Raw genomic sequence first — 113,853 nt, forward strand, 5'->3', positions numbered from 1 at the left:
GACATGATGGACTGTCTCCCAGGGCCATTGTCTGTCTTTTTCCCCTCCTTGTGTATTATTTAGATATAGGCGGTCCCCAGCTTGTAAGTTCACCAAGTTCATTCATCAAGGACTCAGAACATAATGTCCCATGAAATCAGTGTTGTGCTAGTGGTAACTAAGGTTGATGATGACTTTTTCTTCTGCCTCAACCCCTCCCTTCTTCTGGTGCAGACTGTGCCCACTTCTCTGCCTCCCACTCCGTGTTTCCCATAGCTTGCCTCCGTATCCCTGACCTCAGCTGTTTCACTAAGTTCAGTGACTGGGCAAAGGAATGGACTCAGGTCAAGATAGGACAATTGTGATAGTTGTCCCTCGGTGACAAGGATTTATTAAGTGCTGAGCAGGTGGATTAAGTTACAGGGACTTGGAGCTCTGGGGAGGGGGGATACTCCTACCTTCTTGGGTGTGAAGCTGTGCAGTTGTGAACCCTTGGCTGTCAGAGTCTTCTGTGTAAAGACATTGGCTTATCTGAAGGAAGAATAAAAGCAATAGGCCAAGAGAAACATAGATAAGAGAGGAAGGGCAGGGAGTGTGCTGCCCATGTAGACCCTGGTTCTCATGCCTGAGGGCCAGAGCTGTGCTAAATCCTGTTTTCCCATGTTCACTGTTTTAACTTGCAGCACAGAAGCCCCAGGCTCTCTAAAAAACAAACCAAACTTAGCTCCCTCTATTTCCTTCTAGAGCCTATTTTTATGGTATTTCTGCCTCTTTAAGATAAGTCCTCTTCCTAAGAAATACTTACTCAGTTTGCAGAGACTTCACAGGCTGATATTGAGAAGCCCACCCTGTGCACACTATGATTTGAGTTTAACATCAGATGCTCAGATGGCCCATCACTCTCTGTTACTGTAACCATAGTATTAACTATCTCCTGAGACTGGAATGTCCAGATCCCTGACTCTTTTCTCTTTTGGGGTTTTCAATACAAGTTGAGGGCCTGCTAAGTCCTTCATCATCCTGCTGGCCGGCTGCTCCCAGTAAAGCCTGAATAAAGGGCATGTGGCATTGTGCAAATGACTGAAGTGGCTGCAGCTGTCATCATCTGCTGAGGCCTCTCAGGGCACACTCTCTCACCCCTACTTTTCTGTTTCTTAACATCTGAGTCATCTCAATGCTGGAAATATTTTTTTTTAAATATTGCTCAAAAGTGCAATTACTTTGTGGTAAGGGTGGTAGTGAGTGCCTAATCCACACTTATTAGATTAGTGCATCTTGGATGAGAATATTGGTCATTTCTTTAAAATTATGCATTTTCTAAAGTCCTAAGACATTTGTCACATTCTAGAAAAACAATCTGATCATTTTAACTTCAGATGTTTATGTTCAATGTGGAACACACGTGTGTATGTCCCCTCCCTTTTTGAAGCGGTCTCTGTGTTTCTTAGTGGAACCACAGGGAAAATGACATCATTTTATCACTGTGTTCTGATTCTATATCCATGGGACAGCTTGGTTTCTTTGACATATATACTCACAAAAAAAAAAAAAAAAAAGAACTCTGAGGATCTAACTCTGGTTGTTAGGCAGCTAACATATATACCTACAAAGTCACAATAGCCCTGAAATGGGTAATTTGGCATATTATCTCTGCCAATGGAATAAAGCTTGTATAAAAAAAATTAAAAAAATAAAAAATAACTCTAAAGTGTTTTGTTTTTGTTTTTGTTTTTTTGATGCTAAGCTAGACTCTAGTAATTCAAGAGTTAGAGCAATCAGCAATAAGTTCTTAACCCACTTATGAGGGACTGCAACATAACTACAGACCTTCAGCAGTTGTATTTAATGGTGGGTACCCAGGAGGGCATCTCACTCTGGCCTTAGTCTTCAGAGTGTACACTCCAGAAAAAGTGATGGCTTAACTTCAGTTGACAGGTTGAGTATTAGTTATGACAAGACTATGAGAATGGAACACAGTAACAAGAGGTGGTAACTGGAAAAGGAGTGGGTGGGAGCATGCAATTTAGAGTTAGGACACAGGAGAGGGAAAGTTACATGATACACTCAGTGACTGCCAAACACTTCAATGCTGTCGATGAAATGGTGAGTGTGAAATAGATCAATGAATTTCCACATACAGGGTAGATCTGGGTAAGGTGCCAAAACATCGCTTGAGTACATTGGTTCATAGGTTGGGGTATATCTTCTGTGACTCTGTAGAGGGCCAATAGTTATTGTAAAAATAGCCAAAGTATATAAACCCAAAGTTTGCAGAAAAAGAAACAGAATTAACTTCCCACTTAAAACTCAATTTCATTTATAAAAAAGAGGTTAAAATTTCAAAGAAACATCAATTTAACCCGATACTAGAGATTCAGATATATCATTCTTTGAGAGTAAGAAAATAGTAAACTTGTTGCATTTGTGATATATTTTAAGTTGGGAAAGTAGGTGGCTATATATTACTTATGATTTATTAGAGCTTGCCTGAGGGTAGAGAATGCCAAGCTGGCCACAAGCCATAGAGCCAGGCAATGGTGACACACACCTTTAATCCCAACAGCCATACTAGCTAGTCATAAAGCCAGACAGTGTGGCACACACCTTTAATTCCAGGACTCATGAGACAAACATATGGATATCTCTTAGTTCAAGGCCACACTGAGTTACATGAAATTGATCCAGTCTGAAAGAGAAACAGCTCACACAAAGTGATCTCAGCACTTGGGGTCACATGCCTTTAATCCCAGCACTAGAGGTATTCACTCTGGGGCATTTTAGTCTCCAGTCATATGCAGGCAATTAGTCTCCAGCCATGTATAGAACAGGATTGCTTCAGCCTGGGTAGAGGTAAGAGCTGCTGGCTTGGCTGCTTTGCTTCTCTGATCTTTCAGGCACACTTTAATAAATCATAAATAGTATATCACCACAAAAGTATATGTAACAAAACATCTGAATCTAGGTATTTGAACTACATTTAGTTTTTGAACCACAATTTCATTTCTACGGTGTACTTCCATATATAAGGAGATTTTTTTTAAATACAAGATTCCAATTAAGAGTATATTTATAATACCAAAAGATCAAGAACATTTAAGGAAAAGATAGTGAATAGCAGACAACATGTCTATATAATGGAATAGAATATCTCGTTAGAACAAAAATTGAGAACTGTTTAATGGAGAGGGAAAGGGATTTATCTCCAAAGTGATATTTTTAAAATAATTTATTTAAATTTATTTCTATGTGCATTGATGTGAAGATGTCACGTCCCCTGGGTCTGAAGTGACAGACAGTTGTGAGATGTACTGTGGGTGAGCTGAGAATTGAACCCAGGTCCTCTGGGAGAGCAGCTATTGCTCTTAACCACTGAGCCATTTCTCCATATAATAGCATATAGTAGAATATGCTTCATATACCTCTAATCAATGGAATTATGTACATGAATATGTAAGTGCATAGAATATTTTTGGAAGAATATACAAGCTATGGAATATAGGTGAAATTAGTGAAGAACAAGTATGGCATATCTTTTGATTATGGAGGTGATATTTTTGATAGCAGTTAAAACATGAGGACTAAGACATGGGTAAGGGTGCAGCAATCTCAACCATATCAATCCCATGTTACAAAATTAGCATAACATTTAGTACTGCCAGTTACATTGTTGTGGAGTAAGTCAGGAAAAAAATCTCATTCATTAATAATAGATTCATCAAAAAATGCCTACACATAAACCTAACTAGGAAGTGAAAGGTCTGAACAATGGAAACTTCAAAACATTGAAGAAAAAAACTGAAGGAGACACTGGGAGACCCCTGTGTTCATGCATTGACAAAATTAACATGAAAATGGCTAGACTACCCAAAGCAATACAAATTCAGGGTAATCCCCACAAATGCTCACATGACATTCTTCACAGAAATAGAAAAAAAAAATCCTAAAATTTGCGTGGGAACACAGAAATACCTCCAGAAGAGCGAAACCAATTCTAACTAAAAAGAGCAATGTTAGAAACTATCATACAATTAGGCACATGCACCTACAGCCATCTGATTTTAGCAAAGTTGACAAAAAAGAAAAAAAAGAAAAGAAAGCCTCTTTAACATGTGATTCTGAGAAACTGGCTAAACACATATGATGCTAAATCCCTGTATAAAATTCAATTTGAAAATGTATCAAAAAGCTTAAGAGCCAATGCTCTAAACCTATGGGAAAGCACTTCATGTGTAGGCAAAGACATGCCAAAAGGCTGCATGTGACTGTGTACTGTTACTGTAGATAGATAATGCTTAAACATTTTAACTAAGTCTGATAACTTTTTATTTCACTAACGAGATTCACTATTCCTTAGAGTAACTTTTTAAGCAGTACAGTGATATGAAGGGCTAATCTATCTACAAATATGAGTATAAATTAAGAATAATATATTGATTAGTCAGAGTTTTCAATAGAACAAGAATCCATAGGAAATGGTAGAAGCTAAACAGAAATATCCATAGAAGAGGTTTACTAATGACTTTGGGTGGGATTGTGAAGGCTCCAAGGTCCATGACATGCTGTTTATTAGTTGGAGAAAAAGAAAAACCAATGGTGTAATTTCTTCAAGGCTGGAGGCCTGAGAATCTTGGCAGCCATGAGCTGGGGCAGAGGAGAACTGTTGTAATTTCTAAACTCACATGGATATACACAGAATACCACTTGACCAGTTATCTGAGTGTCCTTTATCCCAATCAAGTCACTACATAAAATTAATATCCACACAAAATTGTTTTTAGGTGTCCTTCCACCAGGCACTGCTTGACACTGAGAAACCATGCCAGGAACAAGAAAAGAGAATACTCCCAAGTTGTCAGCTGAGAATGTGCTGTGTAAGGAAAGAAGCCTTTATACCCATTCTTGGAGGAAAGGGGCTTGGAAGTTTGTGTAAATTTTCTGTTACCTTTGTTTTCCACGCTCAAACCCTCTGCACTAGCCAGTACCACATAAACTCATGTTTCGATTTAACTCTTTCTTTCCTCTCATTCTTTTCTTTTTTCTCCCTTTCTCTTTTTCTAATGTTTATTGATTCTTTGTGGATTTCACATCATGCATTCTGATCCCTCTTATCTCCCCCATCCCCTTGCATCTGTCATCTGCCCTTGCAACCTTCCTCCCAAAACAAAACCAAATTTAAAAGAAAAAACAAAAATCAAACCAACCAACCAAACAACAAACAAGAGAAGAATCCTGTGGAAGGTGTAGTGTGACCCTTAAATCACACAGTTTACCCTTAGGTCCATTCATCTTTACTTACAAGTGTTCATTGTTACAAGTCATTGGTCTGGCTCCAGGTCTCAGGCATCTGCTACACCTCTGATAATGAATTTTCACTGGGGTTCTGCTTGGATATCCTATTATTGTCTTGTGTCATGGAGATCCTACTGCTTTGGGGTTTGTAGGTGCATACCCTTCATCTGCTCCAACAGTTCATAGATGAGATCAGTGTTGGTATGGGACAACCCATAGCCCTGGTTCTGGGTCTGGGTGGTAGCTGGGTTGGTCAGCCTGACAGTTCTCCCCATCATCACCACCCTGGTGAACTCTCCAGCATTGCCCAGGTTAGCTCACCCAATATATCCAGCAGCAGGAGAAGGGCAGCTCTCTTGCTCTCGGGTCCTCAGATCCAGGTTCCCCCACACTCACACCACTAGGTCCAGCTTTACTGTTTTGCTCAGACAAGGTGCAGGGCCCTCTCTCCTGATTGCTGTTGGGGTATAAAAGGGGTAGAGGCAGGATCAGCTCTCCTGATCTTATTCCCTCAGGGCTGGGTAGCAAGATCAGTTCTGGTGTGCTGCCCAGACAGAGTGCAGAGCCCACTGTCTTGTGTGTTGCAGCCAGTGAGGGTCAGTGCTAGCTCTCCCGTTCTTGTGACCCCAGGGCTAGCTCTCACACCTGCTGCAGGTGGTTATTGGTGAGAGGGGAAGGGCATCTTTGTCTCTGTTAGGGTAGAAGCTTCACCCCAGCTCCTGGCATCCATATACCCAAAGAGTCTGGAATGTTCTGGTGGAAGTTTCACCCAAGCCTCCCTCTCCTTTCGCCCTCAAAACCCTGATGCATCTCAGAAAACCCACCAAATGATGACCACTCCCACAGAGATGCTCAAGACCACTCCCACAGGGTATTTAAACTGCCCATTCCCCAGAAAATACATGTGTGGTTTTCCGGTCTCTCTTTCCTTTCTCCCTAGTGGGGGGAGGGGGCTGGAAAGCCACCTGGGAGCATTGTATCCATTAAATATGTCCTTTTTCTAATTTGGATTGGTTTGGCATGATTTGAATTGCTGCATCGGTGGAGAGGCTTATGGAGTGTAGAAACTTCTAGTTCTCATTCATGTCACCACATGGCAGATGAATCAGCTCTCCTGCTCTCACACCCTCAGGGTGGGTTCTCCTGCATCCCCAACTACAGGCTCAGCTTTACTGTGTTACCCAGGTGAGGTGCATGCCTGTGGTGAGGATGGTGACATCTGTCCCTGAGGAGTGAGCTTAACTCTTCCTGCTGGAGGGCCTGCAATTTCAGGGCCAGTGAAGGGTGGGACTGCCTTAGCACCCCATAGTTCCAATGATTCCCTGTGCTAACACAGGCCACAGACATCATCACAGACCTCAGCTGCAATGGGACCATGGACCCAGACATGACCCTCACCAGCAAGCCCTTGAACACTCTTGTGGCCACAGGTGCAGCCCAGACCCCAGGCATCTATGTGGGCTTTGATGATAACATAGGCCATGGACATCAGTACAGACCCTGACTGTGATATGACCATGGGTCCAGACATAATCCTATCCAAAAAGGTTGCATAGAGGTTTCTTGATGACTAAATGTCATTAATTTTAAGATCAGACATTTAATTATGGTAATGTATTGACACTGAATATAGAATCCCTAGTGACAATAATTCTTAAATGTGCTCATGTGCTCATGTGTGCGTGCGTGTGAGTGTGTACAGGTTGATATCCAGGACCTTCTAAAGCATGAATCCAAATCTGGAGTTAGTTTCTTCTGACTGTGTTTCAGCTACACTGGGGATTAGAGTTATGGAAGAACAGGATACAGAAAATGGAGAAATGCTCACTAAGTGAGTGGAATTTTCTCAGAAATAAAAGAAGACATGAACATGTCAGATTCATGGAGCTTTCAGAGCCCAGTGAAGTGTAGATAAAGCTATATTTAGGTCCATACAGTATAGTGAACTTCAAGACATCAGAAGGAAAAAGGTTTTCTAAGCACCCAGAAAAAAATTACCATTAGCATATATTTGGTAATAAATGTATATATTTGCGAGGCATATACTTCTGGAAGAATCCTTTTTTAGGAAGATGGGAATATGTGCTATGGTGACCTCATGAGTGGGTAAACATAAGGAAAATATAAATGAGAATTAGCTGTACAGAGTTATAATTTTAACAGATAATATACTCTAGCCAATAATTTAGTATAAAGGATAAAGAACTGCAAGAAAAATGGTCTAAGGCTCTTAGATATTTGGGAAGAAGAGTATTGCTGATGAGTGACATTAGCCCCTGTTTAGGATATATTTGGTACAAATTTGGGGCAATTAGCCAGCAACAGATACAGAATGCATAAATGTTGAATTTAGTGACTTAGAAGAATAAATAAATAAAACTCCTTTAGAAATATTATCATAAGCAAAAAATTTTCATGTTAAATAAACACCTGGCAAATTTGATAGGAAGAAATGAGAAAATGCCTGTGGAAAAGGACACCCCAAACAAAATGAACATAAAGATTCTCCCTGGCAAATCACAAGGAAGCTAGAAAAGTTGTAGCACTTTTAGGGGAACTATTTTAAGATCATAAAACCATCACCTTATAATCATGCATTGCCCTACAGGGTTGATGTGGCCCTTATCCTCTGGAGACCTGTACATTTATTAGAAAGCAGAAAGGACCCCTTCTGGGGGATTTATGTACAACTAGTGGTTGCTAGGAGCGAGCTCTTTTCTTCAGTGGTATTGCTGCTCATGTGCAGTCCATGTTCCCGGAAGTAACCCTAGGTAAACTCATGAGTTCTCCAAGCTGAACTTCTGTGGAAGATTTGTTTCTGTCATTGGCATACCCTCCAGGGTGAGTAGCTATGTTTCCAGATCTCCAGAAAAAGCCTGTACATCATAGAAAGGTCAACTTAGCAAGATGCGAATTTGTTTGTAACTAAGAATAAAACTTCAACCTGTACAAAGAAAAGACGACAGAATTACAGAAAAAGTACAAAAGCATCACCATGGTGAGAGGATTAGAGTATGTTCCTGAGAAGATAAAAAGATCTGTCAATTGATATTCAATTACATGATTCCAATCATCTTGGAATAATTAAAACAGCATGTAAAAAAACAAAGCTACCAACTACAAAGTGTCCATTGTGTTGAGAAGATGGTTCAGTGGGCCAGAATACTTGCTTTGCAAGCAAAGGACCTGAGTGAAAATTCCCACCCAAAGAAGTTGGTCATGGCTGCATTTCAACAATAATATTTAAAATACATTCTTTGGGAATTGCATATATGCATGCAACATATTTTTATCTTATCTACCTCCAAATCTCCTCCCTCCAACTCTTCCCAGAATACCCAACCCAGCTCTGTCCTGACTTCACATCTTCATTTTGTTATTAGTAGTAATAATTCCCCAACTCCCATTAGTGCTCATCACATACACATGGGTGTGAAGCCATCTACACTGGCATGAGCAACCTGCCAGTGGACACACCCTCATTTTTGAATAGAGCCTTTAGTGGCTTCTGCTATTTCTGTGGATGGTTATTCCCATTTGCATAGCTGTTCTGAACAGCTAATGGTGACATCATAGTCACAAAAGCTTCACACATTCAAATACATCTCTTAGAGAAGTTAGCCTTCAACCCTCAAATTCTTTAGGTTTTGTATCTGCTTTCCATGGAGTCTTATACAAAATCCTAAAAACTATGATCAACTGGACTGCTTTAATATGAGCAGCCTTTGGAAATCTGTCATTCTAACTTAGTGCAGAGGGCTTTCTACCAGATGATCCAAGAAACATGGAGCAAAACTGAGGATGAGCAAACACAGGGCTTCTGAAGAGCTAAGGGGAGCAGAGACTAGGTAGACAATAATGTAATCTTTACATGAAATTCTGTCTCAATTTAATTGTAATTTAGATCTCTGAATCTTCAGCTGAAAATGAAGGTATAGGGGAAGTGGGGAGAGGAAGAAGGGAGGAAGTGGGAGGAGATAGAAAGATGAAAGAGAAGGAGATGGGATTGAGTAGAGGGAGGAAAGAATTATTCCTGCCATTTCCCTACACCCAGAGTCAGCCTCCTCACATTCACAAACTCTTTCACCTGTATATTACAGTTTTCAGACTCTACGCCATACTCAACTTCAAAGTAAAACAGTGTCATACGCCACTGACTCGGGCCCTGCTCTCTTTGCTAATATAAATTTTCTCTTTGTTACCTGAATGTTTCATTCTTTATTTCATTTGACCTCCAAAATCCCAGAATACAGTTGTGTGTTTTCAAAGACATTTTATTTTAAATTATGTATACATGTATACGAGGGGGGAGGTATATGCACTTGATTGTAGGTGCCAGCAGAGGTCTGAGAAGGCTCTCCATCTTGGAGAAGGAGGCACAGGTGGGTATTATATTAGCCTCCCAAGGTAAGTGCTGAGAATCTAATTCAGGCCTTTACTGCAAGAACAGTAAGCACTCAAGATGCTAAATCATCCTTTCAACACCCATACTAAAAAGAATTCTGATTAACATTTGTGACTAGTAGCCAACTGCTACTATTACTATTCTCCTCTGCTATGGAAGTACTAGCCAGGCTTGATCTGCTGAGCCTCAGGGGTTAACTGAGATTGGCCTATTCAGGGTGTTTTAAACACACATCAGCACTGTTATCATCTGTGCTGTTATCTCCAGATCCCAAGGTCAGCCCCTTTATATCTTGTCCTTGAATGTACTCAGATTCTTTTGTTCCTTGACACTCTACATACAATTTAATTCTGAATTCTGTGTTGCTAAAGATAGTCTCAAATGCCGGCTACCAGGCTTTTATACACATTTTCCTTTTGAAGGTTGTATTAGCAATTGTCCAGTTATCTTTCCACTCACATCTTAGGGATCACCATGTATTTCCTGATGGTGTTGCTCCAAGGCTTACCTGTACTCTTTGATCAATCTCTAAATTACTTGCCTTGAACAATTCCTCTTTAGTTATCACAGAGACCACTTTTATTCACACAACAAAATGTTCAGTCTCAGAATTAACACTGACTAAGCTGAGCCGGTTATGTGACACTCTTTCCTTTCCTTCAGCAATTATTGCTCATGCAAATGTTTATTAGGTGTGGGAATATATTAGTGCCATAGTTAGTGGGTGGAGCACAGTGAATAAGTAGGCCTGGGGGTGACAGCCCTTGATCAACAGAAAGATAAGGTTTCCCAGGTTCTTAGAGAAACAGTCTGATTATATGGCATTTAAAATATCTTAAGAACTTAGACTTCCTCTGCTTCTGTAAGTACCAATTATGGCATAGAGGATGATAGGCATTGAAGAAACTCATTATAGAAGTTGCCTTCAGAGTGACAAGGCTAACCATTTTGGCAAGAAACTGCTCTTGCCTGAATTGCTTAATACAAGACCCACAGGAGAGTGACTGCTAAACTTGCCAGGATAAGATAGGATAGTCCTTCAGGATTCCTGCTTCACAGAGGAAACTGTCAGACATTCTACAGAACACAGAAGCAAGCAACTGACAAATTTTGCCAGTACAAGGCAGAACAGATCTTCAAATTTCCTGTTTCATTAAATAGTCTGTGGGCTGAAGGTGGATGTCCCAGTGTTGCAGAGGAACTTTGGGTGAGTCCAGGCAGTGAGATGTCTCTGTCTATTTTGGAGTTGGAAGTTGCTTACAATACACTTCATGTTTACTTAGATAATATTATATACTTCTGGGATCTTTGATGGAGTTGAAGACAGATAGTTTTTCTTAGTTGTGAAAAATATAAACGAGATATATAACTTTAGGATTCGTGATAGAGTATTTTCTTTAAATTTTGCCAAATGTAAATGGACTAAATATTGCAACTGTAATTCTTGCTTGATAACTGTTTGTTACCTATAATTTTACTACGTTATAACCTTCCTTTTTAGTAACACAGAAAAGGGGAGATGATGTAGGATGTCCTCCTATAGGCTGTGTATATGTGTTGCTTTTAATGGTTGATGAATAAAACAGTTTCAGCCAATGACCAGGCAGAATATACCTAGGTAGGAATTCCAAACAAAGATAAAGAGAGAAGGAAAGAGGGATCAAGGGGGTGTGATGTAGCCACTAGGAAAGCAAGATACTAGGGCATCACTGGTAAGCTACAACCACATGATGATACACAGATAAATAGAGATGGGTTAAAATTTTTAAGAGAGACCTAGCCAATAAGAAGTCTAAGCCATTGGCCAAACAATTGCAACTGAAAAAAAATAGAGAAAAGAAGCTACAAAAGAAAATCAGAAAAAAGATTTCTAAAACCACTTTGGTGTACTATATGTAATTAGATTTATTTTCATATATTTCTGGATTCCAGCTTGACATAACATTAATGCTGTATTTTTATAGTTTGTTTAATGAATATAACTTTAGTAACATAAATTCTGGATTCTAGATATCAATATTAAAATAAAGCATATTTAAAAAACAGTGAGATTAGAAAGACTATTGTCTATTGTGGCAAGAAACTGAAGCCTTCCATTAAGATGTAGAAAGGGTCTGGTCGTCATTAAAAGGAGGTCATTTTGTACTACAGTTTAGAACTTGAGTATCTTCCAAAGGCCCATGTACTCAGTATTCTGAGTACCCAGCCTTCAGTCATCCTGGGAGATGGTCAGACCTTTAGGAGATGGAGTACAGAGGAAGAAAGATTATAAGATATGCTGTGTGCGATCTCTTTCTCTTCCCTTCCTGGCAGACAAGAGGTGAAGAAAGCTTTTTGTTTTGTTTTGTTTTGTTTTGTTTGTTTGTCTGTTTGTTTTCCTTTATAAAATTATTTTGCCTATGACTTATCTTCTGTTGTAAATTTCTCCTTTCTTGAGTTCATTGATAACCCACGAGAGCTATTTCCAGGATTACAGGGTTTCTAAGAATGTTTTCTGCTCTCAATAGATACTGTGTGTTTCCATTTGGTAATTTTGGACTCAGATTACATTTTCCTATTGGATTCTTCAGGGGAGGCTTTTTAAAATATCATCCAAGTCCAATTTAAGTTAGTACATCTCTACAGCAAGTGGGCAAAATTAAATGACCACAGTTTACCTTTGCCAGGTCATGCATCCTAAACCTTTGGTGGAAATAGAGGGGGCAGAATTCTCTATAGGCATTTTTTCTCCGGTGCTGAAATTCTTCTTTTTAAAATATAGCTATTATGGCTTCTCTAACTGACTATCCTCATTAGCAGCCTGCTGGGGTATCACTTTGACTTTACTGAGCAACTCCGGGAGTCAGTTGAAATTAGCAGTGTCTGAGTCCCCCAAGCTAGACTAAAGTTGGCTTCTAACAGTTTCTCTCACAGATTTCTTGGCTGCTGATGCTTTATTGCCCTAATAGAAGATGTTATTGTAGTAGCTAGGTATTGAGTGTTGTTTTATCACTTTTTCTCTTGTGAGGCAAAAAGCAACAAGACTAGACCTTCTATCCTTTCTAACTCAGCTGTGAGCTTATTTCCAGTCCCCTTGGGTGCCACTCAGTGTCAGCATGTGAATGGAGCTACTCCCTTGTTTTGAGTGTCAGCACACATTTCCACTTAATTTTATTCATTGGGCTATTTACCCACCAAAGGGGTTTGAAAGTGACAGGTAAGACATGATTCTTTCCATTTTACATTAAATATTTTCAAATATTATTCACTGATGGTCTTTTCCTTAATTTCTAATAAATGATTATAAAATTTAAAAGTTTGATCCCTGTTGTTTTTTTCCAATTCCAGTCTAGTGGTGAAGTTATTTACTTAGTTCCTGTGTTAGAATAAGCAAGTGTATTCTGCAGTCATCAACAAGGCAATCATTGGAGTGGGACAACTGCGGTATGTTTTTTATTCTCTGTGCCTGCCCTTATGTGGATGGCAGCAGAGACGGTCATATGGTGTCATTCTTAGTCCTTAGTCCTAAAGTATGCACTAAACCTTTAGTCAGCATGGCAGAGGGATTTTGACAAGGAGACATTTTCCCTGGCCCTAGAAGTTTTCAGTAGGAAATGACACACATGACTTTCAATTGCATCTCATTATGCTAACCAAGTCAGGGAGACAAGATCTTTAATGTACCACAGAGCAGAAGGAGTTAGCTTGAGTATTTATGGACTGTTCTAATAGCTACCACATTTCCTATCATTTTTAACCTTTGCAATCACGCCAACCCAAACCTCTAAAGATTTTTCTTTCTTTTCCACAACACAAAATGCCAATGGCTTCCCTGTCTAGCTCTATGATTGTTTATTGTATTTTCCCCAAACTCTTTCTTTTTGCCATGACTTAAGTGCAGTAGATTTTTAAGTTTCCATCCTGGTCCATTTTTCATTTCATCCTTTCTCTGCCCTTGAATGACCCTATGAATGTACTCAGCTAATCCACACGTCCTCCCAGTCATCTACCATGCATCACTTGTCTTATTTGCTCAGTGGAAAATATGAAGAACCACATTCCTACCTCCAGGGAAATCCCAGATTCACTGGTAAGACGACGGTCAGACAATTCTGGCAAAATGAGCTGTATGTTCTAACTTGATGTATGATAGACAACCTTGGAACTCTCAGGAAGCTGAAGTAGGAACATCACTGGGAGTTTGTGGCCAGCCTGAGCTATGGGATAAGACCCTGTCGTTCCCCAGAACCTAAAATTGCAGTGCATGCAATAAGCAAAGACTTTGAAATCTGCTCAATTCAAAATTATTCTTGTAAACCTCTACTGAAATTATGAGAAATAATAATGTGAGCTCTTGAAACTTGGATGAAATCATTTGTGTAGTCATTTTCTGGTGGGATTTGGTCTATAGATATTCACACATCAGAATCCTGCACCAGGGGGACAGGGGAGCCATCACAAAGAGGCAGGCCTAAGGAGCTGAACATTTTTTTTTTCCTGTTTAAATAGCATGTGGATTTTTCCCAGCTGAGAAGAATCTGAAATGACAGATGTCAAAGTTTAGTTGTTTTTTTTAATTGTCTCTCAATTTATTAAAAATATAACAATTTGTTCTGAGTTATTGTGTGTTATAAACCCTCTCAATTCATTTCTATGATAATAAATTTATTTGAGAAAGCAGATGTGTGGAACTGGACTAAGCATTACACAATGTTCACATGTGTCAAACCATTTCATGGTACTCCATAGATATAGCTAACATATATAATGTTATATATCAGTTAAAAATTAAGAAAATCCATATGGAAGCCATGCATAATGGTATATGCCTGTAATCCCAGAACATAGGAGAAAGTATAGAGGATTGCTGTGAGTCTGATGTCATTTTGGTCTACATAGCAAGTTCTAGGCCAACTATGCTAAATAATGAGACCCTATTTCAAAACAAATTATTTTAAAACTGAAGTCAATATAGAATATAAATAAGATGAAAAAGCATTTTTTAAAGAGACTTTCAGGCTGGAAAGATGGCTCAGTGGTTAGATTAGAGTTAATTGCAAAAAGACCACAGTTTGACTCCTCAGGGCAAGAGTGATTCCAATAACCAGGTTATTCATGGTCCAGTTGCTCTAATGTCCTATTCTGGCCTCCATGGGCAACCACCCTCACATATACATATGTCCACACAACACACACTCATACACATAATTCAACATTCTTTAAAAAGTGAGAGGCTTAGGTGAGAGCCTTGGATCTGTTATTGGCTGCATCTGAACAACTTTATCTTGCTGTGGCTTGGTTGCCCAGCTTTGACTTTTGTGGGATCCGTGATTTTAAGTCATGTTTGGGTGACAATGAGATACTGACATAGTGGCACTCTTTCTTCAGCTGTGATGGTCTAACATAGCAGTCCTATCCTTCCAAGTCAAAGCCTTCCTATACATTCTGTTTGCAAAAAAGGAGAGACAAAAGAAAGAGGGAAGAAGAGAGGAGGGAAGGAGGAAGAGAGGGAGGGAGAATTTCTGAAGTTCAGTGAACATGGAGGAGGATAAAAAGATAACTCATAAAGAATGACACATGGTTCCTGTTTTAGGACATGGAGTCTCTGAAATGTGTGATTCCATGAAGCAAGTTCAGTTCCCCTGGGACACAGATTGTCTACCACTTATGGACAAAACCTTTTCCGAACAGAATAGTATGAAGAGCCTGTGAACTATTTAGGAACCATAGTAAAGCACCTTGTGAAATTTAAAGAAAAGTGTGTATTAGTGTAACCAGAGGGTGAATCTATCGGGGTTAAGTCTATAAATGGGCGGTCATCCTCTGACATCCCAATTGTGAGGTGGAGGAGAAACAGATGGTGCAGTCTTTTTATTGGCAGGTTTGATGGCCAATATTGTCAACTTTATGGAATCTAGAATCTAGGGAGCCAAGACTCTGAGTATAACTCTGAGGGGGTGTCTAGATTAATTCCAGGTTAATGGATGTATGGAGACGTGTCCCAAATGTGGGCATCACTGGTCCATGAGCTGGTGATCTCGACTGAACAAAAAGAGAACGTGAGCTGAGCACCAGCATCCATCTCTCTGCTTCATAACTGTGGACAGCGTGGCCATCTATCTGCCTCTTCTTGATGTCCCATCTCACAAGCCCAAATCAACTCTTCCTTCCTCTGCTGCATTGGGCAGGCTATTCATAGTGTAGAAACGGGTGTCTAATACAGTAGATGATGCCCTAAATGACTTAGGAGAAAAGGAGACATAGTAATCATACATCATACACCTTTCCTCACAAATGTTCTTACTGGAAGCATTCACTAGGCAATGTGCCCATGATGACTAAGCACAGACCTATTTGTGTATTAATCAAATCTGGGTTACCTGTCACAATGTTTCTCTACCAAACTATGCCTGTACAATAAAGATTTATTTAGCTTTCAAAATACAAGTTTATTTATTTATCTGTGAATTATTTTTGGGGGGTCCGTTTTGGCAGAGTGTGGATGAACAATGAGTAATTTACATTAAAATTAGAAAAGATTTGCTTAAAATAAAAATTTTCTTAAGGATAGGGATTATTTGCACTCTTTATGATGCATGTTGGAAAGTGATATGTTCAGCTTGACAGCTGATAGCCAGACACACAATTTATATAGTTCTATTTTAGTTTTTCCTTGGCTCTGACGCAGGTGATCCCTCCCCCAGTGAGTAGGATTTAGGAATCTTTCGATTTAACCCGTTTCAGTTTGGGGCTCTTGACTTCTAACCTTATTGTCTCTAAGGAAATGGCCAGGAAGGACCACACATCAGCGTTTCCGCATAAGAATAATGAATGGGCATTTGGAATGAGTAAGAATTAGTCTTCCACTCTGTTCCACCTAGTCCACGTGTTTGCCTTGTGCCTCATTTCCCACAACTGGAAGCTCCCAGCTGAATAATCATATCCAAACACGCTGAGCTAATTGAAGAAAGGTGCTATGTAAACACTAGGTACTGTTATTATGGTCATTTTCCCAGACCTTGGACTTCCCACCCACTTCCTCTACAGTGACTGCAATCACAGCCTCTTACTTGCTGCTTAAGAGTGCAAGCAGTACCTCTGCTGCCACCTAGTGGACTCTTCTGTAGCTGATGCTACTTTTGAGGGGAAAAGAGTCACAAAAAATTGTCTAAATCATTTTTAGATCTCCAATTGCTACTTTCTCCTCCTTCCACGTCCAGGCAACTGTAGGCAATTAGGACTGTGCCATAACACCTGGTTTAAGTGATCGTAGAGACTAAAGCCAGAGGCACGTGATAGGCAATTAACAACTGAGTTAAATCCTTACTTAGTCCCAGATTAATACTTTTATTTTTAAGGGTTAGTTTTTAATTTTACGTGTGTATGTGTGTGTGTGTGTGTGTGTGTGTGTGTGTGTGTGTGTGTGTAAGTACGTGTTTGGGCTATGTGCACGTGAGTATAGGTGCCAGATGATGTCAGAAGGAGCCAGCCCCTGGAGCCTGCAGGTGTAGACAGTTGTGAGCCCCGTGACTTCAGTTCTCAAATCCTGGGTCCCCACAAAAGCCACACGCACTTTTAAATACTGAGCTATCTCTTCAAGCACCCTAGATTAATACTTTAAAATAAAATTTCTTTTCAGTGAAATGCCGAACAATGTACATGATCATTTAAATAAACCTCCAGCCTTCTGAGAGATGAAGGCACAGATGTTTTTCTTGGTGATCCAACCACTCAGACTGTTAAGGCAAACGTTTCTGTCCTTAAAAAAAAATGAGACTCTGTACTACAGATAGTTTTAGGGGACCCGAGGTACTTGTCAGAGAAATAATTCTTTCTGTATGTTTCCTGGATTTTTATCTTCTCTCTAATCCACCACAATCTAGCTGGGTAAGACCTACCTAACAAGGCAAACGACTGGTCCCCACTGAGCCCAGAGACCCTTTTATTCTTTTTTTTTAATTTATTATTTTACATGTCAATCCCAGTTTCCTCTCCCTCCCTTCCTCTCTCCCTCCCTCTCTCCCTTTTACCCTCTCTGCCCCCTCACTTGCACCCTGACCACTCTCCCCTCCCATTCCCCCACCCCAATTCCATATGTAGGGCAATGCCATCCAGGTGGGGTCATGTAGATCTGACAGGTCATTTGAAGTAGGGACTAGGACTTCTCTCCTGTCTCTAGGTTAAGGCAGTATTCCTCCATGGGGGGATGTGTTCGCAAGGTCCTTTTGTGCACCAGGGATACATCCTGGTTCCACTGTCTGAGGTCCCTTAGACTGTGCAGTCCTTCTAACTGAGACCCATATTCAGGGGTGCCTGAGTCAGTCCCATGCTGGATTCCCAGCTATCAGTCTGGGGGCCGTTAGCTCCTCCTTGTTCAGGTCAGCTGTCTCTATGTGTTTCTGCAACCTGGTCTTGTCCTCTCCGTCTGCATCTAGGTTCTAGTTCGACTCAGTGTTTAGGTATGGGTGTTTGCTTCTGTTTCCAACAGGTATTTGATGAGGGCTCCATGGATAAGTTAGTTGTTGATCTCACTATCCGGGAAGGGCATTTATGGTAGCCTTTCCACGGATGCTCACATTGTTAGTTGGACTCAATCTTGTAGGTTTCTAGATCTTTCTTTGGGTTCAGTTTTCTCTTCAAAGCAATATTGGCTCCTTCTTTTATGTTATCTCTCTCTCCTGTCTTCTATTCCTACCCTGACTCAATCTTCCTAGTCGCATGTGTTTTCCTCTCCTCCCCCTCTCTTCCTCCTACTTCTCTCTCCATTCACTGCCCCCCCCCACTTCCCCTGTGCACTGGGGGACTTGTCCCTTCCCACTTCTGTGAGGGATTTTATATTAATCTCTTAGAATACACCTTGTATCCTAGTTCCTCTGATGATGTGAATTATAGGCTTGTGCTCTAGGTCTAAAATCCATATATGAGTGAGTACATACTATGTTCCTCTTTTTGTGACTGGGATACCTCATTCAGGATGATTTCTTCAAGTTCCACCCACTTGCCTGCAAATTTCAAGATTCCATTTTTTTTTGTTGAGTAGTATTCCATTGTGTAGATGTGCTACATCTTCTTTATGTTTTTAATAGGAAAGTGTTGAATTGAATGGGGTTTTAAAGCTATTCACTGCTTTCATCAGAAAAGGCTCTTTTTCTTTCTTTTTTCTTTTCCCTCTTTCACCAATGGACAGTGTATCCATTGTGGCTTGGGGCTCAGGAGGCTGAGCCTTGTCCTTTTAGTCTGTATTTAGTCCAAAGGCCCTGGTACCTCTTTGGAAAACACTAGAGCTTCGTGGAAAACAACTTAAAGTCCACTGGCCTAGTAATCTTTGCTTTTTACTTAAGACACAATTAAAATGCTTCATATAACTTTTCCTTATGGGTACTTAGATCTCAATTTTTCTATTTTTCTTCAGGAAATTTATATGACTTCAATCATGAGTGATACAGACAATGAAACATAAAAAGGAACTTCGAGTCCCTTCTTTGCTCATTCTTCTGATACGTTATGACTATACAGACACTTTTGCTGATAGAGTAAACTTGATGCTGTAAGAGGGCAAGATGACACAGCTAGTTGAAACAAGACCAAGCAGTCCATCACAATACACACAGCGCACCAGACAACATTAAAGTGTACCTGAGCACTGAGATCCAGCCACTTGGAGTTCTATAGCTATTTAGAGGGTGAAGAATGATGGGTTTTACAGAGAAAGCACAATGTGATATGACCCAAGCCTTGAAAGCTTTGAATGGACAGCAAGTACTGGAATCTGATAAAGCCATTTAATAAACCCAGAGCAGGACTGGGCCTGACAGTGTGGAGCTGTGTGTACAAGATGAGGGACAGGCTTTGAGACTATGAACTGTCATGAAGAGTCAGAAAAAGAATGTTCAGACACTGATCATCTGATGCCCAATCCCATTCATTTTTTCCCCTAAACGATGATATCAAGAAAAAATAGATATATTCATATTACCTTTCTAACATGTGAAAGATGGAAGGTTATATTTGTTATTCAAGTTTCAACCTTTACTGTGAGCATATAATTTTTGGAAGATAATTCTGTTTTACTTTTAACTATACAGTGTGAAGAGTTGTTACAATATATTTAAATATGAGTGAGTTTATTCTATGAATACTTTCTCTCTGTGCCTTATAGGTTAGCACCCATCTGTACAAACAGTATCTATTACCAGATACCAAACACCTGAGAAGCAAAATCCAAACTTTATAAGATGTAAAAGCAACTCTTAAAAAAGTTCACTCTGTATTCTTATTCATGTGCCACCTTCAGGGATAAAGTTCACTAAGACATGTGAGAGGCAACGTGTAAGGGAAATAATCCCCAGGACTGGAGGAGGAAAAAAAAAATCCCATTCCCAGATAACAGTCAGTTTCAATAGCTTGCTCAGCTCAGCTTTAGTTGCCATGGTTACACTTTTCATTTCGTGCCCTGGCTCACATGCCTCGGCTCTGGATGGGAGTGGACCAAGGACAGGAAACAATGTTCTGCCTGCCCTGTTTCCTCCCAGCTCAGCACTAGGAAGTGCTGAGGACATGAAGGTGTCGATTCAAGGCAGCTCATGATATTTGCTTACATCAGATCAGTCCCCTGACTTGTCTTGGAAAATTACTGTGCTCCCAACTGAGGAAAAATAAAGAACAGTGGCAGAAGGTGTTTGGTTCACGTATAACACCATAGTTAGACCAAAGGAAACACAAATAGGGTAATCCCAAAGATGCTAGAAAGATATTTGAAAAACAAAACAAAACAAAAAAACAAAAATCCTCAGTGTCCACAGATGAAAAATATTTTAGTATACTCAGAATTAAACTATATTTCAAGTAAATATTTTCTAGGGGAAAATGATATGCAAATATTTACAAGGAGACTAGTTAGTTATTATTCCATACAGATTAAATATCTAGCAGAAAAATCAAGAAATTACTGGAGTCTAATGTGGTAGCTCATGCTTGCAACCGCAGTTTTCAATGACAGCCTAAGCTACATAGTGCATTTAGGGCTAGCCTGGATGACAGAGTGAGTCCTTGTCACAAACAAAAATCAATCAAACAAACAGAGAAGCACACAATACCAATAAAAGACATTTGACAACTGTTAAGAATCAGTTTAAACCAGGCAGTGGTGGTGTGTGCCTTTTGTCCCAGCACTTGGGAGGCGGAGGCAGGCAGATCTCTATGAGTTTGAGGCCAGCCTGGTCTACAGAGGGAGTGCCAGGAGAGGCTCCAAAGCTACACAGAGGAACCCTGTAAAAAAAAAAGAAGAACCAATTTAATTATAATACTTGTACATAAGAATTGGTAGATATTCTTTATGAATGCAGCAAGAGCTCATGATGTGGAATTCGCAGGCTAGTGGATGGAACTTGAAGAAACCATCCTGAATGAGGTAACCCAGTCACAAAAAGAGTAATATGGTATGTACTCATTCATATATGGATTTTAGACATGAGCAAAGGATCACCAGCCTATAATTCAAACCATCAGAGAAACTAGGATACAAGGAGGATTCTAAGAGATTCATATAATGTCCCTCACAGAAAGGGACAAAATCTCCTGAGCATATGGGGAAGGGGGGGCAGTGAGTGGAGAGGGAACTAGGAGAAAGAGAAGGGGAGGAGGAAAGCATGTGCGACTAGGAAGATTGAGTTAGGGGAGGAGTAGACAAGAGAAAAGAGAGAGAGAGAGAGAGAGAGAGAGAGAGAGAGAGAGAGAGAGAGAGAGAGAGAGAGAGAGAGAGAGAGGGAGGGAGGGGAGGAGGGAGAGGGAGAGAGAGAAAGACCATAAAAGAGGGAACCATTATAGGTTTGAAGAGAAAACTGAACCTAGAGAAAAGTCCAGAGACCTACAAGACTGACCCCAACTAACAATTTGAGCAACAGTGGAAAGGCTACCATAAATGTCCTTCTCTGATAATGAGATCAACAACTAACTTATCCACCATCATGGAGCCCTCATCCAGTACCTGTTGGAAACAGAAGCAAACACCTACAACTAAACACTGAGCTGAACTAGAATCCAGATGCAGAGAGGGAGGACAAGACCAGGTTGCAGAAACACATAGAGACAGCTGACCTGAACAAAAAAGGAGCTAATGGTCCCCCAGACTGATAGCTGGGAATCCAGCATGGGACTGACTCAGGCCCCCCTGAATATGGGTCTCAGCTAGAAGGCCTGAACAGTCTAAGGGACCTCAGACAGTGGAACCAGGTTGTATTCCTTGTGCACAAAAGGACTTTGGGGGCATCCTCCCTCCATGGAGGGATACTGCCTTAACCTAGAGACAGGAGAGAAGGCGTAGTCCCTACTCCTAAATGAATTGACAGATTTAGATGAGCCCTACTGGAGGGCATCACCCTACAAGTAGAGTACAGGGGGAATGGGAGGGGAGGGTGGTCGGGGGGCATGAGAGGGTGGAAAATAGGGAAAAAGGGAGGGAGGGAGGAAGGGAGAGGGAACTGGTATCGATATGTAAAATAGATAAAAAAAAAATAAGACTTATAGAGTTTATGTCCAAGAACAAGGATGGATGGAGGGTGTGGTCGTAGAAGGCGTCCTGGCACTCAGCATCTCCTTTCCAAAACAGTCTCTTTCAGCTCCAGCTTTGTCCAGGGATTCTCGTGTGGGAATGAATGTGTCCCTGCCCCACTTACCTATTTCTGTATTTTCCTTTGTATGTCATTTTATTGATGTTCTTTACATATTTGTAAATAGTTACTCCGTTATCTTTGACTTTAGGGCTGTTTTGTATTATGATGTATGTGTTCCTGTGTGTATATGTCTACATATGTTTGTGTATGTGCACAAGCCAGAGGTCAACTTGAAGGAGTCAGTTCTCTTCTTTAATCAAAAATCCCATGTATCAAACTATTTTACTCAGGCCATCAGGCTTGGCAGCAAGTGCCCTTATCTTCTGAGTCATCTTCCCAGGACCCCTTCTTATAAATTACTTCAGTTATTGAAAGCATTCTGGTTTTGCTTACCTGAGAATGTTTTGGTTTCTCATGCATTATAGATGCATTACTCAGATGCAGGATTCTTGATTGTTGGTGTTTGTTTTTTCAATACTTTTGATGTGCTAGCTTCGTCTTCCTATGTTTTGATGAAAAAAAAATGAATGGATAATTTCATCAACAAGTCCTTCTACATGATGAGTTAAAAATATCTTTTCATTCAGAGTCAGCTTTTGTCTTGTATTGGTAGCTTATGTTTTTCTCAAAAGTTTGTTCTTGAAAACTGACTTGAGTTTTTGGATGGTAACATTCATGATTTTTATTAAGTTTTGGGGGATTTGATGCTTACATTTTCCACAATTCCATTGATAAAATTATGATGGTAAGAATGAAGAATCATAGAACTGACATTCAGCAAAGTTACTGAGGTGAGTGGGTCATAATGAAGGGAGTTTTTAAAACAAGGATGCTAGAACAACTGTTCATAAAAGGATTGAAGGATTGGGCTAGAGGGCATTCACGTTCTACTCTAATGAATTTGGCCTGTTCTTTGTCTTTGTCTTGGAACATGAGTGAGGCTAAATTAAAAAGTAACAGGCTAAATTGTTTGGTGAAGAAAATTTAAAGACAGCATAGTGTTCAGGCTGTGGCATGCCTACTGCATTTACCATGAGATTCCTATGGAGTGCAGACATGAAAACTTGCAGTTTGGTAAGAAAGGAGTATGAACCTAGTTAAAGGGGAGGACAGGGTGGTTCTGAAACAAAGCATCTGTAATTATTAAAACATTTGCCAGTGTAGTTGTGCCAGACAGTTTTATGTCAATTTGACACAAACTAGAAAAGAGGGTGCTTCAGTGGAGAAAGTGCCTCCCTAAGATCCTGCTGTAGGACATTGTCTGCCTTAGTGATTGATGGGGGGAGGGGCCGGATGACTGTGAGTGGTGCCATCTCTGTGTTCATGGTCCCACGTTCATGAGAAAGTCATGGGGAGCAAGCCAGTAAACAGCATCCCTCCATGACCTCTGTACCAGCTCCTGCCTCCAGGATCCTGCCCTGAGCTCCTGGCCTGATTTCCTTTGATGATGACGAGTGATACAGGAGTGTAAGCCAAACAATCCCCTCCCCTCAAGTTGCTTTGGCCACTGTGTTTCATCACAGAAATAATAACCCTAACTAAGACGGTAGTATTGTTCAAAATATTACAAATTTGAGCTCAGCTGCTTGCTTGAGTCTGTGTGCTGTGTGTGCCAGGCCTTGTGTTGTTCTCGGAGAGTTCCAGAATAATAAACGTTGTCACACTTAAACACGTAAATAATGTCTTACTTTACAAGAAGACGTATTTTGACTTGTGCATATATGTGTGCATATATGTGTGAGTGAATGCCATATCTGCAAGTGCTCTTGGAGGATGGAAGAGGGCATCAGATTCCCTGAGCTGGGATGACAGGCAGTTGCGAGCCACCTGGCCTGGGTGCTGGGAACCACACTCATGGCTTCTGGAAGAGCAGCAAGTGCTCTTAACTAAGAAGTCATTTCTCTAGCCCAATAATGTCTTCCTCATAGTGATATTTGAGGATTATAAATGTAGTTTGTCTTAAGCACAAAGCTCACTGCCACTCACAATGGAAAATAAACAGATGGAAGTCAGTCCTACATGTATTGTTACAAACCCTTTAAAAGTAAGGTGAAAACACAATACTTTTTGTGCTATTAACACTGCACACCTAAAAAAATTTGAATCAATAAATTGCAAGCTTTATTTGGGGAGCACCTATGCATGTTCCAAAAAAACCCAGATGTGTGATTTAGGTAAACAGTTATTCAACACACTATCCCCCTCCCCCCACTTGGTGTGTTCACACAAGAATAAAAGGAAAGAGAATTTAGCAGTTCTTTGATTTCCCTTATCTTGGTGCTTCTCATAACTATTTGCACACTAGGTGGCAGCAACGTGCATAAGATCTGACTGACGGTGTTGGGGGACAGGGCTACTTCTAAGCAGTCAGGTTGTCAGTCTCCTAGTCCTGCTGAGAGCACTTCCTGGCAGTGAGCATGCTCTTCCAGGCAGATGCCCTCAGAGTCCTTCTAACACTTCAACAGCAGTGCCAGGGTGTCCTTGAGAATTTCAGATATCTTAACATATTATCACATAGGACACTTGGGACACTTCTATTTGGCAAGTCATGCTTGCCCATTGTTGATTTTATTTTTGTAGCTCTATCATGAGCTCTTAATGAGGATGTTTCTTAAAGGTTTGGATTTTTGTTTTTCAGACAGTATTTTCTGTGAACCCCAAAAATCTCAAACTCAACTCACAATCTTCTTGCCTCCCATGTGTTGGGATTATATTGTCTATTTCTGTTTTGAATAAAAACACCCCAGTTGTTTTACCAGAGACGGTCTTCATCTGACCTTCATGGCACATACCCTGTCATACTCTGTGTTACAAAAAAGTTGTACTGAAAATCCAGGCCATCCTGGGTTTCACATTAATGAAAGTGTGGTGGCTCCTACATAAAAATTCTGAAGATGCTCAGTCTGGATGTTCTCCACCGCTGCATGCTGTGTGGACATCTTCCTCTCCTCCAGGTGAAGTTATTTCTGTCAATTGTCTTTGCTTTAATAGAGTTCTGCTCTTTTATTTGGCCACAGGAACTCACAGTGTATCATTTGGGGGGTGGACGGAGTTCCTTTTTCCTTTTCAGGGAGGAAGTAAACAGATCTTGGGATTTTTTTTTTTTTTTTTTTTTTTTTTTTTTGCTCTGTGGTTTGAACTAAATGTTACAGCTGCTCCTCAGAGCATCCAGGAGCAGGATCTAGGATTCACTGATGCCATTCTTACAGATGCGAGGGACTGATCCCTTCTAAGTCACATGCTAGAATAAGGGCATTAAGGATTCTGTGAACACTTTAAGCAAAATAAGTCAGGTAACCGTGCCCTCTTTCCTGTGCCTCTTATTTCAGAGTTTCCCATTACTCCCCACCAGCTGTTAACTTCTTCATGTTTGCTCACTCATAGCTAAACTTCCCCCTTTGCATTTTCAGTGGGATTTAAAACATGATTTTTATCTTAGTATCAGGACCTTTCATGAGGAATTATATCAAATATGCTAGGTTTTACTAACCAGGACCTAAGCACATTCACCAAGCACACAAGCACACAATTGCTGAATAGATTAGTTTTTACCATTGTAAAAAGTGGATCTTAAACTACTAGAACTATGAAGAACTGGGTGAGCAGAGTAAAAGTACCTTGTAGACAATCAGTGCCCAGACTGTTCAGGGACTGGAGAGGATGCACTGGGAAGTGGTGCTCCAGTAGAGAATCTTACGGGTTTTAATGGGTTTAGGGACAAATTTTCTTCCCAGAAAGCACTGCATCCACTTAAGCCAGATGCCCTCGATGACTTTCTCAGCTTGAATCAGTGCTTCTAGAGTTCAACCTTCCTCCACACAGACATCCACTAACTGAGAATGGAGCCACCACCAGCATCCTTTCCAGGTCAATCAGAATAGCTAGGACTTCACTTGAGCCCTCCTAAGACATAATTCCAAGTACCCCTGGTACTAAGAGAGTATTCACTGAGGGAGAGCCTTACTGCTCAGTGCTGACTTTGTCTCTTGGTACTTTCAAGTCTGGGAGAGGGGATCTCTGAAACCTAAGATAAGAAGGCTAACAGTTAAAACCACAGTTCATAAGGTCCTAAGTCTATAGGATATTGTTCTTTTATTAAAAATGTGTAGAATGTATGTTGAAGTTCACAAATGAGAATGACGGTAGTGCTGACATCTAAAGGTTGAAGGCAAGAGGCTGAATATTCTACAAAAAACATAGATATCTCCAACAAGAAGTTTTAGTTGTAGATTATGAGATAGAAAACACAATTGCCCCTTCTTAGGACTGCCTTTGAGTTGTCCATGTGCCTGTATGTAAACCTTCACCCTCACCCCTGTAAGCAACTAGACAAACTGATTAGTTAGAAAAGACAGACTGTGGTGGACTTTGCCTATTTTCAATGAGTAGGTATTTGTTCACAGCTACCCAGGAAAAGTAACACCACAAGCTGAGACTGCAAGCAAGCACCACCACATCTGGTATGTGTATGCTGAGAATAGAACTCAGGTCCTCATTGGCCAGTGACACGGATATCCCAGATGGAGCCGTTTATTTGCTCTTTATATAGCTTTTCACCTTAATTTTGTTTCATAGCCTAATATTTAAGGTTATTAACCCAGTTACTCATTTTCCTCCTCGGTACATACAAAAAAGTAAAGGAAGAACCTTGTCTAGCCCTATTAGGATGCTGCATGAGAAAAATAATCCCTTTCCTCCCATAGTCCAAGATCTGAGAAGTAGAGTTGAGGATGGAGATTTCTAGAAAAATGTGTTTTATGGAAGTCCACCAGGTGTTACCAGGCAGGAGATGTAAATGTGTCAGTTCAAATAACAAATCTGCATGGAGTAAGGTAGGTTCTACCTGGCTGTGCACCTGGTCACTTGGAGAAGTTTATATAGGGTTATGGCTTTAGGACTGGCCATATTGAGACCAAGAAGATACCTTTCTCAAGTGTCTAGCAATTCTGTTGCTCATTCACATTTGAAAAACTGGAATCTGGGGAGTAATATTTGACTTATAGGCCAAGTTGTGCACATAGGTCCTGCCACACCCAGGGATAGGCATAGAGTCCAAGAGACTTGAGGCACATTGTTGACCCTTGAGTTCTGTATGGGTCCAGAGTAATTTATATCCATTTCTCCCTGCTCTTCAGCCTGAGGCCAGCTCTTTTTGGATCCCTCACTTGGCTCTAAGCAGAGTGCAGGCATAGCATATGAGTTTCCATTATATCTTACTACCTCTTCCTTGGATTATTCTAAAGGCAAAACAGAGGAAGAGACTAATCTTTTAAAGCTGACACAATAACATACATACATACATATTTTCCCTGTATAAACCTTTTCCACAAAAGCAATGGTTTCCAGCCCATAAAGCTTCAGCTTGTTGACATCTGTGTTGTTGGAACTGAGTAGACTCTGGTGGTTTCACTATTCGCTATTGGAGGCTTGGAGCCATAGAGCAGTACCATTCTCAGAAGATTGACTGAATCAAACACGATACTTCAGAATTCAAAAGGTTCTTGTTCACAGCCATGTGCAGCGTGACTCACAGTCTTTTCTCCTTAAAGAGATTTTAAAATTATTTTTATTTTATGTGTATGGGTGTTATGCTTGCATGTATGTCTGTGTATTCTATGTGTGCCTGGTGCCTGCAGAGTCCAGAAGAGATCATAAAATTACCTGGACTGGAGTTTACAGATGGTTGTGAACTACAATGCAATGTGGGTGCTGAGAATCGAGCCTAGTCCTTTGGAAGCTGGCACTCTTAAGTGCTGAGCAGTCTCTTCAGACCCATAGACTTTTCTCCATAGTTTCCTTAAAAATGTTAAACATTTTTTTTCAGTTTATCATACTTTTAAAAAAACTACAGTATATTTTCCTTTAATATTCTGCAGGACTCCATTATGTGTGTGTATTAAATATATACACAGTTTATATATACTATATATATATATAATATATATATAGGTATGCATATTATATATGTTTATATAAACATGCATTTGCAGAGGTCTACAATTTAAAAGACTAAAATTATAAACTAATTTCAAACTTGAGTAACACATGCTTGAAATGTGCATGGGTAATTTTGTTAACAACACACAAGGATTGTTAATTTTGAGTGAATGTGCAGAAATATGAACCTTCCCATAAGCACTTCTGTAATCTTTTTAAGGTTTGATAAGAAAAGAAATGTAAATCTTGGGCTAGGCATGGTGGTACATGGTGGTCTTTAATACTAGCACTCGGAAGACAGAGGCAAGGGGTACATAGTGAGTCACTGTCTCAGCTACAACAACAGAAAAGTAAATCTACATAATCAAATATGAATCTAAAAGTAGTAATGTTTTCCCATACTGTGACTACCTGGTTCCTATCAACTCTCTAAAGAAAATGAACTGCGGGAGACATCAGAAAATAGATGAATAAATATAAGTTAAAAGTTGTGTTGGACATAGTGGTGCACACCTTTAATCCTAGCTGGGAGGCAAGACAGAAGGATCTCTGAGTTTGAGGCCAGCCTGGTCTATAAAGTGAGTTCCAGGATAGCCAGAGATAGACTCTGTCTCAAAGGCAAACAAACCAAACCAACAAACTAACCAAACAACCAACCAACCAAACAAACAAATGAAAGACCCCAAACCTGCAAAACAAAACAAAACAAAAATATGTTGTGTTTTATATTTTCCCACAGAACATAACCAGGATCTTTCATACTCATTATTGAAATATAATTAAAAGAGTTGGAGATATAGCTCCTTGTGAGTGCTTGCTTAGTGTGCATAGGCCTCTAGATTCCATACTCAGCACTAAAAACACAGAAACTTGTGCATGTGTGCACACATGTAAGTGTTTAATTTCATCAAAAGTGATAGTGCATGTCTGTAATCTCAGCACTTGCGAAGCAGAGGCAGGAGGATATTGAGTTTGAAACCAAACTGGATTATATAGCAAGAACTTTTCACAAAACAAACAAAATAAAACAAAAGAAAAGAAAAAGAAGTAAATGACTGTAAGAGATGAATATAGCCAAGTGAAGGAGACAGAATATATCCATACAACTAGATTTTTGCTTATTTCTGGTAGCATTTTTTCCTTTCTATATGCAGTAAAGCATGTTGATATTTACCCCAGTCCTTTAATTTGCACAATAGTTATGGATAACATGGATTACCTTTTCAGTTAATTTAAAAATTTTCAATTTTCAAGTAAAATTCATTCAGGATTCTGACTTTTTATCCTTTTCTATATTTGCAACAGAGTGTCCTTTTCATTGGTGCATATTCCCAACACATAGTGTTGCTTTTGTAAAGACAGTTGTTGTGAGTGAATCACACACTTTGACTTTGTTCACCCACTCTGCCCCTCCCCTTTCATCTCCCTCCCAAGCTCTTTTCTCTTCCACGAGTTTACTTTCTTTCCCCCAGACTGTTTCCTTCCAAAAACACACACATAGCTTTTTTTAAATAGGTATATGAAACTAAAACTATAGCGATTCCAGCTCACCATAGTCAGAATGTCCATCACAAAGCAAAGAGACCAGAAGATGCTGTTATCAAGGTGGAGAAAAGGAAACCCTTATATATACACTTCTCTTAGGAACATAAATTAATCCAATGACTATGGAATTAGTGTGGAGGTTCACCAGAAATTTGAACTTTGAATTAGTGTGGAGGTTCACCAGAAATTTGAAGCTATATTTGAACTTCTATATAGCCCAGGAGCAGGGTACATACCTGAAGGACTCTTAAATTTACACACTACAGAGATATTTGCACATATGTGTTTACTAGAGAGTTTCTGTAATATCCAATGTATGGAATCAACCTAGGTGTCCATCAACAGATGGATAAAGAGAATATGGACCCCTCCTCAAGGAAACAGATCTTTGCAACAGAGACTGTTATAGGAAACCACAACCAAACAAAATGCAGAGTTGTGGCATTCCATCCCAATGGATTCAAAACAATTTCTGTACATTAGGCTCAGGAACATAGCAGAAGAGCGGGCAAAAAGATTGTAAGAGTCAGAGGACCAGAGAGTTTGTTGTGAGATTCTGTCTCCTATTTATATCAGAAAGTACACCAATGATGTCCCATGAACATGACTGCCCAAACATGAGAAGAACAAGGATGACAACAATAGACATGCCAATGTGGGCTAGAAAAACTCCAAAGGCCAGAGCCCTACTCAAAGAACTACAGGTAATTAAGAAATACAGAGAGTGGGAGAAATATTTCTTGTCCAAGGAAGAGCACAGCTGATAATTCAAAACATAATTCAACAATTAATGAAAGAAGAGGCCGGGTTTGGAATGGGGAATGGGAAGAGGGAAGTGATGTTATTATACTCTGATTTCAAAATAAGAGGAAAAGGTAGTAAAAACGAATAATGGGGTTTTTTATTCAGTTACTGTCTTCAAAGGTCTTGCATGGTAGTCCAGGCTAAAAATAGAGCTCAATGTATGTGCCACTTTATGAATCAACTTTGCAAGGAAAAATTTCAGTATGTTTCCTGGAGTTTCTTGATATGAGTATGAAAGTGAAGCACTTTCAGAACAGTGATGAAGCATTGCATTGTCATGCTTGTTTTCCTGGCAGCCAAGGGTCAAAGAAACATGTTTGTCAAGTAGCTGAACTAAGAGGTTGAGGTGGCTGTAGGAGAATGTGCTGAGGGTTCCAAGTGGGATCAGGGAAGGGAAGGAATGGAGTATGTCACTGTGGGGGGTTCCTTCCACATTTCTTTCTACTCATAACTGTGTTCTTGTCACCCATAATAACTAGACATTCATTCTGTAATGTTACCTTTCCAAGCGGAAAGAAATCTGCATACATTTCCAGAGTTGCCATAGCACATGTTGCCAGAGCCAATCACCCTGGACATTCTGCCTTGCGAGTCAACAACCACAAAGCGGTTACTGACTCCTGTCTATCCCTGACAATTACAGAGGTGGTGCTCTCCAACTCTTTGTAATTCCCCTAAGTATTATGAAGCTAGCTTTTCTGCTCCCAGTTGTCAGCAAGCAATGGAATTTATTTAAAGTGTTTCCCTCTCAGAACTCTATTCTTAAATATAGAAGGAAGACACATATTTTATGGCAAAACAACAAACACAAACTCATTAAAGGTCACCTGGAAGAGGAAAGAAAGAATAAACTCTGAAGTGAGGACTTGGACCTGAATCCTTTACTTTGCTCAAACGCACTTGCCTGACTGATGTGAACTCCTGAGTAGAGTCCCTTCTTCCTAAAGCTGTTAATTGAATCACTGGTAGAATATATTTTTGTTGGGTGCTGGGTCAACTGTTCCTCAGTCTTCAGCATGGTACATAAAAAGCCAGTGGCATGCACTTGTAATCCCAGCCCTGGGAGGCAGACAGGAGGATCCCTGGCCTTACTGGCCAGCCAGCTTAGCTGAATGTCGCCTTCATCTCCTCCCAATCCTCCCCAGAGGTCCTCACAGCCAAGGTTGTCTTCTGATTTTCACAAACATGTGCACACATATGCATACACCTTTAATAGAAGCTTCTTATAGAAGAAAATGAGTAACTGATTGAAATCTGGTAGAAGATTTTTGTTCAGTTTTAGTTAGATTTTGTTTTGATACCAAGACATCTAGTTCATTTTCAAAGGACTTCTAACTTTATATAAATGATTAAGAAATAGGCTAATAAATAGTTATTAGCACACATTTCTAGAGGGCTGTTTCTCCTTCCTTCCTTCCTTCCTTCCTTCCTTCCTTCTTTCTTTCTTTCTTTCTTTCTTTCTTTCTTTCTTTCTTTCTTTCTTTCTTCCTTTCTCCCCTTTTTGCTTCTTGGAGTAGAAAAGTCTAGGATGTGCTTATATTACTGTGTGCGTTCTCTCATAATTGTGGGAGACATTGGTAGTGGTAAAACAAAGCATTAAACAGGAAGTTTCTAGTAAACTAGAAATAAATATGAGAGAATGCTGTTTAAGAACCAAGTTAGTTTCACTTCTCTCGTTTTCAATAACATTGCCTTCAAATCTCCCATTGTTTCTGCTCCTTTCAGAAGGACCGGTGTTTCTCAAAGTGAGAAAGCACATTGCAAGTACCAGCAAGTCCTATCTAGCTGGCTTATTTGTGCTGTCCCTTTCTTGGCGCTGTAGCCTCAAGCCTGGTGACCTGGATAGTCACATCAGTGACAGATGGCAGGACCTGAGGCCTTCTATATCCTCAAAATGTTGGTAAAAAGTTTCTTGTGAAACAGCCTGGTCTTTTTGTACTTGAGGGCAGATGTCATTACACATCGGTTTTCAGTTTCCACTTGGGTGGCTTTCCCAGGGAATATTAAAGAGCAGGCTCTCATTGGATTTCACCCTCTGGGTCATGTAGATTCCACTGCGCACTCTGGGGAAGTGTGACAGTGGGAACCAGGGAAGCATCTACAATAGAGTTCACAAGCAGTAGATGCTTACAAAGTGAGGTGAAGAAGCAGACTAGCAAAACCATCACCCTAACATTTTCAAAAACTGTACACTTTGGCTAAGTAGGCTGATGGGCCAAAAGGCTGAAATTATACTCCCCAAATTGGGCTGTGTGTTTAACTCACTTGGAGCTTTAAATGCATAGGGAAATGCGGCTCTCACCTCTGGGGTTTCTGATTCTGTTAATGTGGGTGATGTCTGGACACTGGCATTTTTAAGAGTTCTCTACACAAACGTTTTGTGCACTCAGGAGTGAGAATTACTGGCCTTGGTAACTGTCTCAATTGTTCATGTGAAATAACCATGTGATGTACTCCCACTGCCCTTTATTTGAGTTTTTACTGGAAGCTGAGATTAATTGCTCCTTAACTTCTTTCATTTCCAGTAAATGATGTCTTTTAAATACCCAAACACAATAAAACTCCAGGATGATTCTGGACTCTAGATAAATGCCCAGCATTTGGTCCTTAGCAAGGTCTTTAAAGGCTGTTGCTCAAATTCTCCATGATGGAACAGTGATTTCAGTAATAACCATTAGACTTCTATAAGCATAAGACTGCAAGGGTGTTCTTCCAAAATCAGACAGTAGCACCAGTTCTTGACCAGGGGCTACAAGTAGGAATTGGCAATTATTTTAGCACAGGCTGTCACTTGAAGGTAAAGTGGTGACATGAAAAGTGAAAGTAAGCAAGTGTCAGGAGGTAAGCAAGTGGCCAGTGGCAGCTCCCATCAGCTCTCCCCACTGGAAAGTGCTGCAGCTCAAAGTCTCAAAGTACTGGGGGCCAGGTGTGGCTGCAGAGCCTTGGGAATCAGTCTGTATTGTGTGGAAAATAAGATTCTGGGACACAATATAGGCTGATGGATGTTTATTTGGTGGGGGGGAGAAATCAGGTACACCAGAATCAGATGACCACCACGGGTTCCCACTCCAAGGATGCCCCTGGATGCTCTCTGTCTCCAACCAGGAAGTAAAAGAGTGAGCTGCAGTCTGGGATACCAGACCTAGACCCCACATGTCACATCTGGACCTGTCCCCACGCCCCAATGTGTGTGGTCAGTGCAACAGGTGCGGGTTCAGTATGATGAGCAAGATGTTGGAGTCTAATGAATCAAATTTTCAAATATTTCTTTTAATAATCCTTTGTTCCTTACATTTATATCACGGTTTAGTCATTTCTTTAGGAAATTACTTGAGTGTAATTTTTTAGATAGGAATGGACCAACACTGTTTCTAGCAACATATTAGAAGCTACCTGAAACCCATAGTGTGTGTGTATACATACATATTTAACAGAATAATATTTTGAAAATAATATAAATATGGTGTAAATATTAATGTGAAATGAATTACAAGGAATAATTTCATTCACTTGCACTGTATCCATAGGAATAAAGGCATGAATTGACTACAGTCTGACATACAATTGGCAAGGAATTAAGTAGGTGAAATATTTAATAAAGTATACATTTCTTTTACAGTACTATCATACCCAGTCTTTATTGTATATTTTGATTTTTTTTAAATGTGAAGCCTTAATGAGGCCTATGGTGTGTTTATTTCTAGTTCATCTATGATCTCTAACACATTTCCCAGAGATAGCATAGAAAACACCACTAAAGTTACAGAGACATTTAGTGACTGACAAAGAATGAGAAAAGTAATTATCTCCAAACTAATGTCTGGAGGCAAAATTATTAATAGAATAAATAGTTCAGAAATGATTTTGTTTACTTGCTCTTTATTCCCAGGCTCAGACACAACATTGATGCCTTTAGCAAGAAGAAAATGAAGTTAATACAAGATGTAAGCCCTACTGTATGTTTCCACCATGCTTTTCTTGTACTTACCCGTTTTCCTTGTAATTGGCAAGTCCTACTTTTGATTTCATTATTCCTTCTTCCAAAGAATATTATGAGTCAAATTTCCTTCTGAAATGAGTAATTCTACTTCACAATTATCATTAGTTTTAAGAACAACTGGTTAATAAAGAGAGGCTTCAAAACAGGTGCAATAGCTTGATGGCATCATGTTTTGTTTGGAATGTGACAGGAGGTGGTACCGAAAGAGCCTGTGAATAATAGAGTTGAGATAAGGCCAAGTAAGTCTTAGGGAAGACTAATATCCGACCTTGTAAATTTCCTTACAAGGTCCCAGAGTTAACTATTGAGAATGTCTTAAGAGAAAATTCTGGTACATAGAGTTTTATTTTGGAACTGGGTTCCTGTGGAATCACATGGTTTTCATGGTTTCCACACTTTTTCATAAGTTTCTCTTGGTGCTATAGACATGATTAAAAGTGCCCAGAAAATGTAGTCTCTTGCTTTAATGTGAGTGATGCTGTAAGTACACGAACTGCCCCATCAATAAGCAGGCATCCACCTCTCACTGTGAGCCTAAGACCTACATGGGCTCTTATAACTCACTGAACACAAGTGTGGGGGTGTGCTTACAGATGATGACCTGAGTGTGATGCCCAAGACCCACATGGTGGAGAGAGAGAACCCTTCTACACACACAATAAATAAATAAATAAATAAATGTAAAAAATCGAATTTTCATTTTAATGTAAATTTTGTAGAAGTTTTGATTAATACTTTGCTTTTTTGTTTCTTAGACTTACACAGGACACATGAAATACTTTTTTTTTTTTTGGTTTTATGAGACAGGGTTTCTCTGTATTGCTTCGGAGCCTGTTCTGGACCTTGCTCTGTCGACCAGGCTGACCTCACTTAAACTCACAGAGATCCACCTGCCTTTGCCTCCCGAGTGCTGAGATTAAAGGTGTATGCTACCAATGCCTAACCACATGACATACTTTATCAGGCAAGAAATAAAATAAAAAAGAAATGGACAGCAAAGGAAATGAAGTGATCAGGGATGAGGACTTTTCTCTGATTTTCATGATCTTTTAGCTTACACAGGGAGAGCTAAATTCAGAATATTTAATATCAAGGATGCATTCTACAATCTTAAGTCAAATTAGAAGAACTGGCAATAAAGCTTTGTAAGAGGTATGGCTGTGCAAATCTTAGGGTTATTTTATTGTATGTAATTTACAGAAATATTAGGTGAAATGGATCAGCTCAGGGCATAAGTTAATTCTTAATACAGACAGCCAGGAGGCATGCTTTGTTCCATTTTCAGGAGATAACATATTTTACCCTGGTGCCATTGGCTCCAAGAGTTGACATATTTGAAGTGGGTATTTGTATATGCATGTATGTATATATACATATGAGAAACATATGTATGTACATAATATATGTATATATGCAGATATCTTATAAAGAAGGAGGGCTGTCATTAAGGTTTTTTTTTTAGACTCCTTGAGAGTGACAGGTAAATGTATCTATTGCTGTTTAGGTTTTGGAAAATATTTAACACCAACTTCTAATTCACTTTTAAAATACAACAAAAGCTGGTACAAGTGTATGCTTGGCTACCTCTCCTGTTGGTTAATCCTATGAGACCTCCAGACTTAGAACTAGCCTCTTCTGGAGTTATTCACAATTCAAAAAAGGAAAGTTAAAGTTATCTTAGGGCTGGACACAGTGCAGCATTTAAAATCACTTGTTCATGCAGAGGACCTGGGTTCGATCCTGATCACCTACATGGTAGCTCACAATTGTGTAACTCCAATTCCAGATGATCTGATACCCTCATCCAACCTTAGTGGACACCTGACATGCATGTGGTACACAGACATACATGCAGACAAAACAATCATACACATAAAATAAATATTTTTCAAAAGAAACCTTGATTTAAACTCACATCTTCTGACTACTTTGGTGTCCCAAGAGAATTTTAAGACAAACAGGTTAGGTAAAGTGTCTACAGTTATGTGGTCACTGTCCTGAAGCAGAAATCCCTATCTTCAAGCCAGAATGTGACACCACTTTATTCACTTCCTCTCTGTCTGTATGGAGCTACCTGGGCTACGAACATTACTGAATAACTGCAGCTGAGAAAGAGGGCATTCTATGAAATGGGAGAAATGTCCCTCTGGCCTAGTAGATCTTCCCGACAGGAAATAGAGTGGGAGTCTTGCTGGAAGCCAGCCCTCGCTGTCTGCCTGGCTGGTTTGCAGGGGTGAGATTATTAACTACAAGCTGATTGCAGCAGCCTCCTGTGTTACAGCTTGCCTTTGACACCCAGAGTCAGTGTGTTCCAGAACACTGATTTTTTTAAAGGTTTATTTTTATTATTTTAATTATGTGTATGTGTGGGGGTATGTGCACATAAATGCAAGCAACCACAGAGGTCAGAGGTATGAGATCGTCTGGAGATTGGGCACAAGCAGTTGTGAGTCACCTGACGTGGGTGCTGGAATTGAACTCAGGTCCTCAGGAAGAGCAGCATGTGCTCTTAACCACTAGTTTATCTCACCAGTCCACTGGATGCTGATTTTTGAGATAGGTTCACAGATGGCCTTCATGGACATAGCACTCCCCAGTCAGAAGTCTATGGAGCAGCCTGTTATTTTTTAGCTTTGTATTTATGTGGGATAAAGTCCACATCAGTCCTCTCATTTTCTAAGTGTTTTATGAACCAAAAAAAGACCTCACTGTTACTTACCCAGACATCAAGGGAAACTGAGCTGTGTTATAGAAAGGAAGTTCAAACTTTCATCATTTGATTTTGTGGTCTTTCCATACTATTTTATCCATCTCAAATGTTACCCTCTTCCTTAATGCTACTCAATTTCCAATTCTCAGCATTATCATAGTTAGTCACAACTTCTTTAGAACTCATCTGAAGAAGAAAGAAAAATCATTAAAATTCTGCATTCCCAGCTGAGATAGAGATGCCCATCAGCATCTCTATCTCCCTATGTACTCTTCCCAGCAGGGATAAGCAGGAGGTCAGAGGCAAACCACTGCTTCCCACTTTGTAATAAGAAAATGTCCTCCATGTGACTTGTCTCTTTGCCTCTTCTTCTTGAGAACAACTTTAAGCACCAGGTTTAGTCTCTTCTTAGTATTTATGCATTAACCTTATACACAATTGTGATAAAGAAGTCTGATGTGTGTTGTACACACATGAAGACAGACCTACCAATAAAGAGAACTCAGAGGAAACAGATATGTCTGACAGATGACACTTGGAAATTTGAAGAGTTTAACAAGCCAAGTATAGGCAAATGTACAGGCAGAGATTAAGGCAACTAAAGTCTATGCATGGGTTTGGTAAAAGTAGGGAAGCTTTTTCTGCAATAAGCTCAAAGAGGAAGGAGAAGAGTTCACTGCAGGAATCCATAGAGAATGGTGATAAAAAGTCTCCCAGAGAGGTAGGGTCTCCAGAAAAGGAAGCAGCCAACTCACAGACACCTTGCTTGGAAGGTGCAATGGAAAATCCCCTGACCACACTCTCACACCATCTTCCTATCCCCTACCACTGCCTCCCTTGGTCAACTCCCTGTAAGTCAGGAAGAAAGCCCATTGCTGTAGGCCATGTGGGTCAGCTTAGAAGGAAACATAGCAGAAGGGAGCAGGTTACTCAGTGGATCTGAACAAACAAGACCCATAGTCTAGGGGCATTGTGATTTTATAGAAATAACCTCAGGTGCTGGAAAGGAGCCATCAGAGACTTCAAGAGTAGGAAAAAAATGAAGGAGTTAGCAAATGTTGCATTAATAGCAATTAAGAAAATAGGGCCAGGATCTCAACCCCGAAGGGCAGGAGTAGAACACAGCTAATATCCAGTCTCACAGAAACGTCCCTGATGTGAGGTGGGCACTGTGATAAAGAGGGAACCCAACACTTACATAGTAGCAGCAATGGTGAGAGGTGCTCTCATTGGACAAGACTCCCTATCAGGAGTGTGGAGTGACATCAAGAGACTTCATCATTCTCCAGTTATCAGCTCCTCTAAGAAGCCAACATCCATTTTCACATTTTTAATATGGGAAGATAATTAATCCAAATAGTTGGGACAGTCTATTTTAGCAAAAGCTTTACCAATGACTTTATAATACATTAAACTATGCATAATACAAAATTGATTATAGGTACCTGATCTATCAAGGAAGTGAATTTGGCCTCAATATAATCTTGATGGGGATATGTGTGGTCAGGTATTTGTAAGGAAATTGTTGATGTTCAAATCTCTGAAGCAGCAGGTAAAATTCTAGCTGTGTGCACTGCTGAAAATCTGCCTGAAAAGTTGGAGAAATATTTTGGTAAAACTTAAATTACAATGTTAAGAACAATATAACAAAAAGAAAAGTATACCATAATAAATTTAACATGAATTAAATACTGTAATATCAAATCCAAGAGAATGATTATATGAAAAGAATTCAGTTAAATATATTTTTATTTTCTTAATTTTATGAATTGTCTCTGAAACAGTCTTTAAGAAGGTAGAGAATAATTATTCTCAGGGAGTAACTGAGCTACTAGGCAAGAATTAGAGGGAGACTTACTTTTAAAATATAGTATTTTGTTATGTATTAAAAACTTCAATAAAACAACTATTTTGACTTTCCTAAGAGGGCTAGAGAAAGATGCACCATTTATGACTCAATTTTACCCTGTTCAGTTCATCTCAAACTCAATAAGATGATCTGTAACCTCCTTCTGTTCTAGAAGCAATGTCTCTCCCTCCCTCCTTCCATTCCTCCCTCCCTCTTTCCCTCCCTCCCTTTCTTCATTCCATGTTCTCACTTTCTCTTCTCTCTTTCTTCCTTGGAATCTTTCAGGCTACAATCATTTTTAATTAGAGGGGAATATTAGCTTGATATTGCTCCTATCCTTCAGAGCACAGATTTACAATCACACACATTCATGACTAGTCTCTGCTCAATGTGCCTTTACCTCTCCATGGAAACTGTCTCTGAGAAAGAAATCTGTGCCCATCTCATGCTCAGTTTCTGGTTCTATAGTTAATTTGTTGGGAGATTTCTGGTGCTACTGAACACTTTGTTTATGTAGGGAATCTCTTCTGCAAACTCTCTCTCTGAATTTGTATCATGTTGACCTGCTTATTTTGTAGGTCTCTGTTCAAGGTCCAGTGTCCTCTCATTGTATTCTCTGAGTGAATGCAGTTGTTGGATGTTATTATGAGTATTGTTACAGTATGTTAATTTTCATACCCAAAAAACTTAATGTGACTGGTGGTGAGGGGATATTGGTGAAAATATTATGTATATCATTTCTGGTTTTCATCTTAAGTGCTAAAAAGAGGAGCCTATCAACTTAAAAGGGAGTGTTATATTCACGATGTACTCTATATCAATAAATACTTCAAAGAATGAAAATTAACTGATGGGGCAGTGCATAATTGATAATTACAGATACTTCAATGTAAAATCTTTCACAATTAGCAGAAGACCGGAAACTCAAGAAAGGTTAAAGTTTAGGTGTACTGGATGTCCTGACTCAGGGAAGTCAGTTTTGTTGTGTTGAGGCTTTCAGCTAATTAGACAAAGCTCAGTCACAATGGGGAGAGTAATCTGCTCTGTTCATAGTCCACTAAATTAAGTCTTTACCTCATGTTAAGATACTGTACCAGAAATATACAGAATAATATTTGACCAAATATCTGAATACCAAGACTCAATCAAGTTGATATATGAGACTAAACACCCAAGTTTCATGCATTAAATTCCAAACTTTAATTTTTTTAAACTCTTCTCTCAGTTCTTAATATTCAGTTGCATCTATTTTCTCAACTATCGAAACACTTCCAGAAATGGCTTTATTATTGCTCAATTCAAAACGAATAGAACTTACAAATAGGTGGATTTCTGGCATCCATACATAATTCCTGCATAAGTATCATACATTGATGACAGGAGTGTTTGTAAACAATTTTGGAGAAACTAGACACAAATTGGAAGGGGTGGGCCACTCTTCTGTTTGAATTCTCGTGGCTTTTCTGTCTGTACCTACCTAGACACATAAACACGTGAGAATAGGACACAGTACACATGGAGCAAATGTTTCTATGCTAGGCTTATTAATAAAAGAAGGATAATTGGAAAATAAAGTAGAATTAAATGACTTCAAGTGCTGATGGATCTCAGAAGAAATGCAGGGAAGGGGCTGTGAGTATTTTACTAGCAAAAACAATTAACAGCCTTACTGTTTCTTGTTCAAGCATAGATTCCACCTGTGGTAAGCTGAAACTATTTGATTTTCAGCTTAGTAAATATATTTTTTACAAAAGAAAGCCATGAGACTTTGTTATAGGCTTTCAACTACCTATGTTTGCACAAGCTGATATTTTCTTGCTTAGGCTCTAATCTTATGATCAGCTAACAAGTCCTCAAGCCATAGATTCCAAAGCTAAGTATTTAATTATACCATGTTATATTGGGTCCCCTGGAGTAAGACATGCCTTCTCTCTTTATACTATGCTGGTTGAAACTCTGTAGTTTATCAGCAGAGATACTCTGTGAGTGATTGAGCTGAAACATCACTTACATCTTGGTGGAACACTGCTACATAGAATGAGGGTGGATGTTGCCCATCCACAGAACCATGATACGTTTGTGCCCTCTCCCTTCATTCTTATGTGGTAGAAAGACAGAATTAAGCCCGATATTGTGAGTGTCTTGGTGCTTTTGAATCTGGAAGGGACCAAGATGGCCTAACCACAGGCTGTACGCCCACCCCACTCTGTTCTCACAGATGTGGCTTTCTAATCAAAGAATTCTCCTTCTCAGTTCCTGCTCACTCATGAATGCTGGGATTCAGTTCCGTGCCAGCTACAGAACCACTCAGGTAAGTCAGCCACAGGAACTGGGCTTCACCTCCCTTTCTGATGCCAAAAGTCTTCTTCCCACAGATGATTGTTCAGCATTTCTAGTAGCCCGGGTGGTTCTGCATGGCATATAGTGTCCTCTTCCCTAGAAGGCGAGACTACCCATTGACTCATGGACTATGTCAAACTCATCTGCTAGTCCATAGAATGTCATGTTTTCAGTTGTCTCCTTAATGTCGCGCTCACCAACAGGACATATGGGACACTAATATGTTAGCCACTACTGTACAATCCTTTACCTGTCATCTGCCTTGGGGGAAATAATGGGGTTCAGCTTTTGTGGTTCAGGTCATGAAACAGTTGGTCAGAGGTCAAGACATGATTTTTCATTCATTTAAACTAGTGGTTTTCAACCTTTCTGTTGCTGAGACCCTTAATATAGTTCCTCTTATAGTGGTGACCCCACAACCATAAAATTATTTTTGTTGCTACTAAATAACTGCAATTTTGCTACTGCTATGAATTGTGATGCTAATATGTGATATGTAAGATATCTGATATGCAAGCCCGGTGAAAGGGCCTTTGACTCCAACGGGGTTGCAACCCACAGGTTGAGAACAGCTAATCTAAACACTTAAATAATTTTGAAACCCACCTTTAAGCCCTTTAATAAGGTAAACATAAAGGGAACACAGCAATGTATTTACTGAACCAGAGATAGTCTATAAATCTTGAGAAGTCAACACAAACTGGACCAGTCTTTCCTTTGCAATTTTCTCCCACTTCCAAGCTTGTGGGACTACCACAAATATAATGCATTTAACTCTTGTTTGGTATGAATGTGAAGAGCCCCGTGCAGGTTCCTGTGTTTGACTGCAAGCTTGCGCCCTTGTTTTGGAAATTTGGGGGAACTTTAAGCACATGGGGCCCCAAAGTAAACATTAGAGTGGTGTAGGCTAGTCTCACTTCCCGCCTGAGCTCCCTCCACTGAGCTAGCAAGGTGTGAACAAACCTTTCATTCCCATGGCTCCTCCACTAGGATGAACTGGACACTCTCAACTATGAACCACAATAGATGTCCCTCCCTTTGGTTGTTTCTGTCAGGGATTTTGTCACCACAATAGGAAACGTAAATAATGCAGACTTTGCATACCCTTTCTCCTCTTCTCTAGGTCTTTCTCCAGCAATTTATTTCTTGAAATGGGCACCACAAATGGAAAAACAGGGTGGAGTGGGGCTAAAGGGGCATTGTATCCTACTGCAGATTCTCTGCTCCAAGCCTGCTTTTCAAAACACAACAAAATGCAGCTTCTTGGGTTAGGTATGTGGCAGAATGAATCCACAGCCTTAATTTCTCTCTCCCTTTTGGTTTTACCAGGATGTTTTCTTTAACATGAGCATCCCAGCCAGCGTCCCTGAAGAACTCACAGTGATATCCCAGTGAACTGTACCTCCTCAATGTGGGGGGGGGCAAGAGCTAGATAGACCAAGTGCTAAGGACCTCAAACTTTTACATTGCCACTGGGCCTCAATTTGTGTATATGTCACTGAGTTTTCTGATATCATAAAGCTTTCACCAGCATGTGGTATGGACCAGAGAGATAGTTCCACAGTTAAGAATGCTTATTGTTCTTGCAAGCGGACCTAACTTGAGCTCCAAACACCTACACTGGGACATGCACAACCTCCTTTAACTCCATCCCCAGGACATCAAATGTCCTCTTATGGCCTTAGTGGTCACTGCACATACCTGGCAGACATACAGACATATAAATAAAAAATATAAAATAAAAAGAATTAGTGAAATTACAAAACTTTACTCAAAATGGTATTAAGCACGTATTGAAGGAGGGACTTTCCCAGCATTCATTTCACAAACCACAGTAGACAAGGAGCTGCACTATTGCCTCAGAGGTTGAAACACTGATGATCTTTGCATCCAGGTCAAGTTTCATCCCACTGCTTTTAATGTGATTCTTGAAAACAGATTATCTTGCAGGGATCTTTGTTCAGATGCCCTTTAACTCAGAGAAGCTGGTGTTTATAGGGAATAATGCAGTTATTTTACAAATACTTGCCCAATGTATAAGGCCATTGTTCCCCATAAAGTCTTTTGTGACATTGTATGTTTTATGCAAGATTAGAACTTACTATTATCTATCAAGATTGAACACAAAGTAATTCAGGGAAATGTGAAAAATGATTCAGTGAGGAATTGAAGCCCATACTCCCTTTCAAGAGAGCATGTGCTCCTTTTCCTCCTGCCTCAGCAACCTTCTAACCTCTGGAGAGGCATGGAGAAGACTGCATTTGCAGTACCATGCTGGGCACTGGCACTTCTTAACTCTCTCAAAGACCCACTTTGACAAGTTTGGTCCTTATTCTTCCCCCTTCATTTTTTCTCTTTGCTGTATTTTCATTAATGATGATGAGCTCAGCTTGGTCTGGAACTCTACTCTGACAATGTCTTACACTGTGAAACACTCTGGAACACTTAATCATTGTTCTCAGTAGGGCTAGTTTGTCCTATGTCAGGGATATTCTGAGGAATTTTACTTCTCTGTGTGGCTTGACACCTTTCAAAACATGATTGTGATCTCATGTCAGAGGTCTGTGTACTGAGCCAAGAAACCAATAGTTCCCAATGCCCTAGACTTATGATTGACTCCATATTCTTGTTCATGTATATATGAGTTACAGTCTTTGAAGTAGTTGCATGAAAGAAAATCATAAACACATATGAAAAAAATTCATGAAAATATATTTTTGTTTCTCTTCCTCCTCTTCTTTTCCCTCTTCCTTCTCCTTATCATCATCATCATCATCATCACCATCATCATCATCATTCCTTATCTCAGGATGGCTAAGAACTCACCGTGGAACCCAAACTGGCTTCAGATTTGTGGCAGTCTTTCTGTCTTAAGTTCTTGAGTGCTGATGTTACAGGTAGATGGAATTTTTTTTTTAAGTTTACTAAATATGATATTGCCAAATAATGGGTATTGATCTCATTCAGGGATGTTGAAATCTAACTGAAGTGACACTTCTTCATGTATAAAATAACAGTTCAAGACCACCCATTCAATATAAGATGTGAAAGTAGAAGGGGCAGTGTCTAGTAGAACAAAGATAACTGACAGTGGTGTGGAAACCACTGGCCTCCATTTCCCTGTTGCTCCTGGAGGCAAAATGATCCTGGGAAGGTGTTTACCAAATACCCCACCCTGGAAAGGAACATTCTAAGTTGTCCCCAAGTATTGTGGTTAAAAAAAGGATCAGGATAAACAAATAGGCCGAATAGATGTTTATTCAGGGAGAAATAACTTACAACATTTACAACTTAGACAAATGAACACCAGCAAGTTCCACCGGATGCTCTCCTGTCCACATCCAGCCAGCAAGAGAGTGTTCCAGTCTCCTCCTCAGACCTCCTTCCATAGGTCACTTCCGCCCCTGGCTCCACCCCCAATGGGCGTGGTCAATGCCACAGAAGGAGACAAAGTGAATATCCCACTACACCCAAGTGATTCACCTTATCTTGTTTTCTTTGGAAGGAATATTTCCTTTGCCTTGTTCTCTTGCTCCAACCAGATTCTATGCTTTCACTCTTTCAGAGGTTTTGACTCTATATGAAAAATGTCAGTGCTAAGGTTGATTGCAGCAGTTAGTTCACAGTAGACACTAAGTAAGTAATTTCCAGTCTGCCACACCCAGTTGCTAACTTTTACAACCTTTGCTCCCTAAGAACTTATTAAATACATCCCCTTCCAGCCATTTCTTTTGCCCATATTCATGCTTCTTTCATTTTGACTTGGAGCTAATCACCCCACCCCCCATTTTTTCTGTTGTCTAGCTTCAGCCATTCTGTACTGGTGCAAACTGATTGTTCTTATGTTTAAAACTTGGATGCTAACTTATGCTTTTCCTTACTCTACTGTGGTGTTTTGTGTTTATCATATAATTATGTCTGCCCTATTCTTCCATCTACAATTTATTTAACCTTCCAGAGTTTAACAAACCAAGATGACAAAATATGTAATAACAACTATTTCTACTAACAAAAAAGAGAAGGGGAAAACTAAGCTTGCCATCAAAAGTTATCCACTCATCATTCGTTATGCGTACTTGGTACATCTAGCCAGTAACTAGTGAAGTGGATAATTAAACTCATTTGGATATTGGTAAAAATTCTTCGCTATTAAAGGACTTTATAAATATAACTAGGCTCTGAAGATTAACCTGGAACTGTGAAAATTACAGGAAACAAGTCTGGTGAAAAGCATGTATGATCTCAGGAAGTCTGAAGAGTCCTGAAGATCAATTGACAGTTTAAGTGGCTCCCACACCACCATAACTCACCAGGATTTTCTTTCAACATGACAAAACAGAAACACAAGCTAATCAATCCACAGTCTTTATTACCTACAGGGCAAAAGTCCAATGTGAGCCATTTTATTCTCATCAGGATCCCTTCTCTAGGTCCTCATTGCTCCAACAATGCCAAAAGATGACCAATGCTAAAATGATACATTATAATAGACACATTTCAGAGTTTCTTACAGTTAATTAATCACAGATTGCATTGTTCTAGCTTCCAGGAAGTTCTTCTTGCACAGCTGATGAAGAACTCTGACTTCTATCTAGAACTAAAGAAGAGGCATTATAATGATACAGGGTACAAAATCACACTCATTTTCAGTAATTCTGTGGAAGTGGTCCTGCTTGTCTCTTACCAGACTGGAAGCATCTCAATTGGGTCTTTTAATTGTACTTTCAATGGGCAACACGTACTAGGTACTAATTAATGTGAAGTAAAATGAAAGGATAAAAAAATAAACTGCTAATGATGTATTATCATTTCTATCGATCAATATTTCTCTCAAGCCTCATCACATAACTTTGTGTTTGCAGTACATGGTGATTAACAGAGACCACAACTGACTAATGCACAGAGGATAAGAAATTGAAGAATTCTCAGCTCTAACTGAGATATCTATGCCATGCCTCCTACCTCCAGGCTCAGGGATCAATTTGGAATAGGCAGAGGAAAGTGTAAGAGCCAGAAGTGGTGGGTTGCTGCAATGAAACCATGTCGTGCAGACACAGCAGGGCTCATATGAACTCATAGTGATTGTGATAGCATGCACAAGACCTGAGCAAGCTCAAGCCAGGCCAAATCCCAGCACAGACAAAGGCAGTGAGCAGGAAGTCTCACCCTTAGTTGATGAGTAATTGGCAGTTGATAGCTGCTGGGAGAGGAGGTTCATTTCCTTTGTGGGTGTGTAGCTCTACGGTAAGTCAACCACACTCTAGTGGAAGGTCACACATCCAAGATGACATGATCACATATTGGACCTGATGGGTTAAAAAAAAAAGAGAGAGAGAGAGGACACTAAGTCAGATGGAGCTGAGCTGGAGGGAGCAAATCTGGAAGGAGTTGGGGAAGGAGTGAATATGGTTGAAACTCATTGTATGAAAATTCCAAAGAACTAAATAAAAGAAGTGAATATAGCCTCCATGTTGCCCAGAAAAGGGAAAGCTGTAGAGTGTGGTTTGAAGAGATGAGCCCCCTACTAGTAGTAGACTCTCAGCTTTCACTTTGAAAGTGTACGATCAGATCTACAATCCTCTTGTGGAACTGAAAGGCAGTTCTTTTTACTAACATCCCTCTAGCTCAAAACTGTGCCTTGTATTGAGATGATGCATAACTTATGTGTCCTATCTATAATGTATGTGTTCATAATTTGTTCTCCATAGGAATCTTATCATTAGAAATAAGGCTGGGTGTGTGAGTCAGATAACTAAGAAACATGAAGGTGTGTGAGCAAGAGCCCAGAGACAGCATCAAGTTCAAATTCCACCCCTTCTATTCCTGCATGAGCAATGTGAGCAAGCAGCCTAATCTTCTTAATCTACATAATAGAGACAATGGAATCTTAATCTTGTAGACCCTTTTATGTTCTTAAACTCCATTTTCCACATACAAAGTGGAGGTAAAACGGTACTTGGCAGACATATGTGTCAGTAGGACTAATATAACAAGAATAATAGACTAGGAGGGTTCCTAAAATTAAACAAGCAACTAAATACATCTGTTTTTGAGTTTTAGAGTATGATTTCTGTACATACGCAATTTATTCTCACAAGAGAGGTGACAGGCCCAGAGACTGCTCCTCCTCCATCCTTAACTCATCTCCCTCATCTCACCCAGGTCATGGTGGTCTGGAGAGCTTTGTACTTGTATTGTCAAAATTCTTATTTCAAGGGAAGGGATGCAGCTCAGTTGACAAAACACTTGGCAGGCATGCATAAAACCCTATATTTGATCTGTAGCACTATGTAAAACCGAATGTGGAGCTACACCCTGCAATCTCAGCACTCCGGTTGGAGGCAGGAGAGTAAAGAGTTCAAGTTCATTCTGTGCTACTCAGTATGTTGGAGCCTAGCCTAGGATTTGTGAAATCCTGTCTTTAAAAACATCTTATTTCTGGATAGTCTGAGATTCTTGTGAACATCATTGTGTGAGAATAATGTGCAAGGTAATTGGAAATAAGAATTTCACATAGATATTAGAAGGAATTTGAAATTATTTATAAAACATGTATGCAGAAAAATAATAGTCTCCTTACCTTTTGAATTTAGCTGAAAATGATAAATCCATACATTTAAATATATTATATGTAACATGTACATACAATATAGCATGTGCATACCCCAAATGTAATATACAACCTAGTGTATATATCAAAATGTCAAGGCAATTACTTCCTTGTGACCTACTGAGCTATAATAACACATTGGAAACTTGCTATTTGCTCTTGAATGGGGAACATAAGAATAAAGTGAGGGAAATAATAGCTGCTAATACAGGAAATTTTAGAGCCAGCCAAGAGGCGGTCAGGACTTCCGCCTGCCATGCCATTGCGGCAGGACCACAGATCCTAAGTTGTGCAACACCTTCAGTAAACACTTGCTCAAGCGTACACAATGAAGCAGGGAGTTTCATTCTGTCTCCCTTAAGAGGAGGCTGGGACAGAAGGAGCCTTACAGGTGTGAGCGGAGGCAGGAGCTGCTCCTGGGACCACAGCATGTTGCAATGGAGTCTTCTGGTAGTCTCTTTTCTCCTTTCTCCAGTTCCAGGTAGGCATTAACCTGTCTCTTGGTTTTGTTCAATGTGTCACCAGACTGCATGCTACCCATCTGCTCCTAGTGTTATGGTATATGATACATTGGCTCGCAGTTTCTTCCCTTTTTACCAGTTTTACTAGCCAATTGGGCTGGCTTTAATCGGTGGTTTGGGGGCTGTGATTGATATGAAGGAGAACAAATAGAGGTTTCTGAAATTCATATGTCAGCTCTGGTACCTTAAAAAAAAAAAGACTGGGAAGCTCTTATACATTTGAACCGTGAATGTGATCTCTGAATCAAGAAACAGAAGCTGTCAAGACTAATTGTGTTAATACTTAGTTCAATAAAACAGCAGATTTAACTGGCTAAGACTACCAAGGACTGGCGACTTGGGATTTCATGTTTTTATTCTTTATGGTAATAGGTAGTTAATGGGCAGGGTGCCATGTTCAGATTTATAGTTCTAAAGGCTTGCAATATTATTAGTGAGGAGGAGTTTCAGTTCAGTGTGTGTGTATGGATAGCCTTTCCTTTCGCTGGTTATAGCAAACATCAAAGAATTTAGATATAGTGAATAGTACTTCTTAACATGTTATAGCAAATAGGTAGCTCCATTTTAATTCTCAGCTTAGGTTTGTATGACTGGGATCTGATTACACATTTCCCCAGCTTGTCTGTGTCTGTGTCTGGAACTTGAATTGTCACCCTCACTGGAAATTTTTGTTTGTTTGTTTGTTTTACCATAGAAAGTTTGCTGGGATCCAGGAATGAATGAATGATGAACAAAAGCGAAGGCGTTGTGCCCTCCTCCCTAACCCTCTCTGTACCTTCTTACTAAAAATGGCTTCTCCTTTGTTTTTCAGACTTGTGAAAATTGTACTTAACCACCTTAAATAGTTAGGACACTAATCTATCCTTTAAATACATGAACTCTTGACTTCAAACTCCAAGTCTGATCGACAAGAATTGAAAAGGTTATAAGAATTCTTTCCTCACATTTTCTAAAAACACTGTCCCCGGTACTGTTGGGGACACCACTCTACGTAGAAATAGAACTGCTTGGGATCCAGCTCTGTTCAAAGGAGAAAGATCAGGTAGATCCAGTGACAGAGTTTCATGGTAATAGTGGGACCTATGCATGCCACTGTCATTTCAGTGACTTTAGGGAGAAATCAGCAGAAACAAGACTGTTTCTGCTCCTCCAACTCTGCATCAGAACATGACAGCAGGAGATGTGTAAAGCCTTAGAGTCATGTTTAGAAGTATGATGTCATCTTAAAGATGTGCTAACAGGGGTTCTGATTTCTCTCTAGCGAGGAGATATTCATCATAAATAGGATGCCACATATCTGCTTTTCTTTACCATTCCTGTTACCCATTCAAAGGCACCTTCTCTCCTGTCCACTGAAGTATCCTTGTTAGACTCCCCATAGGGATTGGTTTTCCAGACAGACTACAAGCAACAAGAGATTTGTTTTCTTAACTCCTCTTCTTTATGTTTCCCTCTACATTATCAATACTCTATGCATGTGCCCTTTGGCCATAACCTTTACCTGGTTCACTGGAAATAAAATAAGAATATGTAAAATCAGGCCAGATGCTTGTAATGAGCTTTACCATCCCCTGAGGAAGGTGACATGGGATTTCATCATAGGGAAAGTAAAAACAAACATTTAAAGACATGGAGAGGAAAAGAGGAAGTCAATCAGTGCATTGACAAAGGACAAGTTGCCTGTTTCAGGAATGTACCCAGGGATGCAGTGGCTTAAAAAAAAATACATTTATTTTACACTAGCAGTTATTTCTGGTCTTTATGAGGTGACTGGAAAAAATAAGCCATTGTACACAATTTAACCTATAAAGCCAAATAATATGCTTCAGTAGGATATGAGTTCCAGTGTCCCCCTATATTCATTTTTACTGAATAACATTTAAAAGTGCAAGAGTCTGAGTGGTCAGAGAGCCAATGTCACTGCATGAACTAAAGCCTTGGTGCTTCGTTTGGAAAAGACAACCCCGGAACAATTTCTAACAGATTTGGAACAAACTGCAGATGCCAATATTTTATGCGCAAATGTCCCAAAATGGATCCAGATAGAACAGCATTATAGCCTGAGGTCAGCTATGTCAATCTCCTTAGTGAGCTTTATTTTTAAACTAATGAACAGTTACACAAAAATCCAACCCACGACCACACTCAGATACATCTCTAACTCAAACCAAAATAACTGTTTTCTCTCTCTTGATCCAGTTTTGCTAGTCAAAACTAATCCAACACTTGAGTACTATGGGAGAAAGAATGAAAGGTAAGCATGAAAATAAATTAATAGAAACATATTGTGTTTCACCTTGGATTTGTGTAATCCCTGGATGGCAGTTAGCTCTGTTTGTGCCACTGGCTTCTAAATAATTAACTTGATTTTATTCACCTGGGAGGAGGCTGCCCCATCTCCATCAAATGAAAAGATAAGTTAACAAAACAATATCTGTATCTGCTCCAACCCTTTCTCTGCTGTGGAAACCCCTACATCTGAGATATCCTATTTCTAGGGCCTTCTAGCTTTCAGGATAATTGGAGCCTTTTAAGAGTAATCCTATCTGCTTTCTTTAGAGAACTGTGTTGCAAGAGTTGGAATGAACTGCAAATATACTTATTTCATATAACTAAGGGAAGTTGTTGCTAAAGACTTTAAAAAGAAATATTTTTGCTCGTTTTGGTTTCTATTTGGTAGTGTCTCCCCACCAAAGAGTGAGTTGGAAATAAATTTTGTAAGTAGTTTACGTGTTTTGACTGCATAGCTAACAACTCTGTTGGTGACTTTTGGTTTCATGAAATACCAGGCTTCAGGCTAACTGGAAGTGTGGTTTCAACAGGTACAGCACAGAAAGCTGCTTGTTCTTGAATGGGGTGACCTAGTTCCCTGTTCACTTTTCCTGCAAAGAGAAGTGGTGCTGCTACCATGTTCTTTCTCTATAGGAAGGACATTGTCATCCCTTTATGACTCAAAGGAAACTTCAACTGGTTTCCTGTTAGAATCACACTTGTGAATAAACCCCACCCCGGTGATATGGCTTTTTGTCATTAAAAAAAAAAAAAAACTAAAAACATGTTTATGTGTATGGGTCTTTTATCTGCATGTACGTCTGCTTGCAGAGGCCAGAAGGTGTTGGATCTTAGAGACAGTTGTACATCACCAGGTGGGTGTTAGGAATAGAACCTGAATCCTTAGGAAGAGTAACTTAAACAAGAGCCCTTTCTCTATCCCTCCAAAATGGCATTTAAAAAATCATTTCTACTTTTTTATTGTGTTTCTGAATGTGTGTGTATACACAGAGTGCAGGAATCTGTGCAAACCAGAAGAGGGCGTCAGATGCTCCAAAGCTGGAGTTTCAGGCAGTTGTGAGCCACCTTAAATGTATGTTAGGAAATGAATTTTGGGTCCTCTGGAAGATCCAAAAGCTTTCTTAACCACTGAGCCATCTCCCCCCCCCCCAGCCCCACTCCTCTCCTGGTATAGCATTTAATGTTGAGGCTCCAACATTCATGAGCCGTGGCTTCATAACTTAGTGTCTATGGGGATAATTGAGATGATTAGGCACCATAATACACCAGGTAGCATGCTGGCACCGTATGGTGTGTTTGTTCTGTGCCAGTGAATTAAAGGAGGCTGTAGGGAATTTCCCCCATGCCATTAGCTCATTTCTGGCAAGAGCTCTTTCTTACCTCTTGGCATCTCATTGCTCTGAAGTAATCCCAAAATTTTAACAGAAGAGAATGACTGTCCCCCATTTTAGAACATTAAAATGTTATTTTGGGACTAATACTATTACTTTTCTTCACCAACATTAGAATGACTTGCATATGTGTTTAATGAAGTTATATTAAATTCCATAGAAATAAAGAGTACATTGATTACATCATGACTCCAAGAAATGAGAAATTCAATGAGTTTGTGGACTGGGCTTAGGGATGTAGAAAAACTCAGCTTTGGAATTTGGAAGTAGAATTATCTTGAATTTGAAGCTAGCCTAGTGGGTCCCTGGTTAAGTGAAAGACAAACAAATGAAAAGACAAAAGAAAGAAATAAAAAGAAAAGCTTTGTACTATTATTACAGAAGTAGGACAAAGACTTGTTTGCCACAGCTAAAGAGACCATAGCCCTTTGGAAGACACTGTCTTGGTTTGTGGTTTTTTTTTTTTTTGTATAATATTATAGACTACTATACACATTTTAGACACAGCTTAATCTTTTCAAGCAGTTAAATTTTTTCCAAATCTAAATGGAAGATATTGTAGGATCTGCACATGACTTTAATGTTTTTATTTATTTATATATTCTCAATTTTATGTATACGGATATTTTGCTTATATGTATTTCTGTAGTCCACTTTCATGCCTGGTGACCAAGGAGGCCGAAGAGGACATCAGATTCTCTAGACAGGAGTTACACACATTTATGAGTTTTTTTTATTTAATTTATTATTTTACATGTTGATCCCAGTTCCCCTTCCCTCCTTCCCTCCCTCCCTTTTACCCTCTCTGCCCCCTCACATGCACACTGTCTGCCCTCCCTTCCCATCCCCCACCCCAATTCCATATGTAGGGGAATGCCATCCAGTTGGGGGTCATGTAGATCTGACAGGTCATTTGAAGTAGGGCCTAGGGCTTCTCTCCTGTCTCTAGATTAAGGCAGTTATCCCTCCATGGGGGATGTGTTTGCAAGGTCCTTTTGTGCACCAGGGATACATCCTGGTTCCACTGCCTGAGGTCCCGTAGACTGCTCAGTCCTTCTGGCTGAGACCCATATTCAGGGGGTCTAAGTCAGTCCCATGCTGGATTCCCAGCTATCAGTCTGGGGGCCCGTTCAGGTCAGCTGTCTCTATGTGTTTCTGCCGCCTGGTCTTGTCCTCTCCATCTGCATCTGGGTTCTAGTTTGACTCACTGTTTATGTATGGGCGTTTGCTTCTGTTTCCAACAGGTATTAGATGAGGGCTCCATGGATAAGTTAGTTGTTGATTTCACTATCTGGGCTTTTCTCACTTGGGTCCTGACAATAGAACCTGGGTCTTCTGCAAGAGCAGCCACTTCCCTGAACTGACCATCTCTTCAGCCTTAGCTTTGTTTTTGAAATGTTTTCTAAGAGTAAGCCTTAAGTCATGGAGGGAAAGGTTCTTTCCTTCATTATCTTAATTGCCATTTTGACTGAGTGCACCCTTAGAGCTTAATGAGTTTTTCTAACCTCCTGGGTTAAATTGTTCTTGTGCAATCACACGATTTAAAACCATTCCAAACGACATCACTAGATTTTTTTTTTGCTTTGATTCTCAGAAAAATAAAATAAAAAGGAATAACTACTTTATTCTCTGGGAAATCATTGGGCTAAACTGTCATCTTCCCTTCCTTCTTTCTCCCACAGCAAACACAGCAAAAGAATTCCCTAAGGCCAAGAAATATGAAGTGGTTTATCCGATAAGACTTCACCCACTGCGTAAAAGAGAGGCCAAAGAGCCAGAGGAAAAGGTTAGTACATCTCTGGTTGTCTTCTTTCTTGTCCATGCAGCCTATGTGCATGCCTGTGCACATGTGTATACCTGTGAGAACATGTAGGAGGAGATCATGGTCATTCTTACATTGTTTGTCAAGACTGAATCTGTCAATAGATTGGAACACTCTCATCCAGAACTAGGCTGGCCAGTGAGTCCCAGGATCTACCTGACTCCATGTCTTCTTGCCTGGGATTAGAAGCATAGATCATGCCAGGTTTTTTAATTGGGTGTGTTCTGGGTACAGAACTCAAGTCCTCATGCTTACATATTATGCGCTTTACCAACTGAGCCATTTTCTAGGTAACTTTTTTGGTTTTTCAATGACTCTTGAATGTATGTATGTATGTATGTATATACATATGTACATATGTATATATATAAAATGCATGTATATATTGCTTTGGAGACTAACAATATTAATGATTAGATTAGTTTGTTTTTCAAGCTTTTATTATTCACTACAGCTCAAAGTTCTACTAGTTTCAATTTATACAGTAAAGCTCTAGGAAGTGAAATGCATGGTCCATAGTCATAGACTACAGACTTTGATATTTTATGATAAGTTATGCTGCATGTTTCCAAATAATTATATATAATATTCTTGTTTTATTATTTACCTCTCTATCATCTATCCACACACACATAAATATTGCCTTAAATTATTAATCAGAAAATAAAACTTTGCAAAAGAATGTGAATTATTATTATTATTACTTTTCTTATTTTACATATTGATTCCAGTTCCCTCTCCCTCCCATTCCCCCATGCCTCCCCAACTCCCTGTCCTATTCCCCAAGCACTCCCCAGGGAGGGTAAGGCCTTCCAGGAGGGATCATCAAAATCTGTGAAGTCATTTGGGGTAGGGCCTGGGCCCTCCCTCCTGTCTCTAGGCTAAGAAAGTATCCCTATATGGGGAATGGACTTTCAAAGTCCTTTTGTGCACCAGGGATACATCCTGGTTCCATTGTCAGAGGTCCCATATACTGCCCAGGCCTTCTAACTGAGACCCACGTTTAGAGAGTCTGGGTCAGTCCTATGCTGGTTTCCCAGCTATCAGTCTGGAGTCCATGAGCTCCCCCTTGTTCAGGTCAGCTGTCTCTATGGATTTCTGTAGCCTGGTATTGACCCCTTTGCTCATCACTTCTCCCTCTCTGCAACTGGATTCCAGGAGTTTTGCTCAGTGGTTAGCTGTGTGTGTCTGCTTCTGCTTCCATCAGCTACAAGATGAAGACTCTAGGATGGCATATGAGGTAGTTATCAATCTCATTATTAGGGAAGGACTTTTAAGGCAGCCTCTCCACTATTGCTCAGATTGCTAGTTGGGGTCATCCTCCTAGGTCTCTGGACATTTCACTAGTGCCAATTTTCTTTTCAAACATATAATGTCTCCCTCTACTATGGTATCTCTTTTCTTCCTCTGCTCCATTCCTCCCCTGACTCAATCTTCCTGGTCTCTCATGTTCTCCTCTCCCCTTCTCTTCTCCCCTTCTTTTCTCCTAACTCCTTTTCCACTTACTGGCCCCATCCCCCTGCTCCCAATATGCTTAGGAGATCTTGTTTCTTTCGCCTTCTGTGGGGGACCTTGTATATTTCTCTTATGGTTATCCTTGTATCCTAGTTTCTCTGGTGGTGTGGATTGTAGGCTGGTGATCCTTTGCTCCATGTTTAAAGTCCATATATGAGTGAGTACATAGCATGTTCATCTTTTTGTGACTGGGTTACCTCACTCAAACTGAAAAAGAAAAATCATATGATCATCTCACTAGATGCTGAAAAAGCTTTCGACAAAATCCATCTCCCCTTCATGATAAAGGTTTTGGAGAGATCATGGGTAATAGGAACATACCTAAACAAAATAAAAGCAATATACAGTAAACCAACAGCCAACATCAAACTAAATGGAGAAAAACTTAATGCGATTCCTCTAAAATCAGGAACAAGACGAGGCTGTCTACTTTCTCTATATCTGTTCAATATTATACTTGAAATTCTAGCTAGAGCAATAAGAAAACAAAAGGGGATCAAGGAGACACAAATTGGAAAGAAAGAATTCAAACTTTCACTATTAGCAGATAATATGACAGTTAATATAAGTGACCTGAAAAACTCTACCAGGGAACTCCTACAGCTGATAAACACCTTCAGCAAAGTGGCAGAATACAAGATTAACTCAAAAAAAAAATCAGTAGCCCTACTATATACAGTGAATTAGCATTTTTATCTGAAATCTGTATTTTTTCTATGTAGACAACATTCAAATTCGTAAAAGTCTTAAGTTTTAATTAAATAACATATTGTCAGACAACACTAGCTCAGAATTCTTGTTAGTCACAAGAGCAAATCTAAAGCATGATATTCAGATCTCCACATGGATATATAGACAACCCTAATTTCTGAAGGATTGTTTGTATGTTTGTGACTTGACTTTTTTTTATTTTGTTTTTGGTTTTTTTAAAGAGTTAATTTCTTATTTATTTTTAGTTCTTTATTTGCATTGAGTGTTTTGCTTGAATGTATGATTTGTGTGAGGATGTCAGATCTTGGATTTGCAGATAGTTGTTAACTGCTAGTGGGTGCTGGGGATTGAACCTAGGTCCTTTGGAAGAACAATTGGTGCTCTTAACCTCTGTGTCATCTCTCCAGGCCTATGTTTGTGATTTGAATACCATCCTGGGCTATATAGTGAGTTGTAGGTCATCCTGAGCTATAATTAGAGGGCCTATCTATGAAATAAAATATGATGTTCCATTCAACAACAATATTCTAATTTCCTATGTTCTGCAACATTTGATGGGAGTCAGGAACACAGAGATAAATGAGATATAACTGAAAACTGGAACAATCTAAAATGTAATTAGCCCAGATTGCATATCCCCCTATAAGAAAATTCCATCATGGACTTTCTTCAAACTCCAATAGGTACTAGCAAAACTCTTAGTAGAGTCTGTGTACCAGGCTTTTCCTTTTGGGCCACCAGCCAGCTCCCAAATCATGACACAAAGACTTACTAGTTTTGAATTTTTTGGCCTAGTTTAGGGTTCTTTCTGGCTAGCTCTTTTAATTTAACTTGTTTCTCTTTATCTACCGTTTGCCTTGAGGTTATTTGCCTTCCTATCTTCATTCCTTCCTTCCTTCCGTCTTAATTTCCTACTTCCTCCAGTGTCTGTTTTGCTACTGCCTGGCTTCTGGCTCTGGACATGACCCCTCTCTTTCACCCACATTCTCTTGTCCTTCTTCTTCTCCCTTTCTCTTGACCCTAGATTTCTCCTACTACTTATTCTCTCTGCCCGTCAACCCTGCCTATCCTTGCTCTGCCTGGCTATTGGCCATTCAGCCTTTCATTAGACCAATCAGGTGCCTTATCTGTTTCAGGCAAGGTAAAACAGCAACACATTTTCATAATTAAACAAATGCAGCATAAACAAATGTATCACACCTTTACACAGTTAAAGCAATGTTCTATAGCATAAATAAATATAACACGTCTTTACACAGTTAGTTTCCACAAGTTTCTCCCTCAAAATATCTTTATCAGGAAAACATCCCACTAACTCTGATTGAATCCATCTGCATCAGAGTCTTTTTCAAGGTAATTTTCTTCAAATAATTTCTTTCAGTATCAAAAATGCCAGCAACATTTTTTTTGAGTGTTTTAAGAAAATTTGAGGGAGGAAGGGAAGGAGACAGGGAGGGAAGGAGAAAAAAAAATAAAAAAAAAAAAAAAACAGTAGCTTTAAGAATAAAAAAAAAAAAGAAAATTTGAATACAGATAAAATAAGTTTGTTATAGCTATTTCCTCACAAATCTAGCTTTTATTTGGAATTTGTATGTCGGTATGAAACCAAAGATTAGTTATTGGCTATGGTAGATGGTTAATTAGTTCTAAAATTACTTATGTGTATGTGCCATGTGTCTGTGTATATGTATGTGTAAGTGCAGGTAGTTACCTATAAAGGCCAAAAAGTGTCATCAGATCCCTTGGAGATGGAGTTAAAGGTGCCTTTGAGCCACTCTTTGGTGTTAGGAGCCCAACTGGGGTCCTCTGAAAGAGAAGCATGTGCTCTTAGCAGATGAGGAATTTCTTCAGCCTCACAATATTGGTTTTCAGAGTGGTGTGCTTGGTCTTAATGCAGCCACATTGCTTGTCTAGGTTATCTCTAAACAGCCACTCAAGACTTACATTATCCTGGTGACCTAACTAACGGAAAGGGCAAGTGTGTGTACACATTTAGCTTTGCTAATTCTCCTGTGGGAAACTCTACCCTCATGTGCATATGATAAGGATGGTGCTTATACTGCATAGAAACAGAAGACTTAACTTATGCAAAGTGAAGTAGGTTGGAAATAAGTACTCCATGTTCAGGGCTATGCCTGTGGTGCCCATTGTGTCACATGCTTTATGATTCATTTTCAAGGATTTTCTGGTTTCTGTGAATGGGCTGTTTTCACTTCTTTGCAGCATCAGCTATTTGACAATGAGTGTTGATGATGTCTTTTCCTCTCCTCACCAATGCTTATTTCTGACTCTCTACCCTTTCTTATAGATTCTCTGCTACTTTAAATGCTTACACACACACACACACACACACACACACACACACACACACAGAGAGAGAGAGAGAGAGAGAGAGAGAGAGAGAGAGAGAACTAATTCATCTATTTAGTTGGTGCATTGATCAGAGTAGAGACCAGTGATTCTTAATCTCCCTAATATTGCAGCCTTTAATACAATTCCTCATATTGCTAATTCCTAATTGTAATGGTGTTACTGTTATAAATTGTAATGTAAATCTCTGATATGATACACCCCCCAAAGGATCCTGACCCACAGGTTGAAAACTTCTGGTGACCATTGGACAATCTCATAGTCCACTGTTAGAGAAAAGCAAGCATTACCTGCTGAGGATTAAATCCATAGAAGTTGCCACTTTTTGATTATAAGTAAAAATCTTGGTGCATTTTTTGCAGGAAGCATTTGAAACTGAACTGAAGTACCAAATGACAGTTAATGGGAAGGTGGCGGTACTGTACTTGAAGAAGAACAAGTGAGTATGTGTCCAGCTGCTATCCCCCCCAACCCACCTCAACAAGCTGAAGAGGGGAGAGTGTGCCGGCAGAGCCTGTTATCAGCATTAGTGAGTCCAACGCTTCACTCAAGGGGCCCAAGGGGTCAGGGACAGTGAATTCTCTTCTCTTACAGTAGTAGAAACATGTTAGGGAAAACAATAGTTTACTAGGCTTTTGAAACTTTATAAGTAAAACAACAATGAGGTGCAGGAAGACAGATTTAGAGTGGTTCCAATATAATTTGCTTTAAGTTTTGCTTGTTTGTCTGTCTGTGTGTTTGAGAAAGGGCTTCACACTACTGTCCTTTGGTAAGGACTGAGATGTGTGTGTCTGTGTGTGTGTGTGTGTGTGTGTGTGTGTAATGCTACACCTTGGTGCCAAACTTTTTGCAAGTACCTATCACACTTCCTATCACCTTTGACCTCAGTTCTGCTTCTTCTCAAGTTTCTCCTGAAGTCCACAGCCCTCTGAAATGTCCCTGCACCTCCACCCTATCCCGCCTGGCCAGTGGTGTGAGCAATACTTTCTTGTATGGACTTGTCTGGTGCATAGGAGAAGCTGAAGAGTTGAAACTTGTCTGGGAAGTCTTATTCGTTTGCTGGACTTTAACAGTTGACATGTGTAACCATGTTCTTCCTTTTCTTTCTCCAGAAAGCTCCTAGCACCGGGCTACTCGGAAACATATTATAATTCCAGTGGAAAGGAGGTCACCACAAGCCCACAAATCATGGTAAAACAGCCTCTCAGGACCCTTGGTAATGCAGTGTGCCCTGCAAGCCTACACATAGAGTCCTTGCCAGGAAAATAGGGCTGTAACTGCTTTTAGAGCCTTGGTACTTATTTTTTTTTCTCCAACAGAAGTAATTACTTAATTGATCTTCTAACAGTATTATATTTTCCTAAGAATGATAGAGGATCTCAGTAACCTTTTTCATTTCATGGGAGTCAGGCAATAAGAACATACCTTTTTTTTTTGAGTTGTTTTCTGCAAAGGACTCTGTAGTGTGAAGAGATCAGCATGCTTGCTATTTTTAACCATTTACTGTCACACCTTCAAATTATATGGTCTGTCACACTCAAGACTACTTCTTCCACATCAACTGTAGAACTCAGTATTGTCATAAGTAACTTGGCTCTTCATCTGTCCCCCAAGGTCCGCATATGGAGCATGACACATTGAGTCCATAACTGTGGCACAGTGTCCTCCTCAGGTCCTTCTTTCGATGCTGCCAGATCTCAAACCTGCAATTATGTAGGCCAATGCCACATCTCTTCCAAGATAGAAGGGTCTGGTGTGTAGCAGCCACATGGAGAAATTTCCGGCACTTTGCTTCAAATAGAATCATGGAGTGTTGTGCAGGTTCATTTTAATCTAGTTTGACTCTTTGGACAAACAACCGGAATAACCAACCCATAGGTTTAAAATAAGGGAGGGGGTAGCCATTCCAAATTGGAAAAAGTACAAAGAGTACTTTGGAGACTCTGATTTTAAAGTCAGATAACTAAATCCATTTTTTTAAAATAGTGCTCAGCTATTTTGTACTGTTTCATCATCACGAATATAATAATATATATAATATATTATGTGGCATATAATGTTATATAGCACATATATTTACAGTACTATATATAATATTCAGACTACATAATGTAAATGTTTGGAGAATCATTAATTTTCATGAAATATTTAACACATAAAATTCTTATATTTAATTTTTTTAAAGTCTTAATGACTGTGCAGCAGGAAATTGTTCCTGTCAAAGGATTTCAAATTGTAATTAGTTGTGGAGTCTAAGACTTCTGAAAACTTTCCTTACAAAGTACCTTTTATTTCCCTTAGGATAGCTGTTACTACCAAGGACACATCATAAATGAGAAAGCTTCCCAAGCCAGCATCAGCACATGTCAAGGTCTAAGGTGAGACTTCAGGAATATTTCCACACCCCACTGATATAGAGTTCACATATGATAAGCCTGAAGACCCACAAGTATAAGTAGTTATATAATATAGTTAAGTGTGATTCCTAAAGGCTACAAAATTTGAAATTGCATATCAAAACTCTGTTTCTTTTTAAAGCATGAAAATGATACAACTGAACCTTTGCCTTCTGTTTTCTTCTTTTTCTCATTTAAAAGTGAAGATTTGGAGACTCAATTTAATGGTCAGACTATGATGGAGTAGGGGCTCCTTTACTTTCTCTCCTCACTTTTATTTCTCTCTAGTGTTTTTTCTTAAGCATGTCAGTGAACCTCAGGTACTGCTCTACCAATCCTATCTCATCAACACCAAGAACTGACCCATTTGCTTTAATGTACTTCTAGTTGGACACCTTAAAGAATTCAAGTGTCAGTGTGTTCTAAACCAACCATACCAACTGTCTCACAGATCATTGTTTTCCGGTGTTTTTGACCTCACCCAGATGGAATAATCAAGTAATAATTTAGCTAGTCAGGGATCTTGAAATCTTTGAAGATTCCCTGCCTCATCCCTCCAGCCTCCATTTCCTTTCAAGATCCAGTGATCATGTCTTCTAGTTATTTCCTGATTGTTCACTACATCTGTCTCTACTGAAACGTCCTACTTTAAGTTCTTCAACTAAACCATTTGAAACAAACATTCACACTTGCTGTCTTCCAGTGCTAAACACTCTATATTCACACATTTCTACTCCATACTAATCAGATAGAGTTGCCTGATATATGCCTTTGCAAACTAATTACATATATATATATATATATATATATATATATTATTTCTCCACATCCATTTTCCTCATTTTGAATATAATATTCACGAAGGGACTGTGGATCTCTTTTATCCCCTGCTTTTAGTACAGTGCTTCATAGTCTCATTAAATATGATGCAAACCAATTTTAAACCAATTGACCTCTAGATTAATTAAGAAATGAAAACACAACTGGAATTACTCATCACTTACACAAAAGCTAGTGAGCCTTAAAAACAATGCAGAGAGCAATCAAGAAGGGTAGTCAGTGAGTCAGCTCAGAATTCAGTAGCATGGTTTATGAAGAAGCTGCAAATCATCCCTGACCACATGCTTCACCTACTTTCTCTTTCCACCCCTACCATCCTCCTCACAGCTAGCCATTCTATTTTTCTGTTTTATAGACTAAAACATGAGGCAACTTAATTAAATAATATTTCTCTGGACTCTTAATCAGAGACAGGCCTAGAATTTTAATCCCCTGCAAGACTCCAAAGTGTCCTTTCCTTTCAAGGCCTCTGCAGTGTAGGAACAGGATGAAAACTGGGGACTGAGTCAAGAAACATCTCCAGTGTCAGAAACCATAAGATCAGAAACCCTTGTTACCATAAGGTTTAACTTCTTTGGCATTGGCTAGGATGTCATGAAGACTTTAAGGACTCTGTATATGCAACTCCAACAGAATATCATTTTGTTAAGAAGCCTGAATGCTTGTGTTCTTCAGGGGTTACTTCAGTCAAGGAGATCAAAGGTATTTTATTGAACCTTTGAGCTCTGTGAGCCTGGATGAGCACGCCCATGCAGTCTTCAAGGATGACCCCAACGAAGACCAGGCTAACCGTAGCTGTGGTGTGGATGATGTGTTATGGCAACAAAGGCTGCATCAGAGTGTGGTTCTACCTGACATCAGACTGATTGTATGTAGAGTTTGATTGTTATTGGTACTTAAGTTTTGTGTCCTAACTTAAGTCCTAATATTTTGCGTTTCTTTTCAATATGTATGTGCATGCATATGAGTATACATTATCCTATATGTGTCTGTGGAGACCCCTACTTGATGTCAAGTGCTTTCCTCAAGTGATTCCCAATGTATGTATTGAGTCACAGTTTCTTGATGAGCCCAGAGCATGACATTTTTGATAGTCTGCCTATCTAACTACCCCCCCCCACTCAGGGAATCAGGCTTTTTTTAATGATTTAATGTATAAGAGACAGATTCTATGATAGAAGGTTGTGATGCACATGTGGTTCTTGGGAATTGAACTTGGGACCTCTGGACGAGCAGTTAGTTCTTTTATCTTCTCTTCAGCCCCGTAGAATACTCTTTCTTTTATGAAGGCCTGTTCTGACCACACAAGAAAAAACAAACCCAGCTGTTTCCAGCTGTGTGCTGTGTACTAAAATGTTCTTGTCTTTTTACTTTCATTGCTTGATGATCTCTTCCAAGTGTTCCCAGAATCTGTGAGGCCCAGGCAGATTGCTTCTAAGTAAAATTGGGGTTGTTCTTTTCGCCATGGATTGAAATTTCATGAGCTTTATTTTGGAACCCAGAAGAACTAGTCCTGGCTACATGTTTCTCTCCTATGGTTCTGGTTCTGGTTGGCACCAGCCTCTGCTCTTCCATCTCGAATCTTTGGGGCTCATGCAGAAATGGCCATGCTTTCCCAACCTATTGTTGTGTTGGCTTTCTTTCACCCATCTTATGCTTGGTATCACTTGATATCAGAAGCCCTTTGCTCCTGCTTTTTGTCCCATACCGTCTTTCCTTCAACAAGACTCTGTATGGCTAAGATAAAGCTCAGTTAGAATGCTTGCTAGCATGAGCCATAGGGCCCATGCCAGGCACTTCATAAGTGAGACGCCTGTAATCCTAGCATTTGGGAAGTGGAGGCAGGAGGCTCATATGTAACAAATACATAGCTAACCTGGGCTAAGTAAGTGCCTGTTTTTGTTTTTTTGTTTTTTTTATGATCTAGGTACTGACTATTATTTAAAAAAAAATGTATATTTGGTTTTCTAGCCATTTAACTATCTGATATGATATTATATGTAAAACAGAAGTACTACTCATTTTTATGTTCCAAACACAATATAATTCTCATTTTTCTCATACAATAAAACACTACCACTGTTCCTTATCCATATCTGGGGATTATTACTGATTTCTCTTTTCTCACATAGTATTCATGTCTTCTCATCTCTTCACATATTTTAGCTCTTCACTGGGCTCTCAGATAGTGTCCCAAGGTCACCATGACAACTTGTATTTGTCCATTCTATGTTTGTTACCACTTTAGCAGAATCTACTCTCCCTGGCCTAGGTTCAGTGATGTTTCATTATAAGCTGCAGCATGTTAAAGCCCTTGGATGGCTTTCTATTCATCACATTCAGCATAAATTTCAAACTGCTGCTATGGGTTACAGATGTCTGTTTGTAAATTCCCCCTCCCGTGAATTTTCCATTCCATGTATTCTGACGAAGAAACATTGTTTTTTGTTTTGTTTTATTTTGTGTTTTTAAAACACATCACTGTCGATTAACTATAGAGGTTGGGGTTTTATTTTTTCCCCTTTTCTGAATTACATTCTAATTGTTTTAATTTCTTGGGTTCCTGTTTTTGATGAGTTTGCCATATAGTCCAAGTCTTTAAAAAGGCACCTGTGTTTTGAAACCATTATCTACTCACCCAACTTTAATCACTCATTGAATCCACCCCACATCACTAATTATGTGTGCGTGCGCACGCATGCGTGCATTTATATCTTGTGAGTTACTAAGCTGATGGACCAAGTAGACTTATCTATCCCAGTCCCGAGCACTATGACTTCATAGAAACTGCTAGTCAATATTCTGTTCCTATGGAAAATGGGAAAATGGGAGATACATATACAACTCACTAGATAATATGTAGGAGTCTACCTTCAGTAATTTGTTTCTGATAATGGAAACATAAAAGGCAGGCATTTCTGATCTTTGCCTGCTTACATGCCTTAATGTTTTGGTAGAGTTAAAACAGTGATGTTGTCTACCTTGACTGTTAGACACAATCTAAGATGACATGCTAAGTAAAAGATCGACAGAGAAAGATATTGTCTTAGTCATGGTTTTCCTTTTATTGCAGAAGTTGAATGATGGGACAGTTCAAGAACCCAAGAAATACATAGAATATTATTTGGTCCTGGATAATGGTGAGGTAATTAAATCAGATAAATGCATCTCTTGTGCATAATTTATGGTGTGAAATAGACATTTCTAGATCCATTTAGAAATCAAGAATATGAACCATACAAAGAAATTATTCTGTCTATGAAATTGATATTTATAATGAAATTGACATGTATTTCTTCTCAGATATAAGCAAGTGACAAATATACATAAATCTGATTGTTGGTCCTATAACCCTCTTTTCTTAGTGTCTTTAGAGATCCAAATTCAGTTTCCATTTACACTCCCTCATGATGCTCTCATTGGTAAATTAGTGTAAGATTTATATTCTGGAGGGAGCAGTCATAAATACAAAAGCCCATTGGATGGCCTTTTTGGAGAAAGGCAACCTTTGGTTATAGATGGCATTTAATTTATTTTCTGGGAACACATTTTCTCATTGTGAGTTTCTAAACAAGTGCTCTGTGTGTTTAATGTAAAAAAGAAAATGCTTGGATATCAGAACTGTCAGGAAAATTAAGTAGTTAGCCCAGACCCCTAATCTCTAGTGTCATCATATTGGATACATCTATTATGCACAAATTTAGAAAATGATAAGCTGTGCTTTACACTGATTCTGCAGTTAGGAAATCATGAAGCTTGTATTAAAATACATTTAGAATAAATCCTTCCCTCTATTGTGTCATGGTTTTGCCTGAGACAGAGTCTTGGTAGGTAGCCGAGGCAGTCCTTACTCATGGTCCTCTTGCCTCAGCCTTCCACTGTTGAGATTACAGGTGTGCTAAATTTCTAAGAGCTGTAATGCTCTCTGGCTATTTCAAGGGAGAAAACATAATGTTATTTCCCAAATGTTTTAATTTCCATTAAAAATAAGGTGATTTGCTTTTATCTTTTAAATATTAGTAACTGATAACTATAATCACTGTGAAATAACTTAAATTGCCTTTTAAAAAGATCTTCCAGTTATATTAATTTATATTGGCTCCTATCTGTTTTTTCATTGTCTTTTAGTTTAAGAAGTATAATAAAAATCTTGCTGAAATAAGAAAAAGAGTGTTTGAGATGGCCAATTACGTCAACATGGTATGATATATTTCATTAAATGTACCTTTAGCACTTTGTTAAGATATGTCCCTGATTGTTTCTATGAATAAACATGAATTCAGAAAGGGAAGCCAGGTCTCCTGAGATAAGGCTGAAAGGGGCTCCGAGGAATGACAACAAATTGTGCTATTTCAGGAGATCTCGATGCTGCTGCCAGGCCAGTTTCCAGCAGGCCAGAGAAGCCAAAGGGGAGGTGTAGTGTTGGCACAGCTGCATCCACACACAGGACACTTTTCTGTGGAGCAAAGCTTAAGTCTTCATTATATTTTTTCCCATAGCTTGTTGTGTCCTTATTTTCCCCTTATCCATTTTATACCACCTAAGACAAAGATTCCTATGCAAGAAAAAATTATCTCATAACCACAAATTACTTATTTTCCAAAAGCAAATTAAAATCTTTACATAAGAAATCACATTATGATCACAACTTACATGTTTTCCTTAGAAGCCCACAAATAGTTAAACATGTTTGTATTAATTTCCCCACCATCGCATCTTCATCCCAAAGCAATGATTCCTTTATTACTGATTAACAAAGTTTTAAGCAAGCCAAGTATATTTCAGCCTTTTGTACTAGCAGGCAGCTGTTTGCAGTTTTATAGTAGCAGATTTCTATCCTTAATTCTACTCTAGAGAAACTGTAAATGAGTGGTCAGTTGGTCATTTGCTTTTATTTACACACAATAGGGTCATTTAATTTCTGTTCACAACTTTATGTTTTCAAGGTGCATACTGGGGCCTGTGATTAATTCTGTAATTAATGACCAAAGAACTCAGGCCTAACCTTGGGTTTATATAGATATAACTGCATTCTTTAGTCATCAGCCTGTTTTTTCATAGGCAGCATTCATGGGTCTATAGTGCATGAGACTTCCTTGTTCTTATTTTCCATCCTCTGAAAATCTCACACGTAACAAAGGGGAAGGTGACTTTTAGTCTATTTTTGCTTTTTTTGTATCTTTATTGGAGCAATTGGCAGAATAACCTAAACCATTTCTATAGTCATCCTTACTGTCTTAAGTACTTGTATCTTTTGGGCTAGCTCAGAAAGTCCAGTTAAATGACAGATATAACTAATCATTATTGCTCTTATAAGCTTCATCTTCATTATGAGCTACAAGTAAACTGCCTAATGAAGAGTGGAAGTTTCCCAAGAAACAATCTCACTATACTTCATACAGTTCGATCATTTCACATAGTATCGACAGCATGCAGATACAACAGTACCACAGCAGAAGGCAGAAGGGAGTACAGCAAAAGCCTAGGGCATTCTGGAAACAATGCTCATGGGGATTTCTCAGTCCAGGATGCACACAGAGTAGCTTTGCCATCCACTGGGCTGTATTCCACATGCCCATTGCTGGCTGAAGCTCCTCCGACATGGCCACTGGCATATTAAGACCATCCTGTTCTTAGGATCAAAAGACAACAAAGCTTTCTTTGGTAGGATTTTGTTTCCCAGAATGCACTTAAGAAAATGCTGATAACCAAATCACAATAGAAAATTATTCCAGAGAGTTAAACAAAACAAGAAACAAGATGGAACCATAATCTCTGGAAGTGTAGTATCTTTCTTTCCCACATTATCTCAATCTTGAAAACAACCCTCAAGACGTTACTTAATTGTAATTTTCAGATGAGCATTTTATCTGGAAAAGTACAGCCATACTCATGGTGTTAAAGGAAATGACACACATGATTGCTTTTGAACAATAAAGTTCAGTGGAAATATTAAAATATAATTTAGCTATTATAACCTATTGCTTTATATTCTCTCTGAACAGCTTTACAAAAAGCTTGATGCCCATGTGGCCTTAGTTGGAATAGAAATCTGGACCGATGAAGATAAAATAAAGATAACCCCAGACGCCAACACCACCCTAAATAACTTCTCTAAGTGGAGAGGGAGTGACCTGTTAAAAAGGAAGCATCATGATATTGCCCAGTTGATCTCGTATGTATTGTTTCCTCTCTGACTCTCTATGGCATGAAGCACAGACTCTATTTTCAGAGCCTCAGCAATGAAGTGATATCTTGGGGCATGTGTAAGACATAAGGAGCTCTACACAGGGAAATGAAAGGCTTTAGAAAGTACTCAGATGGGTACTTGCTGAATATGTTTTGCTTTGGGTCTAAGTATTGTTTATTTTTTTTTAATGAGGCTAAGGCATGAAAAGAGGGATTCAGACTGTGTTAGAAGGTAAGACTGAGTGTTGTATTAAAACCCCATACTTAGACTGTTCTGCTAAAGGGCCATTAAAAAACAAGAACTAAAATAAATACAATAGATGAAAATTGCATGGGACTTTGATGGATGAGATCAAGAATGTGCCTCTGCACAAGTTCATAGTTTTAATGATGTCAGACAGGAGGAAGCTGCCAGCATGAACTTGAAATGGCTAAAGAGTCTGCTGCCTCAGGGAACAGTGCATGACATGGGAATGAGTAGCTTATGTCCTGTAGAATTCATTTATATTTTGTACTGATCATGACAAATCAATTCAAAACTTATGAGTTAATCATAAGCTTAATTCCATATATATATGCACATATATGCATAATTTATAATTTATATATAATTTATATTTTACTGGTCATAACATAAATTAAAAGCTTTTGAGTTTACTATAAGTTTAATACCCATATATATATTACACACACACACACACACACACACACACACACACACACACACACACCATCTGGGATAGTACGGCTAGAACAGGCCAAACTATATTCTTACATGTAGTAGGATTTAAAAAACTTTTTGACTTCTCTCACATCAGCATTCTATGAATCCCAGGAGAAACTTGACTTATTGTGACCAACCATTAAAATTCACACAGTACCACAATGATTATATGATCTTAACCAAAATCCCACACCATAGGGCCCACCAATTTCCAAGATAAAGGTGGTCATCGGGTTATGAGACCTACAGGAATGACTCACTCAAGGCCATGGCTGGAGAATAGCAGACACAACTCCTCAGCTTGGAAGAGTGACTTCTAGACTGAGATGCAGTTTGGGTGGAGTCTGTTCTTTTTTTTTTTTTTTTTTTTTTTTTTTTGAGACAGGATTTCTCTGTATTGCTTTGGAGCCAGTCCTGAAACTATCTCTGTAGACCAGGCTGCCCTTGAACTCACAAAGATCCGCCTGCCTCTGCCTCCCAAGTGCTGGAATTAAAGGTGCGTGCCACCAACACCCAGCTACAGTCTGTTCTTTAAGGAGGAACATAGCTACGAGTTCCCGAGTTATGGCCTCAAGTTGCTGGAAAACCTAAATGATTTGAAGTCTTCCTAGACTGGCTCCCAAGTCTGTCAAATTGCTGTATATTTATGTACTACAGAGCAATGGCATAAAGAAATGAAAATCATAGACAAGATTTGAATGGGTAGGTAAAGGTTAATGGTATGCTGAGAAGATATTTCTTGAAGAGACCATAGTAAACAGGAAGTCACTAATTTCCTGGATGAAAGATTTACTGTTCCATTTATAAATTGTAAATCTTACCATTCACTAGACAAATTAACAAGATAACTATGCAGGAATAACCAGATAAAAGAGTATTAAAGTCCAAATATACTCTATTCGTGGAGAATAGATAATTACAGAGTGGGGGAAGGTGTTATTTTTGTTAATGTTGTCAATATTGAGTATCAAAGCTTCCATAATGTAAAGTTAAATTGGTTACCGATGTGATGATAAATTTTTATGCCAAAACGTAGAAGTATAATTTCCAAATAATGTGTACACAAAATCAGATTAGATCAAAAGATAAAATGCACAGGGATTAGACAGTGACAGGGAAATCTATTAATTTTCTTATCTTTTATGTCAAAATCAATATTTACTCCTTCGATGTTTAGTGGAAAAACACAAGTTGAATCAATTAGGAAACTAAAGGTTTGGCAGGTGCTTAAAATTCCACTACATAAACAAGAGTCCAAGCCTTGTGTAGATATCAAAAGAACATAGGCAAAGGAAGGCACTGTCACCATTACTAATAAATAAAGAGACTTCAAAAGCGAAATTAAATTCACTAACAACCATTAGCAAATAAATGCAACTGGTCTAAACCTGCTTGTGTTCAGAAATAACTCAATAACACAAATACTTCTAAAATCTTACTATAGCAAAAACAATTCAAAAAGAACATAAGACAAGAAGTTAAAGTATGAGGAAGATACAAATTAAAACAAAACATGACATTTAGCTTATAAACAAAAAATTAGATACAATCATTTGTTAAGAACAAAGGCAAACAATAACAACCACCCCAGAAAAACAAAAGCCAACCAAGCAAAAACCAGTTTCTTTCTTTGACAAGGAATAAATTATAAATTGACAAGGAAAATTATAAAAGTTATAATAGCCATGAGCATGTGGTAAACATTTGATGTTCATATATTCAAATGCTTGAATTTCATGCTCTGTGTAAGTCTGTATTAGAAAAAGTCCTTTTTATGATTTCAAAACCCCAGAAAAATACTTAGGTGACAGCTGGCAATTTGAATTTCTCTAGTACTTGTTTAAAGTTATATATTCCCTTTTTACATTCATTCTTTTTTTTTCCTTATAGTTCAACAGGCTTTTCTGGATCAACGGTGGGCCTAGCTTTCATGTCTTCAATGTGTTCTCCTTATCATTCTGTTGGCATCATTCAGGTATGTTTGAAAAATCAAATGTTGCTTCTATGCATCTCTCCCATTTTCCTACTCTGTCTATGGAGAAGATAGTTAGGGCTGTCCTACTCTCTGTTTCTGGGTAAATACAGTGACTGAATGGCAAATGTTGACTTAACCTTGCATTCTGGATGAATCTGAAGTATTCATAAAATGTTGTCTTAATTCACAATACTAATATATCTTCAGGATCTCTGCCTCTAGCCTCAAGGGTGGTATCAGCCTACAGTTTTATTTTCATATGATGTGATTTGCCGAGGTTTGTTGTTAGAATAAATATATTCAAGGAATTGGAATATAATTCCAACTCTAATTCTCTGCACTATTGGAGTAAACTTGCTATTGTTTCTTCTAAAATGTTTAATACAATTCACCAATAAAACTTTATGGGAGTGTAGTTTTCTTTTGGAAAGAATTTTGAAGTCAAATTTTATTGATTCAGTCAACTTTTGGACTGTTCATATTAGCGTTATTTGAGCAACCTTGGTAGTTTCAACTTTCAGGGGGAAAAATTGTCCATTTATTTAAGTGGTCAAACACTGACTTACAATATTTCTATTATTATTATTATGTATAGTGTTCTGTCTTCATGTATGCTTGCAAGCCAGAAGAGGGTACCAGATCTCATTATGGATGGTTTTGAGCCATCATGTGGTTGCTGGGAATTGAACTCAGGACCTCTGGAAGAGCAGCCAGTGCTGTTAACCACTGCACCATCTCTCTAGCCTCACAGTCTTTTCTATATGGAACTAACTTCTTATTTATTATACTGATCATACGTGCCTTTTCTTTTTTGTTGTGGCTTGTTTCAGTAGATATTTATCAATTTCTTTTATCTTTCTAAAGATCATTGATGATTTCAATAGTTATCCCTCTAAACTTCACTGATTTCTGGTTTTGTCTTAATAATTCTTTTTTATTTATATTGCATTTAATTTATTCTTCTTTAATGAAATAACTGCCTCACTATATATTGATTTAGTTGGATGAATACAATGAGTAGAGTTTTTCACTTTAAATACTTCATAAATTTTCTTTTTAGACTTTATATATATATGTATATATATATATTATTTATAAGTGTTATATAAAAATTTTATGCACTGGAGTGCACTCTGTAGAATTTTGATTTTTGATATTTGTCTTTACTTAATGATTCCTATAAACTCACACAAAAATGTCTTCTGTTATTGTTCTATAATTATCAATAACATCCATGTAATTTTAGTGTTGTTTGGGTCTTTTCAGTTTTAATGAAAAGTAGGTGTTGAAACATGTACACAAAGTTGCTAGCTTATTTTTTTAATCTTTCAGCTGCACATTTTTGCTTCATAGGTTCTGAAGATCTGTTGTTAAGTGCTCATATAAGTATAGTCATTTTTCCCCCAGAACATCTGACCTTTTATCATCTAACAATCTTCACAAATGTTCATCACTACGCACTGTCCACTTTGTCTAATGTTGAAATGATTACATCAAAATTTGGGGATTACTGTTTGAATGGTACTTACTTGTGTTTTTTTGATATTTGTCTGTGTGTGTGTGTGTGTGTGTGTGTGAGAGAGAGAGAGAGAGAGAAAGAGATAAAGAGAGAGAAAGAGAGAATCTTCAAGAGTATATCATCATGAGAAGTGCATGTAATTTTCTCCATTATTACCCTAGGACCACAGTAGCTACCATCTTCGAGTTGCAGGGACAATGGCTCATGAAATGGGCCACAACCTCGGCATGATTCATGACTACGTGAGTTGCAAGTGCCCATCTGAAGTCTGTGTAATGGAGCAGTCACTAAGGTGAGGGTGTTGGAGACATGCTGTGTGCCCCTGGTTGGTGCTAGCCTCAAGGTCATAGTCAACAACTTGTTCTTAAATTTTTAGATGTATTTTGCTTCACAATGAAAAATGACTGATGGAAATGTCTAATATGTCTAATAAGAGCACTATCAACTCTGGACAGCTGACTTTTCAGATACTGATGGTAAAGCCTCTGCTTTAAACGTTGATGCATCATCACAGGCACAAATGATGCTCAGTGATGCACTAACAGGGCCCTACCTCCTTTGAAGGTTCTAAAGCAATATTTTAACTCGATTTTGCCCAGTGGCTAAGCAGGATGCTAAATTATTTTAATCATTTAAAATAAATTCATAGTGACATATACTAAAAAAAGACTTTATGTTTTAGACTTTTAATAAAATTAGGAAGCTTACATTTTTATATATAGCACCCAATAATAAACAAAGGAAAATTTTACTGGCACAGAGTTTTGTATGGGAGAATAATCAGAAAGCAAGAGATAACCCAAGTTTGCAGAAGCCATTTTGAACAATGTGACCCCCTTAAGGTACCAGCTGTGGTTCTGAACTAACAAACAGCTCATGGAGCCTCTCATCTCTGGACTCAGACACAGTGCACTCGGCATTGGTGACACTTCTACATGAATTCTGTCTGGCAACAGCAGATAAATAAATAAATAAATACGTCATATTGAATCAAATATTACTGTATTAAAATTCACTTAATTCCATTTAATTAATAACTAATTTGATATTTGAACCTGTGCCATACCAGCTTACATGCACCTCTGTGTATTTTTATATTTATTTATTTGCATGTGCATGGTTGTTTTGCCTGCATGTATGTCTGTGCACCACTTGCGTATGGTACTCTTAGAGTCCACAAGAGAGCATAATATCCCCTAAGACTGGAATTACAGACAGTTGTGAGCTGCCACATAGGTGTTTATAATCAAACCAGTGTCCTTTGGAGGATCAGCCAGGGCTTAACTGCTGAGCCATCTCTCCAGCTCCTATACATACTTTTTAAAAACTTGTCATACTAGAAACACATTCTCTCTTTGGGGTTGAGGCAGCTCATTAGTTTATGCTCATGTTATCTACATGGTACATGGCATGACAAATTAATTTTATAAAATTTTTGTTCAACATTTGTAAAAATATTTGTCAAATTTTCCATAAAGTCAGGGTGGGTGATAATGGGGAAATGAGTTTTTGAAGAAAAATCTGATGCTGTCCCTCAACAGAAGAATAAATGAATAAAACATGGTGATGAGTAAAAGTATTTATCAGCTGTTTTCAAAAAAATGACATTGATGAAATTTGCAGACAAATGGATAGAACTAGAAAAAAGTCATCCTGAGTGAGGTAACCCAGACTCAGGAAGAAAAATATTATCTGCCATCATGAGAACAGTTTCCTGTAACAGATGGGAATGGAGGCAAACATTACACAGAGACTGAGAAACCTTGAAACATTCAGCCTCAAATGGGGTGTCTCCTCCCTTCAATTCCTCCTCTCAGAACCCAGGGAACCCTGCAGAAGATGAGCAGAAAGTGTCAGAGCAAGAGGGGATGTAGGATACCAACAAAACAAGACACTGTCAATCAACATGAGCAAAGCCCTATGAACTCATAGAGACTGAAGCAGCTTTCACAGGGCCTGCAATGTTCTGCACCAGGTCCTCTATGTATATATTGTGCCTTCCAGTTGAGTGTTTTTATGGGATTCCTGAGTGGGAAAACAAGTCGGTCTCTGATTCTTGTGCCTTCTCTTGAGCTCTTTTCCTTATGTTGGTTTGTCTTGTCCAACTTTGATATGATAGCTTATGCTTTATCATGTTTTATTTGATTATAATTTAGTATTATTTGTTCTTACCTTCCTGATAACACTACTTGTTAGGTTATTTTTTTTTTTTTTCCATTCTTCCCCGCAAAAGGACCTGGTTTTCCTCCAGTTACAAAGATAGCGTAATTTCTCCCAGATGTTCAAGTTTCACCTTCATTTATAAGATGAGAAACAGAAAGGGAGTGAATCCATATGTGAGGTGAGGTGGGGAGGACCTGGGAGAAGTAGAGAAAGGGAAATCATAACCAGGATATGTTATGTGAGAAAATACCTATTTTCAATAAAAGGAAAAGTGAACTTCTCACAGTAAAAGGCTGGAAAAGGCATTTACATTCCTGACTTGCTGGACAAAAATTTCTAGGCAATCTGTCTGTCTGTCTCTCGTCTCTCTCTCTCCCTCTGTGAATATACATACATTCATATTTATTTTCTCCTTCATTTATAAGATAAAAAGAATGTCACTTCATACTTATCTAAGTGAATAAGGTCTATGCATAAAATATGATCCAGAAATGAGATATGACTGCCCAAGAAGCGTTTTTGTTTTCATTAAAAGTAGTCAGCATGCTACACTTTGAGGAAGGTCATGTTTACCCACTAAGCTGAGATGTTTACGTCCACACAAGTGGGTGAATTTAGAAATGAAAATGTTCTCATAACTATAATTTAGTACTTAGCCAGTGCAATGCATAAATCTCTGCGGTAATTTGTAAATGGCATTGTAGTTGATATCAGCCATTTCTTCACACATTTAAAGCATGATGGACTGCCTTTTTCTCTTTCTTTATCTACATAGGTTCCATATGCCCACAGCCTTCAGCTCCTGCAGCCGCATCAACTATGGAAAGTTTCTTGAAGGCAAATTATCCCATTGCCTCTATAATATTCCTTTGCCTTCAGATATCATATCCACCCCAGTTTGTGGGAACCAGTTAGTAGAAGTGAATGAGGAATGTGACTGTGGCACCCCTGAGGTACTTATAGCTCTTTCTAAAACAACCAAATTCATTTATCAATTGTTAAGAACATAAAGTATACAAGATAATGCGACCCACAATAAAACCATTGAATGTTTCTTGGGACTTTGGATCGATAGGTACTTTTCAGTCTAGTCTGCCAAGGAGTGTGCAGCTCTTAATATATCTGTATCTTCCCCATCCTGACTTTGTGACAACCCTCACAAATGTCTTCATCCCTAGCATTCTGGTTGAAAATTTTCAGGCAGCTCAAACAACTGTGGATCAGTGAGCAACCCCTTAGGTATAGCACTATAAATAATTTGTTTCCCCAAACTCACAGACCCTGTCAGAGCAAGAGTCAGGATTCAGACCCAGGTCTTGTTTTTTAGACTTTCACACCCACTTTCAGAATGGATCGCAACATCACATATCCCAGATCTGTCAAGATTCAAAAATGGTTGGCATAGCAATCAGATCTCCATCCTGATCTTATCCTATTCACAAGCACCATAATTATAAATACGGGTCTGCCCTACCCAAATTGGTTAGCACTTAACAGGAGTGATGTATGATTCTCTCTGGAGACTGGCTTTGCAATAACGTCAGAATAAGATTAAAGGTTTGTTCGCTCTATCTGAAAGTATGATCTTCCTCTGATGAAGTTTGTACTCTAGAAATATTGTGACGCTTGCAGTCTCACTTCTCAGTAGAAATCTTGACAGGTACAATGGAAATTGCCAGAGGTTCTAGGTTCTCCAGCACCTGTAGAGAAAAGATTTGACTCTCTCAGAAAAAACTAATATCAAAATCATATTGCTTTCATGGGGGTCCAACCATTTGACATGTCAATATGGTATCCCTTACAAGTGTGTTGAGCCACATTAGTCGTTATTCTGGCATATGTGCTAGAAATAAATTCATGGCTAGAATATGCATTCTGAAGACTAATTTAATAATGTTCAGTAGCTACGTTGCAGATGGAATTAAATTGAAGATGAGATAGAAGGATAACTAATTAATAAGATTAATTATGTTGAATTTTCCTAAAATAAATCCTTTCCTTTTGTTTTCCTTCATATTTTATCAAGAAAAATGGAACTTATGATTAGTTATATGAAGTATTTGTGAGAAATAAATTTGTTCAAGAGGGTAGAAAGTATATGTCCATTAAAACATATGTAAATAAAAAATCAGATATATGCAAGCCACCAACTTCTCAGACTCATAAGTCTCTGTTTACCTTTATCTTACTAAAGGGAAATTTTAAATGACATCCAGAAATGTGTATATGTAAGAAATAAACTGTACTATGAATTGTACTAAAATGATACACCACTTTCATCTGTGGCTGACATTTTCTAGGACTGTACTAACAAATGCTGTGATGCCAAGACCTGTAAAATCAAAGCAGGTTTCCAGTGTGCTCTGGGAGAATGCTGTGAGAAATGCCAAGTAAGAGTAATTTGTTCAATTTTTTTATAATTATGATCATTTTTCTGTATTAATGCTTCAGTGGTTATATTAAGTCAAACAGGAAGAGCAGTGTTTTTGTTCCTGGTAAATAATGACTCAATTACTCTTTGGGTACTTTTCAAATTCAACAGTCTCCAAACAATGCACAGATGATATTATCTAATTTTTCTTTTGAGTGAAAGAGGTCTTAGAGTAGAAAATGTGCAAAAATAGTATGTCTCTTACTTGTCATATCCAGGGTAATCCATGAGGGCATTATATCAAGTGAGAGAAAGACTCAGAGAGACAGAGGCTGTGTGACCTCATAAACGCAACTCTAAAAAGGCTGACTGTAGGGATGGGCATATAATTCAGCTGGCAGAGTGCCTGCCTAGCATGTATGAAGCCAGGTTCAATCTCCAACACAGCATGAACCAGGTATGGTGGCTCATGCCTTTAATCTCAGCATTCAGGAGGTAGAGGCAGCAGGATCAGACGTTCAAAATTATCATTGACTACCCGAAGGGTTCAGGGCTAGCCTGGAATACATGGATTTTACACACACACACACACACACACACACACACACACACACACAACGCATGCACACACACACACAAATACATACACTCTCTCACACACATACACATACACACACAAATGCACACACATTAATACATACACAGTCTCTCTCTCTCTCTCTCTCTCTCTCTCTCTCACACACACACACACACACACACACACACACACACACACCAAAATGCCACATTGTTTATCTTAAGTTCATACAATATAATTTCTGAGGAAAAAAAAAGACAAAACAAACAAAACAGTCATTATTTAGTAAGCAAACCAACATGGGCAAACATGAGCAGCTCCAAGGCCATTGGGAGTTTGCCCATGTGCTTCTTCTCACACTGCAGGGCCTCCCTTGACTGCATCGTATGAACTGACCGAACCTGTCTATATTGATGGAATTGTTAGAAAAGTATTTTGAATTGAGTGGGGCATCTCATATCTTAGATCAGGACCCAAATTCCAAACCACAATATTTAAATCTAAATTCAACAAGGGCTCACTCCTCACTACATGGTGGATAAAAAGAGCAGAAATCTATATTGGAGGGGTCAGAGGACAGACACTTCACGTGAAAGTGTTATTTCTGATGACAAGGAAACACAAATGAAATGCTTTTAAAGTTAGAGTCAGACCCCAAAAGAAAGAGTATCTAACTGATCAGAGAGGGACCAAAGAAGGGACTTGGTATGTGCTAGTGAGAACAGGTTGGTTGGAGCAGTGGGAATTACATTCAGGGGGTTGGTTAAATTCAGCTACAGTTTTGGTCTGGTTCTGTAACTAGTATTAAACAGTGGAAGTTGTTTCATGCATGTGATGGTCTGTGCCTACTCAAGCAGCTAGCAAAGGAGGAGCCTCCTCTGATTTGTTGAAGTGGCAGAGGAGTTGTTTTTAATCAAGGTTTCGCCAAGGAAGTAAGGGCAAAATTTACAGTACTATTTCAACAGAGTTCATATAGCAAGGGCATATTTGGTTATTTCTTTCATCACAATGCAACATCCCAAAGCAAGAGTCGACCAGAAATACCAGAATCTGCAATGAAAAGAACCAAGGAAACTCGATGCCTGGGAAAGTCTTGAAATATGCATATCTGGCACTTGCAAAGCCGTCTACTTTTCCAGCAGAAGGTTCACTTAGCTAGCAAATCCTGAAGCTGCAGATTTAAATGTTATAAATCATGACAAAGAAGCATTCAATAAAAGGAAAGATACAGCTCTCTACTCTCCATCCAAGATATTGGCTGGTGTGTCTTTTTTTTTTTTTTTTTTTTTTTTTTTTTTTTTTCTTTTCTCTGAGACAGGATTTCTCTGTATTGCTTTGGAGCCTGTCCTGGAACTACCTCTGTAGACCAGGCTGGCCTCAAACTCATAGAGATCTACCTGCCTTTGCCTTGCCTCCTGAGTGCTGGGACTAAAGGCCTACACCACCAATGCCCATCTTAGCCTGGGGTGCCTTTTATTTTACTATTTTCTTTAGTGTTTGTGTTGCAAAATATTAATTGCTTAAAGACTCAAAGTATTGGCCAACACCAACACTAGTGATATGGCATGGATGCAGTGCAAAAATAAATCACACTAGGATTATGCCATGGCCCAGAAGACCAAATGGGTTGTTTGCATTACAATGAGGTGTCAGGGCAAGGGGCAGGGTGATTCATATTTTCTTTTCTTTTCTTTTTTTTTGCAGCTTCAAAAGGCTGGGGTTGTGTGCAGAACAGCAAAAGATGAGTGTGATCTGCCTGAAATGTGTGATGGTAAATCCAGCCACTGCCCAGTTGACAGATTTAGAGTCAATGGTTTCCCTTGCCAAAGTGGGCGTGGATATTGCTTGAAGGGCAAATGTCCCACCCTACAGAAGCAGTGCATCGAGATGTGGGGTCCAGGTGAGACCTGCATTCATTACTTTTCTTTCTACCCTGACAAAATCCTAAAGAAAGATGCTTAAGTAAAGTAGGGTTGGTTTTGTGTCTTAGTTCCAGGGGAAGTTGAGGCTGCAGGAGTTTGAAGCAGTTGCTTATGCTGTATCCCCAGTTGAGAAGCAGAAGATGAATGCTTGTGCTTGATTCAGTTTTTCATTTTTGTGTAGTATCACCCAAGTTGGGCTTTCCTTCCTTAGTTAAGCATTTCTGGAAACACCCTCACAGATTTACCCAGAAGTGTGTTTCTGTAGTGAACCTAGCACACATCAGTTTGGCAATGAAGATTAATATCACAGAAACAAATTCCTTTCCATGTCTACATCATCCCAGTGATAATGCTGTTTGGCCTTGGCCAAAGGACCAAGCTATCATATTCTTCCTAGAAACGATGGCACTTCTCAAAGTCACAAATATCTCAAAGTCACAAATAAGTATATTTTAAATTGTAATTGGAGAGTTTCATGCATGAGTGCACAGTATTTACATCAGTTCCACCCCCTTCCTTTAACTCCTTTTTCCTTCAACTTGCTCTCAGACTTACAACCTCTTTATTCTACAGTTATTATTGCTAACACACACACGCACAAACACACACACAAACACACACACACACACACCACTGACTCCATTTAGTGTTGCACATACATACATATGTTTAGAGCTGACCACTTGGGGTTGTATAAAGGATGCTTATAGGTGGAAAAACTGGTTTTCCCTCCATCCATAGCCACTGGTTCCTGAAAATTTTCATCTAGCAATGGGACCTTATGGATTCTCCTATTCCCTCTACGTATTGAATGGTGTGGTCACTATGCAGGTTTGTTTAGGCAATGGCATTATTGAGATTTCATGGGGCCATATCTAGAAAACACTATCTTGAAGCAGGCATCTTAGTCCTTTGGCTTTTACAGTTTTCCCTGCTCTTTTTTCCATAATGTTTCCAGAGCCTGAGGTGTAGGGGTTCTGTTGTGGATGTGCTAACTGGGGATAGGGACCCCATAGCTACGTATTTTCTGCATTTTGATCATATTTGGATCTGTGTAACAGCCTATGCCTGCTGCAAAAAATAAAATAAATTTTTAAAGAGCTTCATTGATAAGGGGGTGAGGGCTACAGTTGTTTATGTGTATAAGGATAAATGTTTAAAATAAAAGTAGAAGCTGTATTGATTTACAAAAATGGTCATAGCATAATGGTTTCTATGACCTCTTAAGCCATGAATTACTGATAAAGCCAGGCATGAATTGCCTCCTATTGAACTAGCTATTAAGCCTAATTATGTAGCTGCTGGATATCTCCATGATTTAAGTGACACTATTGTGCTACTGAAGAAATCTTGTTGGGTTGGTTACTGTGGTCAAAGTCGCAATAGCTGTGTAGAACTAGTCTCCCTTAGCATCTTGCAAAGAACTGTCTGATACTTCTGAGAAAAGGATTCTAGATCATAGAGACACATGTTATATAATGTAACTTAAAAGTAAGTGTGTGTGTGTGTGTGTGTGTGTGAGAGAGAGAGAGAGAGACAGAGAGAGAGAGATTGTATAACAATGAGTGATAAGACTTGCCCCCAGGAACCATAGACAATCTAAAAAACACCCTACTGACAGGCAATACAAAATGCCCTTGGAATTGTGGCTCAGGGGTGTCCAATAGATCTCCCTTAAATATTATTACATGCTTTGCCACCAGCCTTGGTTGTTTCCCAGAACTTGAAGGTAAGACTGTATTGCTGAGGACACCACACACTTCAGACACAAGAAAGTGGAGGAATCAAACTGGATGAGGGCATTTTTTTAGGACCAAAAGTTTAAAGGCAGCAAATAAAAAGGCTGTTCTAGTGAAATTTACATTTTCATTGTTTTAATGTCTGTCTGACCATACGTTGTCTGAGACAAACTTGGCAAAAGTAATTTTTTAAATTTCAAATTCAAATTCATATGTGCACACAGGAGTGACAGTAGTGTTGGTGGATAGATCATGAGTTCAAGTGGGAAACGAGTAAATAAAGACCCATGGAATGCAGAATAGCAGTAAGAAAACATGAGAATATTTTTGTGACCATTTTGTTCACTCGAAATTTAGTGACCACTCTAAGGAAAACATAACACAGGCTTTAAAATAAAATTTTATCTGAAGATAGCTGAAAACATTAAGCTCAAAATTTAAACTGGATGCAAAAGCTGAATTGGAAATTCACCTTTCTAATTAGAGTGTACAAGTGTGCTCACTTACATGTGGAGTCTATAAAGAAGTTGAACCCCTGGAAGTAAATAGCAAAGTTCTTTTGGGGGATTAGGGAGGAAGCAGGAAGCCACTGCACAGAGATTACAAAATTCTACAAAATGAAAGAAAGCAACATTTAAAAAGAAAAAAAAATGTTCATACTCCCTGGATGCCATGTGTATGTTACCATGTATTAAATTGTCATAGCCTGCATGTTTCCAGATTCCTACTTATATGCCACAGGGAATGTTTATTAAAAAAGAGATGAAACTACATATTCCTAATAGTATTCCAATAGTGTCATTGCATGCTATAGACCTCTCATAATTTCTGAAAACAAACTTCAATCAAAACTAAGGATAGTAATGAAAAACTGTTACCTACAAAATATCCAGAAAATCAAGACATCTCAAGATCTCCTAAATAATCCAAGATAAACCTCTGTCTACCCAAAAAGAATAGACTAAGATATGATACAAGGGGCAATGCCTTTAAGCCACTGAGAGGTGCCCAGATGTGCTGGAGACACTCCTCAGCAATTCTGCTTACACTTCCTAGGAGTTGCTATTCTAAACTAAAGGTAACAACAAAACTGGTTCTGCTAGTTACTCTCAGGTACCATTCCTTAGAGGAAAGAAACCAAAGGAAGGAAAACCATAAATGCACAAGTGAAGTGCAACATGTCCTCTTTATTACTTAGTTATTACTGAGTGTAATTATGTTGAGTAGTAACTTCAATCTGACTCCATTGCCGGGCTCCATTCCAAGTCTTAATACCGCATCATCCACAGGCCCAGTATATGCTCTCCATATATTTTTTTTTTCAGTTCCTGATTTTAGTTGATGTCAAAATATCTACTGAATTAAGATTGAACATATTTATCAGGTACTAGATGGAGTAGACCATTAAATTGTTCATTCAAAGGTAGCCACCATAAAAATGCTAGAAAAACAGAACTGTCTTCAAAATCCAGGTTTTGTGATGCATACAAGGTCATATGTATTTTAAATTAATCTGAAAAAGTTTGTAACATGCATTCATATTTAAAAATTACACTTTTAGCCTCAAGATGTTCCTGTAAATCAAAGCTAAAACTACTGAAAATGTGATTACACTATAAGTAGGTGCTTTGTTTTAGTAAGGAAATGGAAATGCCCAACCAATAGACCAAAACTGTCCTCACTCCATAGCTCTGTAAAGAATACTAACAAACATGGGTTAGTCTTTAACTTTCTGCATTTGTGAACCAATAAAGACTGGCTACAGGTGTCAGGAAATATGGCACAGATTGTTTACTTGCTACAACACACTGTTGGCAAAATGTGGAATAGTGAAATGTTTACAGTGATAAAGATTTGGAAAATTACACACGTAATTGAAGACACTGTTTTACCCTCTTTTGCCCTAGCAGCTGAACTCTGAAATATCTATCAATGAAAATTTTTCTTCTAACAACTTTTTTTTTATGGCAATGAGTAGTCAAAGAGGAATTTAAAATCCAAGAATAAAGATATATCAAACAAACGATTGTGTGTTAATCTAGCAATGGTTCTATTTATTCTTTTTCTCTTTAAGATTTATCTTATTTATTTTATGTATGTGAGTGTTCTATCTGTATGTGCAACCTTATGCCAGAAGAAGGCATCGGATCCCACTATAGAGGTTTGTGAGACACCATGTGGGTGCTGGGAACTGAACTGAGGACCTCTGGAAGATGAGCCAGTGCTCCTAACCATTGAGCCATCTCTCCAGTCCTGTGTTTTTATTTAAAGTCTAGGGAAAGCACACTGATGTAACTGGTTGGGGAAAGGTACTTACAAAGGTCCTAATGGTGGGTACATGAATGATACCTTAAAATATATTAGAATCTGAAACTCAGGCGTTAGGGATATTGATTATGGCATTTCCTTTTTTTGCAGAAGAAAATACTTGTTCCCAGAATATATCTATAATGTTGTAATAAGGAATTAATATGTCACTAAGATCCAAATAATCCAAGCAATATAGTCACAAAGGTATTTATCATCTTGAATAGTAAAACATGATGTTCACTAAAAAAATGCTTCACATTTATAAATCAGTATCATGTATTTTTCTTGAAGACAGAACACACCACACCCTTCATAAGCTTGTTTTACTTTTGTTAGTTATCCCTCAGAGGTTTATATCCAGCTGGCCGGAGTTTAAGAGTTGTTCATCATGGAGTGGGGCAACTTAGAGTTAGGGCCCGAGGCTGTGGTTTGGGGAGAGGTGGCTGAAGCTGGCTTCTTATCTTCCTGTGTGACTTGGGCTGAGTCTCCACTTCTTTATTGATAACCTGAGGAGGGCAGTAAGAATAGCTAATATTTATCACCCACATGCTACTGAACAAGCCCTGTTCCCAGTGGCTTACACATATCACCTCAATGAATTATCTTATCAAACCTATGAGTTATGGATCACATCACACACCCTTATTTTATAAATGAGCAAGCCTAGTAGTTAAGTACAATTGGTAGTTAAGTACAGATGGTAGTTAAGTACCATCTGATACTCTCTGTGGCTGATTACATGGGAAATGGAAGATTCATTCTTAGCACTGTACTTGGCACACAGGAAACATTTGGTTAAACATAACTGCTCGTTGTTGTGGGTGCATTTTGTATCTTATTATTAATGCTTGTTGGTCTCTAACATAATGATGTAATGACAACAACTCTCTGGCTAAGTCTTTTGTCTGGATGAACTTTTTAACCTTCAGAAACTCATACAGATATTTTCAAATACCTAAATCACAATTACAACATGATATTTAAAAGATCATTTTAAATTTTACCTAACTATTCTGATATTATATTATTGAGGCATGTGTGTCTGCAAATATTCAGTAGAAGCATGCCAAATTAGCACAAACATATATCCCTGATCTCAAAAAATTAGAATACTAGGTGCTTCAAATACAGAATTATTTTGAATGTCAACATCTACCTATGACCCTCATGTAACAGGTTAAAGTTCAGACACTCTAAAAACAAGTAAAATGATTAGAAGCTATGTGTTTAAAGTATGTATGAAACAGTAAATGAATTTTACTTTTGTAGTGGATACTATTCTGTAGTAATCTCAAATTATAAATGAAAATACCTAAAAATATAAAAAAATTGCAATCAAAAACATTTGGATATTTGGATAAGGGGTATCCATTCTGTACTTTTAATGCTAACTTTCTATTTTGTTCATACTCTATAGTATTACATGTCTTATCTATTTTTCCCCACATATGTTATTTTCATCGGTACATGATCCCAGGAACCAAGGTTGCAGATAAGTCATGTTACCAGCATAATGAAGGTGGGTCAAAGTATGGATACTGTCACATAGAGAATGGCACACACATGCCCTGCAAAGTGAAGTAAGTGGCTGGATTGTTTGAATTTTCCTCCCACAGTCCCCTCTGGGACAATGACACATTCCTTCCCACATATGCTCACTAATTGTAGTTCAACAGAACAATATGTCTGGTCTAGAGAGATAGTTCAGAAGTTAAAAGCATTTGCTGCTACAACAGAAGACCTGGGTTCAATCCAGCACCCATGTGGAAGCTTCCAACCATCTGTAGCTACAGCTCCAGGGGAACCAAAGCCCTCCTCATGTAAATGGCACACATGTATACATGTAGGCCAAACAGTCACACAGATGCAGATACACACACACACCCACACACAAATAAAATAAATACATCTGGAAAAATATTTTATTTTAAAAGATACTTTTTCAATCTAATGTTTTTCATTATGAATTTCTTGGTAGAAATTTTTATCTATCCAGAGAAACAACCACACACACACACACACACACACACACACACACACATATGTATTTGTTTTTAAATATTTCATGCCATTTGCATGAGAAAGACTATACTAAGGAAAGTGGCCAACAATTCACCCGAAGTGCTCATTTTGTTTTCAAAATTGATATCCTGAATGGTAAAAATCACACCAGATGAACTAGAGATTTTTGTATCTATTTTTATTCTTCCACTTTAAGATGAAGATGACCTTTAAAATTCAATTTAAATGTGTTACTTTTCAATTTATTTTAGTTACGTATATTAAGGTGTGTTTGTATTGCCACATGTGTGCAGGAGCCTCTATAGAGACAGGAAGAGGGGCATCATATCCCCTGGAGTTACAAGTTCTGTAAATAGAACTCCCATCCTATGAAAAAACAGCAAATGTCCTTAACAAATAATTGTTTCTCCTGTCCCAAAGGTGTCTGGTCCAAAGTTTGTAGATAGAATTTACAACAAAACTTTGAACAGCAGGAGCACTTTCTAAAGCTTTCCTGATTAACACTAATATTGCTTGGCAATTAATATTAACAAATTAGTTGGGATGTAGAGACCCAATGAGGGTGTCTGGGCATAAAGGACATACTGTGTAGTGTGATCTTATAGGAATGCAAAGCAAATTCAAAAATGAAACAGCTATGGAAAGGGAAATATACAGGGTTCATCAAAGCAATACATGGAGTGGGAAGGTAGTAGGGCTTGTCCATCCCTCCCCTGTAGCCCGTGAGAATCCTCTTACCCTTTATAGCTGTGTTAACAGTGAATAATGAGTGTAACATGATGTGTGAACATTTCATCCTCTTCCAGAAACCGTCTAGTGACATATTGGTCATTTCCTAAGGAGGGCAGCTCTCTCCACATTTCCTGTGCCCAGCACCATCCTTACAGGCTTGTCACACATCATCCTCTGATTCTTGTAAAGCATCCAGCAGAGTTTGGAAAAGCTGTGGGTTCCTAAGTTTATGATCCATATTTTTCCTAGTCTCAAGAAGGAATAAAAAAGTCCCACGCTCTCCTTTCTAGACTACTTGTCCACAGGCTTCCTCTGAAGTCCACACTTTACTGTGACGTTATTGGCTTTGGCTTTTCTTGAATTTTCTGGTGTCCAGCCATGGCTTCCTTGAGTGTTGAGCAGTTTAACCTACAGATCCAGAGTGAGAACTCTGAGAGCCACACTTACTGCTGTGTTGTGTCAGGAGATCTCTGGTTTTGTGTAGACCACTCTTGTGGAAAACCGAGGCTGTTATCTTTTAGAGTTTATCTGAAGGAAGTAAAATTGTAAAGACTAATGAGTCTCTTGGTACCTTTGTAAGGTCAGAGATCTGCCCTTTGTGTACCCTCCAGGACTTCTTTCAGTGAATGCTTCACCAACCCAACTTACCACATTCAGCCCTAGTTTGCTTTCTACTTCTGGGCTAAAACTCCTGACCAAAGGCTACTTTTGGAAGAAAGGATTTGGATGACTTATACTTGGATGTTACGGTGCATCGTTGAGGGAACCTTGAGGCAAGGACTGATGCAGAGGCCATGAAGGAGTTTTAATTACTGTCTCCATTCCCCATGTCTTGCTCCCCTTGCTTTCTTACACATCCCAATACTACCTGCCCAGGGATAGCACTGTCCACAGTGAAGCTAGGCCCCTCAACAACAATAATTAAACAAGAAACAGACACACCCACAAACCAATCTAATGAAGACAATTGCTTAATTGAGATGTTCTCTTCTAAGGTGACTACAGATTGTGTCAAGTTGACACAAACAAATAGCACACATTCCATCTTCTAAACTGAGAAAAAATGACCAGAATTGGTCATGTTCCCTTATTCAAGGCCACCTTCTAGAATTTACACTTAAGATTGTGCCCTCACCACCAATAGCCATAACTTAGACAAATGGCAAAAATTAGTTGTAAAGGGATCTTTACACAACACATTTGTTTTTTTTTTTTGTTTTTTGTTTTTTTTTTTTTTACTACACAAGGATTCTCTTAGTGTAGAATAAGTACATTGTACATAGGTATAACTAGAAGTCACTGCTATAAAGGAAATATTATTTTTAAGAATATTAATAGGGAAAGGCTGGTTTGTATTGTATAAGACTGAAATTTGAATCCTGGGATAAAGTTTGTAATTTTGTTGTCATTGTTGTTTGTAGAGATGCCATGTGTGGGAAGTTGTTCTGTGAAGGTGGGTCAGGTAATCTGCCATGGAAAGGACTTACAGTATCTTTTCTGACATGTAAATTATTTGATCCTGAAGACACCAGTCAAGGAATAGATATGGTGGCCAATGGAACCAAGTGTGGAAATAATAAGGCAAGTTGAAACTGTGCTCCACAATTCATTATCCCACATATGTACCTGGAATTTTAACTCAGTACTGTTTATTACAGTTTCTATAATCACGGCCCACATGTTGCTAGGATAATACAGGCTGCTGTAGACAAACAGAAGAAAACCTAACAAACTGAAATAATTAGGACAACTATTACCTCACACAATGGTAGGTTCAGAGATACAACATCCTACATGGTGAATTCAGTGATGCAATGCCAACACTAAGAACCAAAGTTTTTTCTTCTTGCCTCCTGCCATCTCCAGTATGCTGCTCTACCCAGTACTGCAGAAGCAGGAAAAACAAGGTTGTCCTTAGTGCATCTTTTCTTAACAAGAAGAAAATTTACCCAGAAGCATAATTTTAGCTACCAGTGTGCATGAGTTTCCACAGCCCAGAGTTTTATCACCCAGTATCTTGTAGTACACCTGAAAAAGGACAGGAAAGTACCACAGTGGCTTATGTTTGTTTAAGCTCACCCACAGGACTAAGGAAGTCCTTGGTCAGCCCAGGAAGCACATAGATACCCACCCTATTAATAAAGTCATGTGTCTATAGCCATCTATCATGTGTGTCAAACAATTCAAATTAGTAATGATCCTTGAATTTCAATATACTTGCATCTTTTCTGTTGAAAGTTTGCCATTTGCTTTTAACAGAGCATTTTATTCAAAGACAATCATACAAGAAAGCCAAATTCAAGAAAAAAAATGAAAACAGAATCACACTCAACACCTGCAGCCACCTCCTTTCTTCCTCAGAGTTCCACGCTCACAATATGTGTTTATCATTGATTTATGCATGTCTGCACCCATGTCTTCAATAGTGTTTACTAAGTGCCTACCATATACTTAGAATCATGTTATGAAATTTTGCAAGTATTTTTGTAGGGCATCTTTCTTTTTTACTCTGAGAATTTCAGACACGTATACAATGAGATATGATCAGATACTCCAATTTCTCCTTCCAACTCTCCTAGTATCCTCTCCAACATTTCTCCTTATAACTTCATTATTATTACCCCCATCCTCGTAGTTTTCCTCCTCCATCTCCTTTTAACAACCCGTTAAGTAATATTAATTAGTACTGCTCATATGGGCATAGAGCCATACACTGGATCATGAAACTTACCAGTTGTCATATACTCCGAAAAGAATAATTCTCTCTTCTTCAGCAGCTATCAGTTGTCAATAGCTCCTTAATAAAGGTTTGGCCAGGAGTTCATCTACTACATCTATGCAGAAATGTTGATTGGCTTGGTCTTATGTAGGCCTTGTACAGGAAACTGAAACAACTGTACCACTCCTGGACATAGTTACAAAGGGAATTTATATCCTACTATAGAGACATTTACATCCTCATGCCAATTGCTACTTTCTGCACAAGAATTAGGAAATGCAATCAACCCAGATGTCCATCAACAGATGAATAGATAAAAATGATGCAGCATGTATACAAAATGTAGTATTAATGTCAAAGACAAATGAAAGTACAAAATTTGCAGGTAAATGGATAAAACTAAAACAAATTATTAAGTGAGGTAATTTAGTCTCATAAAGGCAAACTGTCAATTTCAGTGCTTCGAAACTAGAGGGTATTCAGTCAATGCCAGCTCCTCGGAGGTAATGGTACACAGAAGAATGAAATGGCATTTACTTTCCACTCACAGTAGTTACTGTAGTCATATTATGTGCAATGTAATCCCAGCACTTCCTTCCAGATGTTAATTATAGTAATGCTTAATTTTGTCATCAGGAATAGCTGTAAATGTGAGGAGCTGTTAAATGAAAAGATATACCTATCAGAAAGGAAGCAAAGCATTTTAAAGAGGGCTTTCTAAGTGTCTTATTATATACTAAAAATGATAGAGCTTGGACTGTCTCAAAACCTGCTAGTGCTTTCTTAATAAAAGATTGAGTTTGATTGCTGGGAGATGACTTAGTAGTTAACAGCATACACGATGATTCCATAGGACCCAAGATTAGTTCCCCAAACCCATACAGCTCACAACTACACATAACTTCAGTTCCAGGGGATCTCACATTCTTTTCTGGCCTCTCCAGCCCCTGGCATACTTAATGGCATTCACTCTCAGACACATAGACAAAAATAATAAGAAGAAATCTTAAACACAACAGGACATTTGCACATATGAACTCAAAACTGTTGTGACAGCTTGAACAGGATCAGGGTAAGCTCAAGCCAGACAATATTCCAAGAAATAGGGAGAAGGTGGGCACAAAGATTCACCTTTAGTTGAGGTATTATTGGTATTTGGTGGCTAATGAAAGAATGTCAACTTTCCCTGAAAGTATATTCCCTGGAAAGCTGACCACATTCTGTTGGAAATCCACACATTCAAGAATATTTTGACAGCATAAACTGCTCCTGATTTTTCATTTTAAGGACACCAAGCTCAGTGGTTAGGGGCTGGACTTGGAAAGGATTGAGGGAGTAAATATGATCAGAACATATTGCAGGAAATTCTCAAGGTACAAGGTACTAATAAAAAGTTCTTTTAAAAAGTGAGTTTGATGACGTAGAATTGGTGAAAAATTGAAGATTGAATTCCAGTAGTCTTTGACAGAGATGGAACTGTTGAAAATGCTCCATCGAGTTCATGTTTCCGCGTTGTTTCAGGTGTGCATTAATGCAGAGTGTGTGGACACGGAGAAGGCATACAAGTCAACCAACTGCTCCTCAAAGTGCAGGGGGCATGCAGTAAGTTTGGGAAGCAGATATCCCCAGTTTGATAAGCCGTATGCAATTTCCCAGTGCTGTTGTGATGAAGCTGAATCAATACCTTCAGCACTCAATGATCACAGTTACTATGCTTATCTGACTCTCCCGAGTATATAGCATGGGCCACTGCCTCTGAAACTCCATTACTGAAATCTTTGTGTCATCAATACTTCACCGGAGCAGATGAAAGCCAGAAGAACAGGGCTCCCTCTCATGTCAAAATCAATTTCGTTGTGAAAGAATGGGTCCTCAATGGTGCACTAAGTCTCATGGTGACACAGCATCCTTCTTCCACTAGGTATGTGACCATGAGCTGCAGTGTCAGTGCAAAGAAGGATGGGCCCCTCCTGACTGTGAGGATTCTGCCACAGTCTTCCGTAGGTAACCCTGAATCTCTGGCCTTGGAACTTGCCTCCTTCTGTCAAGCTCTTCCTCTGTGTTTGTATTAGACACTTCACTGCTACTGTGCTAAAAATGCCCAACAAGACTCAAGAATGTTAGGCTTACTTGAAATTGCAGTTTAATGACATCATCTGTTTTTGTGGGGAAGTCATGGTAGTAGGAAAAGTATGAGGCAGCTAGTTACATTGCTTCCACAGTCAGGAAACAGAGAGGTGAATGCTGGTGTTCATCTCTGCCTTTTTATGAAAATATTATTTTATTAAAATTAGTTTCATAGAATGTATTTTGAATATTCTCCTCCTAGATCCTTTCTATCTATCCAGATCCCAATCCACCAGCTTCATGTTCTCTTTCTCTCTCTCTCTCTCCTTCTCTCTCTTTCTAAAGTAAAAAAAATAGAGCAAAACAAAGAAGACAAAAAATACAAACAAAAATTGCACAGAAACACATGGAGTCATAAAGTTCAACTCATGTTGGCCAAATGCTCCTGGACATGGGGCTTGTCCTTCAGTGTGATTGATGCACCTAGTGAGACTCCATTTGAGAAAATTGACTTTCCCTTTCCCATCAGATAGCAATTACAAATAGCTTCTTTGTTGGGTTTGGGACTTTGTGACTACTTCTTCCCCCTGTTGGGAGTCTGTCTGGTTTGGACTTAAGCAGGTCTTGTGAATGCTGTCACAGTCCCTGTGAGTTCACTTGTATCGGTCCTGTTGTGTCTAGATGGTTGTTTCCTTGGAGTCACCCACCACCTCTGACTCTTACAGTGTTTCTGCCTCCTCTTCTGCATAGAATCCTGAACCTTGAGGTGGGGGTTTTATAAAGATATCCATTTAGGATTGATCTCTGTCTCTGGCCTAAGGAATGGTTCCACCAACATTTAGAGTAGGTTTTCCTGCCTCATTTAATTTAATCTAGAAACTTACTCACAGATATTCATAGAATTTGTCTTCTAGATAATCTTACATCTGCCAGGTTGAGAGTATTGAATTTTACCCTGGTATATACGGTCCACTGTCTTTTTTCTATCCTCATCAACTTCCTGTTCTGTAGCTATTGAACATATACTATTCATCTGTAAAGTTTCTTTAGCAACAAACAAATCATATTTTCAACACTCCTGCATTGTCAGTCTTCATGCAAAAAGGTATCTTCAAACTTTTCACTTGTAATAATTCTTTAATATATCATATTTTATTACTTGCTTTATATTTTCCTCCCATTTCCACAGTAGACACAATGTTAGGTAATATTAACTCATGAGACTCTCTGAGAACATGACTTGGATTATAATAGTAGGTCTGGGTTCTGCTCTCTGAGTTATTTTCCATCATTTTGAGTCATGCTATCCTATTCGTTCAAATACTGCCTACAGATGGGATATCCTGGTCACCCATATACTGCCTACAGGTGGGATGTCCCTTTTACCCATATACTGGCTGCAAGTGGACTGTTTTGTTCACTCACATGTTGTTCACATTTCATTTGACTCTTTTTCTTTGGCATGTGTGATCTTTGTTAGACCAGGAATTAAGCTGACTCAAACTGGCCCACATGGGTTTTCCTTGCATTTGGAGAGTTTGTTGCTCCTACTTACACCTCTTTGGCTAGAAGATAAGACTGTGAGTAGGAAGCAGGCCACTCTATAGATCATCAAGGAAGGAATGAACCAGCATTGGAAGCTTGCTTTTAGTTGCCATCACAAAGCATACTCTTAAGTTGGGAAAAAGTTCTTTATGAATTCCCTTCTGATTTTCTTGAGTGCACTCCTTGAACTCCTTTCTTTGCATGGTTCATGGTGAGTGTCTGGAGCCAGATTCAATCAGCTTTGAGTATTCCTGTACCAAGCCCCAGTGTTTCTAGGGAGAAATTCCTGGTGTTTTGACTTAGGGTTCATGAAACTATTTTCCTGGGTACACAGAGGGGATGGTTAGGAATGGGCCTTTGTGAACTGTTTGTCCCAAACTCAAATACTTTCTGGCATTTCAAACAAAAGAATAACAATTAATTTTAATGTTTATGCTTCAGCTTACTTTTTCTGTTTGCCCAAGACCTTTACTTCTTATGTTCCTGGAGATTCTAAACTCCATTACTTTGTAAGGATATAAGATATTATTATATAATATATTATTATCTGCAATTTATCATTCTTGGGGTGGGGTTGTGGGGTACATTCAGTACAGAATCAACTAATTAGAAAGCTCTTTGATGATTCCAGTTTTCACTAAAATAACATTAAATTATGACTTGGCTCTTCATGAAACCTTCATTTTTATTCACCTATTACATTGCAAGAGTTCTGAACTCTTACTGGGTTGGTGAAGGTTCTGCATACAAATTTGACATTATCCTCATTGATCTGTTCCATAAAGTTCAGAAGAAATACCCAGTGGATCACTCAACCCGTTCATAAGCACAGACAGATGGGTGGGCTGACATCTGCAGGCTGCAAGAACTTTGGTCTTGGGAAGGGGCCCAAAGCTCCACCATTCAGTGTGTGGCTCTTATCAGCTTGGAGAAGACACAACACTCGCTGGCCCCACTGTCAACATTAGTCTAAGTAATGTTTGTAGTAAAATTCATACCCAATAAACAATTAAAGCCATAAGACTTGCTAAACCTGTGAGTAATCTTTCAGGAAGTTTTTCTTCCCACAACTTTCTAAATTGAATTTAAGAGTATTTATTGGTCATTAAATGTTTCTGTTTACATAGAAATAAATAGAAATGTTACCATGGAATCCATAGAAATAAGATTAGGTTTTTAATTCAGTTCTACTTTCATAACTATATTGGGATAGACACTTTTTTATTTTATCCTTACTTAATTGACAGGGTAAAACATTAAAGTGTATGTGCTTATGAGATACCATGATATTTTTTGGTCCATGCTTATATTATGTAATGTTGAAGTTACTTTAAACACAACTGCTTCTTCAAATATTTATCATTTATTTTGGCTGGGAAATTTCTATTTTATTTTACAATCCACTGTTACATTTTTCTGGTTTCTACTGAAATAATTAAAATTTACTCAGTGAAGTTTGAAAAGTCTTACTACACAACATTTTTTTCTAATGAATCATTTTGTGTCCACAAGTAGGAAACAGTGTGGTTCACAGACATAAATGTATAATTATTTTTCCAGCTTGACATATAACTCTTAAAAGTTATATATATGAATGGCAAGACACTATTTTCAATTGGACTCTCATTTTAGCAGAAGTCAGAGTCAGGCTTGTCTCTGAAAGACTCTAGTCCCTCTGTAAACATGAATGTTATGTTTCAACTTCACTACCTAGGGACTTAATCATAGACTCTAAAATCATGAGTAAAACCAACTTCTTATATACACCAGAAGAGCCATAATGCATGTGTAAAACAGTAACCATGTTGCATGAATACATTATCAGATAAAGTTCACTGAAGAAAAGATATAATTTTCTTATGGTAAAAGGTATTCATAAATCCTTGTTCCAGGGTTTTCAACTGTACAGTGAGCTTCTATCTATACTATCCCTGGTGTGTAATACTCTAGCTCATTTGTAGCTGACTATTACATATCCCATTGACTCCCCACCCCTGGTTCTCCCCACCACCACACTACTGCCATCTGCATCCTAACATGCAGGAAAATGGGTATTTTCCTAGTTATTATTTAGTTAATACTTAGAATAATTACATGGTAATCAGAGAATATTTTATGTGGAGCATATGTTAAAATTTATTGTAGCTTACTTTATGGCTTAGCACATAAGCATGTGTTCAGGTTTTCTGTGTATGAAAATATGGTAACATGAACTTTGCACTTGTGTCCTCCTGTGCTTGTATGTGTTCTGTGTGCCAAGTTGGTCTGTACTGTTGTTCATATATAACCCCAGCTACCAGTTTATTTTCTTGGTTCTAACAGTTACTGTGTAGATATCTTTTCTTTTAATACTTCACTTTCTTTATTCCTTTGGAAAAATAATTGTTCAGCTATAACTCAGCATGCCAGAAAGAAGATCCTTTTAAAACATGGATGAAGGTTTTCCAGAATACTATGAGAGAATTACAGGATCCCAGCATCATAGTCCATGATTTTAGTTGCTGCTACCTCAGTACAATTTATTGCAGTGTAGTTTTGACCTGTAGCCAGACCATCACCATATTGTAGATTTATAAAGGTTCAGAATGAAAACAAGCTTCTATAAACTACTGCTGTTCTTTAACAAATGCCACTCCACTTTTTCAATATAGTTTTTCTTTTAAAGGTCAAGAGGTCAGATCAGTCAATACTGAAATGAGCGAGTTTATGCCTTAACCAAAAAGGGGAACATAGTATCATGAATACAGAACAAACAGACTTTTCTTCTTTGCTTATTCTAAGGGTTCAGTAGCCACACCTTAGCTCTAACTTCTTGTTCCCTACCCTTGAGGTCAAGGGTAGCCACACCTCAGATTCAGATCTGTTGTTATTTAGACTAAGGCAGCCAAACATCCTTACTGGAGCCACACCTTTGACCTTTAGGTCTTGTGACTTGCTGACAGCTTTGAACTCTGCCCTTGTGCCAAGATGGAGTGCATCCATCTTTATGGGTACCCACAAATTCCCCTTCTTAATATAATTTAAAAAATTCCTGTGCTTCTGCTATAGGACAGATGGTTGTTTCTGTCTTCGGTAGTCTTCTTCAGCCTTCAAGCCTTACCCATCATGGAAAGCACATATCCTGTCTTAGGTAGCTTGGAAGTAAGGAGACTTTACCCATCTCTGACTACCAGCCTCTGTAATAAAGAATATTAGGGGATAGTGTATAGCTAGATGCCAACACACCTGAGCCAACTTTTCATCGAGAGTTCCCAAGCAAGCTCGATAATGCATATGCTTTTGTGGCTACAGCATCTCCTGTAATAGGAGAGGATGAATCAAGATATAATGGCCTTTTAAAATTGGTCTGTGATGTCTTGAGTGTCTTTTGCTATATCAAAATCTAAATCTGCCTATTCAATTGCATTGTATCTAATGATTCATAAGCATCATGTCTAATTCTTAACAGAATGGGGTAACTTTTTCATCCATAACATATCTAGTATAGCAAAGGTTGTAAACATTAATGATTCCAGTATGCTTATTAAAAATTGACACATAATTGACTAAATTACAATTCTCATAATTTCAATTCAATCAAAGGACAATAAAATTTTCTCATGGTAAATGAGGTATGAATAACTCCACAATTCTGAACCTTTTCTTTTTACCTCTCTAAAGTCCAATGCACTGCTGCTTATAGTTTCCAAAGATAAGTTTGAGATACTACAGTTCTTGAGTATTAAGTATTAACTGCCAAGACTTTTGTCCATTGTCTGCTTAAATACTGAAGATGGACTTTTGCCCCACACCATGTCTATAATAGCTTTCAATTGTCCCAAGATGTTGTGTAGCTAACTGATCGATGCAGCAAGCTTGTTGGGAAACTGGAAATCTCAAACCAAACTGAAAGTCTCTAATCTCCTTTCCTTCTGAAAATATTGAACTGTAGAATCTTGGACTGTAGAATCAGGAACACAGGTTCAGCAAGTCTCACTGGAACTGACTTGGACAGGTTCCCAAGGTGGTCTCAGGTCCGGTTTTCCTCTTTTTACTCTTTTTCACTTTGTGCTATATTATACTGTATTATACACCAGTTGGCCATTTTGTTAACCATTTTTTTTTCTTTTATGAATTTGGGCGGTGTGCAGTTTATCATTCTTTCATTAGTTGTTCTAAAGTTGTTCATATCTCGTTATTTGATTAACTAGTTTTTACTTTTATGCAATTGTAGATGCATAGCAACATTGAGCACAGTGTGCACTGCACCCCCACTGTAGAGTGGTGCATTAGTTACAGTCCATAAACACATATTGAGATACCATTGTCACTGAAGGTGCAGTTAGTTACTGTTAGAGCTTGCTCTTGGTTCATTTGCTCTTTCTGCTTTTCCATGTCCCCAATCCCTTCTCCCTCTTCCTCCTGCTTATCATTCTTGGTTGTCAGTCCTGGAGATTGCACCTAGATCTTGTGCATACTAGTCAAGTGCATACAAGTTATATCTGAAACTTCTTTCTTGTATCATTTCCCTCTCTGTCTTTTCTTAAATTGTATTTTTATTAATATGCTGAGAATCTTATGCAATGCATCCTGATAGTATTTATCCCCTCCTCCCAGATTCACCCTCTTACCTCTCTATCCACCCATCTTCCAGTCATTGTCATCATCTTGATCTTCTCTACTTCTTCTAGTTCTTTCTTGGGAGTGTAGGTAGAGCCTACTCTGGAATATTCTGGGGGTAGTGCCATTAAATAAACTGACTCTCCTTCCTTTATATTTCCTACATTCTTAATACCTCATCAATGTGTACAGAGAAAATCTTTTATTTTTTAGTACTTCCGTGGATTGAGGGAGTTCTTTTATAAAAATGCTTCATGCTATATGTTGTACAATACCATCATTGTTAGTAATGGAAGAGGCTAGATTTGCTGTTCAGTTTTTTCTCTCTTGAAGTACACATTTACTGTCTGTTAGTAATATATATATTTTTTTTACCCAAAGCCACAATTGTTGTATTCTTAGATCTGGAGTGTTTGTAAGCACTGACAGTATTCCAAATACTCTGATAGGGTGTTCTTAAAATGCTTATTACTCTGACATTAATTCCAATGCAATCCTTATTTTGAAGATAAGCTGTGTCTAGCAGAAATGCCAAAGCCTCTGGTTTTCTTTGATTTCCTTGAACAATAATTTTATGGAAGGTAAAGAGAATTAGACCCTGTTTTCTTATCTTGAATTCTGCTTTCTGAGGTGTCTACCTTTGGCTACATGTTTTGTCTTCACACTTGTAAGCTTTTCTTGTGTTTTTGGAATTGTCAGTCTTACTACTGGACTATATACTAAGAGCAGTGGCTGCTCTGCTCTTCAGATATGTGTGCTTCATGGTTTCTGTTGGTTATAAGTGAAATGAACACAAGATTGCAAAGGATCCAGGCTGAATGTATTACTTAGACTAGGGGGTAAAGAACAAAGACAAAGCATGAATTATGTCCCATATTTTTTTACTCATGCCTCTGCTCTTTATTTGACAATGGGGCCAACACCATCTCTTTCTCCTTTCATTCCAAGGCTGGAGTTTTCCTGATCTGCAATCCTCCTTGTTCCATATCCCCCTGTAGCCTCCCAGCCTTCACTCTCTTATCACTGCAGCCACTCTTATTCCATTCAAAGAATTTTCAGTAAGAAGATATTTACCCTCCTCCTATGGAAGGTCTCCTATGGATTTTTTACTTGTTATTTATAAACATTAGCACCCCAATCATGATCAACATGGTTTACATTTTACCAACTCTGTTAGTTTTCTTTTTTTTTTTCTGATGAAATACTTGATAAAAAGTGTCTTAAGGAAGAAAGGGCTTGCTTTGGCTTACAGCTTTGAGATCACAGTCCATTATGGTGGGGAATACATAGTAATGGGAGAACAGAGAGGTGACAGGTCATATTGTACCTGCAGTCAGAAAACAGAGGGAGATGAATGCAGGTTTTCTGGCTTGTTACCCTCTTCAATTCAGCCTGGGATCCTGGCCCATGTCTCCTTCCACAGACAAGGTGATAGTAAAGGTTAACCATCATATACAACTTTCTAGGAAGACCAGTTCATTTGTTAATTTCTTTTTTGTCACAAACAAAATAGTCAGGCCAGATACAATGACATTCCATTGTAATTCTGTTACATGGGAGTTCCAGGCAAAGTTTGAAACCATCCTGGGCTACACGGTAAGTATAAGGCCAGCCTGGGCTAGATCCTTAATCAAATGGAAAGGAAGAAAGACAGGGAGGGAGTGAAATAAAGAGGAAAGAAGGGAGGTAAGGAAGAAAAGAGGGAGGAAAAAGTGAAGGGATAGAAGGGGAGAAGGAAAAAAGAAAGGGAGAGAGAAGACAGACTAGAGTGAGACAAGCTCCTCGGTGCTCAGTAGTGTCCCTGTGCTCTTTGTTGTAGATTTCTCCATTGTGGTTGGTGTGTTATTCCCCCTGGCTGTCATATTTGTGGTGATTGCTATAGTGATCCGGCACCAAAGTGCCAGGAAGAAGCAGAAGAGAGTTCAGAGGTAAGCTTTCATGTGCTTTGGGGAACCCTTTAACCTCTATTTCTTTTGAGATTGGGATCTATGACTTAATCCTTCAGGTTTAACTTTATTTTACTTCAAATATGGAGAAAACCACACAGGTATGTTTTTTCACAGATCAGAGACTAGATATCCCTTTGACTGAACGAACTTTCACAACAAGATGGAAATCTTTTTCTCCTCTAAGTAGCTATTTTTTTTTTGTAATTAATGACAACAGTGACATTGGACCTCATTATTAAATAGTTTCACATTTATTATAAGAATAGAAGAGTGCATTCACTGATTGACAGCTGTCTAGCAGACATTGTGCTGAAGCTTTCCTATCATGTCATTGAATCTTGGAGAGAACCTCATGAAGCAGCTGGAGTATTCACACTTTCTGGATGAAATGTGACCTTCAAGTCTTTAAAGGTTATGGAATTCACTCTTAAAGAGTGTAGAGAAGACAGAAAGCTTAACAAAGGCCTTTGCATTCTTCCAAAGTAAGAAGTTGAGGTTTTATTGGCAAGAAAATCCTTTGTCTTATTAACCCCCTTAACACAACAAGATTATTTTCTACTACTTTCCAAGACTGAACTATTTTGGTGGAACTTATTTCACATAAAATGAGTCTAAGGAAAATAATTAATGAATTAAAAATAATTTAAATGTCATGATTTAGACAAAAACTTGGCTTAACATCATTATCATTATGGATCAGGGTTGTGCCAAGAAACAAAAAGAAAATGTCTTGTTGTACTTATTAACCACAGGATAAAAATGGATAACTTACAACTAAAAGCTGAGGAGTATTCTGAGAACACACTGAACTCTGGTAGCAGAGCATGGCACAGTGGGCAAAGGAAGTTGTCCATCCTCTGTTGAATCTTCCTGGCATGCTGGAGGTGCTATTCAGTTCACAGGACATGTTTTTACTTACAGGCCATTGTCTGCCACGGATGCCATGCTACACAAGCAGAAGTGTAAATCCCCAAAGGTGAAGGCGGTTCAACCCCAGGAGGTGAATTCTAGTTTGGACTGTTATTTTATGATGCTCAAGTTTATAATTTACCCCATTCTTATATTATTCTGACCACATATCTGTCATTTGTGCACAGCAGTGCTTAGAAATCTACCCCACATTAGCAGATAGCAAGGACTGTGAGATCTGTGCCCACATGCAAAGTTCACTTCCCCTAGTGTTTTGTTAATACACAAAAAAGAATCTTATAAAATCCCTTGCAGAAAGAGCTCCTGAAACACACAGAGAGTAAAAGGAAGAAATGTTAACAGTTTCTTTCCCCCCTCCCTTTGTCCCTCCCTGTCCCTCTTCTCTGCCCACCCCTCCAACTCACTCTCACTCTGTCCATCCTGACTCTAAGTTAACCGTTACTCTATAAAAAATGTGATGTGTATATATGTATGGTCAACTATGTAGCATGTAACATGCACAGCACATGTCTTATGTGTTTAGGGCTTTGAGCTGAAGTAGACAGCACAGCATCAGTGGTGACAGTTGTGACAGATTTCCTGGGAAGCCCTGGGGAAATGCTCCTATAAATGTTACAACTGAGCTACTGTAGCTGGGACCATTGCTGTCTTATCTCCCAGTGTCAGCTTCATCCTTAGCATACAGCCTGGGGAGGGTAACTTAGCTGCTGGATGTACTTTGGCACCTGGTGGTTTCATTGCAAAATTTAACTTCTTCATTTTAGATGAGTCAGATGAAGAAGCTCCATATGTCTGATCTGCCCACTGAAGAGAATGACCCTCTACCTAATGTCGTGAGTTAGCAACTTCTCTCTCATCGAGTCCAGCCCCAAGGAAATGCTCCCAAAAGATATAAATCACAGTACTCAACTGTTGTTTCAGAAGAATATTGAGATTTGTGTGCATATTAATATAAAATATAAATTCTTCTGCAAATTGTTTCAATGCAAAATGTGGGAATATATGTCTCAACATTTTTACTTCTGAGTTTATCCTTTAAACTAAGAACCTACAGGTAGAAGTTGATTATGTAGAATACTCATGTCTTAGCTGGGGTTTTTATTGCTGAGTTAAAAAAATCATGACCAAGAAGAACTTAGAGAAAGTGATTTACTTCAGCTTATATCTTCTAAATTCATCACTGAGGAGAACCAGGGCAGGAACTGGAGCAGAAGCCATGGGGGAGTGCTATTATCTGTATTGCTTTCCCTGGCTTGTTCAGCCTACTGTCTTATACAACCCAAGACTACCTATCCAAGTGTGGCACCACCCACAATGGGTTGGCCCTCACCCATCAATTATTAATCTAGATGGAAGTCCACAGATCTGCCTACAGGCCAATCAGAAAAAGGTACATTCTTAAGAGAGATTTTTGCCTTCCAGATACATATAGGTTTGCATTATGTCGGCAAAATCCATTCATACAATTAATATGCTCCATAGAATCTATTTTTAGTTCAGGTTAATGTAGAAAAAGGTAGCATAGGCCATATAGATCAAACAACATTTATTTCTGCCCATTCTTGAGACTGGGAATTCTAAGATTGGGGATCTGGAAGCTCCTGGAGTCTGGTGAGGATTCCCTTCTGGTCTATCATTTGGGAAAATGGATAGAAAGGGGAGGAGTAAGAATAGGGAAAGAAGAGGTAAAAATCATCTCTTTGTATCTTCATTGATTCAATTCTGAATACCCCTAGTCTTAACTATCACACTGGGGATTAGGGCATTAACATATGATTTGTGTGGATGCACAAATTAAGCCCACAGTAGCCGTTCTCATCACACAGCTGTTGACATTGTGCTTATGTCTGGGTTATAAGCAGGTAAGTAAATGAAAGTGTCAAACTCGTGGGTTTAGAATTATTCAAATGGTTAAGTTTCCAAGGCTCCTGAAAATGAGTTAAACATATTCAATATGCAGACACGTTTTAAGATCTTACTCCAAGCTGATTGTCCCTTTTTATCTTCTTACTAGCTAACCACAAAGCCAAATTTCCCACCACCACCAATTCCTGTTTCCTTGTAAGTATGAAATGGTCACTGCTGGATTTTCTGTCAACTGGCTCTAATCCACAGAGTCTTTGTCAGCAATCCTGAGGCTAACCTACCTCATCATAGCACATTTTTTCAGAGGTCCTGGAAAGGCAAGCCCCCCTTCTATAGTGATCTCACTTAGCTACTGAATCTTTATTATGATAAAATAGTTCTTTTATAACTGATCAGAAGTCATTGACATAGCTATTGTATAAGGCAACTGTCTTCCAAGGAACTGTTTCTGGATTCTCATTCTTAGGGTTTTAAAATTAGACATTTATGAAATGATTGTTATTATTTTGTAAAAGATAGAGGATGAAAAGTAGACACAAGATGGTAAGGTGGAATAAAAATCAAATGTTTTAAGCAAAAGGCAGAATCCATCCACTCATGAACAGCTAGTTCCTCATGCCTAGCCCTCTGTTGTATGTAAAGGAGAAAGAGCCAAAACTCCTTTTGTCACAATGTTTCACAGTTTTAGTGGGCAAACAAGTCATACATACCTGGTGTACCTAGCTCCTCAAATATTACTTGTATCGAAGTGTGTGATGTTAATGAGAAATCATTGTGGTATCAATGCAAATGGAGTTGGTGAAGCAGAAGACATTGACCTTGTATTTGGAGTATGAACTGGCCCCAGAAAATTGGGGAGCACTTTTAATGGAGTAGTGAGGAGGTAGGCAGTAATTTCATGAAGGAAATAAGCATGGTTAAGATGGGGAAAACATGCCATCTATACTGGCTGACTTACTTTTCTGTTTCATCCTAGTGACACAGAATCTCTTCCTTTTCCCATTTTTCAAAAGAAGCCCACTTCTTCACCCACTTAAGAGATCTATGATCATTTCTAGTGCCAAGGAGAAAAGCCCCTACCATTACTTCTAAGGTGTTTATTCTGGGGCAAGGACTGATATAAATATATTGATCTTGAGTGTTTTCTGTAACCAAGAAAACAGAGACTGAACAATCACAGCTACAACTGTGGTGACCTCAGTTGCTCTTTTTCTCATACTAGTGCAGGACTGGGTGATTGGATGCAACATTCTACAGAAAGCTTGCCTACATCCATAACTTCCTCTGCATCTTGTGTTCTTAGTAGGCTACTGGCCATAGTCTTCTTCCCTATGCTTGTAATTTCTCCTGCCTCTGCCTCCTGCTAATTGCCTACAGGGTCATTTGAATCCCAGAATGAGAGCTATCTCAGCTTCCATCCTGACCTTCTGTTATGCCTAATTCTTCATTGCTGATGTATTAAATACTTTATAAACTAGAGAGTTGAGCTTCAGGGAATTCTCTTAATTTTCTTATTAGCTTCACCTTATATCTATCAACTTTGCTAAATTTTTAAGATGCTTTGATCATCTGAGAAGTTTTTCTTTCTTTAAGGGACTCAAATGCAAAAGTCTGAAGCAACAGCTAAACCAGGGTTGATGATCACATGATCAGATTGGAAGCCTGGATGTTTTCGATGGAAAGAAAAAAGATATGCTCATTCCTTATTTTTATTGCTCTTGAAAATCAGAGAAATTAGCATTGCCTAGTTTGTGCTATATTTTGAAAAGATTAAAGTTTTCAAGAAAGATACACTTTTGAGAATCTTTGTTCTACTTTAAATAATCTTCTTTCCATACTCACAGAAAGATGGCTAAAGAATTATATAAACTATAAAACTCGAATTTGTTGATCCCTCACTCCTTTGTTTCACTATGATACATTTTTGATGGCCTTAATTTCCTCATTTGGAAGGGGTTGATGCACCCTGTAATGCAAACATAACATAACATGACAAAAGAAAATAATAAGAAACTGGGAAGTTATTGCATTCATTATTAAATAAGTAGCAATGTCTTGATTATTTTAATTTGTCAAATCGAACATCAAGTTAAGAAAAAGAATTATGCAAGCACCTCCTCTTGACTATATCTTTGATATCCTTTCTTCTGAAGCTTTTTATTAACCTTGCTATTTTGGGAGAGTTTCCTACAACACAGTCAAATGTTTTTATTAAAAAATTTAGTCACAGATTATTTGTATGCTAACTACTGGTGTGGTTAAAGTGAGGCTTCCCCTTTTAAATGAAGAATGTTTCAGTTAAGGAAATAAACATAAACCGGAAGTTACAAACTGGTGACTTACTGCCAGGGTTTGGATTGCAGATGTGTTTTATTTGGTCTTAATAAAAAATGCTGACCACACAGTACTTTAAAAAAAAAAACTGTTTTGTGTTTATAAGAAATAATTTTTAAATTGTGAGGTCTTGCATAAACATCTAGATTCCTGGATTGTAAAAAATAATCAGATGGTCTGTCAACAACAGAATCACACTATCCATAACATCTTCAGCTTCACTGACAGATGGTATAACAAATATGTTTGGCTGTGTATCAAACACTCCCCTGCCTTGCTTTAAGAACCTTGATTTTATCTAGCTGTTCATTTTTAGATCAATGGATGTAACTCCATACATGTTATGCTAACCCACTCATAATAATCAAAATTTCCTTGCCAGTGATTTGTAGGTGAATAGGTAACTCCCTGTTTTGTTCCTGTGAGATGAGGGAGGAGGGTTATTGGGAAATTCTAAGGAATGTTTCCCCATTCATCCTTTCTTCTGGTTGTTGACATCTGGTATCTCTCAGCTGTGCTGTGATCTGAAGACAAGGATGGTGTGGACAAGATAGAGCAGAAAGATAAACAGAATTCAACCGAACTTCCCAAGATGTTATTGAACTAGCAGATTAACAATTGTTGAGCTGGGTCCCACTTTTGCTGGGACTTTTTGTACAATCAATAAATTTTCCTTGTTGTCCAAACAATGTTGAGTTGAGTTTTCTCTCATGTTAAGTTGCATACACTCTAATGAGTGAAGTAGCTTTGCCATTACCAAGACAAATGCTCTCCTATAATCATGGTTGCATTTCCTTTTATTATATTTGTACTGTTACATTCATTGCCAACATTACTTGTCCCTGACAGTCTTTTCACTCTATGTCTCAAGAGCACAGTTAAACATCTAGAGTCCACCTATCAAACAACCCTTATTGTTGGATCCCTTCTTTCCATGGGGGAGTTTCTTAAGTATGGATATACTTAAGTATAGTTGAGTTTTAGGGCTAAGACTTTAAACTTAGAACACCTTATTCTGACCTGGAAATACATTTCTATTGCCTATGAAGTCTTAATCTGTTTGTGGGTAACCTTTATGAACCCTCCTCCCACCCATTGTTTTTGTTTGTTTGCTTGTTTCCTTGCATTAATAACTCTTCCCAGCCACAGATTTACTTTATCCTTTTTAACAACTACATTTTTTGCTATGCATGTGTGTGTCAGTCAGAGGACAACTTGCAGGCGTTAATTGTCTCCATCTACATTTACCCACTGAGTCACCTTGCTGGTCCCCACATTATGTAAACGATGTGATGTGTGCGTGTTTGTGTGTGTGTTCACACACCCATGCATGCATGCATGCATGTGGAACTCAGAGGACAATTTAGTAAAGTTGGGTCTTTCCACCCATCTTTATGCTGGTTTCAGGGATTAAACTCAGGTCACCAGGCATGCTCTGCAATTGCCTTAACTTCTGAGCTATCTCACCAGCCCTTGCTTTATCTTTTATAATGTTGATTAATTAAAAAATCTTGAACCTAGAACTCTTAAGTAACTATTTGTCATGCCTAGAGCTATAAATAAGTCATATACTCACAAAGGGTAGTGTTTGAACATGGTATGGGTTTGTAAATGATGTTACTTTTCTCTTTGATCAACCAAATAGGTCAACATTTCCTAATACATCTGAAAGGCTGTAATCACATGGGACCTCTTTTACTTTTTCTTTCTCTGTTCTTTATTTCTCTTCTTGAAAATTTAGTGGTACAGCCAATCTGTTTGAGATTGCCAACAGCCTGGCCCTTAATTTAACTCACAGACTTTCCCTCTCACTATTTGTCTGACTCCCTGTCAGGTTTAGAAAACTTCAGATTTTTTTTTTTACAATTACCGATTTTATATTGTCAATCTTCTTCCTCAGTTTCAATTGGTTTTGTCATTCTTCATCATATTTGCTTATTCATCAGAGATAATCCTTTTCAAAAATATTTAGTGCTAAAAATAATGCACTATCTCCTGTCAGCCCTTAAGGGCAAACTTCATGTAATGGACAATCATACAAACACCATCTTCCAAAGGTTCCTTGTGTTGATGTTAGGGTTACAGGAGGAGCAGACACTGTCTGAGAAGGAATACTAGAAAATCTATTATAAAGTGTGTTTGTGCTGCTGTTGATGTGAGGAAGAAAGATGGGACAGCATGAGGAAGGGGTCTTAATATGCCTCAGTAAAGGCTTTAACTGGTCACACTCCAGTTCTGACCATAGAGTCATTCATAGAAGAGAACATGGTCAGAGACAAAAGAAAAAGCCTTTATTCTTTAATGTCAATCAACCACAAATACAAGTTGCCCCAGAACAGATGAGGGAGGCCTTGGGCAAAATGACTTTTGTGAGTGGGAGTATTTTCCAACAAAGGCTGAAGGCATTTTGCAGGCAACACTGGTAATCATGGGGGAAATTTTTGATGCTGGGTGGGTATCTTTGTAGACACTCTAGCCAACTCTATTATTTCTGCTTACTTCCTTGAACATACTTGGTTCAACTCATAAGGATGGTGTACAAAAATTGGTCTAAGCATGCTCAACTAATATCATAAAGATGACAGACAGGAATATATCTGGATACTCAGCTGTCTCTAGAGTTTTAGTTGAGAGAAAGGTAAGACCTAGAAGATGAGTTAATATAGAAGTTTACATCCAAAGATCTGACTCACTTAGAAGCTAACAAAATGACAAGTAAAACAAAGATGGTGCCCCAGTTGCTCAATTTATCACAATTCACACAAAAGGAGAAAATGTAAAAGCAGCATAAAGAAATAGATGAAGAATCTAGTCAGTGAAAATTGGTTGATGACAAAATGCTAGTGACAGATGAACCACTGCACCTGTAAGGTAAATTATCCAAATGGCTTTGGATCTCACTTGGATCCAAAATGCCACCAAGGTGCTAGCAGTAAGTTGGAGGAGTGTTCACTTTTAACAGGGCACCTGAGAGTTGATAGCTTTCAAATTGAGGATTAGCAAAGAGCAGGGGCACAGGGAAGTTAGTGTCAAATGCCCAGCCTCTAAAGGGACTTCATGGTTTCTGATTTGCTTTTCAATGTGGCTACCTGTCAGGCAAGTAACCAGGGATGACTGCCAGTTGGCCACTTGGTTTGCTCAGAGATTACACCCCAAAAGCACTGCTAAACTGAGTTCATCATAATTGCCAAGTTTCACAAGAGTCATAACACTGCAAAAGAAAAAAATCACAGCAATGACTATTTCCATTCTTAATACTCATCTCTTGTACCCTTCTATAATTGGAGGAGACCCACATAGAGAGTCTTGGTTGAGATGGGGAATCTCTGCAATTTCAACACTTAAAATATGTTCCATATGTTCATTCTCAGCCTCATTGTATTGATTAATAGGCCAGAGGATCTGCTCTCCAGATGCACCCTTCTAGAGATAAAGCAGCAGAGTGTGTGGTGGTGGAGAGAAGAATGTTGAGTTTGAGTGCCCTGGCAGTGGGGCTTCAGGAAGCCCTGGGAGTAGGCTAGCTCAAGTTTGGTTTAGTGCAAACAGTATCATCATGCCAGAGGCAGAGATGAGATGGCTACTGTTTTGAACACTCTATATGAGGTGAGCTGGAAATTTTGATTGCATAGCCACCAAGTCTCCTTCTCTGCACTCTTGCGTCAGCTACCTAAGTTAATTTCGTACTACTTTTAATTCTATAAAATATATGATTCAGTGACCTTACATTCACAATGCCATGTAACCATGATGCCTATCAATTCATATTGCTTATCTATCTTCTCAGTGTCTTTGTCCATTGAACAGTAATGCCTCATTACTCATTTTCCCAGTTTCCAGTAATACCCATTTTAGTTTCTATGAATTTGCCACATCAAGTACTTTGTGTAAGTGAGGCCCTCTCTCTCTCTCTCTCTCTCTCTCTCTCTCTCTCTCTGTGTGTGTGTGTGTGTGTGTGTGTGTGTGTGCATGTATGTATGTATGTGTATGACTAGATCATTTCTCTTAGTACAATGCTTTCAAACTTCATTCATTGTTGCAGCATTTATTTGGACCACCTCATTTTTTAAGCTTAATCAACCTAATCCCTCTTACTACATTTATTTACTGCAACATATATATATATATATATATATATATATATATATATACACATGTAAGTATGTACATATATATATATATATATATATATATATATGGACTCATACATATCAACACCATTTTCATTCTTGTTCAATTGTTTTTAGCCAAGATAATGCTTTATACTTTTCATCTTGGCTTACTTCTTTGGAGAAAAACCCACATTGATGACTTTATACTCCCTAGTATTGTACAGACTTCATTTTAAATTTGAGTTTTCTATATCCTCCTCTTAACAAGAATTATGTCCAAGGTTGTTTGGAGAATAATGACCAAATGCCTGTCTTCACTCCTGTGTTGGTATCTTAGTTCTGTAACCATCATGGGAAAGACAATTGAAGGAAGTTCACAAATTCACAAATGACTATAGCTACCAGTTTCCCATTGATGTCCCAATAACTTTCTTTAAAGGAAGTGGCAGCTAGTGATCTGCAAAAGTAGTGATATTTTTGCCTATAATCAGCACGGGTACTTTAGAATCAAGCTTCAAGCAAGACTTCTTTAATGTTTCATGCTATTAGCAAGAGCCACCAAAAAGCTGAAGTGTCAAGAGGGTAGGAAAGGGAACTTGAGAGGAAAATATGCTAAAAACAATGATTTGAAGAAATAGGAAGACATAGAAAAAGAAAACATTCATAGTAGGAATGAACTCAGGAAGGAACAGCAGTCCTCCTCCTACTGCCAAGAGCCAGTTTTTAGCCTGACCCAAATCATTTAAACATTCTGAGCATCTTCAGATTTATTCATCTATAAAACGAGATGACGTTAATACTTTTCCAACTGGAAAGGATGGTTCTATAATTTGAATGTTGAGTGTCCCCAAAAGCCTATGGAGTAAAGCCTTGGTGCTTTTGGGAAGAGGTGCAACTTTTAAGAGGTAGAGTCAAAGGAGAGTAAGTCCCTTACCCTACTTGTTCTCTCCTTTGCATCTCAGCCATGAGGTGAATGAGTACATTCTCTTCACTGTAAAGTATGGATTCAGTATGGGTTCAAAGCAAGATGGCCAACTGACCATGGACCGAAACCTCCAACATACAGACATTTTCTCTCTATTAGTTTGTCATCCTAGTGGTTGGCCATAGCTGCCTCCTATTAATACAGAGTGTTTATAAGATTCATGCAAAGCTAGTTTAGGAATTAAAAAACAAATGACATAGAGAGGCATTCTGATAATCTGTAAAGGTAGAAGGTATATGTACATTAACAGCTTATCAAGAAGATGAGTGCTATTAAATATCAATCAGAGTCAATCTGTGTAGGTTTTTATGTCACACATATTTGAGGAGGATGTAGACTTGGATTATTTAGTGATTGTTATATTACACATTGATAACCCTTCTTTGTTTGTTCCTTTATTTACATTTTGATATGCTTTTAGAATTTTTCTTCATACCCCTAATCAGCTTCCTACTCTTTTAATCAAGCCTAAATCTCAGTTACAACTTATATCCAATTGAGATTTCTCCTTGCTCTAAGGATATGTGGAATAATGACTTTGGATTACTATCATGGGGAATCAATGAACAATACATTTGCAAAACCTATTAGAGGAAAAACTGCAGCCAATTGTAGATTTGTTCTTTTAAACAGGATACCATGATGTAGTAACACAAGCATACAAGTGTGTCACATTACCTTTGTGTAGTATGTTCACTTACTTTAAAAAAATCTTATAGGAAAAATTGTCATACATTTTAAATGAGAAAGTTGAGATAAAAATGGAAACAGGTTATTTTCCCCACATCATGTAGCTACTAGTGTTGGAACATCACACAAGCTTAATTACCCTTCATCCATACTTTTTCTTTCAGCACAAAAGATCAAACCCAGGTCAGCTGTACTAGGCAAGAGCTCTACCATCAAGTCACACCCTTCACTCCTCAATCCAGGTTCACTGTTTGCACCACCATGTTGCCAATTGCAAAACTATTTTGCACAGAAAACACACATAATACCATAATGTTAAATATGCAAATTCTGTTTTTATCTCTAACAATGTTTATACACATTAAATGAATAATATTCACTGTGTCAACTAACAAAAGGCTTCCTCTAAAGCTTAACATGTTGTACAGTTTATGCTTTCTGGTTGTTGTCCTTAGTTCTCCAACATAAATATTTACAAACCCTCCATTTACCATGTTGATAACAGAAGAAAATGTTGAGCCGCTTTTCATGCTGTCCAGCCTGATTCTTAAGCCTTATGTAAATAAATATAAAGATAAAATGATTGTTGAAATAAGGATAAATGGCTACAAGGAAGCACAGAGGGGATGTTTACTAGAAAAAAAGCAGGAGAAACTTGTCAATGGAGTTATTATGTGAGTCTTTAATTACATTTTATCATATTCTTCTGAAGGAAACCAGATTTCCAGAGAGATACTAGGATTAATAATGGTTACACTCCCAGCAAAGGTATGGCATGTTCAGGCTACTGTATGGTGATCATTAAGACTACTAGTGTACTAAAGAGTTTTGTTTTCAGTAGATTTTATGTATTTGTATATGACACTCTTTAAATGTATACACATATTATACATACTCAAACACTTATAACACAAGGTAAAGGAAATTTAAAAAAAATGAATATTCAGAAATTGTAAAGCCAGGCCAGATGAGATGCTTGAAGTATCAAACAGACAACATTGTATATTTGAATAATACTCACTACTCAAAACTACAAAAAAAAAAAAAAACGAGTGTTAATAGGAAAAGGAAGTAAAAGTGTCCAATGCAAGACTCACAGTGCCCATAAAGTGAGAGAAAAAAGCTATGATGAAAGACAGGAAAACCACAGAAGCGAAACAGAACCAGTGAGACTGGACATACAGTGCATCAGAGGGAGCCAGGCTTTTCCTGCTCTGAGACCTGAAACTTTCTAGGATGTCTTTGCTATTGGGTAAAGTCAGCTAGAAAACCTATCTATCTCTTTCACCTAGATTCTCACCTAGTGACCTACGGACACTCTATAAAGGCAGCCAGTAGTTTCTTACAGGATCTATACTCAGATCACAGAGTCACACCCATTTGGAAAGACACTCTAACAGGGAGTTAGAATGGGGAATCTATCATCCATCCCTCTCATCATTAGCTCTGAATAAAAGATCCCAGCCATTCATCTCTGCTTCCTTTCTCTTCTCTATTTGTTGACACAGTGTTCCACTTCATAGTTCACACTGTAATAACTCATGATCTCCCCGCCTCAAGCTCAGGGCTGGGATTACAGGCATGAGGGTAAATGTTTCCAATTGAACTGAATTCCATGGATTGAGAACCCAAACACTAGCTTTAATGTTCAAAGAACTGAAAAAATCTAAAGAGACACTTTCTTTTGTCTGTAAAGTTTAATCATGGTGATGTTATTGATTATGGCTACATTTTGTATCACTGTACAGTCATTATTTTCAAAATCTTAAACATCGCTACTTTGGTTCCTGAAATTATAGACAGTAGAAGTAGAAATTCTAAAATAGAGATAATAGGAATATAAGAAACCAGGACACCTCCTCCACCAAAAATAAAACATAGGGAAATACTTGAAAGACCCACATCTAATTAATATTTTATTTATTCATCCTTGCTGGATTTTTTGATAATTTATGCTTATTGCAGGTAGAAGACTACTTATACTCCTATCATTATGATGATTTTATTTTTCATTAATTCTACTGCAGTGATATTAAACAATGAAGTAACATAGAAATTCCTTCATGTTCCACATTATTATGTAATGATGGTTCCTGACCAAATGTAGGCATCATGTGTAATGTTACAACATCCAGCATTTCACATTACTAACGTTCTGGACCACCTTTTCTTTTTTTTCTTTTAGATATAAAGCTGTAGGCCAGTTACTTGTTTCTTATCAGCTATCTCTGTCTTAAATATTAACCCATTTCTTTAATCTAAGTATTTCCACGTGGTCTTATCTTAGTGAAGAGAGGGGCTGGCATTCTTCTCTCTATCCTCCATCTTGTATCTCCTCCCTCTTACTTCCTCTCTCCTCCTAGTCTCCTAGTTCCACCTATCTTGCTTTACTATTGGCCAATAGTGCTTTATTTATTAACCAATAAGAGAAACATATTTACAGAATGACATCTCCCATCATCTTCTCATTTCTGTCTAAAATAAAAAGAAGGGTTTTAACCTTACTGTAGCAAAATGTATAGCAAAACAGTTATTAAATAAGAACCATGGTTTACAATATTTAGTCCAGTAACATTTAGCTAGATTTAAAGAAAATATTGTATTATCTATCCTATCTTTGTGAGTCTGAAGTCCCATATGTAACTTATCTTTAATCCTAACTAAAGAAAACTATAACCATAACTATCTGTCTTCAACTGCTTCAAAGACCACAGAAGGATAATATATAAACTCTAGAAATGACAGAGACAACTCGCTGCCTGGTCAGTCACCTGAATGTTCCATTTCAGTCTATAGGCCATAGTGTGTCTGGCAGACTCCTCAGCAAAGCAGGAAACTTTAAACTGTCCATCTGTATTGGCAGTTTGTCAGTCACTTTTCTCTGTGTCCTGCAGACTGTCTGGCAGACTCTTCCATGAAGCAGGAACCCTATAGCAATGTCCATCTTGTATCAGCAGTCACTTTCCTATGGGTCCTGCATGTCCAGTTTATACAGCATAAAGTCTAACAGTCCAGACAAGAGCAGTATCTTGCCCAAATGGCTAGTCTTGCCATATTGAAAGAAAATTCCATAACGTGTTTCTTCAAGGTCCATCTTCCTTTCTGATGCAGGTGGTGTTGCCAGGAGCAATTGTGCCTCACTGTTAAGAAAATCCCTAAACCATTTTAAATGTCATTTCAAAAGGTCTTTGAAAGGTTTGAAGAATGCCTATCCTTCTCAAAAACAACTCTGTGTATCTTGAAAACCTAATTAACTTAACTCTAAGTTTTGACTATCATAGGTAACTCTTTATAATCTGTATTAAATTATACATTTCATTTTTAAATGAGCTATATAAACACAATACCTAAACAAGAGGAAAAATATACACATCACAAAATTGATCTTAAGTTGTATCAATAAGTGAAAATATATTTTAAAACAAAGTGTTCAACTCTATGCCATAATCCCCTTTTTATCTTTAAAAGAATTGGTTGTGATCATTAACCATTTATAACCAAGCCCATTTAAATGCCAACAAACATTTATAAACCATATTTGGGAATTTGGGCGTCGTTAATTCCAAACTGCTTCCTGCTGTTAGGGGGCGCTGTCATGGGGGATCTGAAGGAGATGCAGAAATCCTGGCTGTAATCTGTAAGGTTGCCTTGTTCCAACTGTTTTGAATGTTGGCTCACCTGGGACCCTGTTTCAGGGGGTCTTGCTTGATCAAACCACATTAGTCTAGAAGGAATCCTCAGCTTTTCATTTTCTGTGGAAATAAAATTAGAAATCCTTTTCCCCAGTAACTTGTCCTAGACTTAAATTTTGAAGTCAAAGCATTTTTTTTTTTTAAGCTGATAAATTTTGTTTTCTCAGGGGAGGCTTATATAGGACCATGGGCAGGATGTAAGCAAGGTT

At 38.5% G+C, this 113,853-nt stretch overlaps 1 protein-coding gene across 1 annotated transcript; it reads left to right on the top strand.

Annotated features, from left to right (window-relative positions):
* The first annotated feature begins 48,392 nt into the window (after positions 1-48,392).
* Positions 48,393-103,565, top strand: Adam28 (ADAM metallopeptidase domain 28). The gene is made up of 23 exons (XM_051195779.1): positions 48,393-48,539; positions 53,945-54,048; positions 59,043-59,119; positions 59,793-59,871; positions 60,982-61,058; positions 62,592-62,784; positions 64,990-65,061; positions 66,045-66,116; positions 67,922-68,091; positions 70,720-70,804; positions 72,485-72,615; positions 75,262-75,439; positions 76,787-76,876; positions 79,139-79,334; positions 84,883-84,985; positions 87,581-87,740; positions 90,400-90,480; positions 90,800-90,878; positions 98,909-99,017; positions 99,960-100,038; positions 100,733-100,801; positions 101,983-102,029; positions 103,428-103,565. The coding sequence occupies exons 1-23, from the start codon at positions 48,488-48,490 to the stop codon at positions 103,447-103,449; spliced, it is 2,325 nt and encodes a 774-aa protein (XP_051051736.1). The 5' UTR covers positions 48,393-48,487; the 3' UTR covers positions 103,450-103,565.
* Positions 103,566-113,853: the final 10,288 nt, after the last annotated feature.

Source organism: Phodopus roborovskii, unplaced genomic scaffold (assembly GCF_943737965.1).
Source record: "Phodopus roborovskii unplaced genomic scaffold, PHOROB, whole genome shotgun sequence".
Classification (NCBI taxonomy): domain Eukaryota; kingdom Metazoa; phylum Chordata; class Mammalia; order Rodentia; family Cricetidae; genus Phodopus; species Phodopus roborovskii.

Excerpts from the sequence above, each read along its gene's own strand:
- Adam28 (XM_051195779.1), top strand. The coding sequence starts at position 48,488 with ATGTTGCAATGGAGTCTTCTGGTAGTCTCTTTTCTCCTTTCTCCAGTT. Across the intron at positions 59,120-59,792 it reads CTGTACTTGAAGAAGAACAA|AAAGCTCCTAGCACCGGGCT; the intron begins GTGAGTATGTGT and ends TTCTTTCTCCAG. Across the intron at positions 99,018-99,959 it reads AAGCAGAAGAGAGTTCAGAG|GCCATTGTCTGCCACGGATG; the intron begins GTAAGCTTTCAT and ends TTTTACTTACAG.